At 52.6% G+C, this 135,736-nt stretch overlaps 8 protein-coding genes across 11 annotated transcripts; 3 read left to right on the forward strand and 5 right to left on the reverse strand.

Annotated features, from left to right (window-relative positions):
* Positions 1-2,594: 2,594 nt before the first annotated feature.
* On the forward strand, positions 2,595-17,803 carry STX1B (syntaxin 1B). The gene is made up of 10 exons (XM_032842678.1): positions 2,595-2,698; positions 10,734-10,808; positions 11,017-11,116; positions 11,233-11,307; positions 13,767-13,840; positions 14,170-14,278; positions 14,461-14,534; positions 16,487-16,624; positions 16,714-16,824; positions 17,120-17,803. The coding sequence occupies exons 1-10, from the start codon at positions 2,669-2,671 to the stop codon at positions 17,198-17,200; spliced, it is 867 nt and encodes a 288-aa protein (XP_032698569.1). The 5' UTR covers positions 2,595-2,668; the 3' UTR covers positions 17,201-17,803.
* Positions 17,804-20,840: 3,037 nt separating this feature from the next.
* On the reverse strand, positions 20,841-23,660 carry HSD3B7 (hydroxy-delta-5-steroid dehydrogenase, 3 beta- and steroid delta-isomerase 7). 3 transcript variants are annotated; one of them, XM_032842680.1, is made up of 7 exons: positions 23,528-23,660; positions 22,989-23,156; positions 22,626-22,781; positions 22,260-22,368; positions 22,082-22,181; positions 21,726-21,888; positions 20,841-21,290 (listed from the first exon to the last, which is right to left on the reverse strand). In XM_032842680.1, exons 2-7 carry the CDS (start codon positions 23,152-23,154, stop codon positions 20,875-20,877), a joined length of 1,110 nt encoding a protein of 369 aa, XP_032698571.1. In that variant the 5' UTR covers positions 23,155-23,156; positions 23,528-23,660; the 3' UTR covers positions 20,841-20,874. The 3 variants fall into 3 exon arrangements, with proteins under 3 accessions (XP_032698571.1, XP_032698573.1, XP_032698572.1); XM_032842682.1 differs by having other exon boundaries at positions 22,989-23,160; positions 23,528-23,572; XM_032842681.1 differs by lacking the exon at positions 22,626-22,781.
* A 461-nt stretch (positions 23,661-24,121) lies between these two features.
* Positions 24,122-45,479, reverse strand: SETD1A (SET domain containing 1A, histone lysine methyltransferase). The gene is given in 20 exon segments (XM_032842679.1): positions 24,122-24,950; positions 25,056-25,193; positions 26,767-26,886; positions 27,055-27,165; positions 27,254-27,426; positions 27,837-28,898; positions 34,577-34,912; positions 36,736-36,823; positions 36,979-37,136; positions 37,875-37,962; positions 38,098-38,274; positions 38,618-38,965; positions 38,967-39,404; positions 39,565-40,414; positions 40,703-40,932; positions 41,163-41,284; positions 42,393-42,663; positions 44,384-44,479; positions 44,698-44,862; positions 45,445-45,479. Coding segments are annotated over 19 exon segments (5,130 nt in total). The 5' UTR covers positions 44,848-44,862; positions 45,445-45,479; the 3' UTR covers positions 24,122-24,776.
* A 2,453-nt stretch (positions 45,480-47,932) lies between these two features.
* Positions 47,933-52,794, reverse strand: ORAI3 (ORAI calcium release-activated calcium modulator 3). Its single transcript, XM_032842702.1, has 2 exons — positions 52,370-52,794; positions 47,933-49,406 (listed from the first exon to the last, which is right to left on the reverse strand). The coding sequence occupies exons 1-2, from the start codon at positions 52,595-52,597 to the stop codon at positions 48,747-48,749; spliced, it is 888 nt and encodes a 295-aa protein (XP_032698593.1). The 5' UTR covers positions 52,598-52,794; the 3' UTR covers positions 47,933-48,746.
* A 688-nt stretch (positions 52,795-53,482) lies between these two features.
* Positions 53,483-72,731, reverse strand: FBXL19 (F-box and leucine rich repeat protein 19). Its single transcript, XM_032842701.1, is given in 13 exon segments — positions 53,483-55,007; positions 55,111-55,329; positions 59,715-59,876; positions 59,962-60,125; positions 66,288-66,799; positions 68,026-68,058; positions 68,561-68,644; positions 68,646-68,780; positions 68,874-68,960; positions 69,063-69,206; positions 70,569-70,769; positions 71,757-71,867; positions 72,069-72,731. Coding segments are annotated over 12 exon segments (1,956 nt in total). The 5' UTR covers positions 71,793-71,867; positions 72,069-72,731; the 3' UTR covers positions 53,483-54,828.
* Positions 72,732-92,158: 19,427 nt separating this feature from the next.
* LOC116858081 (cardiotrophin-2) lies at positions 92,159-96,044 on the forward strand. The gene is made up of 3 exons (XM_032842643.1): positions 92,159-92,168; positions 93,864-94,000; positions 95,438-96,044. Exons 1-3 carry the CDS (start codon positions 92,159-92,161, stop codon positions 95,894-95,896), a joined length of 606 nt encoding a protein of 201 aa, XP_032698534.1. The 3' UTR covers positions 95,897-96,044.
* Positions 96,045-96,898: 854 nt separating this feature from the next.
* On the reverse strand, positions 96,899-100,869 carry LOC116858093 (cardiotrophin-1-like). 2 transcript variants are annotated; one of them, XM_032842662.1, is made up of 3 exons: positions 100,800-100,869; positions 99,486-99,601; positions 96,899-97,764 (listed from the first exon to the last, which is right to left on the reverse strand). In XM_032842662.1, the coding sequence occupies exons 1-3, from the start codon at positions 100,822-100,824 to the stop codon at positions 97,291-97,293; spliced, it is 615 nt and encodes a 204-aa protein (XP_032698553.1). In that variant the 5' UTR covers positions 100,825-100,869; the 3' UTR covers positions 96,899-97,290. The 2 variants fall into 2 exon arrangements, with proteins under 2 accessions (XP_032698553.1, XP_032698552.1); XM_032842661.1 differs by having other exon boundaries at positions 99,486-99,604; positions 100,800-100,862.
* A 2,529-nt stretch (positions 100,870-103,398) lies between these two features.
* On the forward strand, positions 103,399-107,144 carry BCL7C (BAF chromatin remodeling complex subunit BCL7C). The gene is made up of 6 exons (XM_032842620.1): positions 103,399-103,634; positions 104,157-104,235; positions 104,562-104,670; positions 104,774-104,935; positions 106,308-106,393; positions 106,949-107,144. Exons 1-6 carry the CDS (start codon positions 103,543-103,545, stop codon positions 107,072-107,074), a joined length of 654 nt encoding a protein of 217 aa, XP_032698511.1. The 5' UTR covers positions 103,399-103,542; the 3' UTR covers positions 107,075-107,144.
* Positions 107,145-135,736: the final 28,592 nt, after the last annotated feature.

Consider the following 135,736-nt stretch of genomic DNA (forward strand, 5'->3'; position numbering starts at 1 on the left):
TACGATTGTCATCTCTTGAGTGTTCTTGTGTCCACCTTTAGAGTTTTAGCCAGATTTGAGATGTACATCTTTCACTCATTCCTTTATTTCACAAATACCTGGGCACCTTCTACGTGCTGGGTGCCTTTAGTGCCACTGGGAAACCAGCCACGAATGAAACACACAAAGGTCCCCGCCTTCGTGGGCCTTATTTCCTTTGTCCTTATGCCTGGGTAAGGGTGTGAAAGAATAGACCATGCATTCATTCATTCATTTGTTCATTGAGATTTTTAGTGAACATCTGCTTTGCGCCTGACCTTGGTTGCTGGAGGGAAGCGAGGGAAGCAGACATGAGTCAGGCCCAGTCTGGTCTAGTGGAGAAGCTGACTCAGCCCACACCTCATGAGGCTGCCTAGACTGCTGGGAAAGGCTTGAAGGATGGTAAGTCTGACTATCCGAGAAGGGGCAAGACAGAGTACTGGGCAGAGGAGAGATGGCACAGTGAAAGGGAATAGGGTGTCCGGGGTCCGGGATCCCATGGTGTGGTTAAGGCTGGGGGGTCTGCAGCCCAAGGAGGGGAAGTGGTAGGAGAGATGAGGTGAGGGTGGTGGGATTCAAAGGCCAGAGCAGCTACCAAGTGCAATCTGGGGGGTCATGGTGGGTAGAGTGGGGGGTAGAGTCGGTGGTGCAGGGGACTGATAGGACCCCATTTGTTTAGAGCACAGTCACACTGGGCACAAACACCTGGGGAGAAAACCAGACACACAGGGAAGGGGTTGCCACTGGGAGGACCAGAGAGGGGACTGTTGTGATGCTGCGGGTGAAAGCCAATGAGGGCTTAGACTGAGCCAAGGTGGTGAGAAGGGAGAGGACCCAGGAGACAGCTCTAGATCTGATAGCTGAGGGAGGAGGTACAACACTGTGGTTTTACAAGAATAGGCTTTGTAATCACAGGATGCCTGCAAGAGCCCCAGCCCTGTCCTTTACTAACCTTGTGAACTTAGTGCCATCATTTCAGCATTCCGAGCTTCAGTTTCCTGATCTGTGCACTTGGGATAATGGCAGTAGCAGCTACGTGATTGGGAAGATTCTTGGACCTACTCTGCATGACACCCAGGTTGGGGGGGATGCGCTCAGAACATGGCAGCATTATGGGGGTTGGGGAGGGAGCCAAGGTCAGTCTTCTATCTGCTCTCAGTGACTGGTTGATGGAGATGCCACCTCTGATGGAGAACACAGGAAGGCGCGCTTTGGGAGGAGGAGGCAAGGCCGCCACAGTCTTGGAGGTTCCATCAAAGCTCTGGCCTCACTCACTGCAGTTACGGACTTCCTCGAATCTCTGATGACATCTTTTGCCTCTCTGTTCTCAGTGCTCAGAGCAGAGGCTGTCTTTGAGGAGGAGGGTCTGTCTTGGAGCCACAGATATGGGTACTGTGGGCAAGTAGGTGCAGTCGACTCTGGAAAGTGAGAGGGTAAAGAAGAAGAGAGGAGAACCCAGGGTGGGGCCCAGGGAACCCTGAGATAGAGGGGTTGTGGGAGAAAGGATGGATCTGGAAGGAGGCTGGAAAACAACATTCAGAAACTGGGGGTGGAGGTGGGGGAAGGGAGGCTGGAGGCAGGCTGGGAGTCAAGGAGGGGAGGGTTTCAAAAAGAGAGAGCTCATCAGGGTCATATGTCACCGAAAGATCATGAAGTGTAAGGCCTGACCGGTGGCCGATGGATTTGGCATCAGGAAGGTCATGGGGTAAATTGGTAGAAGCTGGTTCAAGGCCTGTAAAGGGGCCAAAGCCCACTGCAGGGGTGGAGTTGTTGATGTGATGTTAGAATATGGCTATGGGGAGAAGAGAGGTGGGGATCAAGGAGAAGGACGGAGGGTACTTGCATCTGCCGGGGTACCAGCATTCCCCTCCCAATAAGGACGAATTTCCTTTTCAACAGTCAGAGCCATGTGAAGATAGGCCAAGAGGTCAGGAAAGGTAGTGAGCCCCCTGTTCCCAGAGGTAGACAAGCAGACCTCTGAGACCCACTGCTGCCCAGAGATGGGCACAGATAGAGTGGGGAAGGCTGTGCAAAATAAACCCCAAAACAAACAAGTCCCTGCCCTTCTCAGGCTCGGCTGATTCCTTGCATCACAAAAGCCACCTAGAGGGTCACTTTTGCTATTTCTAGTGTCCAAAGAACCTCCTGCAGGGATAACACACAGAGGTGGTCGAACCGGGCTCACACAGATAACTCGCAGACACCAAACATAAAGTCTACCTATATCTCCGGTGTAAAGGGATCCACTGCACCCCTCCCTGGGTTACTCCCTGAAATCACTCCCCTTACCTCCTTTCTGCCGTGCCCCCCCCCCCCCCGCCCCCTCCCGGTCCCCCCCTCCCTCCCTTCCTCCTTACCTCCCTCCGCCCCCCTCCCCCGCGCTTCGGCTCCCGCATCCCTCCATCCGAGCCTGTGCCGCAGCCGCATCGCCACCGCAGCCCCGGCAGAGCCGAGCCCGGCCCAGGCCCCTGCCCCTGCCCGGCCCTCGGCCCGCCGCCCCCGGCCCCGCCCCCGCTCGCGGGCCCCCCCAGAGGCTCGGGTGCCCCCCGGCGCCCCCAGACTCCAGCCTCCAGCCCCGAGGCAGGAGGCAGGGAGCAGCAGCAGAGGCAGGAGGAGGACGAGGAGGAGGAGGAGGAGGAGCCGTCGCAGGATGAAGGATCGGACTCAGGAGCTGCGGAGTGTGAGCTTGGGGGTGGGGAAAATGGGGGGGCGGGACCCCAATATTGGGGGAGCGCGAGGGGGTGGAGTGGGGGAGGTGCTGGGACATGGGGGCAAACGACGGGACAGGAGGAGGTTGGTGGTAGGGGCACCCCAGTATCTGGAGGCACCTGATGTCTCCAATGAACCTGCATTTTGGGGACGGTGGCTGGAAGAGGTAGGAGGCCATTAAGACTCAAGGGGGCAGGAGAGGTTCCAGGGGCTTTAGCTACCCACGTTCCCAGGAGGGCCTGGGGGTCTAATCCGGGATGGGAGAGAGTGAATGTCAGGAGAAAATTGGAGGGTACTGTCCTCCCCTGGGCAGATTTGCGGAATTAGAAAGATGGGGGCGGTTACTGGGCCAGGCTGAGTCTAGCGGGACCAAGATTCAGGGAGTGCTATGGGGAAGGACACAGGTTGGGACAGAGATGCCAACACCTGGCAGTGACTGAAGTGTATATGTGTGTGTGTGCACACGCGTGTGTTGCTCCCTGTGGAGAGGGGGCACCTCTCAGAGATGAGGAGGGAAGGGGTGGCCTCAGGAGACAGCCAGAGGGCCAGGGCTGGGGATGGGGTGACCCCAGAGGTGGGAGATGGGTTGCAGAGGAGAGAGGGGGAGGAGGCTCCGTGCACAGGGCCATGGAATTGGGTTGTGTGACACGGACCGTGCTCTGCTGGGGGGAACTGGGGCATCCTGAACAGGCAGGGGCTGGTTGGTGTGGGCCCCTGCTTTGCAGGCCTTGAAGAGGCCCAGCTTCAGGAGTCTGGCCAGGCAGTTTGGGTGACAGGGGAGGAGGGTGGCGCTGATGCCCGCAGTGGAGGCTGCCACTTGGAGAGGCTTGATGAGACCGGTTTCTAGGGTAGGGAGAATGTTGGGGGGTTCGTAGAAATGACCCGGGGTCCGAGAAGGCAAAGCTGACAGCCTGCTGTGTGCTCGGGGCCTGTGGTGTTATGTTCAGAAAGTACTAGCCCCAGCCATGATGCATCCTGACGCCCTGGGTCTCTACCAGGGGGACCCTGTTGGTTGTTCCCTTTGCCCGGGTTACTACCCCATTTGACAGATGAGGAAGCTGAGGTTCGGAGATAGCAAGAGCTCGCCCAAGGTCACCATGCAAGTGGGTGGGAGGATCAGATGGGAATTTGGGTTTCAGTCTGGCAAGTTGACATGAGTCTCTGCTTTTTTGATCTTTGAAACAGAAGTCTCCACACTGGGGTTAAAAAGCTCTGTTTTGGGGAGCCCCCGGAATAGGGGTGTGGGAAACCAGGCTATAGAAAGCTAGGAGGAAGGGGCTGGAAGATAAAATGACTGTTGCTGTCTCCAGGGAATGATGTGTTGGCAAATCGGAAGGAAGGAGAAACTGGTGGTTGAAAGAGGGAATTTTGAAGGTTTCTGTATTCGACTTTCACTGAATATGGGGCCGGGCATCCACTAAAGGACAGTAATAAAAATAATCAACCTTCTAGTGCCAGAAACTGTACTAAGCGTTTTATTCATGTTTACTCATTTTGGTCTCCGCCACAACCCTGGTACTAGTTTGGTCCCATTTTATGGGTAAGGAAATTGAGGCCCAGAGAGGTTAAGTAACTTGATCAGAGTCACATAGCCAGAGTCACATGGAAAAAGCAGGCAGGCGGGCTGGCTCCCACATTAGCGCTCCGAGCTCCCCTTCTTTCACATTGCATTTTCCAAAGCAGTTTGCCATCCATAATCTCATGAGACCCTCTCTGACCTCCTGGTGAGGTATGTAGATTGAGAGACTACCTCATGTTATAGCTGAGGAAACTGAGGCCCAGAGTGTTTAAATAACTGGCCCAAGGTCACACAGCTCTCAAGTGAGGAACACAGATTGGAACCCAGATCCCCTGCACCAACACTATTCCATGACTCCAAAACCCAGAGAAATGGAAAGCGGTTGTTGAGGTGAGGTGCTGGCAAATTTGAGGTCTAATCAGAGAGAGGGAGGGAAAGTCCTAAGACACGGAGGGAGGGGGAGGCAGAGCATGGCATCCTCATCCAAGTGGATCAGATAGGCCCCTGCCCAGAAGCAAGGAGTTCTGGCTGCTGGGGCTGCAAGGGTGGGCAGCCAGGTGGGGAGGTGGGAGGTAGCATGGGGGGGGGGAAGGGGGGGGGGGCAGATGGCTCTGGTGTTAGTCACAGCTCAGAGAGACTGGAGATTTGGGAGGGGGGTGGTGGGTAGGGCGGAAAGAAGCTGCCAGATGCAAGGAGTGCCAGGGTCTCCCCACCAGAGTTGAGAGCGAGGAGACTGGGAGGCAGGAGAGACCGGGCAGGGTAGGAGAGAGGCCTGCTAAAGCGGTCTCTGTGATCCTGAGAGGGATGGCGAGGGCCGGAGGGGGGTGTCACCTCAAGAGACCTGATCATCTTTCCAGCAGAACTTAGCGTTCCCCAGGGGTTCTCAAATCTGTTTATCACATAGCGGGTGAGGGCACAGAGTTGGGACTCAGACTGTCTGGGTTCAAATCCTAGCTTTGCTACTTCCTGTGTGACCTTGGGTAAGTTTCTTAACCTCTCTGGTCCTCAGTTTCTTCACGTGTGAATTGGGAGTAACAATTGTACCTGTTCTCTGGGTTGTCCAAAGGATTGGAACTAGGTAATAGGCAAAAGGTGCCTAGAAGGGCCCTGGGCACCCAGTGCTCTGTGAGTGTTTGTTATTCTACAGCTGACTTGCTTATTTCCCTTGAACCTTATCACATCAGCCCCCTGGGATGGGCGGGATGTGACCCCTAATTTATTTTGGAGTAGAAAGGGCCAGAGAGGCAGCCTGACCGAGGTCAAACAGATGGTAAGCAGAGCTGGTGCCGAACCAGGGTTTTCTGTTTTCTAAATTCACCAGGCACCTCTGGGTGCGAGCTGGGAGCTGCTGGGCTGGAGGGGAGCTCGTCAGCCTGACGGGTGCTCCAGAGTCCAAGGGGCGGGGCCAGGGATGGGGCTCAAGAGGAGAGAAAGAGGAGTAAGTGGGGTAGAGGGGAGGACTGGGGAGAGAGAGAAGCATGGCGGGGGGTTGCGTTTGGACTTTGGAGAGATCTGGCAAGGCCCGCAGTGAGGGAGGCTCAAATCTGAGGCCCGGTGGGCGTGGGGGCTGTGATGGGACAAGCCACACACCCTGAAGGCAGGGACTGAGTCATCTGGGTAGCACTCAGATATGGGCTAGGCACAGAGAGGGCCTTAGATGGCACGCCTGAATGACAGCAGGCAAGAGTGACCCCATGAGTGAGCAGGGCCCAGCGGAGCCCTGGTGACGGGCTGCCAATCCCCCAGCTGCACAGGGCTCCTTTCTGCCATGCAGACACACCAAATTCACCCCTGCCTCAGGGCCTTGGCACTTGCTGTTCCCTCTGCTGGTCTCTCTGTTTTGAGTGCTCTTCCCTCCACGTGGACTGCTCTTCCCTCCGCCTAAAATTCTGTGTCATCCTGAAAAAAGCCACCCCTGATAGCCCCTGCTAGCTAGCACAGACCGAACCTGTCTTGTTCATTCTTCATCACCCTCGATCTCTCAGAGGCAGGACCTTCTTCCTGTCTTATCCACCACTGTGTTCTCAGCAGCAGCCAGGAAACGTGGCTCATCTCATACATGTCTGCTAGGTGAATGAATGACTCAGTGGGGCAGAGGGAGGACTTGGAGGGGAGTAGAGGTGGGGAAGGAGGGAGGGCCAAGTGGCAAGGTGGGGGTGGGAGGGCCAGGCTGGGCGCTGGGAGGGCGGAAAGGCCCAGTCAGGGAGACAGATGGACAGGAGTGGGGGTGCGGCGGAGAGAGACAGCTGCCTCTAGATCGAGCCATGCTTGCACCCCGCGTGAGCACGTGTGTGTTGTGTGCATGGGTACGCATGTGTGTTTACACACACGCACGCGCGCTCTATGACTTTGCTGTCACCCAACACCGGGCTCTTTCCTCCTCTGTGTTAGTCACCTTCTCACCATCTGTCTCTGGTCCCTGACTTGCTGGCTCACTGTGTCCCTCTCCTTCCATCCACACATCTGTCTCTGTTGTCACCCCGCACGGGTGTGCCCAAGGGCCGCTGGTCTCTCTGATTGGAAAGACTGCAGCTGGAGGCTTGGATCTGATGCCCCCGATGCCCAAGTTGGAGCCACAGGGCACCCAGGACCTCTGCAGTCTCTCATGGAATGCTCTTAAGCACTGGTAGAGCTGGTGAGCAGGAAGGGCAGAGGGCCTGGTTCAAACCTGGTGCCCCGGACGGTGCCTGCTGTATCATCTTGAGCGAGTCACTTAATCGCTCCATGCCTCAGTTTCCTCCTCTGTCAGATGGGTATAAGAATAGTATCTGCTTCATGCAGTGCTTATGAGGGTTAAACGAAACGCACAAAACATGTATCACAGGGCCCAGCTCACCATAATTAGTACATACATGTTAGCTTTCTTATCTCCTTCATTTCGGACATGAGGAAACTGAGGCTTGAGTTGTCCCTCAAGTGGATCGGGTGCATGTGATCATCTCTTCCTGGGTGATCTCATTTGCCCACAGCCTGCATTCCCTCAGGCCGGCCAGCTCCTTCCAGAAATGGAGGCCGCAGTCGTTATTAAACGCGCAACCCTCAGAGCAGGGAAGCCCTTGGTGCACCAGCCTGCCCATTCCACAGACCGACTGGGGTGCAGAGAAGGGCTGAGGTTTGCCTCGGATCACAGAGGAGGGCGAGGGGAGGTAGAGCACCTGGCTTCCTACCTGGGCTCTTCCTGCAGCCTGGCCGGCCTTCCTGGATTTTTCTCCTGGCCACAGGAGTTCAGCAGTGCTGGGGACAAGCAGAGCAGGACGGGGTGGAGTGGGGTCCAGGGAAGCCTGGGATTAAGCATTTGGCGTTCAGGTCCCACCTCTGGGCTGTTTTGCTGTGAAGCCTTTGGAAGGTCAGGCAACCTCTCTGAGCCTGCTTCCGTATCTGTAACACAGGAGCTGCAGGGGGTACCAGCCAACCCTCACGAAACACTGCGTCTTTCTGGCAACATTAGGCATTTTTCCTGCCTGGACTCATTGCCTCCACCTGCCTAGCATTTGGGGCAGATGACATTCTTGCTGTTCAGCTAAGGCAGAGGCTGAAGCCCAGAAGGCAGAAATCGTGTGGCCTTGTAGCTGCTAGCCTGGGCAGGTTCTTTAGCCTCTCTGTGCCTCAGTTTCCCTGTCTATAAAAGGGAGCTGTAATAATGCCGACCTCCAGAAAGGCTTTTGTAAGAATTAAATGGACAAATAGCCAAAGGGCGTAGAACCGTGCCCAGCTCGTTATCACATGCTATGTAAATGTTTGGCATTAATTATAATTATGCTGTCCAGGGGCCCTGATAGGGTTTAAAGAAAGAGTTAATGAGATAAACAAGGATGTAAAACCCAGGTAGAAGATGCTGTTAAAAGATAGTATTTCCCCAGGATTTCAGGGCACAGAGCCCCACCAGACTGGGCCTTAGCAGGAGCTGAGCTGAGAGGGAAAACAGCTAGTGGCAGAGGCCCTGGAAGGAGGTGGCCTGGCCTCGAGCCTTCGAAGGGCTGGGGGGGGTCTGTCTTAGATGCTTATGATTGCCGGCCCACTCAGCCCAGGCGCCCTTGGACGGGTCACTTCCCTCCCCCGCCCCCAACCTCCCGGTTCCTTCATCTGTGAAATGGGGACAATGATATTTGCTCAGCCTTCCTTTCAGGCCCGTGTGGTCAGGATCAAAAGGGATTACAGATGTAAAAGTGTTTGTGAAATGTAGAGGATTATTAGCTCTCAGCTCCCTGTAATTATTATACCAAATAAGTCATCCTTGGGTCTCTACCTCTCTTCCTCTCTCAAGGACGAGTAAACAGGCAACCAGGGATGCCCCAGGGCAGAATCGAGGGAAACTTGGCTCTGGGGACAAACCGGAGAGAGAAAGGGAAATCAGACTTTAGAAGGTCGAAAGTCAGCCTGGGGAAAAGGTGGAGAACAGGAAAGTTCCCAGGCCAGAGGGACGCCCCATGACCTCTGGGCAGCTGGGAAGGGGCCCAAGTCAGAGAAAGGACAGAGGAGTGGTTTTGGCTCTAGGGGAAGGAGACCCCGTGGGACAGCTGGCTTGAGGGCAGGGCATCAGGGGAAGCTGGTCCGTCCTCCAAGAGGAGCTGAGCCTCCCAGAGCCTCTCGGGGCCAAGGTCTATCGGGGTAACCCCGGATCTGGTGGAGACCTGAGAAGCCAGAAGTCCTCTCCGAGTACCCAAGCCCCACCTGTGCCCCCTCTCCTTCCGAAGGCAGCTGTGCACAGAGACAGAGGAGCCTCCCTTTCCCAGTGGATGTTTGGGATCGTCTGGAAACTCATTGGAAGTGCTGAATACATTTTCTGACGTGGGGTGGGGCCCAGTGTCTGTAGGGAGAATCCCCTGCATTCTGTTTGGGTAGGAACCTGGGGAGGGGGGCATCGAGAGCTGCCCCAGAGCGAGCAGCTGGAGGGCTCCCCCGGCTCACAGGCTCCTCCCAGGGCTGTCGGGGCTCTGCTGATTCCGAGTTCACTTGGCTGCCTAGATTGCATCTCGGCCCCATCTGGCTCTGTCTAGGTTCGATCCGAGCTGTCTGGGATCTGTCTGCCCCCGAGTCTAGTTGGGTCTGAGCTTGTCTGGTTTCTGTCAGGTCCTGTCTGTGATCTGCTCGGACCCTGTCGGGGATCCACGGGAACTCCTCTCTCTGGATCCCAACTGGCTGTGCTCCAGGCGGACACCTTCGGATCCTGTCTTGATGTCATTCAGGCTCGGATAGTCCGATTCTGTCCCGTTTGGGCTAGGCTGTTTCCGGAAGTCGGTCTGTTTAAATTTCCACTGGGGCTGATTAGGGCTCCGCGTGTAATTAAGCTTGACGGGCTCAGCTTTTTGTCCTCAGACTTCTGCCCCAAGCGGAGAAGAGTCTCCAGTCAGGAGCACGGAGCACCGGGGAGCCTGGTCCGTCCCCTGTCTTCTTTCCTGGCTCCGCAGGAGTGTGCAGGCCTGAGGCTGGGAGAGCCTGGGAGCTGAGGCCTGCAGGGTGCTCTCAGGCGTCCCTGGGGCTGCGGGTGCACGTCTGTGTGGCCACGCGTGGCAGCAGGCAGCTTGGCCGTGGGGCCGCGTGTGGGTGAACATCAGCGTGTCAGTGTATCTCCGCGTGGGTGTCCGGGGGCCTATTTCTGTGTGCCTTGTGTGTCAGCCCTTCTGTCTGTGTCACTGGTCTGTCTGGCGGTGGCGGGGGCGGGGGCGGTGTGGGTGGGTGAATCCCTTTGTGTCTCTGAGCCTTGGGGGTGGAGGGCTGAGCAGCTGCAGGTTGCAACTGGGAAATCCAGGCAAGTGAGAGTAGGTGGGTGTGAAGTGGGGAGAGGCTAGATGAAAGCAAGTGAATACGCCAGAGGGGCAGAGCCGTGGAGAGGGTGAGAGCAAGCGGGAGGGGGCAGGCGCGGGGAGCAGGGGTGCGGGTGGGGGCTTGCGGTGCTGCCCATGGGTCTCCTCCAGCCCTTCCTGGGCTTGACTATGCTCGCTCAACTTGGTACCCGCAGCTGGCAGTGAAGTGACCTTGCACAGGGGACGAGGCCGGTCTGGTGGAGGCTGGAGGGGGAAGAGAAGGGGAGCAAAGTGAGGCCTGGACAGGAGTGGCTGGGGAGATAGCAGCTAGAGTCAGCCTCCAGAGGCTTCCATTCCAGACCCCTTCCTGGAGCTCAGAGCCAATTCCTGCAAAGCTGACATTTAGCTGGTAGCTATGATACCGGTTAGTGGCAGCTGTCCTGGGTGTCATCGCCCCCCCAGGGTGACTGCATTCTTGGGGTCACATCCACCCTTGAAAGAGTGCCTTCTGCTAATTCCCTCCAAGGTATCCCTTGGGCTATCAGCTACCTGGCTTCCCGGACCCTGTTCCACAATTTTTCCAATGTTCATTTGGACCGCTTGGGGCTCTTGTATTTGACCTGCAGATGACCTGCCTCCCCTGCAGATGACCCCTTCCCAGGCCTCTGCTCTGAACCTAGAGCTGGGAGCATCAGACTCAGGATAGGGACTGTTCATGAATTCTACCTTTCTTTGCCTCCCAGGCTAAAGACAGTGATGATGAAGAGGAGGTGGTCCACGTGGATCGCGACCACTTCATGGACGAGTTCTTTGAACAGGTAACTGAGCATCTGATGCTCCAGACCCAGAAGCCGGCCCCCAGGCAACGACTTCCCTTGCCCTGTTCCCACCCCTGCTCTCCACTCCTACACCCTCTTGGCCTTTTTACCTGTCCCTTGACTCTGGATTACCCAAACCCCAACTAAGCCCCAGGGCCCCTTGCCTGGCTCAGCGACTTGGCTGGGCACAGCTGATCTGGTACCCCAGGTGGAAGAGATCCGGGGCTGCATTGAGAAACTGTCAGAGGATGTGGAGCAAGTGAAAAAACAGCACAGTGCCATCCTGGCCGCCCCCAATCCAGATGAGAGTGAGTACTGTTGCTGGGTGGCCGTCAGCGGGATGGGGGTGGACAGTGTTGAGGGGGGAGGAGGTGGGGGATGGGCTCCCCTCCAGACTTCTTACCCGCTCTGGCTCTCCCCTCAGAGACCAAACAGGAGCTGGAGGACCTCACCGCAGACATCAAGAAGACGGCCAACAAGGTTCGCTCCAAGTTGAAAGGTGAGGAATGCAATCCCCAGACCCAGGGGAAAACAACTCTGCCCTCATGGGACCAAACATGCCTTTCTATGAGGAGTGCCTACCGGTTTCCAGGACCCAGCTTCCTAAACAGTGAGAAAGCACAAAACCCCAGATCCAGATCTTTGGAGAAAGATACATGACAAAGAAATGAGGGAGAGGAGGGTTTCTGTCCAAGGTTCATCTGAGCATGGCTGGATCCACCAGCATGAAGGTCCACCAGAAAACAGAGGCTTCCAAGTGGCTTCGGTTTCATTAAATCCTTCTTTCTCCAGAACAGGTGCCGCGCATAGCGCTAAGCACCCAGTAGGTGGGCCCAGCAAATGCTTCTGAACTGGTATCCTCGGCTCAGGACAGATTGGATTGTGTGGCTGACATCAGGAGCTGGCAAGCTTTCAGGAGGGACCTGCCAAATGCTTATGTATTCACTCTAATTTAAGGACTTGGGTGCTGGTAATAACCACCTTCCCCCAAAGCATTGTGGGTTGGGAACCTCCTTGTCTGCCCGTGCCAGGGGAATAGCAGTGTTACCGTGATGGGGTACATTCAGCCTCAGAAAACATTTGCCAGCCACCTACTTTGTCCGAGGCACAGGGCAGGGCATTGGGGAACAGGTGCCAGGTCAGGTGCCTGGCCTTGAACACACCTACCTGGGTCCAGAGAGAGGAGAACAGGGACTCCATGTGTTCCCTCACTCAGTGGGAGGTCATGTATGAGCCTCCAATGCTGATCAGTAAAAATAACCCTTTTACACTTGCATCTTGGAAAGGAAAATGACTTAAACTGGGAGCACATTAAGTACAAAGCCAGGCAGAGGGAGTTCAACTTCCATCATCAACTCAGTTCTGGACAACTTCCATCATCAACTCATTCCTCCCCTCGGCTTCCTCACTGACTCAGTAAGAAAAACAGAAGCAATTCCAAAGCAGGCTTTTTTTCCAGGGGGTAGCACTTTTTTTTTTTTTTTCTTAATGAAATCTTACAAAGAACTCCAATATACAATACATAAAAGATAGGCTGTTCTGGCTGCACTGGAGTTGGGAGGCGCAGTGCCCTACCACCTGGTCTCCCCTTTCCTCCAGCAATGGCTGCTGAGGTTCTTTCCCCGAAGCAGGGTTCTCTGGAACGCTGCTTAAAAATCCCTGGGCGTAAAGATTTCTTTGGGCCCACCGAGCTCTGACCTTAACACTCTCTATAAGACCAAGAGGTAGGCTCCATGGATTATGTGTGAGTCCAGAAACAGACCAAGAAAGAGCTAGGAAATGTAGCAGTGACCTTCCAGACCTCCAGAAAAAGAGAGATTCTCTTCTCCTCCATCTTTCTCCAGCTACTTGGTGGCATGAGCTCGGGCTTTGTGTGTGACCATAAGTGAGTCGCTTTAGATGGCTGAACCGCAGGTTCTAGCGTGACCCATGGGCGGATTATCACTGAACTCAGGATTGTTGTAAGAAGTCAGTGAGATCCTCTGAACGACCCTTCACTATGGAGTTTGGCCCCAGACCCAAGTCTGACAACAGAGTCCCCGTAGGGGCCAGAGGTTCCGACCTCCCTGGCTGTGCCTGGCGTTCCTGTGCCTTTTCTGCAGCAGGCAGGCCAGAAGTGTCACTCAGTCCCTGTGCCCGCCATTGGTGGCAGGAGAGCACTAGGGTGCTGTTTAGCCCCCAACCTTTCCTGCTGCCCGCAGAACAGAGGAGTGATGTTCTCAGGAATGGCCTGGAGGCCCTTCCAGGTCTGGAGGGCCTGGTGATCCATCTCTGCTGCATTTTCAGAGCACTGTAGATCTTATCACAGGCAAGCTCTTTTTTAGAAAATCTGAAGGATGGATGTCAGGAGAGCCTGATGCAGAAGCAGGACTCCCAGTTAATCTGTGCGCTTTTCCAGAACATCCTTTAGAAGTGGGAATTCCGGAAACAGAGATCACTTTGCAGGGCTGGGGGAGAGCTCTTTTCTGTCGGAATATCCCTCCTTCCCCCTAGAATTTTCCAAGAAAAAGGCGGCCACTACAACCTGACCCACCTGAAGTGCCAGCCTTCCACCAGAAAAACCGCAGGACGGGTTCCTGCCCTCTTTCCAGAGGCTGTAGGAAGTGGAGAGCTCCCCACCTACTGGAGACCCTCATGGGGTCAAGCAGGAGTTACAGCTGTGGGACCCTTCAAGACCCAACCCTTCCGCCAGAACAAGTAGCCCCTTTCTGTCTGGTGACCCTGTGACCCTCAATCTTCCTTCCTACCTGCCTTCCAGACCCACCAATCTGTGTGTCCTCTATTCATCTGCCTCCTGTCCCCGCACCCTGGATCCTTTACTGTCTGCCCTCGCCATGGGGGTGACATCTCTTCACAGGCCCGGGGCCTGCCTTGGGATGTCAATCTTTCCTACGTCCCAGACCCCTGCCCCACATGTCCTGGGTCCCCGGGCCGGTCACTGTACCCTCTCTCCTGCAGCAATCGAGCAAAGCATTGAACAAGAGGAGGGGCTGAACCGTTCCTCAGCGGACCTGCGCATCCGCAAGACCCAGGTAGGAGGCTGTGGCCTGGAGAGGCGGGGGCTGGGCCGGACTGGACCGGACAGGACTGGGAAGGGAGCCCAGGTTGGAGCCGGGAAATGAGAGTGGGCAGCCAGAGTGGAGTGGGGCGGGGCCGCAGCCGGGCCACTGCAGGTTAGGGCGTTGGATGAGGGGCCTGGCGGAGGGGGGCGTCCTGGGACTGAGCACTTATCTGGGGTTGGGATCGTGGCACGAGCTGAAGAAGGGCGACAGGCCAGCTCAGCTCCTCCCCGCTGCATCCCGCCACTGGCCTCCTCGCCACCCTGTCCCGGCCTCCTGATGTGTCTGTACCCCTACCCTAGCACTCCACACTCTCCCGGAAGTTCGTGGAAGTAATGACCGAATATAACGCGACCCAGTCCAAGTACCGGGACCGCTGCAAGGACCGGATCCAGCGGCAGCTGGAGATCAGTGCGTGTGCCCCGCTTCAGAGTTCCCCAGCTTGCCCCAGCCCTCTTCCGTGGCTTCCCCAGGCCTTGTGTGGAGGCCGAAGGCTTGGGGGGAGGGTGGGCTCCTGGGTCTCTGCCCTATCCCATCACCTCAGGCCCCCAGACTGGCCCAGTCTGTGAGCAGGGAGGCCTTTCTCCCCACAGCTGGAAGGACCACCACGAACGAGGAACTGGAAGACATGCTGGAGAGCGGGAAGTTGGCCATCTTCACCGATGATGTGAGCCCCGGGTGGGGGTGGGTCCGGCTTTGGAAAACTTTTACTTCTCCCTCCCCGAGCTGAGGTTGAGTTAAGGTCCTAAATCCACCCTGGGATCACAGACAGCAGAAAGCCAGGACCTGGAGCTGGGGATTTCCATGGGAGCAGGGCAGGAAGGCACCCCCATAAAAATGGGCAATGTGTTGAGTAGCCACACACAGTTCTGAGCACCTTACATATTCACATGTACCTGCTGTCTCATCTGGTCCTCACCACCACCCTCTGAGGGAGCCAGATTTCACCAGTGAGGACATCTGACGCGGAGATTAACGGGAGAGGTTAAATAACATGCCCAGGGCCTTGGAGCCAGGATTCAGATACAAGGTCTCCTTCCTGCCAGTTTGGGCTTTGACGTCCTGAGAAGATACACTACTCCCTGCCGAAGCGGGGCATTTCACCAAATGAGTAACGTGCCTACATTATGAAATTTTGAAAAAAATACCAGTTTTAGTTTTGCTAAAGTTTTACGTCCTGCCCTGCCTTTGTCATCTTAAATGTGAGTGGATGGGCTTCCCCCACTGTAGTTCTTCTTTCTCTTTGTAGATTTTGCCTTGGCCTGCCCAGTTCTGTCTCTGCTTCTCATGGCAGAACGGCTCTGGTTAAGATTTCTAGACCAGAACTCGAGTCTGCTCAGTGACTGTCTAGCAGTTTTCAGCAAATTGTTATTTAGAGAACTGATCTTGATTAAATTAGCTTTGGAGCAAATTGATTAGGGCCAGGTAGCCGCCTAGAGTCCTCCCAAACAGCTCTGCCCAGGCTTCCGTGTGAGAACAGAGGGGAGCCTGGTGGGTTCTAAGAGGACAGAACTGATCCCTGCCAGTGAACACACCGTCACTGCAACGGAAACTCGTCATTACAATGCACGGTGCTTGGGGATCTTGCCTGAGGGATGTGCAACCCGCAGATAGGCCCTAAGGTAGCAGTTAACTCCTAGAGTCAGGGAAGGCTTCCTGGGGGAAGTGGCATGGAGCTGTGCTTTAAGAAACAAGGAACATTTGGACGTGGTGAGGTGGGCAAAAAGCCCACTGAAGAAGGGGAGCAGATTGAACGAAGATGGGGAGAGTGGACCACTTGCCAAACAGCCATTGGATGATTTTGGCTGTTAGAGGAGATGTAGGAGATGAGGGCAGAAAGGGGGACTGAGCCCTGGATAGGGTGAAGATGTACAGACTGTGGGTGGGGGGCAGGGAGGAATTGTGGGGAGCCCTGGAGGGTTTCAGAGCAGGGGAATGGCTTGACGGGGTCTGAACAGTAAGCAGTTGGGGAAGCGAGTGGCCTGGCTCAGGCCAGGTGTGTGGGGGGAGAGGGAATCCCTGCTTGTGGATGGGAGTTAATTTCTCTCCCCCTGACTCTTGAGGGCTGCAGTGCAATTCTTTATTTCTGCCCTCCCTAATGTCTTGGGGGCTCCAGAGCAGGCACAGTGCCTTCTCTGCTGGGCCTTCTCTGCTTCTACTTGCTTTCTCTGCTGTGTCCTCTGCCTTTGACCAGACAGGGGCCCCCAATGCTAGTGGTGACTCTACAACCCTATCGCTCTTCCCTGGTGTGTGTGTGTGTGCGTGTGTGTGTGTGTGTGTGTGTGTTAGAGGAAGCCCTGGGGAGGTGGTGGGTTCAAGCCAACTTTTATTTCTTGTAACTCAGACTTCTCTTTGGTGCTTACTGTGTGCCCAGCAGGTGCCGTTCTAATTGGTGGATATAAGTAACTCAAAGCACGGTGGGAGGTGGGCACTGCTATCATCCACCTTTTCTAAGTGTGGAAACTGAGGCCCGGAAAGGTTAAACAACTGGCCCACAGTTAGAGCAAGGAAATGACGGTCAGATTTGAACCCAGACACTCTGGATGCAGAACCCACACTTACCAGAGTGAAGAGGGGTCTGCAGCTCCTCCCCTCCCGCCCCCCACCTTATCGCCCTAGATCAAAATGGACTCACAGATGACGAAGCAGGCACTGAATGAGATCGAGACGAGGCACAACGAGATCATCAAACTGGAAACCAGCATCCGAGAGCTGCATGACATGTTTGTGGACATGGCCATGCTTGTGGAAAGCCAGGTATTGCCTTTCCCCCGCCTTCTGGGACCCTCCTTCAGGTCCCTGGGGTGCCCCCCCCTTCAGCCCAGTCCCCACCCCATCCTCTGCAGGGTGAGATGATTGACCGCATTGAGTACAACGTGGAACATTCCGTGGACTATGTGGAGCGAGCTGTGTCCGACACCAAGAAAGCTGTGAAATACCAGAGCAAGGCCCGGAGGGTAAGCACCGGGGAGAAATGGGCGGGCCTTGGGGAGGGGGAGAGGAGTGGGGGCAGCGAGTGCAGGTGGGCTGGAGCGGAGGAGGGCTTCGGTAGGTTCAGGCCAGGGCTGAGGTGAGTGTTGAAATCCAGAGGGAGGCCTTATCTCTGGCTCTGACCTCTTCCTTTTTCTGTTTTCTCTCCCCTCCTCTTTTCCTCACACCTCCTCCCCCATCTCCCCCCGCATCTGTCTGTCTTTCTTTATCTCTCCGTCTCTCTCTCCCGTCCTTCCTCTCTGTCAACCTTTCTGCCTGCAGAAGAAAATCATGATCATCATTTGCTGTGTGGTGCTGGGGGTGGTCTTGGCGTCATCCATTGGGGGGACGCTGGGCTTGTAGGCCCCCCCACCCCTGTCTCTCCCAGACCCTTCCCCCACCACATTGGGAGCAATACCCCCACCACCCCTTTCACTCCATCCCCTGCTCCAGGCTCACCCCCAAGACAGATCCAGGCAGCCCCCCTTCCCCACTTCCTGTCAGACCCCAGAGTCCCCGGACCTCCCCCCCCCACCCGCCACGGACCACCCCCCGCACGTAGACAGCAGCAGGCGTGATTACACACGCACACCCACATGCGTGCCGCCAGAACATGCTCAAGACGTGTGGACACCCCAGCGTGTGTGTGTGTGCGTGCGTACATGTGTGTAGAAACCCCAAATCCCCCTTCTGCCCCCCTCCCAGTCTGTGTGTCATCTGAGCTTTCCCCCTTCACTTGGGTTGTTGTGTGTGGACTGTGGCCAGGTGTAACACAGCAGCCCTGCTCTGTCTTCTGTGAACAGGTGTGTGTGTGTGTGTGTGTGTGTGTGTGTGTGCGTGCACGCCCATGTGTACGTTGTGAGCCTGTGGAGCTTAATCAAGGTGAGTGGGAGCACACACGTATCCCTAACCCAGCCCAGCTGTGTATATGTGTGCGTTTCTCCCAGCAGGTAATGTGTGTGTGTGTGTGTGAAGGGTGTGCTTCAAGTGTTGATCGGCGTTCTCCTCAGACAGAGCCCTCTGTGTTGTGCGCGGGACACCCGTGTTGGGTGGGCACAAAATCCGTATTTCTGTGCTGTGTAGAATACGTCTGTGTGAGCGTGTGTGTGTGTGTGTGTGTGTGTGTGTGTGGAGAGGCTTTCTACATAGTGTGTTTCTGCCCTCCAGTGTATTAGACGCACACACGTGTTCTTCTTCAGAGACGGGCGCCGTCCGGGATTGTCTTGCTGGCCGTATTTGCCCTCTCTCCCTCTCCCCCTCTCCCCGGAGCTGCTGACCGCCCTCTGGTGCGGCCACACACCGTTCCACCAACACCGTGCCACTGGAGCAGCCTGCCCGGCCGGGTCTCCAAGCCCCTGTGCGCACATGCCTGCATGCCCGTCCTTCTCTGTGTCTCTGCCAGAGGGCAGGCCTTCATCTGGGAAAGCTGGTAGACCTCGGTGTGCTCCCCCGTGCCCAGGCTGAGTGTGCGAGTGCGAGTGCACCCCCCGCCCCGGCCTCTTCGTGGGCAGTGTTGCCGATGAGGGCTGCCCCAGACAGACGGAAAGTGAGGGCACTGCTGCCTTCCACACATTTACCTCAGAACTGGGAGAGGCCAGCGTTTGTCTTCGCCACCCCAGTCGATGCTCCGGGCTCTGCCTCAGGGACCGGAATGGCCAGTGTGGCGGCCTCCACTCGGTGGGGGTGGGGGGCGAGTCCCGGGACCCCTCCCCTGGACCTGGACACCTCTCCTGCTAGACGTTGGGGACCCGCCCCTGCCCACTCCCTGGGCTGAGACACAGCCACCCTGAAGTGAGGCACAGGCCCAGGGGTCTGAGGGTGAGGGAAAGGCCAGCCCCTCCCTCGCTGTGTACACAGTGCACAGGCACTGGGCACGGGTGGGTTTGCGAGGCTGGTGGCAGGCGGGAGGTGCAGGAGCAAAGGACCCACGTGTACAGCACTGAACGCACGCGGGGTGCACGCCAGGGTTGGGCATGTGTATGGACAGGGTGAGGGAGTCTGGCATGTGTGTTCACATTGTTTCCCAGGGTCCCCTTTCATGTGAGGCGTGTGTGTGTGTGTGTGTGTGTGTGTGTGTGTGTCAGAGACAGAGACAGGGAGACTATGCACATGTGGCCTTCCAGAACACAGTACCCCTCCAGCCCCCACCCCAGCTCACGTGGCTGGCCCCATTCCTACTTGAGCTGTTCGAGCCCTGTGTGAGGCCCATCTATGTAACAGCCCCTAAGGTGGGCTCTGTTGTGGAGGGGAGCCTGCCCGTCCCTTCCAAGGGTGTCCTTCAGTAGGACAGGAAGTTTGCCCCAGTATCTAATTACAGCCCTCCTCCCATCTCAGGCTTCTCTGGGGACATCAGATCAGGCCCCAGCACCCCCACCCTTTTTCCTTCCTGCCTCCGGCGCCAGGACACCCTTGCAGCCCAGGTGTTTCCGGAATTCCCACCGCCTTTGGGGCCACAAGCAGGAGGGCAGAGCCATGTCTGGAGGGATGCTGTGGCCTCCTGGAGTGGTATTGGGCCCATGGCTGCCCATCTCTGGGCAGCTGGACTGGAGGTTCATCAAGGGTCTGCTGGGCCCCAGCTTCTTCAAGTCCTGCACATCGTGTGAGGGCAGCTTGTTGGCTGCTGTGTCTGTATGGGTCCTGGAACGTCGTCTGGGGGCTGGTGTCTCATGCATGTTCTCGGACAAGTGTGTGCTGCTCCCCCTCCACGCGCCTACAGCCACCAAGCCCACGAGTGACCCGTGGGTGGTCCTGGGCCTGGCCGGGGCTCGCTGCTTCCCCTTCCCCCAAGCCCTGCCTCTCTCAAAGCACACTGCGTGTCCATCCCATGTGCCTGTGGGTCGATGCACGCTCTTGCCACGCCTTGAGCGTGTGTACATGATGTGTTCTATGCATTCACCCTGTCCCCCAAGCCCGCCCCGCAGAGGACATGATGGGTGGCCCCCGGCTCCCTTCTCCCCCCACCCTGCCCCCTGCCCGCTGTGCAGCCGTGTGCGTTGGCGTGTGTTTCCGTGTCGCTGGCGTGTCACGTGATGTAGCCGTGTTTGCTGACATGAGCCCTTGCCCCTTCTGTTTCTCTGTTGGTTTCTAGAGCTCTTTCCCTCTCCTCCCAGGAGGGGACAGGACTCCTGGGGCCTGGCTGGGGGCCCAGAGCCAGGCCACCCTCTCCTGTTAGCCCTCAGAGTCCCATTTCTCTCTATTGGTGACCAAGTTGCAAATGGATAAAACACAGGAAAATTCTGCCCCCCCCCACCCCGCCCTGCATGTCCTGTCCCCAGAGCCCCCCACCCCCACCCCGGGCCGGGTCGGGCCCCGTGGGACGGGAGAAATAGCAACCAATCCAACAGCGGGCATGCTGTGTGCTCACTTCCTTCTGTCCCCACGTGGGACAGGCGCCGTGGGGGACAGGGTGGGAGGCAGGAGGGGGAACTGGACAGGTAGACGGACACAGGCTTGCATTAGGAGCTTTAATCCAGGGCTCGGCTGGGTACAGCACAATACTGTAGGAACTAATTTGGGTGGAGAGGTGGGAAGAAGGGAAAACCTGCAGATTTGCTTAGGCTTCATTGAAGAACAGAGAGAGCTGTCAAAAGGTGATAAATGTTTTTTAAAATAATGAGACTATGACCCTCAAAGAGGGCCCCAGGTGGTAGGAGGAGCCAGAAAGGATCTTCAGGCCGAATCCAGGCCTGAATCCAGGCCCAGACCTCAGAAGGCCAGCACGAAGCCCGTGGGACCCTTCTCACTTCCTGCTTGAAAAGCCAGATGGGACAGGGCAGTTGAGAACAATCGGGCCATCGGACATTCACCAGCCAGCTGTCAGGCCTGGGTTGAGAGTGAAGATGTGCCTGTCCCAAAACCCTGCCCCAGGACTTAAGAGGCGTGAGGATGCAGACTCACAGCTCGTGGCTTAGAAGCGTGGGAGCTGCAAGGCAGGCGAGCCGATGTGGTACCGGCCCCTCTGCCCCCAAGGGCTGGAGGGCGCCGGACCTGGACGGTCGGATGTGCCACACACCGAGCTCCAGGCCCCAGCTCCACCGTCACTGGGCTGAGCCCTCCATGGTCTGCACCCAGCGGATGGTGCGGGTCCGGCTGTCCTCCCACGAGAACAGGGGTACATAGCCAAAGTGGCGCTGCGCCTTGTCGGTGCTCACAGTGAAGGTCGTGTTGGCCACAGCCAGTGTGTAGGGGTTGAGCAGGGGGGCGTAGAGAAACAGGGGCCGCAGCAGCCACTGCAGCAGGGCGTTGAGAGCAGCCAGAAGCACCAGCAGCCAGTAGGGCACCAGCAGGCGGGACTCCACCAGTCGCAGCCCGCAGGGGCCCAGGAACTCCATGTTGAAGTCCTCGTAGCTCTTATAGGGCGACTCGTCATAGCAGAAGTACACCTGGCCACCCATGAGTGCTGCTCGCCGCTCCAGCTCCCGGGCCACCAGCACGTGCATCCAGGCCACATTGCCTGCCGGTTGGGGGGGAGGCGGACGTGGTCCCGAGTGCCCCAGAGCCCACGGAGAGGCTGCTCTCTCCTGGGCTGGCCCATGTCCAAGGGGCTCTTGTAAAGGCTGCTTTCTCCCCACTCGCCCTCCTGGGCCGGCCGGGGTGCGTGCTACTTCTTTGGGGGTTCCCGTACAGGGGCTGCCCTTCACCTCTCCTGGGGAGATGCCGCTCCCATGACTGCCATTCTGTCCTTGGCTGGTGACATGTGTTTTACATCAGCCTTCCCAGCTCGCATGGATGCTGTTTCCTCTGGGGTTGGGCAGACAAGGCCCGCATATCTGGCCACTCCGGCCCATGCGTGGCTCACCCTTCGCTGGCCACCACATACACTGCCCACCCGAGACCACACGGGCCCTGTCCCATTCTTAGCCTCCCCGCTGTGTAGCCGGGGCCTTACCCACGTAGACCCGACCATGCTCCACGGAGGCTGGGATGGCCCGGAAGAGCCGACCCCCCAGGCGAAGGCCTTGGTGGTAGAAGTCCCGCATGATCTGGTGGCCTTCACCGTAGATGCCAGTGGGACGCAGGGCACATGTCACCAGGGGCAGCCCCCCATGGACCTGGGGGTGAAAGGCAGGCATAGCGAAGACCCAGTACCCAGCAGCCTGCCCTCTGGCCTGGCCTCCTCACATTGGAGATGGAAGGGAGGAGGGGCCCAGGGCAGACTGCAAAGAAGTCCCGCTGGTGCCAGCTCTGCCTGGGACAGGCAGCCCTCCCCACTCCAACTTTGGGTCTCTTTGCCTCCTGTCTCACCTCCCTTCCGTTGGCTTCCAGGACCAGCCGCTCAGCTTGGGCCTTGCTGCAAGGATAGGGGTGACTGTGCACTGCTTCATAGGGGGTGTCCTCGTTGCCCCTAGTTGAGGGACAGGGAAAATTCTTAATGCTGAGGGGAGATGGGGCTCTGAAAGTATTGAGGGGAACCTCAGCTTACCTGTAGAAGGGGTGGCCTTTGATGTTGGGCCCCACAACTTCCATGCTGCTTGTGTAGACCAGGAACCGTGTTCCAGTCTGCACACAAGCCTCAATCACGTTCTTTGTGCCTGGGAGAGGTGGTGGGGAGGGGAAGGGTGGACCCGAGCTAAAGCTTCGTCCCTCTCTGCATCTTTCCCACCTTGCATCTCAATTCTGGATGAGGGCCCGGGGCTTCCTTCCCCAGGTCCAGGGAACAACCACAGCAGGGCTGGGAGGGCTGCCGGACTGCCATTAGTGGGGCAGAAGTGTCCAGAGGACAGGTTTCCACAGGAGAAGCCCAGAAATCAAGGTCAAAGAGGGGGTGGGGAGTAAACAGCCACCTCACCCTGTACGTTGACCTCATAGATGGTCTCGGGGCTGGCCCTCCCGAACACATCCACCAGCCCAGCTGTGTGGATGACCACATGGGCTCCAGCCACAGCCGCTGCCACCTCGTGGGCCTGGGTCACATCCCCCTGGATGGCAGTCACCTGCACGGGCCCTGGGAGGGATGGGGCAGCCAGAGGCAGCATCAGAGCTGGGGCCGCCAGCCAGCTGCTGGACTCAGCCCACACCCTTAGGAGCCACATGTTCCCAATGTGACTCATTCATCCCATTTGTGTGCACTGGAAGATATAAACAGGCATCATCTTTTCCACCCTCGCCAAAGGAGCCCACCCACCCCCATATCCCTGCGCACCACAGTCACCTGTCTTCAGCTCCTCCAGCCAGGGACCCAGGTGCAGGTCAAAGACCCGCAGCTCCAAGAGCCGGGGTTCCCGCTGCAGAAGCATCCGCACCACATGCTCCCCCAGGAAGCCGCAGCCACCTGTGACCAGGTACACCAGCTTCCGGGCCTCTGTAGACTCGGCCATGCCTGGCTGGGGAAGAGAACTGAGTTGCCTGCCGCCACCTACCCCGTGTCCGCAGCACACCTGTTACTTCCAGCTGGGGCCTCCGGCCTAGTGGGCCGGAGTGGTGACACCAGGGGCCCTGAGTGGCTCCAAAGCCTGGAGTGTGGGCTGCAGCAGCTGGGCTACCTGCCCCCTGGCCCCGCCAACTGCAGTTACGGAGATGAGGGTGAGGGCCTGGGGTGTGGGAAGGGCTCAGGGGTTGAGCTGGAGGGGGAGGTTCTGGGGACAAAAATGGAAGGGAGTAGGTAAAGAGCTGAGGAAGAAAGGAGAGGCAGACGGGAAGCACTGTGACTAGGGAAAGGGACCCCGGGGCCCTGGCATCGCTTCTGCCTACCTGCAGCCAGTCCCAGGACACCCACACTGGCCACCGGAGGGGCTGTCTTCTGTTGACTCTGGGGCTGGCCAGCCAACACACCGTCCCCTTCCGCTCGCTCCTCCTCCCTCCTGGCCCATTCCAGGAACAGACACCAGCCCAGCCTCCACCCCTCCGTCCCCTTCACTCTTGCCGTAGGGCGCCCCCTGGTGGCCACTCTGCACTCCGCAGGCATCTGGTTCCAGCAAAAAAACCTTGAGGAACAGGGCTGGGGAAGCTGGAACCTGTGGGGTGGGCACTGAGGATGGAGCAGGTGCGGTGACCTCATTCCCACTGCATGACATCAGTCCTCCCCTTTGGCTGAATTTCCCAGGATGCCAGAAGCCCAGCAGCAGCTGCGGTTCTGGGAAGGGAAGGGGATGCCAACCTTGGCCCAGCTCTGGCTGACCTTGGTGGGGGATTTCTGGATGACTATTCCAGCCTAAGGGGTTGAGTCCGTACGTCTGCCCACCCCAAACTTCGGTCCACCCGTTTCCCCTCTCTTCGCTTGACCAGTCCCCTGTCTTTAAACCCCCATCCCCCACCTACTCTTCCCCAAAGATACTGACCAAGCACTTTTGTACAATAAAGTTTAATCACAATTATAAAAATGTGGCGTTGGGTTTGCGCTATTAACATATGTACAATCCAGCCCAACAGGAAGGGCCCGCCTCCCACCATCCTGGCCTGGCGGAGCAGGAGCTTCCAGACGCCAGGGTGGGAGGGTGACCCACAGGGTCTGGCAGGAACAGAAGATGAGGCAGGGTTCCAGGCACGGAGTCCCTAGGACTGGGGGCACAGGGCCCCCCCCCCAGGGGGAGAACATGGCCACTGCCCCTAGAGACCCCTAAACTGGGGAGGGGTGCACGCAGGGCACAAAGGGGAAGTCCCCATTAACACAAAGCAAGGGGGCTATGCAGCCCCCCAAGAACAAGATCTGTACAGGCCGGCACCCCAGGTTTCCACAGGAAACAGCTGCTGGCAGCTACAAAACATTTACAGCTTCTTCTCCGCAAAGAAAAAAAAGTTAGGGGGTAGGTGGGTGGGGGCGATGGGGGAGGCAGAAGCTGCCTCAAGGGACTGAGGCTCCCTCGCTGGGCTTGGGGCCCCCCAACCCCGTATCTGGAGACAGGGGTAGGTGGGGCCTGCAGAGCCCGCTAAGGCTGGGGCGCAGGGAGCTCAGGGCACCACGGGGAATAAATAGGGGCGCGGGCACCAGTCCTGCCCCACCTCAGTTGAGGGAGCCGCGGCAGCTCTCGGTGCCGCACAGACAGGGGATCTTGTTGTCCTCCAGCGGGAACTTGTAGTCGTAGGTGATCTCCTCATCCACACCGATGGGCTGCTTGGAGTAAATCACAATCTTCTTCTGGGACTCGATGGTGATCACCTTGGCATAGCAGTTGGGCTGTAGGAGGCAAGGTGGAGTGAGCGGCAGCCCCTGTCCTGGGCTGCCCCCACCGCCCCTGCAGGTCCTCCCCCCAGGCCCCCATCCCCCAACCACCACGCGCACCGTGCAGCAGTGGTTGATGAACCTCGCCAGGTTGCCGCACTTGGTGGCATCGATGATGGTGTCGTGGTCCACCCGGAACAGGTAGCTGCTGCCGATGCCCTCCTGCACGTAGCGCTTCTCCCGCATGTCGGCTACCATCTGGCAGAACAAGGTGCTGCCACGGTCGGCTTCCTGCCAGACCACGCCTTGCCCCGGCAGTCCCCGTGAAGGGGCCCCAGACAGTTACCCGGCTACCACCCCTGGGGAACACATCGGCCTGTCCTGGACCTGCATCTCTCCTTCTGGCTCCCACCAACCCAAGGAGCCGACCGTCTGCTCCAGGAGCCCCCGTTCATAGGGTCCCCCCAACCCCGACACCTCTGGCTGCCCTTCTGCATCTCCCAAAGGGAAGTCTGCAGGACTCAGTGGGCAGGAGCCGCAGCCCCTGCCTGGCCCCCAGTGGGGCCCCGGTCTAGGTGGGGCCAGGCCAGGTCCTGAGACAGCATGGCCATTTCAGAGGCTGAACCCCGTCCATCTCTTCTCCCAGGACCCTCTCTCCCCCAAACAGGCATCCATGGGCTGCCACTCGCCACCTTCAGGGCCCACAGTCTTGTGCAAAGAGTGATTCCTTTTTCCCAGAAAATGGGACGCTCGGCCCTCTGTGCTCTCTCCTTGGGTGACCTCACTCTCTCCCAGGGCTTCAGCTGCCAGATAAGGGCTGGGGACTCCTCCCAAACTTCCATCTCCAGCCAAAATCCACCTCGGTGGTGCTGCTGGATGTCATCCTCTAGGTGTCCCCAGGGCCCGGCCACTTTACGGGTCCTGAACGGAGCTCCTCGCGGCCACACAGCTGCTCCTCCTCCTCACTCCCCACCTCACTGGCAGCCTAAGCTGCTCCAAGCAGCACTGAGAAATGACCTCCTCCCCACTTCCCTACTTGCCAGAGCCAACTTACTGTCCAGTCCAGCCAGCTGCCTTGGACCCACAGACTCCTATTGGCTGCAACTGCTTAGTCTGGGCCACCTGGGCCTCTATGGGATCTCTGCGATAGCGCCCCCGCCGGTCTTCGCCTCTAGCTGTCCCCTCACGCTGTAGCTGGAGGGGGCCTACAGACTGCGAAGCCTGTTATGGGGGGGTGCTTCGCCACAGCCTCCCTCCCCTTACCGCTGGCCCCAGGTCACCCACATGGCTCCTAAGATCCATGGAATCCAGCCTCCACTGGCCTTTTTGGAGCTTCCATTGTGGCCGCTGGCCCTGGTTTTTCCAACTAGCCATAATGACCTCCTTGCCCACCTAAGACTATCCTGTCTCCAGGCCTTTGCACATGCTGTCTGGCAACTGGGAGCACTCTACCCCTCATCTGAGTCTGGGAGTTCATCATCCTTCAGCTCTTGGCTTCCACATCACTGTGTGCCCACTGCCGCTGCCTCCCCGAACTTCCCCTTCCTCATCGACCGAACGCCATCTTTCATGGCAACTGCAATTCCCCCACTGAACTGTATGAGGCCCTTAAAACAAGAGAGAGCACTGGTCTTGCTTCTTGCTGGATCATTACCATCTAGTTTAGGAGCACCCCTTACTGTTGATGGAAGGGACGAAACACAAAGAGGCAGGTTTCACCAACTACGTCTTGGAACCGGGAGGTCACATGGGGCTTTACCCAGAGATGAGGTGGTTCTCATGCCAGCATAACGTGCTGCCATCTGACCGGGGGCTGGGTACAGGGCCTCACCTGGCGGATGTTCTGACCCACATACTCGATGACCATCTCGTCGGCTGCAATGGGCTCCATGGCAAACAGACCCCACTCATGGATCCGGCTCCGGCCGAACCGGAGTTTCTTCTTCCGGAACTAGAAGGCGGAAGGCAGACTGTGCCACTCAGTGCCTTGGCTGCTGTCCTCCGAGGGGAGGAGCGTCCTTTTGGCCCCTCACCTCCACACCCACCCCCAAGAGGCCGAGAGACTTTGTGATGCTGCCCTCCCTCTGAGCCTCTCTTCCCCTGAGTCCCGCCTCCTCACCTTGAGCTGGTTCAGCTTCAGCAGGTCACTGTCCATGATGGCAGAGGTGCCAATGGCGCTCAGCAGCCGCCGTTGCTCAGACCGGCGCTCCGAAAGCACGCGGTTAGTCCCCTGGGAGGCACGGCAGGGAGTGGGGGTAAGTGACAGCAGGACCGTGGGAAGAGACGCCAGGGGGCCAGGTACCAGGGCAGAGTCTTACCTGAGTGTCTGCTCCTTCCAGCTGCCGGGCCGAAACAGGGCACACATCCAGGTACCTGTCCTTCTCCTTCTTGCTGATGGGGTAATAGCCTTCACTGCGGGCTGAGCCTGTCTGGTGCTCACGGGGCCCATCCTGGGGCCGCCGCTTGCGTTTCGGAGTGCTCAGGTTGGTGAGTACAGGGTGTTAAGGAAGAAAACGGGTTCCTCACTGGCCAGATCCCCGGGGCCCTCTCCCTTCTATCCTCCCAGTCCCAGCCTAAGGAAAGGGTGACTGACCTTAGCTGGAGGTCCCAAGCATTATTTAGTGTGAGCAGAACAGAAGATGGAGAGAAGGAAGTCTGAGACCTTACCTTTCCTGCCAGAAAAACTCTGGGAGGCAGAAAGAAAAGAATGGCCTGGGGGCCAGATGAGAGATACCCAGGCTGAGTGTAACAGAGAGCGCTGGACAGGGAGCAGAATAAACCAGAGGCTAGCTACAATCTGAGGGGGCCACTGCCCAGCTGTGCGACCCCAGGGAAGCCTGTCCCCGTCCCCGGGGCCTGCCCTCCTGTCCAGAGCAGGCCGGCCTCTAGGGCCCAGGATATTGGTGTGATGGACCCAGTGGGTGTCGTTAAGCCAGTCAGCCCCGCTCGTCTGCTGCAGCAGCCGCTCGTACGTGAGCCGTAGGTAGCCCATGTCCTCTAAGTCCAGGCCCGAGTTCCAAATGTCATACAAGATGGTCATCTGCTCAAACTCACTGCGGGGCTCAAAGGTGGGGGGTGGCGGGGGTGGGGGCGGGGGCGGGGGCCGCCTGCGCCGGGCATGAGAGCGGAGGCTGCGCCGCCGCACAGCACCCTCCCCACCGCTACTGCTGCTGCTGCTGCTTTCTGAAGACTCAGACTCCTCCTCCTCCTCCTCCTCCTCCTCCTCTTGCTGCTGCTGCTGCTGCTGCTGCTGTAGCGGTGGCGGCGGCTGCTTTGGCTCCTCCGCCTCGGCCACCACCACCTCAGGGGCCTCCAGGACTTCATCCGCTGGGGAGCTGAAGAGGGCCGCAGGAGCAGGAAGCGGCTCCAGGGGCCGAGGGGCCGGGGTGGAGGGCGGCGGCTTGACGGCCAAGGCGTAGTTGTGCTCCAGGAGGATGTGGCTGAGCAGGGGGCCCGGGCGGTCGGCCTCATCCGATGTCTCAGTGGCCTCCGAGTCGTCACCAGGAGGCAGGGCAGGCAGCCCGCGACGGACTGGGGTCAGGGCCAGGTCGGCCAGCACTGCCAGGTCCACTTCTGTCACTGGCTCTGCCTCCTCCTCGTCGGCAGAGCGGCCGCGGCCTCCAGTGCGACCCCGCCCTGCCCGGGCCACCTCCTCGGGCCAGCTCTTGACCAGAGACGCATGGTCCAGGGGCAGGTTTCGAATGGTCCGCTCTGCAGCCCGGGGGGCTTTGCGGGAGGCAGGGCCGGGACACTTGATCTGCGCCGGGGTGACGGGGGGTGGCTCGGGCGCCGGCACCTCCTCCAGGGCAGAGAAGGAGACAGTTTTCCGGCGTTTCTTAGGTGGGGGCAGGAGGGGGATAGGAGAGGAGGGGCGCTCGTCTGGGCGGGGGGCCGGGGCTGGGGGCCCCACCGGCGGCTCGGTGGGTGGCTGCGGCACACTGGGAGATGGTTCCTCGGTGGAACCTGGGGAAGGAAGCACACAGGAAGAAGGAAGAGGGTCAGTGACTTGGGCCAATGTGATCAGAGGAGACTCCTGGCAGGCAGGGCACTGGCTCTCCTCTGCTTCAGGCCGCCACCTGTGCCCGCTCAGCCAACAGAGCTGCTTCCCAGCTGCCAGGTCCTCGACACGGTGGGCACCCTTGGCAGGAGGGGATTATGCACCTGTTCATTCATATATCCGACAAACATTCACTGAGCACCAGCCCTGTGTCAGGCATGGGCCAAACAAGTCGAGTGGACACTTTCAAAACCCTCACAGAGCTTACAGTCCAATGGGGACAATGACAGGAAACAAATGTACAGCCCAAACTGTGGAGAGTCAGGACGGGGGCTCTAGAGAAACAAACGCTTAGGCTCTAACCTTTTTACCATGACTGAACTACATGCAAGGAGTAGGCACCCAGGCCGAGACAATTTCTACCAGTCACACTGAGTGATGGGCACGCAATTAACCCTCTCTGATTTAAAGTATCCGTTATTTCAACTACAAACAATGTTCTCTGTTTAGTGATGTGAAAAAGATAACGTAAGCAGTGTAAAACACTGAGCAAAATCTGTTTCCTTCCCACCACCTGCCAAGTGGCGGGAGGGTTTGCCAAAGTGGGGAGGGCTCAGGAAGACTCCCCTAAAGAAGCTAAGGGTGAAGGTGAGGTCCCAAGGATGGGGGACAGCCTGGGGAAGGGACACACCATCTTGAGCAGGTGGGGCTCTCTCTCCAGCCCCCCAGATAGGAAGCACATCCTCCCTCCGCTGGGACCCCCAAGTCTGCTGCTGAGTGCGGGGCTCTAAATACAGCTCGAGACGGACACCACCTAGTCCCTCTCTGCTCCTAGGTTTCGGCCACCGGAACAGGCACAGCCTTTCAAACCTCCCTCTCCCCTCCTGCCTACTGGGAAAGCTCACATGTGGCTTTCAGCTCAACGCCATCTTTGTGAAGGTTACCCCAACTTCTCGAGACGCTGGTAGTAACTTCCTCTGAGAACCAGAAGGCCAGGGTTTCTTAAGTGCCAGGCTTCAGGGTGGCGGCAGACTGACCATTAGTATTTTGTGTCAAGCATCAATCCAAGACTTTCACGGATGCTAACTACTCCCTTCATTCCCCACAACCACCATGTGAGGTGGGCACTATTACTGAACCCCGCTTACCAGTAAGAAAACGGAGGCAGAGAGGGGTTAATAACTGGCCCAAGGTCATATAGCTTGCAAATGCCAGAACAGGGTCTGTACCCAGGCAGCCTGGGCTGAATTTCGAGCTCTCTTCAACTGTCCCACGCTGCCCTGGCCACCCCTGTGAGTGGGCCACGCTGTGGGACTCAGCAGTTTCCTGTCTGGCCCCCGTCCCAGAGCTAAAGGGCAGCCAGCTCCGGGCCTGACCCAAGCAGGCAGTGATCAACCTGTGTCCACGACCTCAGGAGACGTGCCCCAGCCCGGCACCCCGAGCAAGGCCCTCAGCCTGCTGGCTCCTGAGCCTCCGGACAGCAGTGGGGAGTCTCAGCCAGCAGTGAGCCACTCCGAAGCTAGTGAGGTCCCGGGTGCTTGTCCCAGGCTCTCCAGTTTCTCCAAGTCTCCCTGTTTCTTCTCCTCCTGTTTTGGGGCAGCCCTGCCTTTGACCCATCACCCCAACTGAGCCAATGAGCCCTCTGGAAGCCTGGCTCTTGAGGAGAACGAATTCCCCTCCTTGCTCGGCTTCTTCACGCAGATTTCTCCTTTGCTTCTTATTCTGAAAGAAACCTGCCCAGTCGATACAACTCCCAGAAGCCAAGGTTTCCATAACATGACCTGTCCCACTCTGTGCCCCCAGCCAACATTAACTGATGACTACCTGACCCAAGCCAGGCTAACCAGAAACTTCCCTGAGAATAAGGATCTACAACAGGAGTGGCTTTCTCCGTAGGGGTGAGCAGAAGAAGGGGAACCCCATCTGCAGGATGAATCAGATGAGAGGAATCAATCAGACTGGAAGACAGAAGAACAGCAAGTCCCAGGGGTATCCAGGTCCCATCTTTGGGTTTCACCAGACAAGCCCTCTCTTGACATGGGACCACATACCGTCTATCCAGCTCATCCTTGGAACTCGAACAACCCCACTGTTCTCTAAAAGCCAAGGGACTTGCCTTAACTTTCTCCTCCTCTCCCAACTCTGTCATCTACCCCAGGGACTGCTCTCCCCGTTCTCCCGCCTCCAGCGCTTTCCTTCACACATTCTCAGCTAGCCTTCCCCACTCGCACACATGACCTTTGTAACCCCCGGAATGGCCCTGCCTGGGACCCTTACCCCTTTGACACCCAGCCCGCTGGTCACAATTCCTCAGGTCCTTTCAGCTCACCCACCACACCTGTTCCATTTCCCACCTTCTGGCTCCCCCTACCCTGTCACCCTTCTCCTAAATGAACGGCTTTCCTTCCTGTGCCCGCCCACAGGGCCCTCACTGTCTTCTCCTTTCACAGCACCTTCCACAGCCTTCAGCCACTGCCGCCACCTTGGAGACCCCCAACCCTGACTTTGCCCAAACACCTGCGTTTTCTCCTCCTTCACCCCTGACTCTCAGTCTTAGCAAGGCATCTGAGTCATAAGCCCTGTCCCTTTTCATCCTCATTTCCTGTTCTTCTTCCTTCCCCAAGGCTACTCCTCCACCCATTCCCTTGTGCTCAGAAAATGCCCTTCCTTCCTACTGCAGGGTGAAATGGGGGGGGTCCTTGGGCATGAAAGCCCACATCTCTCTGCCTCCCCAATTATGGGTGCATGTGAGTCAGGCCAAGATGCACCCGCCCACTCCCAGGAAGGCCACCCCAACAGGTGCCGCGCTCTTTCCTGGCCTGTCTACCTGCCCCTCTTCCGGCCCTGAATCTACACGCTTAAGTCTCACCTTTTTAGTTTTTGAAAAACTAACCCTCCACCAACCCTGCATTCTCTTTTGTTTCTCTGTTCCCAGCTAGATGACCTCAAGCATCTCACTAAGCCTCAAAGTCCTCATCTGGAAAGTGGGAGTAACAGACGGTGTGCATCCTGCATGAGGAAGCAAATCCGCAGTGTGCTAGGCTGAGACCCTGGCACACCCGAAGCACTCGAGAAACGTTTGCTAATATCACTCATCACAGCTTCTCCACTCTTCTTCACAGAGTAGTCTACCCTTCCAGAAGACTGGTTATCTCTGTCACCTGCCCTCACTCCTTTAACACCCCATAACTTGGCTCCAGTCTGACCCACTCTACTGAAAGTGATAAGGTCACCAGTGACCCCCTAACTGCCAAATCCAACGGAAGCTCTTCCTATCTGACAACCTCTCCTTCGGCCTGCTGACACACACCACTCCCTCCTTTGGAAAACCAAGCTGCCACGTTTCCTTCCCATCTCGCCGACAGCTCCTACTGGGCCTCCCCTAGCTCCCCTTTGCCCACCAATCTCTCACAGGACCGGAAGGCACTGGCCCCTTCTCTCGGTGCACACGTTGTTCCAGTGTGTTTAAGTGCACTCACACCCACACCTGCACTACTCTCAAATATCTACGTTTCCAGCCTACTGCTCTCTCCAGACCCTCAGATCTAGTGATCCAACTGCCTGTTGGATGTTTCTTACCTGGAGGTCCCAAAGGCATACCAAAGTCAAGCCCAAGGAAGCACATGAGCTTTCTTCCTAATGTCGGTTCTCTGCCTTCTCTTCCCTTTCCTGGAAAGTTGTTTAACCAAGTGGTTCACCTCCTCCACTTCTCTCAAATCCTCATCTGCACTTGCTATAACCAATGCTGCTCTGGTTGACACCCTTCACTTACCTGCATCTCTTCCAGCCCTCACGTGGGTCACCCTAACTCCTTCCTCACTCTTCCAAATCCCCCCACTTCCTACCAGGATGATCTTTCTGGAGAAATGCAAAACTGACCATGCCCCTCTCTTTCTACCTACCCCACTGACAGTGACACCCTCTGATCACCAGCTCTTCTGTTACCAATGGGCTCAGGAAATGCCGGGAGAGGCATCTCAGATTAATGAGACCCTCAACATCTCTCATGAGGTCTACACCAGAGCAGAGTCCAAAAGCACCGGGAGGTCTTTATGTGGTCACTGTTTATCTCAGATCACAGATTCTCAATAACATTTGAGAGAGAGATCTAGAAGGCCAATGCGAGTACACAGCCTATCTTGAAAACTGCCTTATTCGTGCCATCCCAACAACATCCTAGTCCAAGCTACCACCATCGCTTGCCTTACTTACTAACAGTAACAAAGACTCTGGCCCCTCTCCTAGTTCTCTCTGTACCGCATCTTTTCAAAACACAAATAAGATTGCGTCACTCCTTTGATGGCATTCCATTGCCCTCAAGATAAAGACTAAATTCCTAATGGAGCGACTCCTCTTGTACAGCCCAGTCCTTGCTCACCTCTCCAGATTCAGTCATTCCAGTTTCCCCTCACTCCCCACCATCCAGAAGGTTTGTTTTATGTTTACTGACATGCTATTTCCTCCGCCCTCAGGGCTTTTGCCCATGCTAACCAAGCCTGGCTGCCTGCTCTGCCTTGATGGCAGCCCAAGAACACTTCAGCAGAAAACACCAGCAAAGACATGCCCACAGATGTGCTCAGGTTCTCTGAGTGCCCTGTACTTTTCTCTCATGGGGCTTATCAGCTTGTTATCACAGATTTTCTGAGATATTTACTACTCAACTAAACTGTCTCTAGACCATAAGCTTCAGGAGGGTGAGAACAGGGCCCTTCGTGCCTACCACTGTACCCCCTGCAGCTGCCCTAAAATACAGACAACCCTAGAACAACACAGGTTCGAACTGTGCGGGGCTACTTATACACATGCTTTTTCTGGGAAATATGGTAGAGTACAATAAATATTAACTTCCTTATGACTTAAAAAAATTTTTTTCCCAAAAAAAAATTTTTTTTTTTCTCTTGCTTACTCTCTCGCAAGAATACAGTACACGGTACATATAATGTGCAGAAAATGTGTTAACTATTTGCATCATCAGTAAGACTTCTGGTCAACCGTAGACTATTAACAGTTAAGTTTTTGGGGAGTCAAAAGTTACTGGTGGATTTTCAACTGCACAGGGGGCCGGCGCCCCGAGCCCCGGCATCGTTCAAGGGTCAGTAAGTAAACTCCACTCAGAACACGTCACTCAGAACGTAAGTTAGGTGTCCGTGCTATAAAGGAACAATCAAACGTACAAATCCATAAGGCAAAGCAAGGTGAAATTAGCTTCCGAGCCAATACTGTTCAAGCTGTCTTCTACCTATCTGTCCATTTAATTGCCTATAAGTACACAACACATTAAGGCAGAAGCTCAAGAAAAATTAATAGGAAGAACTTGTTAAATTGGGAATTTTCTCCTTACTTAACTTAGAGACCATTCTGGGGCGGGCAGGGGACTGGGGGGTTGCTGAAAGAGACCACCGCTGTCCGTATTAGCCAGACACCCTGCTCGGGCTCTGCGAGCCGCTCCTAGCAGCATGGTTTGAATGTGGCCATAAACGTCTCCAAGGGAGGACAGGCAGGAGATGATGACTTCCGGCCAACTTGTATGCTTTCAAACGAAGTCACACACTGGCACATCGTTCACAAATGCAGACCCCGCTCTTCTCACAAAGACAGATACAAACATAAACAAGGACCAAATCACCCGCTCGGCACCACCCACCTGCAGGTCTTGCTGGAGACTTCTCCTGTTCAGGGAGGGGCGTGGCTGGGGAGCCCGCGACCCGCTCGGGCTCGGGTTCTTCCACAGGCGCTGGCGGGGGTGCGGGGACATCTCTGGGGGGAGGTGATGCTGAGGGTATGGTTGCCGGCTGCTCCTCTTCCTCTTCCTCTTCTGAGGAGGACTCAGATGATGATGAGGATGACGACGATGAGGAGGAAGACGAGGAAGATGAGCTGGATGAGCTGCTGCTCTCGGAGTCCGACGTGCTGTCATTCTCACCATCTGAGTCAGCATACAGAGAACATTTGGAGGACGAATCGCTTTCCCCGTCCTCGCCTGGAAATCCAGAAGGGGCAATCAGGCGAGGTGGGAACACCCCTCACTTGGTCAAGCCATGGGTCCATTCACTGACTCTCTACTACGGATTGGTTAGGCTCTGTGCCAAGTACTGGGAAGTCCAACCCTCGAGGAGTTAGATGAGCAGGCTAATTGTTCACAGCGAGACCAACTTCAGTGTGGAAGACCAGTAGAGTGTGGCAAAGGGAAGTCCTGGATTCTGCCTGGAAGATCCAGGCAGGGGAGGGAGCCCCAGGCGGGAGATGCTCAAGTCAAGGAGGACAGGTAGAAGTACACTAGGAAGACATGAGGGCTAAACGGGGGTGTCAGAGGTGAAGGGAGATGGGAGACCTGAAACCGCTAAGCAGTCTTCTTTAACTACCAAAGACTTTCCCAAGGTGGGTCTCAGAGAAGCTGCCTGGAGAAGACTCATAAAAAGGATTCCAAGGTAAAATAAGCTTTCAAAGCGTTATATGCTCTATGCCTCCAAGAAATGGCCAATATATTGGAAGGGCTTTATAAGAAGTTAAGAATTATGAAGTGTCTGAGGCACACAAGTGGATGAATTTAGAATAGATGGTGGTGGTGGCGGCCTGGGATGGGTCTGGAGCGTGGTGAGATGGAGCTGAACAAATAAATAGGAGCTAGGTTATAAATGGCCCAAAGTATCAGGCTGAGGAGTTATCTTCTAGAAAATAGGGAGCTAGAAATAGACTTTATGGAGAGAAGTCACAGGATCAGGTGTGCGCAGAAGGAAAGAGAATTCCATCTGCAGACTGGAAAATGGATTGGAGAGAAGGAGGAAGGAATGAAGCAAAGACCGGGAAATCCGTCAACACTGCTGCAGAAGACTCTAAGTGAATCTTCTCACTTCTCACAAGTAAGTCTTCTAAGACAGGCCAGCAGGATCAAAGAAGGCAACAAGTCTCAGTGACACTGAGGCGGTGAAACGGACAGAAAGCGATGACCAAGTGGATGTGTGGCAGTCTCCCTGCTTAAAGCAGGTGACCCCACCCTCTACCTTCCTGAAAAGACAGCCTCTCAGATCATCATTCTCCCCACCTGGCCTCTGCTAAAATGGCACTTCTCAGAGGCACTCCTTCTCCAAGAGATCTAGAACAGCCCATCTTTCCCCAGCTCCCCCACCCGTTACTCTCTACCCCAGTAACCTAGTTTCTCTTCTTCAAACTACAGATCTCTATCCAAGGCGCTACTACTTGTTCACTTGTCAAGTCTCCTCCTCCCCTCCAACCGATCCCAAGTTCCATAAAAGATGTGTCCCCAATACCTAGAACAGGGCCTGGTACCTAGTACCAGCTAGCTCTGAACAAATGAAGGAGAAGCAAGACTAAACCATGTAGCCCAGACTCAGTGGATGTGGACGGACGAACTCTTCAACTGAGTGGAGCTGTGTCTGGTGATGGCAGCTGAGGGGAGAGGAAGCACAGCTCAGGGGCCGGGCCTTCAAAGAGCAGTGCTCAAAGGCAGAAAGGCACAGTCTGGTAGTATCAGGGGGCAGCACGGAACTCAGACCCCTCATCTTGAGGGGCTGGGAAAGTAAGTTAGCTCTGCTGTCCTGCCTTCAGAAGAGAACTATGTGTCAGCACAAGAAATAAGCAGAAGGGAGCGGTCTGGGTATCAGTTACTGTTTACAGTGGGCCAAGGGTTCCAAAAGATGGGACTAAACAAAGCTGCTTTGGGGAAGAGCAAAGGAGACCAACACATCCAGCACGAAGTTTCTGTGGACTGAGCAAAGAAGGGTCAATAAGCAGTGGAACCCCTTCTTCCCCAAGGCAGGATTCTACCGTCCTGTCTGTACTTACCATCTGATGCTTCCGTCTCCTTCTTTGCAGTGTCCATGGCTTCATCACGTTCTTCATCTTCTTCATCTTCCTCATCCTCCTCCTCATCCTTAAAGAAAAGGACAAATGGGGACTAACAAGAAGAAGACAACTGTCCTCCAGGAGGCACAGCTATCTGGGCTCCAGCCCAGAGAGGAGGTGGTTATGGGGACGGGAACTCAGGAAGCAGGTTCTTGGCAGGGAGTGGGCCCCATGGCCCCTCACCTTCTCTGAGGAGGACTCCTGGGACGCCTCCTCCCCTTCACTGTCCAGAGCAAAGGACTTGCGGTGCTTGCCCTGGGTCTTGCTTCGCTCTTCGTCGCGCTTCGGGGGCTTGGTCCCCGGACGTCCAGGCTCTCCAGCCTCCTTGTCTCGCTCAGGGTCTAGGCCCAGTTGAGTGGCAGTTAGGGAATTTACCATCAGCAACAACAGTTCCCATTCCCCTGGCCTGAAAGGAGCCTTGCACACACCATTGCTGACCTTTCTGATGGTCCCACAACACAGACCTCATTTTACAGACAAGAAGTGGAAGCTCAACAGAGAAACACAAAAACCCCAGAGCTACCTAGCATTTTCTGTAGTTTAACCACACCACACCTGTTTCACCTTTCATCCTTTTCTGGGTCTGGTAGAAGACGGAGCAGACTTGCTACGCCTGCCCCAAGAAAATAGCACTAAGACCAATGGGTCTCCAGGGAAGCCAATCGGACTCAATAAAGAAGTTTCCTGGCCACATAAGCCACCAACCAACACCTCATACCAAGGCAAACTGGAAGGAAGGTTGGAGAAGAGCTTAAGCATTAGACGGGAAACCTAGGTAAGTGACATGTTTCACCTTGACACCACAGGATTCTAGATGCTGAAATTACCATTTCTATGTTACAAGGGAAATACGAAACGGGAAATTGCAACCAGCACACCAGGGTAAGAACCACAACCAGGACCCAGGGATAACCCTATCTTAAGCTTCTCATACCTCTCAGCACTGCTTTAACTCTATACCGAAACCTCTACTTGGCCACTTGCCCAACACCTACCCCCCCTTTCTCGCTGTTTCCAGCGTTCCTACCAGAAGCTGGCACCCTCTTCCCCTTTCTGCTCCCACCTGACCTCCCACTCACCATCTTCATCTTCCTCAGCTGGAGTGGAAGGACGGGGCCTCTTTTCTTCACTGGCCTCTGAAATTTCTGAAGGCTCTTTTCGCTTCACCTGGGGAGTGGAAGAGATGGGACCTGTTTTGAACCCAAACATTCATGGTTCCCAACCACCCACTACTTACCCCTAGGGAGAGAGGTCCCCACCCCACCCTTTTCCTCCCTATGAAGCAAGATCAGTTCTAGGTACCTTGAAAGAAGGCAGACGCAGGGCCCCTCGCAGCCCTGATCCAAAGGCGAAGGCCTCGATGCCCGTGGTACCCCCACTCTTGGCCCAGTCTACGAGGGACAGCAGGCCCGGCTCTTTGAGTTTTGTCTTCTCTTTATCCTCCTCCTTGGCTTGCTGTTTGGCTGCGTTCTGGAATGGCTGCAGGCAGTAGGGGGACTGAGCCCCAGAACCCAGGCGCTCCCTCCTGCCTCCTGCCTGAGAACTACTCCCAGGTCCCAGGAATACAGAAATGCATCTACTCACTCCTCTATTTGACACAGATCTATGCCACACCTCCCGTGCACCAGCCCCTGTACAGGCATTTTCTCCAAAGTCTGCTCATTTAGTCCACCCACCTCACAAAGCAGCTACTATTAGTCCCACTCTACAAACGGAAACATTGAAGATCGAAACTCAAGAGATTTAAGGGCCTTATAAACCAGAAATCTACTTTCTCCAACGGAGCCCCAAGGTTTCCCCAGTCCCAGGCACTGCTCCTCACCTTGGCCTTCTCTTCTTTGCTCTCCCACCACTGGTCAAAGGCTCCAAAGGCCACATTCTCCACCATCTTGCGGTTGAGGTCTCGTTGCATAATGCTCTTCATCTCTTGGACAAGGGTGGCCAGCACACGTCCCACAGTGCCTGCCGATGGTAGGGCCTTGCCCTCTGCCAGCTCTGCTTCCTCCCTGGGAGGTAGCCGGGCCTCTTCTCCCGAGACCGAGGAGGAGGGCAGGGGCTCGGCTGCCATGGGCAAAGGCAGGTGGTAGGCCTCCCGGGAGTAGGCCCCTCGGCCTTCTTGCCCTTGTGTGTACAGAGCATACGGTAAGCCATAGGCTGCCTCTTGGGGGGGGTGGGAATGGGAGGAAGGCCTCCCCAAAGGCTCCACCAGGGGGACCAGCTGAGGCAGCAGTCAATCCCTTGCCCTGCCGCAGCTGGTGAAGCCGAGTTAACATCTGGGTCTGCATCTGGAAGGACATGGGCATCCCTCCCCACTGAGCCCCAAGTCGATCCATGAGCTCTAGGGAGTTCACAAAGTCATAAATGTGGGGGGGTGGCGGAGGAGGTGGGGGGTACTCGGGGGGTGGTGGCCCATCAGGGCGTGGTGGGAGGAGGTAGGCAGGCTGGTGGGGAGGATAACCAAGGGGCAGAGAAGCCAGGTAAGGAGGGGGAGGAGGGGGCGGAGGAGGAGGAGGCGGAGGCTGCTGGGGGGGTGTTGGGGCCGGAGGGGGTGAGCCGCCCCTGTCATCGTCGGAGATCTCCATGTCCTCTCCAGAAGAGCATGGAGAAGCCTGTAGGGATGCAGAGGAGGGTCACAAAAAGCTTCTGTCTATTCCCAGGGCTTTTTCTCAAATCCGTTCTCTTGCCTAATTCCCTTCCCTTCCCTCCCCTGAGGAGCCCAACCCTGCTTCCCGGATCCCAGGCACCTCTGCTGGCTGACCCCAAGCTCACCTGGTTCTGTCCGTTGGCCTTAGGAGACTCCCGGGTAGCCCCGGGTTCCCCACTCCCCGTAGGTGCTACATCCTCAAAATTAGCAGGGGCTGGAGGGGGCGTGCAGGGACCGTGACCTGACCCAGAAGGCACCTCGCTCCCGGAGTCTCTAGACCCAGGGCCTGTGGTGCTGTTATCTTCCTCTTCCTCTGTGTCAGAGGCCAGGAAAGAAAACTTGGAGCGCTGCTCCTTCAGCAACATCTCAATGCGGGAATCCAGGCTGCTGTGCTGAGCGAAGGGCACACTCTCATTGGTGGTCTCTGGGGCCGGGGAGCCGGAGCGGGCAGGTGAAGCTGGGCGGGGGGAGGTCCGAGCTTCTTCTCTCTCCGGGCTGGGGCCCCCCCCACCCCCGCCTCCACCAGGTTCTGGAGGCTCCGGGGGTGGGGCTTCTGAGGCAGGAGGCCGGTAGTCCTGGTCAGTGGGCCGGCTGGGCTCAGGGGGCAAGTAAGAGGTGTAGGAGGGAGGGAAGCGCTCAGCTGCATTTTCAGCAAAAGATGCCCCAGTGGGCTCCTCCCGAGTCGCCCGGCGGGGAGGGTAGGAAGCATGGCGTTGGTAGCGATTCCAGCTTTCGTAATACGCTGGGTAGTTAGAGTCAGTACCACGAAAATGAGAGGATGAGGACGAAGAGGAGGACGAAGAGGACGAGGACAACGAGGAGGACGAGGAGGAGGAGGAGGCAGTGGCTGCAGTCGTGGCAGAGACAGCTGTGGAGGTGGTTGTGGGGGCTGAAGATGCGGAGAAGTGGCGGCGGGAGAAGGAATCTTGGTAGCTGTTCTCCGAGCGCCGGGGCTTGAAGGAGGTTGAAGTGGTGCTGGAGAGAAAGTGCAGGAGTTAGCTGCGTTCAGCTCTGTAGGACCAAACCCTAGAGTCCTGGTTCTCAGGACTCGAAGCCCCTCGAGACACCGCCCCCAAAGAAAAATCTAAATGCTCTTGGGTTTCTAGCTAGACAGTGAGTTCCCTGAGGACAGGGATATGTTAGCTGAAGCCACATAGAAACCAGGACAAATGACTCCCAATTCCCTTTTAGAGAGACTCCAGGTATCTTCTTCCCAGTGGTAACTCCCAGAATCTGGGGGTCCCAGAGGTGTTCACTCTGCACCTGCTGGAGTAGGCAGAGTCCTGAGAGTAGGGGGTGCTGCCCCGAGATGTGTAAGGGGTTCCTTGGGAGGACTGAGGGGTGAATTGGCCAAAGGAAGATGGGGTGTCTTGTCGGCTGCTGGAGAAGCTTGTGTCCTGGGAGCAAGGGGTGCCATTGCCAGGAGTGCCCACACCAGTGGTGCCTGCCGGGTAGGCAGCCGTGTCAGAGGAGGAGCGGCGGCGGGATTCAGTCTGGAATGGCAGAAGTAGAGCGGGGAGAAAAGAAGAGATCAAGTACCATGTGACAACCTGTCCTTCCCCAAACCAAGAACCCCAATTCCCTGTCTTCTCAAAGTATCTCAGCATCTTTTCTTGGTTCTTGCTGTCCTTAACAGGGAAGTCCAGAACCTCTCAAATACTGTTCCTGGCACCCTAGCACTGTGCCCACGTGGCTAGGGCCACAGCAACCACAAGCTGCTTACCGTCTCAGGGGCCGCACCAGAACCCTGGAACTTCTCACTCAGGGCCTTGCCCCCCGTGGGCACTGTCTGAGGGGTGTAGGAGCCGTTGACTATCAGTTCATAGTACTTCATCCGCTGTTGTCCTGGAGGGAGGAAGAGGGGAACCATCAGATTGAGAAAGAGAAACCCCTCCTCCCTGATTTGTCTTTCCCACTTCTTTCTCAGACCTCAAGTTTCCTACGACTTCTTGGAGTCTTGGGCTCAGGGACTTCAGTTATGTTACCTCTATCTTTGGGACCTCCTATCTCGTCTCTGCCTAATGATACTACGAACGACATACTGAACGGCGCTTTGCAGCTTATAAATAAACACCTCTACTTATCTTACGGAGTTGGATATCACCAGCAGAGAGAAGTATCAGTACCCCTATTTTATAGGCTCAAAGAAAATTGACCTGCACAAAGTCACAAAGTTGGTCAGTAGCAGACGAATTCAAACCCAGATCATCTGATACTACATCCCACCATGCTCTTCATCCTACAAACTAAAGGTTGCAAAATGGCAGCCTGGGGGCTAAATCCAGGCCAAAGTTGTCTCACTTGCCCAACAAAATCTCTTAAGAAACTTAGGGGAGGGGGTTGCAGCATTTAAAACCCTGAGAATACACAAAAAGCCTAGATTTCTGACTTAATAATAACACAGTACTTGACCATATTAGTCCTCATTCCCACTTGCAAATTGGCTAATGCCAACTGACAGCTGCCTCCTTTCGACAGCACGTTACTCTACAGTCCTCCCCAGCCCCTCACTCCTCCCTACTGCCTCTTCACACAGGACCCCAGGCTGCTTCAGTCCTCCGTACAGGTCCCAAATTCTCGATTCAAAATTTCAAAAACCCAAGAACCTCCAGACCAAGCCTTTTTGGAACTTGACCTCAAAATCTGATCTGAGCTGAGGGGATTTACCAGCTCGTACCGATTGTACCTAGCGTGACCCTTCGTATGTTTTCCTGCAAATACAGTTCCGTGTTAGCCTGTAAGATGCTACCCAGCCTTGCCAAAGATCACACACACGCAAAACACACAAAAATGCCATAATTCCTCTGTAAAATTCTAATTCCAGAAACAAACCTGGCCCCAAGAGTTTCACGGAGGAATCATGAACCTGATCACGTGCCTGGCCCCAACAGGCATTTGCACGTACAGTCTCTGCTGGAGCTCAACCTTAGGCAGCAGGCAAGAGAGCCCTCACCTTTGATGTCGAGCTGGGCATGGATGATGTTGCCCATGACGGAGGTAAGGTGGAGGTTTTTGACTGTTTCCTTGGCTCCCCGAGTGCTAGTGAAGAGCACGCGGGCCAGGCCCAGGTGCTTGCGAGTACGGGGGTGAAGAAGGATCTCTACCTCTTCCACCTCACCGTACTTTCGGCACATATCCTTCAGGAAGGTCTCCCGCACATTGTCATTCAGCCTTGCGAAAGTCACCTCCTTCAGTGGGATCTGTCCGATATAGAACTCATCCAGCTGTGGAGAGGACAGGAGTCTTGAGTCTGGAGTCTCAATACTGACCATGGTGCCTTTGCCCTTTGGGAAGCTTGGTCCAGAGAAGACCGGGAAACACAGGCAAAGAAACGGGGAAAAGGGCCCCAACAAGACTGACCCCTCTCTGCTCTGCCTTCTTATCACAGAATACCACAAGAACCAAGAAAAGAAAGTACAACTGACAAATACGCGTATGTGGAAAAAATTAATTGTAGAAACGAACTCACTAGTTTACCTTTTGCCACGGACTGAACAGTAGGAATGCAAAGATGAAAAAAAATAAGGATTCCGGTTCAAAAAAGCAGATAAGACAGACACACACAGTCACAACAAGACACAAATGTCAACATGAGTGTAGACAGGGTGTCTGGAGGCCGGGTGAGTGGAGGTAGGGAAGAATTCATAAAGATGGTGTCACTCATATTGGCTTTTTGGGTAGCAAGAGTTCACCAGATGACAAGGACTGTAAGACATAGAACTATTAAAATTACTTGGCATTTCATAGGAGCTGTAAAATGTACGGTAGAGTGGAACACAGGTGTACACGATGAAGGCAAGAGACGAGGCATGGCCAGATCAATAACCATACATGCCAATGCACAAAACATGGACTTGGCAACAAAAGTAATATAAGAATAAAATAAAGAAAACACGTGGCAGGGTGCAACATGAAATGGGAGAAGAAAAAAGAAGCAAGGAAACCCAGAAAAATGAATATAAGAGTCTGCATTAAAAAAACAGCAATGGGAATAGGAAAATTAAGATAAAACAAAGATCGGTTTAGGAAAAGGAGTCAGGAGGACTTGGTAACGCATTATGTAATAAAGGAGAGGACAATCAAAGGATGACTCCCAGGTTTCCAGTTTCTGCAGCTGAGTAGATGGTTACCGTTCATCAGTAAAAGGGAAATGGAAGGGAAAGCAGGATTAAGGAGTAAAGATAACTTGTTTTCAGTCTCTTGAGTTTGCTATGTCTTTGGGGCCTCCAGATGGAGCTGTCCCTCTACCAGGCATACAAGTTTGGAGTTAAGAGACTGATTTTGTGTGGAAACAGAAATCTGGAAGTCACAATTATGGGCATGAAAAAGACTGTCCAGAGAGATTATACAAAGTGATAAAAAAAAAAAAATGGGGAGAACCTTACAGATAACTTCTTTAAAAATGAAGGAGAATAAAGAATGAGTGGAGGAAACCAAGAACCATCAGTTTTCGAGGGCCAGTGCAAGGCCTGATGAGTATCCTGCCTAGGCAGGGAAATAGGAATTTTCTGAGAAAACAAGATGTAGGATCAAGTGACGAAAGGAGGGTTAAGGACTCCAACAATGGAGTCCCTAGCCTTGTCACTCTGCTTAATTGTTGAGAAACTGGGGTCCCACACCAGGGCACTGTCATGTTGTGTGTCTTCTAGGAGTACACAGTGCCAGGTACAGCAACTAAACATGCCTTTACTTCATCCTTCAAGAAGTCAGCACCCCCACTTAGAACACCTCACCTATACCTTTCCAGAAAAGAAACACAACTCTTCTCCAGAACAACTCAGTCTCACAGCCTCAGAGATGATAAGATCTGGTTGTGATCTGTCATAGAAAAGCCCCTTCCCCCTTTTACTAGCTTCTGTTGAGACTTATTACCAGGATGGCTCCTCCACACACACGCACCCACCCATCAAGGGCCACCACACCCAGAGTCTAGCAGACACCTACCTTAAACTTGGGGACTGGGAGGGAAAAGTCTCTGTTTTTGGACCTGACGTGGCAACGGGGGTCTTGGAGGTCTTCCACTGGTATATACTTCGAGTCCTAGGAAAGAAAGCAGGAACAGAAAAACAGCTTCAGGTGAAACCATGCTGTTGAGCTCTAGGAAGCACATCTGGAGCTCCACATGCAAAAGAGCAGGGTTCTGGATGCCCACTTTTAAGAAGGCAGGCTGTGGGTATGAAAGTTCAGGGTGCTGAACCGAGGTAACAGAAGAATGGGGCCCAGAGCTCCCTGTAGTTGGCAAGGCCTGGGGCACTCACGTTGACACTGAAGTGGACTCCATCGTAGCGGTACACCTTTTGAGAAGGCCTGCGCAAGGCAGGGTCCAAGGCAGGATCCACGATGAGCTTGTAGTTCCGCCACTGGAAGCTCGGGGCTTTCTGCCCATCTCCCCCACCTTCCTGATCCATCTTTGCTCATTTACACTGTTAGGAAAGAGGAATACGCAAGTGGGTTCAGGACTTAGGCCTGACTCCCTTGCTGCCCCTCACCGGCTAGCCCAGACTTCAGGTCCTCTCATCACCGCAGTTTCCACACCTCACCATGACCCGTGGCTCCCCCAGATTTTCCCCCCAAGTACCCTCTTTCACCACAACACCCCATTCTCTCTCCACCTCCCAACTCTCCCCTCAGGCCCCCAGGCCCACCTCGCGCCCCCTTACCTTCCCGCTCTGCCTAGCGCGCGCCCCACTTGGCCTCAGAGCAAGACCCCTCCCCCGCCCCCTGGCAGGCCCCGCCCCCTCCCGCCTCCTCACCGGCCAGCGGCCCGGGCCAAGCCCGGCTCTCGCTCCCACACACCCGCTCGCGTCCCCGCGCCCCGATCCTCTGGCCAAGAGGTGGCACCTCTTCGGGGCGTTGGAAACACCGCGAGACCGAGCCCGAGACCCGGCTTCGGCCCCGAATCCGGGCGGGGGGGGGTGGGGGGAACGCGCGCCGCTGCCCTCTCCTCCCGCCCCGGCGCGATCTGCCCCCCCATCCCCGCGCACGCGCGGCGAGGCCTCACTCACCCGCTCGTGGCGAGCGGCTCCCCCTCCCCCCACCCCGCGCGGCACCTCAGCGGCGCGAGGCGGCGGCGGCGGCGGCGGTGGCAGCGCGAGACCCGGCCCCGCAGCGGTGGCGGCGGCGGCGCCCCCCCACCACCACCTCCCCGGCGCGCGCACCAAACACCACCGCCACCTGCGTGAGGTCCAGCGAGCACAACGCCTATATTCGCACTTTCGCCATGGGTGCCGCCAGGAGATCCACGGGGCCGAGGAAAGCGGCTTCGCCTCGGCCGGCGCCCTTTAAGGCTCGAAAGGTGCGGCCCAGAGAACCTGGAGATTGGCCGCATTCCCCGGAGAGTGGGCTTCACTACGACTATCCAGCTGCTTTGGCCTGGGGTCCTTGACGAATCGGCGGCGACGGAAGCAGCGACTAATCCCTGAGGAAAGAGGGGCGGGGCGGAGGGGAGGAGGCCAGCCCTAGCTGGGGAGATTTGAGTGGTGCGTTGAACAGGCGCAGATTCGTCAGGCGGGCGGGGCGAATCGGTAGACGGGATGCGCGCTCCTTCGCTCCTCTTTACTGCCTCTTCCTCGCGCGGCCAAAGACCTAGAAGGCTGCAGATTCGCCACAGGATCTGGCCTCGCTGTCGCCTCCCTTCACCCGTCTTGGCGGAGTCAAGAAACTAATGCCCGGTTAGCCAAGCCCTCTTGGCAGAGTTGGCCAATGTATCGGGATCTTTCTTAGTAGCACAGCTTAGGGGATGCTCAGTTCCGGCCCTGGGTAAATGGCTACGGCCCAAAGCTGCTCTCGGAGTACGATGAGAATTTTCGGCTGAGTATAGAGAGGCCCAAGTAATTCCGAGGAAGAGCCGACCTAGCGAATCTGCGGACCCTGCTTGTGGGCGGGGCCAATATGCCGCGCGCAGAGGGCGTGGCCAGGGCGTGTAAAGCCCGGCGTCGCGGGGGCGCTTCCTGTAGGACCCACCGAAACCGTGCGGGCTGGGAGGGTTGCCCAGGAGGTGGAAAAATACAACCGACAGTGGTGACTCAGGCCGTTTGCCTGGCGTCGCGCATAATACGGGGAGGGTTTTCCTGTCGCTATACCCCCTTGGGCCGGTAGCTGTTTAAGATGCCCATATGACAGATTGGGAGACTGAGGCCGGCAGAAAGTGCCGCATTTTACCTATACTCGATCCACCATTCGTGATTAAGTCGAAGCCTGCCCCAAAGTAATGTTACAAGACTTGTGGGGCCTAAAAGCCCTAGAACAGGTCTTGTGAAAAATAAACTAGTACGGGCTGAGCTGGTCGATTCTCTACGCATCATGATCCCATTGCCTCCAGTTTTGAGGTCGGGGTGTGGGGGAGGCCCTGTGCTTACGTGGTCCCGCCGCTCGAGGGCAGCACCAGCCCAGGCGCTGAGGTCACCGAGGCCGGGCATCCTTTTCTTTGCCTGGGACGCAGGGCATCTCGGTTTCTGGGTAACGGCACCCCCAGGAAGCCCCTCGGCTTGAGCTGAGGATGCCCTAGCTTTCATATATTTCTACCTACGTTAGTCCCTCACTGTGTGACCTTGGGCAAGCCACTGACCTCTCTTAAGATTCCTCCTCTGAAAAGATGTTAATTCCTGTCACACGGGACTATTGCAGGCGTCGAAACAGTGCAGGAAAGGCAGGCCTGGTTCATGCAAATTCACTATTCTAAGTAATAGGAAAAGAGAAAAGACGGACTTGACCGAGGTCTCACGCGGTAAGAATAGATGAGAGGATTAGAACCCCTTAAAATTTTGAGGAAAATTAGGATGAAAAGAATTTACAAAAACGCATGGGTGATGAGAGCAGATTCCTTTGTCTCAGTTCAAAGGTATTGGCTTATGTCAGACAGAAAGAGATGCCCCAGGCTATGGTAAAGGTAGTCCAAGTTTTCATTGGCTTTGGGCAAGATCCTCAGTTTTCTCAGGCCTGCTTCCTTATTTCTGAAATGCAAATAGTAAAGACTTGTCTCTTGAGGTGGTTTTGAGAGTTAAATAAGATTACCTAGCTTTTAGTATGTAGTAGTCACTCAAGAAAGTTACACCAAAAGAAACTTACTCTAAATCCACAGTGGAAGAGATGGAGACTCTGGGCTTAGGAACAAGAGTGCAAAAATTTTTAGCTTTGTAATAACTCAGTCTCCAGATCAGGAGATGTTGGCCCGGGTCAGCACCAGAAGGGGTCCTATCTGGAACTATTCTTCTCCACCCCCAGGTACACTGCTTGCACCTGGCTCTTAGGAGTAAGTCACCTGGGGGCACCTGCGCAAATGAGTGGGTTAAGGATCTGCCTTTAGCTCAGGTTATGATCCTACAGTCCTGGGATGGAGCCCCCTGTCATGGTCCCTGCTCAGTGGGGAGTCTGCTTCTCTCTTTCTGCTTGCACTTTCTCAAATGAATAAAATATTTTAAAAAAATAGAGAACAAGAAAGTTACTTGATCCCAAGGAGGCATCCCCTTCACCCCATTCAAAGCCACAGAGACATCTGTGAAACACATTTTATTATACAAAACAAGGTGCATCAAAACCTCAGTGTCAGAATAGCTCTGTATTCCAAGGGCTAGTGACTGGACCTTCTCCCTTAAAAACCTTCCCACCCCACAACCCTTGCTAGGGAGTCAGGTTGGTCACAGAGGCCCTCAGTCTCCAAAGATCTCCAGCCCTAGCCTAGGAGAGTAGGAACCAGACACAGAAACTTAAGTGTGGGTTTAGGACTGTGGAGCAGGCACTTGAACCTCCAAAAAAATAGGAAGGCTCCTCCTAGGAAATGCTGGACCTATGTCTATGGTAGAACCACCCAAATCCTTGTCTACAGCAACGTAAGCAAGCATGTGGAACCCATCAAGATCTGGAGATGGGGAAAAGCTTCCCCCACATGCCTACCATAGATTCTACAAAAATAAAGCAAGGGTTGACCACATTCTGAGGCAGCTGGGTGGGTGTGCAACTTTCTGACCTCCACATCCTGTATAGGGATAAGTGGCTAAGGGTCAGCACCAAAGGTCTGACCAGGGTCTCCCTGCCTCCCCTCTACCTACAATAATCCTTGGACTGAAGACCTTCTACTTCCTCCCTCGCTCCTCCCAGCCCAGATATAGACAGACTGGGATCAACCGATAGGGAGAATCCCTGGGAATGTGGAAGCTGCCCCAAGGACCCTGAAGGCAGGAATCTGGTCTCTACCTGAGAGTGGCCACAAGAAGTGGCTCCAGGCAGGGGCAGGGAATGGGGTCTGTGGATCTGGGTCCCCTCGCAGACCAGAGGGAGGCAGTGTTGGCACCGGTGGCTCACATCAGCCTCACACAGCCTGCAGCTCCCCCTGCAGGCGACTCAGCTCCTCCAGCTCCTGCTTGTGGCGGTCTGTCTTGTGTGCCACCAAGGAGCGGTAGAAATGCAGGGCGAAGGCTACGAACACAAGCCCCACAGGTACCATGATTGCCGTGGAGGCCATGGCCGCTTGCCAGCCTGGTCCGTGGGCCCCTCCACCAACACATGCTTGCCGGGGGGGGCAGGCCTCAGACGGCTCAGACTGTGACGGAGCTACAGAAGTAGAGGAGGGCTTAGAAGCTGGACTAAGGGAGGTGGTCAGTGGTAACAGAGTCCCAGGCACCTGGGAGGCAGGTACCACGGAGGCTGGTGTGCCCAAGGGCGTCCCAATGGGCACAAACTTGACCCAGCCCACCAGGACAACTTCAGCGAGGAAGAGGAAGGTGCCCAAAGCAGTGGAGAAGCCCCAAGCCAACTCCACGTAACGGTGCAGTCGCTGGTGTGGCGACTGGTGGACAGAGTTGAGGTTGTGGATGTTGCTAACGGCTTCTATGTGAGGCAGCAGACACGTGGAGACCATGAGTGCAAAGAGGTGCACAGCTACGAGCACGGTGGTGCAGGCACTAAAGGCCACCAGCAGGCCTGGCGGGTACTCGTGGTCGCTCTCCAGCTGTACCTCCACCATGGCCACCTGTGGGGACAGAGAAGACGGACTGAGGGTTGTCTTGCCTATTGCTATACATCACCGGTGTATCCCTAGGGCATAGAACGGTGGTAAGGCTTCGTGTCATTCTGGCTTTGGTTTCTGCACCTGGCTATGGAGAGGGCTGACACATCGACTGAAAATCTTCCCTTGTTATGGGGGTTAAAAAAGCAGATTCTGGGGGCACCTGGGTGGCTGGGTCAGTTAAGGGTCTGCCTTCGGCTCAGGTCATGATCCTGGGATTGAGCCCCATATCAGGCTCCCTGCTCAGTGGGGGTCTGCTTCTCCCTCTCCCTAATAAATAAAATCTTAAAAAAAAAAAAAAAAAGAAGCAGATTCCAGAGCTGGGCTTCCTGGGTTCACTCAGCTCTAAAAGCTGTGGAATCTTCAGCAAGTGATTTAGCTCTATGCCTCCATTTCCTCATTTGGAAAGTGGGGATTGATAATGGCTCCTTACTTGTCTTCCAGGGTTCTTGTGAAAATTAAATGAGATAATGTACACCAAGCACTAAGCACAGTATAAGGCGCACAGTAAGCACTAGGCGTTTGTTACTTATTAGTAGGGTTATTAACTGTTATTAATACTGGTGTTATTATTAGTGGTCCTAAACACTGTTAAGAGGTTCTGGGAGCAGGACTGGCCCCAGTCCTGTCAGCCAGTCCTGCCAGGGGAGAGCAAGGCTCTTAAGAACACTGAATGAAGTCCAAAGCCAGAGTTTGCAAAGTGGTGTACCATGAAGCCAAGCCAACTTTACACACGTTTTGCTTGGCTCATACAGTGTGTTTTTTAAGAAACTAGTCTGTACTTTTAAAACTCAAGAGATTTCCTATAAATATCCTTATTTCCAGATCCTCTTGAAAATTTGGAAGATCTGGTTACACCAGACCCACATTCCTCCATTTCAACTATAGCTAGATTTGGCTCATGAACACTCCCTTGGACAGGTCATGGGGTCTCCTGATAGCCACAGTCCCCACTCAGCCAACTTGGCGTCCATAGTACCCGCCTGTCCTTGGCAAACATTTGCTTTGATGATTCTAGGGTTGTATAAATTCGGATTCCAGAGCCAGACTACCTACGTTCAAATTCTGCCACTTCCTTGCTGTGGGACCCTGGGCAGGTGTCTTAACATCTCTGATCCGGTTTTCTCATCTGTAAAACAGCCATAGCAGTGGTACCTACTTCACAGAATAATAAATGTGAAACACATAAAAGCTGGTACTGCATGACAGGGCAATACAATTTGTATTGTGTTTTTCTAACCCAGGCTACCTAGATCCCAGAATCTGGATCTCTCCCCATGCCTGGTTCTTGCAGGATCCATTAGATTGCTCTGGGGCTGGAGGAAGGAAGAAGGTACACAGCCTGGAGGGTGGTGGTAGGGAGACAAGGCTAAGTATTTTGGGAAATTGGGCCATGGCGAGTGTTCGCAGTTTTCCACAGACAGAGATCTGGGCCAGGCCTAGGCCTGGTTTCTGCTAGAGCCTGACCCAGCCTTGCTCTTCCCCCGCAGGACTGGGGCCACTCCTGCCCTCAGAACCTACTCATCTGGCCTTTAGAAGGACCTGGCATTTAAGCTGTCGCCCCAGCAACGTGCAAGTCCAGCAGCAGGCTTGGGAACAGGCTGGACGGTGGGATGGATGGGGGTGGGGGACCTCCCTCAGCTAGGTCCATGAAGTCACTTCCTTCTCTCTGCAGTCTGTACAGGTGAAAGGGAGCCACTTCCTGTCCCTAGCTGACCCCGTGTCAGGAAAAGTGGGCTGGCCCATACAGAAAACCAGAGACCTTGGATGACCCCTAGGGATAGACTTTTCCTCTCATCATTCAAATAAAGGCTTTGGTAAAGAGCGGGGCAGAAACTAGCCCCATCTCCACGTACTCCTATGAAGATCCCCCTCCAGCTTGCTTTCTCCTTCCTGTCATGATGTGGAGAAAGTCTGCACTAACAACAGTTCAGGGATCCAGGGTCCCAGTTCGTTCTGCAACCTTCATCTGCTGAGCACCCTTGGCAGAGGCACTAGTCCATTCGGGGCCTGGGTTTCTGTGCCTGCCCAGTAAACAGGCAGTCTGAGCCATCTCCGATGTGTGTGTCGCTCTGACATGCTGGGATCTAGAGCTTCCCAAGAGTCAGCTCATCCCCCCGCAACTATTTGCAGGCTACAGAGGGCACACCCTCTATGATCTCACAGTTTCCCACTGGCCCTCGAGGATTTGGATGGCTGGCCAGGGCCACAGAGCTGGCCACAGGCCCAGAGGACGCAGGATTTGTGTCTGCTGACTCCTCCTGACCCCAGGACTCCTCCAGCCCCACTTCCTGCGAGGCCACCTCAGGGACCGTTAGCTGGTATCATCCTCCCACACGGGCCGTTTATCAGATCAGAAATCATGTATCCGCTTCCCAATCACCTTCTTTCCCCAGCAGCTTCCTCAAGGGCCATCCCCTCTGCTCAAAGCTGTCCTGGGTTACACCAAGAACGCTGTGTGACTGCTAGGGACTGGCCACCCTCCTGGGGGACTACTGCATCCAGTTTATTTTCTTTGACTCTCCCAGTTCTGTTTATACAACCCCCACATAGCTCTGATTTGCCCTGTGCTCTCTCATGGGAACTTGGTAATAACTTCTGCCTGGAGCCACGCTCCTGGACCTCTCCGCCCCACCCTTGCATATATACTCCGCTTCGTGATCTGTCTTTCCCTCATGACACCTTTGGGGCTTTTTACTTCCAGTGGCCCACTTCATGCTAAGGGTTTACACACACACGCGCGCGCGCGCGCGCGCGCAAAAAGGGAATCGAGTAGTCCCTTGGGACCTTGTTGGTGCTCCTGTTACCTCTTAAAAACCCTTCCCTTTCCTCTGTCCCATCTCCCTTGGGTACCCGTTCGCTTCGCCCACGACCCCCTGCCCCCATGTGCCTCAGCCCCACCCCGGGAACCCCTTGCCTCCCCTCACCATGGCGAAGCCCGAGAGCAGGGCAGACGTGCGGCTGGAGGCTTTGAGCTTGGCCCGGCTGAGGTAGAGGCGGCGCCAGCTGAGCGCCCGCAGCGAGTGCTGACTGGCCCCCATAAGGTCCAGGTAGCCGCGGTGCACGAACTCTCGGTACGTGGCCGAGCCCGCGGGGCTCTCGGCCTCCGGGTTCAGCGGGGCCTGTTCGCCCGCGTCCCCCTCGCCGCCCTTCATCCTGGGGGCCGCAGCACTGGGCGGGCTGGGTGGTCACGGGGGCACCGAGTCGCCCCGGAGGCCCCACGAGGGGCGGCCCAGGCCGGCGGAAGGCCCCATCCCCCGGCGGGGCGAGCGGGGATGCTGGCGGCGGGCGCCCAGGAAAAGGCGCCCGGGCGGAGCAGGAAAAGCAGGCGTCCGCTGGCAACCCCAGGGGCCGGAGCTGGAAAGCAGAAGCCGAAACCGGAACTGGGGCGGAGGCGGAGCTGGTGCAGCCACATGATGGGGTGGAGCTCGGGGGGGGGGGGGGGGGGGGGGGGGGTAGACCGTCGGCAGAGATCCCAAAGGACCTCGCGACCCCCGGCCACTTCGCCATCACCCAGGCGCCCGAGCTCCAGCGGGAGTTCCCGGGCCTGGGACAATTCGGCACACTTGGACACCCCCTAGATGCCCAGACGTCCAAATCCCTTCCCGTTAGTGGTGAGCTGCGAAGAGGTGAACCCATCTACCTGTAGGGATCGCAGGGAGTCCGGCATCCTCAGTTCCGAGAAGCCTAGGAGGTCCTAAGGACCCCCAGATCCATCGAAACAGCCCCCTTCTCCAGGAGGCCCAAAGGATGAGCACTCCGGTCGTCCCAGCTCTTTCCCCACCCCAACGCCGGAGAGAGACACACGAACGCGGGGCCCTGGCTGGAAGATTTTGAGTTTTATAGCAAACCGTATTGTACAGACCTGGGGCCCAGGGGCCCAGCCCGGCTGGGAACCCCCCCACTTGCCCCCGCCGGGCTGCCTCCTCCCCCTCCCCCAAGCGGCCCCATCCTCAGGCCTTTCTCGATACCCAGAACCCCCTCCCCTCCGGCCTTTGGTCCGCCCAGTCCCTCCCCCCACCCTCGCACCTCCCTGTTACCTGAGGTATGTGGATAGATTCCCCCCTCCCCTACATGGTACATCCCGGCTCCCCGGGGAGGCCTGGGCGGAGGGGCGGGACCTGGCCCCAACTCCTCCCCCTGGCTCCCCAAGCCCCGCCCCCACCCCAGGAGGGGTGGGGGCGGGCCAAGAGTCTGTTACTAAGTTCCCATGGCAACTAAGAGGGGCCATTTCCAGCCTTAGCACTGGCTTCGGGAGGTGTCCATTGGCTGCTATTTCCATGGCAACCAGGAGTGGCAGTTCCCTGGGCAAATGGGATACAAGTTTCCATGACGATGAAAGAGTGGGAAGAGCCACGCTGGAGGAGTCCCATCTTCCCCCATCATTGGGCTGGCACCCCACCCCCACCCCCACCTCAGGTCAGGAGGGGTGGAGCTGCTCAATACAGTAAAGCAAGAGAGAGCCTGGGGGGTGGCGCAGTCCAAGCTGGGTGCCCACCAGTCCAGTCTCAGTCCAAGCCGATCAGTCCCCTCACTCCGGCTCCCCCAGGTCCGAGGTTCCCCCGGTTCAAGTAACACTTCAGTACAGATGAATGTTCAAGTATTGTGCGGGGAGGCGGGCAGGGGGCTGGGGTACCCCTCACCACTCCCCTGGGCCACGCTGAACAGCGGGTAGGCCCGCGGCCCCCACTCCTCGCAATAGCTGCCATTGTCAGTGACGTTCAAGGAGTCAGGGTTGGGGGGGGGGGGAGGAGAACTGAAATCTGGGGAGGGAGTAAGGAGAGGGGTGTGACCCCCTGAGGGGGTACTACTGCCCCCACGCCTGCTCTTTGCCCCCACCCCTCACTCAGCCCTGCCTTTCCCCTGGTTCCCCAGTCCCCCCATCTCTGACACGTGGATCCCCAATTGCTCCTCTGGTTTCCCTTTTTGGCCCCACCCCCACCCCCCAACTCCAAGTATCTGGTCTTTGTTCCCTGAACCCTTGGTGATCTGCTTTCTGCCCCCCCTCCCCCAGCCCATCCTCCACCTCCCCCAGCCCCCTGGCTCCCAGTATCCTGTGTGCAGATACCCTTTCCCCATTTCCCTCCCTCAAACTTGCACCTTACCCCCCTCCCACCATCCCTTTGGCTCAGCACCCACCCCCGTACCTCTGACCCACTCCCCCCAGGGGATGGACAATGAAGCAGGTGGAAGGGAGAGGAGATGGGAAGGAGAGACCCCCAGAGATATCAGTGCAGGGGGTAGAAAGGGGGAGGGAGGCTGGCTCGAGTCCCTGGGCAGGAATCCCAAGTCATGAGGTGGGTAACCTGGCCTCCTGGCAGGGATAAAATGAAGGCCCGAGGTCCAGGCTCCTGATGAGTCCTGGGGGAGGGTGGGGGGCACCCAACTAGCTGTCCTTGAGAAGCAGCTTCTCCTCTGGGCAGCGGAAGGGGCCAGGGGGCCCAGCGGCTGCCAGCCGGGCACAAGCTTCAGGGGAGAGCTGGCGGCAGGAGCGCAGGTCTAGGCGGCGTAGGCGCGGGCAGCGGCGGAACAGCGGGAGGCAGTGGTCCGTGAGGCGGTGGCAACCTGGGGAGGGGGGAGGCAGTGGTAGCGGAGACCACAAAGGTTAGTAGGGGGTGGGCACTGGCCACGGGGACCAGCACACTAGCGGGACAGACAGTTTGCTTACCGGCAAGATTGAGGTGCACCAAGGTCTCGCGGAGCGGGGAAGTGGGAGCTGTGAGGAGGTGGACGCTGGGGTCCCCCACGTGGGCGCAATGGCTCAGGTCCAGGGCACTCAGCTGGGGCGCATGGCGCAGCAGGAGCCGCAGGGAGGCATCTGTCAGCTCCAGGCCTGCCAGGCGCAGCTCTGCTACCCCCTGCAGCCGCCCACGGCTCTCTGTTTGCCCTGGGCAGGCAGTGAAGAGGTCAGCACCCCTGGCTACTCCTGTGCCCACCCCAGGCATCCAGACCAGCTGTGTCCACACTCCTATGCCTCACCACCCCCTAAACCTGCTTCCACAACAGCAGAGCCTCCACCTGTGTTCTCTACGTGGCTTACTCTTCTCCCAAACACCTGCACAACCTGACCTCATCTCATCTGTCCACTGCTCACATCACCTCCTCTATGAGGCCCTCCATGATTACTCCATTTGATATGGTAACATTCCACATGCTCCTACCCCTTCACTGCCATTATTGTTTCCCCTTTTCTTACCATGGGACCTATTTTTTTTTTCTCTCTCCTCCCACTAGAATAAGCTCCACAAAGGCAAGAATTTTTGTCTTGTTTTTGCTCTACCCCTAGCAACTGGGACATTGGTGCTCAGCATTATTCACTCATCTGACAAATGCCATCTCTAATAGAACCCCAGGGTCCCCTGCTACTTCCCTCTCCTTCCACTGGTAACATCACCAACTGGATCCCTTTCTCTCCATTCCCCAGACACCCCTCTGGGACAACACCACTCTTGCCTGGACTCCTGCCCCAGCCTCCCCACCCAGTCAAGTCTCTCCTCTCCTTCCTGGCATTCAAAGAGAGCTGTGCTCAAAAACAAATGGGACATGGGCCATCTGGGTAGCTCAGTCGGTTAAGCATCTGCCTTTGGCTCTGGTCATGATCCCAGGGTCCTAGGATCAAGTCCTGTGTCCAGCTCCCGGCTCATCAGGGAGCCTGCTTCTCCCTCTCCTCCCCACTGTGCTCTCTCTCTTCTCTCTCAAATAAATAAATAAAATCTAAAAAAAAAAAAAAAAAAAAAAAGTGGGGCACCATCCCTCCTCTACTAGAAACTCTTGGGAGCCCCTCTTTGGTTAGAACATTCCAGTTCCTATAAGGGCTCATCCCTGTCTCTGTTCCTAATTCCCCTCCCACACTCCCAAACACCTGGGCCAAATTCCACAGGTGACCCTGCTCTGAGACTCTGCCCACAGACACCTATGTTCAATCCTATGCGGGGCTGGTGTCCTTGGCTTTTAGCTGAGGTTAGAGACCGCTTCTTCCCACATCTCCGGGGAAGAAGAACTCACGTCCCTCATTTCTACACCCAAAGCATGTGGCATGTAGCCTGCTTTTCTGTTAGTGTATCTACACATTCCGCATTTGGGGTTTTGGGAAGAGCGGGGAGGGGCAGAGGGAGAGACAGAATCTTAAGCAGGATCCACTAAGCAGGGAGCCCAAATGGGCTCTTGACCCTGAGATCATGACCTGAGCGGAAATCAGGAGTCAGACGCTTAACCAACTGAGCCACACAGGTGCCCCTACTTTTTTTGTTTGTTTGTTTTTTAAACTAAGTGCCTAAGGTACACCAGCCACCATGAATTAAGCACTCAGTGTGGGCTGGGCACCAGCCAAGGGGGCCAAGTGGCAGCCTGTTCCTAAGCCAGGGGCTCTTCTGTGCCCCCTTGGAGGACTGCCTAAAATGGTTGCTGGACCTACCCAGAGGTTGTCTGGACCATGCTCTAAGAACCACAGCTGCGTGATTATCACTCCTGCTTACAGATGAGAACTTTGAGGCTCAAATCATTAAAACAATCTGTCCGAGGTCGCATGACTGAACAGAGGACGCCAGACCAAACACACCACGGCACTATCTGCCCCTCAGGCACCAGCCCAGCCCATAGATAAACCGGATCAGATATCACCAACTCATGAAACTAGTCTACACAAATGTGTTACGGAATCTGCAAAGCACTGACATTTTTCTTATATTAATACCTAATGCCACAAAAAGGATACTTCCATAAAGGAATTTGGCTAGACCTTTTCTTTGAAAAATCGTAAGATCTGGCACCACTGGGCTAGCTGGGCACCTGGAAAGGGCTAGCTGGGCACCTGGAAAGGGCTAGCTGGATACTGGGTTGCAAGATGTTACTCCCTCCAGTCATTCACCGAGCCCGTCCCTTCTGTCACCTGCCAGGCCACCTGACTTGGCAAACTGAATTCCACCTCGTTTTTTCCTTTGAGGAGCTGAGAGCCCAGGAAGGATATATCTACAGATGCCCTTAATCTTGGGGCACAGTTAAAAGCCATTAGAGGGAAGCAGAGGACAGACAGGTCACTTCTGGCTTCTGCATCTGCAAGGATTTCACTGAGATGGCAGGATTTAAGCCGGGCTTTCAAGGATCTGAACGTGAGAAGTGGGACGAGAGCAGGCCAGGCAGAGAACAGCCGGGACAAAAACGAGGAAACAGCAGAACTTTAAGTTTTGCTGAAGGGATGCTGCACAGAGCCAGGGAGCCAAGATAAGAAAGATGGGTGTAGAGTCCCAACACTAGAGGAGGTCCTAAGGGCCTGGGAGGCTCATCTCTGCAAGCTCCTGAGGTAGTTCAGGCAGGAAGAACTGGTGTCAGTGTGCCTGCCAACCGGCACTTTCTCACCTCAGGGAATCCACGGTTCCCAGTGCTCACCCTCATCCCCACCCGAATCTTCCTGGCTCAGGCCAATTCCGGTAAGAGCGGCAACGGGGGAGTTCTCTGGTCTAGCTCTGCCTGTGTGACTCGCAGCGGTCAGTCAACCCCTCTGAGCCTCTAGTGCCTTGTCCAGAAGAATCCTAGATGCTTCCCTACCTCCTTCCAAGGCTGCTGTGAAGGGGGGATGGGGTGGGAAGAAGGGAACGGAAAAGTAAGCTATGAAAGCAAGGCTCTAGGGTGAGTACAGCCCTTGCCCTCCCAGAGCTTAGAACTCGGGGAGAAGAAATGGGTTTTCATCAAATCACTTCACCACCACATAGTCCTAGCTGGGGGGGGACTACTCCCAAAGCTCTAAAGGAACCCTGATCTCAGGGAGCGGGGGAGGGATCATGGAGGGCTTCTAGGAAGAAGTGGCATTTATGCTGAGGCCTGAAGAATGATTAAGTGTTAATAAGACAAAGGGGGATACAGCATTCTGGACAAAGAGGACTAAGCAAAGGCCTGAGGGCTGGAGAGAATCTTGGCAAGGAGGCTGAAGTGGCTGAAATGTGGGGATGGCATAGATCGGTGGAAGCCAGACCGTGCCAGGCCTCGGTGACAATGTAGTAATGTTTATCCAAAGAGCACTGGGGGATTATGAGGAAGAATTTAGAACACAGAGGTGACATGGACAGGTTTGCCCTTCTGTACGGTTCCCCTGACATCAGTGTGGAGACCAGACTAGCGGGGGCCAGAGAAGCTGTTGTGAGCATCCCATCTCCTGGCTAGACAAGGAAGCCCCAGACCTCAGTGCTCCTAACCCACACCTCCGTTGGGACCTGCCTCTGCTCCCAGCATTTCCCCTCTCCCAGTACAGGCCTCCTATCCTACCGAAGTGCTTACTTCTGCCTCGCTCCCTGGGACAACCCTGTCCCTTTCAGGATCAGTTCAAACAGCCCAGCCTCAAGGAGGGATTCTCTCACTGCTCCCCACACCCAACCACAGCCTCAATCGTATCACCCTGTAACCTTCTATTTCTGATTCTCTCTCTCCTGCATCACCCTTTCCTCTCAGGGTAGGGACTGGGGCTGTTTGAGGTCTCCAAGGCCTGACACGGGGCCAAGGCCGGAGTGTGTTCAATAGTAAAAGCCATCTTTACCTGACAGGGCACTTGGGCTGGACCCGGGGGTGGAGAGGTAGCTAGCCTGACTTGGGAGATGATACCACCAGCCCCATGCAACCTTCCAAGTCAGCCGTCTCCCTGTTTCTGCTCCACTCCCTCAGGAAAACCCTTGTCCTTTTACTGTAGGGCAAGAGGGCACAGAGGCCAAGTCTATGGCTCACTTCTATGTGTACTGATCCATGCATGAATTTTAAAAGAATGTTATATTAACTGCCATCATTTAAAACCAAGGATATTTCACAGGAAAATCCAGTGTCTGGCTCCTCCTGATGAATGGAAGGGACTGGCCACCCTGGGCCTGCATTCTTTCATGGCCATTGCCGCTGCTCCCTTTGGAGGAGGCTCTCCAGTAGAGCCCACCACACCCAGTGACCTCACTCCTATCTGCCATCGGCCATGCCCCTGGCTTCTTCCAGAATTCTTGTCATCCTCCTGTCCTATACTATGTTGCAGTACATACTTATCTCCCCTCTGGAGGGCAGGGCCTACCTCCCCTTCATCTCTGTTCCCTCACAGTTCCTATCACAGGGCCCAATGCACAGCAGGTAAGTAAAGGAATGAACAGTAGCCAAGCAAGGCCTCCTCACCAAACTCATGTGTTCTGCCCTTTCTTCAACTCTCTTAACATCCAGCATGAGTCAGAAGAGACCCTGGAGGCCTCATACCTCCCCCCTTCCCCCCTTGGCCAACCCATTCTACAAATGAGCCAAAAGACGCCACACCTGGTTTGGTGTCTGGTGGAGGCAAGAGCAGCTCGCGGAGCTGGGAGTCTTTAACATCCTCAATCCAGCGAAGATCCAGGAGCCGCAGGGCCGGCAGTGGGGCTGAGCCCAGGGCAGAGACAGAGAGCCAGGAGCAGCCGGAGAGCACCAGCTCCTGCAGGCCTGGACAGGGGAGGTTGGGAAGTCGGCACTCCATCCCAGAACCGTCTCCCTCTTCACCCTGTCCTACCTTGCCATCCCGCCCTACCTTGCAGACGATTCAGAAGCCACATGAGCTGCTTCTTGGAGACACCTGTCCAGCTGAGGTCCAGGGCTCGGGGCTGGCGACGAACCACACCACTGAGCATGGGTGGGGTCAGTGACTTTCGCCGGCTCAGATCCATTCGAGGCCACAGACGCTTGTCATAGCACCTATCAGCCACAAGAGGGAGACAGAGCCCTCAGCTCTTAGGGAGCCTGTGAAACTCCCTCCTTCAGGACTTCCTTCTCCACAGCTCTGTCCTGGCCCACAATGACAGCAGGGGTGGCAGGAAGTACCCAGCCTCAGACCAAGAGCACCAGGTCTGGGGCTCAGTTTCATCAATAAGCGAATGCGAGACCCCAGGCAGGTCCATTCCTTTCCCTGAGCCTCTGATGCTCCACTTGTAAAATGAAGGTAAGGATCCAGACTCAGCCTGCCCCACAGGGCTACCATGAGAGCAAATGAGGTCACGGCAGTTTATAGCCCTTACAGCTTATAAAGCAGCCTGCCAAAAACACAAACACCCTACACACTGTATCTGATGTAACACCAAAGGGATCCCTCAGCAGCCTCCACCACCCCCACCTTGGGCTTCTGGAGTTCTCCCTAAGTTATGGTGACTCGTGGGAACTTCTCATCTCCTCTATTCATCTCTGCCTTTGAGCCACATCTGCCCCATCCTGATGGCCAGCTGCCCAAGGCTCAACTTACAGCCCCCTTACCTCCTGTCTCGGGTTACTGTATCCCTCCAACTAGAATGTAGGCCCTCCAGGGCTGGACGGCTTTTCCCCTTTGGTAGCGCCAGGACCTAGCCCCGTGCCAGGGTCATCTGTTGCACCAATGAATGGTGCGAAGCTGGTGTGAAGTCCCTGAAGCTTCCACTGAGCGCTCCCCCACAACCCACGACACCTACAGCTTCTCATTTATCCACTCAGTGTTTACGGAAGGCATGGTAGCGCCCAGGAATCAAAGTTCCAAAGACGACTGAGGCCTACACAAAGTGAAATAGCTTTCCTGATCCCTCACAGCCCTGAGGGGTCCAACATTCAGTGAACCAGAGCAGGTTTTCCCAAACTTATTTTTACCAAGGAACCCTTCCCCACCTCTCCCAAGGTCATCTGCGAACACTCTGTGGCACACTAAGGTTCCTTGAGACTTGGGTCTGAAAACTCTCCTTCTAGTTCTCAAAAGCATGTCAGGAAATTCCCACTGGGCTAGACAGACTGTGTCAGAAGCAGCAGGGGTGAAAAAGGCCCAGGAAGCTGTGTCTTACTGCCCTTCACCCCCACCCCCATTCTGAGGGCCTTCCCTTCGAGAAGCCCTGGGCTGCCGCAGTGGTTACCAACTCCTGGCCCGTAGTCAGTTGCTCTCCCCTTCTCTCAGAACATGAATTTATCTTTCAGTCGATCCCCTCCTTGCACTTAAAACCAGTATTTCTTCACATAAAAATGTTAACCTTAGAAATCTATACAATAAAAACTAACCAGGTCTATTAAATCCTGGGCAAGTGCTGCTGTGGCTTTAGGCTACCATCTGAAGACTATTTTTGTTAAACAGGGAGGTAAGTATTAGAGAGGTGTTAAAGATACAATAGCACCCAATGGAGAGACTTCCTTTTCAAAACTAACAGATTCAGCCATGGTTTTGTGCCACTTGAGACTGCCAGGCATTCTCCCGTCTGACATTTTAGGGAATTACTGGGGGGCACAGACACTAAGGCTTCAATCCCAGCGACTCCACTTCTCCACTTGCAAAGCTCTCGGACTATAAAACAGAAAAGGAAAACACCCTGCCTACCCGCAACCCAGCTTCTGCCCCTTGTCTCTAGCCACTTGGTGAAATCCTGCCCCCTCCAACCCAGTCTGGAGTCTCAGCTCCACTGCCACGATCACCCCGAAGCCCTTCTGGATCTTCTATGGCTAGAGAGGGAACCCTCCCCACCCTGGGGGCACACACAGCCCCCCCAGCTGTTCCTATAACATACTCTACAACAGCCACACGGAACCACCTGCCAGCCGACAGCCACACAACACTGCCTGGTGCCAACATATATGGGCCCCTGTCGTGCTTCTGCCCAAAATGCCAACCAACCCAGAGCTTTCAACACCCAGTCCCAGCGTCTCCTCTCCCAGGAAGTCTCCCATGACTTTTCTTAGCTTGAACTAATTGGTCCCTTTGCCCCTGAATGACCAGGGGGGGGCAGCCCATGATCACTCAGTGCCCTACGGATCCTAAGTGACCGCCTCCACTGGGCTGTCAGGAAACGGGGGAAACACAGCCCGTCCACAGTAACTGAAGCAGCAAGGGATGTAGTGAAGAGTCAACGAGAGGGCTGGACAGGGAGCCTCCCAGGGAGACAGTGAGGGGAGGGAAGAGAGTGTATGCTCCAGATGGGGAAGAGCCAGCAGCCAGGCCTAGGGCACCGAGAGAACACGGAGCACTCTGAGAAACTCAAGCAGCAGGAACAAAGGGCAAGGAACCTTTGGAGGAAGGTGGGGATGACCATGGGATTAAGATCTAGGGTTGGGGCGCCTGGGTGGCTCAGTGGATTAGGCCTCTGCCTTCGGCTCAGGTCATGATCTCAGGGTCCTGGGATTGAGCCCCGCATCGGGCTCTCTGCTTGGCAGGGAGCCTGCTTCCCCCTCTCTCTCTCTCTCTGTCTGCCTCTCTGCCTACTTGTGATCTCTCTCTGTCAAATAAATAAATGAAATCTTTGGAAAAAAAAAAAAAAGATCTAGTGTTTATCAAGGGTTTTCTATGGGCCAGGAACTAGTCTGTGCCTCAAGCAGTTAACCTCACAACAGCCCTAGGAGGTAAATACTGTTACTACAACCTCCTTTTTAAAGTTACGGAAAAGGAGGCCCAGAGAGGCTGAGAAACTTGTTCGAGGTCCCACAGCTACTAAGTGGTGGCAGAGCCAGGCTTTAACCCAAGCTGCTCTGGACTGAGCCTGAGCCGGGTCTGAGGGAAGAGGCGGGAGGTGGGGGCCGGGGGGAAGACTGCAGAAGGGCCCCAGGGTGGGCACGGTGTAGCAAGGCAGGCCGCAATGCCAGGTGGGACTGTCATTTAGTGCAGTCGCTGAGGTACTATATGTGTTTAAATGTCCAGCAGGGCTGTGGGAATTCAGTGTGAGGGCAGCATGGATGGGTCCTTTCTAAGCTGCAGAATGACACAAAGGTGAGGGGCAGAAAGAACTGTCAGGAGGCGCCGCCTGCCCTCACTCAGGGGCCTTAGGGCATGATGTCCAAGTTCCCTAACCCAGTTCACTTTTCCCTGGACTCCAGCCACACCGACTGAGTCAGCCCCCTATTAAGCCCACCTCCCGAACCTGAAGTTCTGATCCTAAACCTCTGTCTTGTAGGGGCGCCTTGGGGATGCAGACGCACCCGCCCAGCTGATGTCTGCCAGAAGCTCACAGCCTTCTGGACTCCAGCCCAAGCTGGTTCTTTACTCTCAGCTCTCTGTCCTCCCTGATGCCACCGCTGTCCTCATACCCGCCCTTCTCCAGGCCTTCCAAGCCCCAACTGGCCTTGACTTTGGGGTACAGTCCCTTCCTTGCCACCTTCTCTCCCCGTCTTCCAAACTTCCAACCCTCTTTTCTGTGCCTCAACAACTCCGCCATGCTTCCTCTGCCTACCCCCTCTCCTCGCTCTTGGTACATTCACTTTGCCTCCCTGTTCCAAGAGGAGATAAAAGCCACCAGACAGGAAAGCCTGCAACTTCCTGCTCTCCCACCTACAAATTTCTCTCTGCCTCCACCCTCACTAGCTCTTTCCACACACCATCCTGATTTCCTCACTTCCGTCCATCCATCCATCCATCCATCCATCCAACCAGTATTGTCTTAGAACTTCCTGTATGTCAGGCACTATCTTAGAAACTAGGGACATAGCAAAGAACAGATCAAGTCCCTGCCTTGGAGCTGATGTCCTCAACCCCATGTGACATGGCTTTGGTCCCCTACTCCCACGCAGCCCAGCCAAGGACACCAGGGCCTCGTGTAGCAAATCCAACTGCCACCTCTGGTCCTTGGTCTCCCACGACCTCTCGCCAACATCCCACACTTTATCATTCACTCTTTCCTCAATCTCTCTCCTGCGGGACACTTCCGCCATCTCCTTCATGTCTCTGGCTGCTCTTTCTCTAACTCACAGACACTGACATTCTGTCTTCTGTCCTCTTTCTGGAAGCTGCTACCTAGGGGGGAACTTCCAAACTTGGATCTTTCCAGCACCAGATCTGTACATCCACCTGCTGTCCTGCTAGCTACTGACTAGCCCCCAAGCCTTTTGGACAAAACGTGTCCAATCTGAGCGCTTCCCTTTCCCAGAACCTGCTCGTCCTCTGGTACTCCCAAGCTTGGGGAACGGCACTGCTGCCCACCCAGGCTCGTAGGCCAGACACTCAGCCGAAGAGTCATCACCCTGGTGCTCTCTCTAACAGCCATTTAGTTACTGAACACAAGCTGCTCTGCTTTTAAAAAATTCTCAGCCCAAGTCCCTCCTCTCTACCCCTCCTGTCCCTACTTCTGTGCCTACACCGGACAGAGCCTCCTGATGGGTCCCACTGTACCTGCTCTATCCTACACTCATCCTTATCAAAACCCACCATTTTACTGAGTGTTTAGCACTTTCCAAGTACTGTGCTAAGTGCTTTGTAAGACCCACTTTATTTACTCCCCATAGGGTATGAGTATGAAGCCTAGACTCCAGGTGAGAAAACAGGCCTTGAAAGGTAAAGCTATCCCCCCACCGCTAGACACTCAGGCAGGACAGGAGGCACAGAAGATGACACCCATGGGTGCCAGACTCCAGGACCCAAGCTGGAAATCTCTGTGCCGTCTCAGGTCCACTGCTTCATCCACTTCCAGTCACAAGTCTCTGCCTGAGGGAGAAACTAAGTCCTCTTCAGTCCTGGATCCCACCTGCCAAGCACAGAGCAGGCCTTGGAGAGGCCTCGGCAAACGTATCGCCAGTCACTACACGTGCAGGGTGGCTGTCCCCAGCAGTTGTTCTCTTAGCTTCTATGCTGCAGGCGGACTGGCAGCTGGTCCAGGCCAAAAGTCTGAGGACGTAAAGTCTGTGCTTTCAGTCAATATTGGCAACTGAGGGAATGACACTGGGTACAGATAGGGCACTGGGTAGTTTCTACTTTCTGGGTACTGTCCTCGGTTCTCTGTGTACATTAGCTCACAAAGATGCTATGAAGTGAACACAGCTTCTCCGGGCTTAACAGGTGAAGAAGAAACTGAGGCACAGAGAAGTTAAGACACTAGCCCAGCGGCCGTCAGCTTCTCAGGGGAAGAGTAAGAGTCAACCACAGGCAGTCTGCCTCCAGAGCCGCTGGCACCGTGACTTCAGGTGTCCCTCTTTCTCCCCCAGGGCTGCGATTACAAGGAACACGTTAGCCCCCAATTTGCAAAGTGCCCGCCAGGATGCCTCCTCCACAGTAAGGGTCTGGGAAACAGCCTGAATGTACTCATTTAATGAAATACTTCTTGGGCGCCTCCACTGCCCTTGTCCCGTGCTGGGAACACGCAGATAAAACAGACACAGTATCCACCCCGCTCTAACAAGCGCTGTGAACACGAGTATGGAGAAATGAGTGAGGGCTCGCCGGTGTGTGGAGGGCCTCCGTGTGCTCTGGTGAGGGGAAGAGCACGCTGCGGTAGTCTCATGGGACTGGCCGAGGATTTGGTTGGGGGCAAGATCGAAGAGGAAGACCAGGGGCTTGGGAGGATGACTGACATTTCTGAACAAACAAGGTTCAGGAAGCAGTGTGGGAGATGGGGGGACGACAGGCAGAGGGAGCAGGGAGCGGCTCTGGGGCACAAAGAAGGAATGAGGGGAGTCAGGAGCCTGAAATGCGGCTGCCCCTGAGAGGGCAGGGCCACCTCAGTTACATGTAAATGGAACCTCCAGTGAGACTGTCCTCAGCAAAAGGGCTGTGCAAAGCAAATCGGGTGATGTACGACAGCACTGAGCACTACACTTGCCCCAGGAACACACATAAATGACGGTTCTAAGGAGGAAATATCCTGAAGTCGTGGGGTGTGGGTTCAAATTCCTGGTTCCACTACCTCCTCTCCACAACCTTGACCTCAGCTTCTATAAAATGGAATAATAGTACCTGCCCTCACAAAGTTGTTCTGAGAGTTAAATGAGCTCGAGCAATGCAAGGGAGCTTGCACGCAGCAGTTGGGGAAGCATCAGACTAGAATGCATACACGACACAGGAGTAGTAGCGAAGTAAGAACAGGACCCAGAGAGGTCATGACCTGCTGCTGCAGGTCCTACGGCAAGTGAGAACCCAGGCCCGTCCAGGCCACTCACCAGCGGCTCCAAGTCCGGCAGACTCGCATGCAAACGCACAGCTCTCGGGGCCCGAGGTGCTGGAAGACACGAAGCCAGGCGGCGCGGGGCAGGGGGTGGTCGGATCCAGCGGCCAAAGGCAGCGTGTCGGGCTCAGGGCTTCGAGGTGGGGGCCGTACCACGTGCCTCTCCAGCTGTGGGGGCCGGGGCGGCGGGGCGGGGCCCAGGGGCCAGCTGAGGAGGGGCCCCCCACTGCCCGGGCGCACAGCCCGCCGCCCCCCGCGGTTCTCCTTCTCGCCCGAGCTGCCCCGGGCTGGCCGTCGCCCATTCCGGGCCTCGCCAGGGGCCTCATCCTCACTCAGCGATGTGCCTGAAGAGTCCGAGTCGGAATCCGAGTCCGAGGAGGACGAGGAGGTGTCAGGCACCCGCTCCAGCAGCTGGCACATACGCTTGAAACGCTCGAGCTTCTCCCTCTGTGGCGACGGGGACGGCACGGCCGGGCCCTCGGCAGAGGCCAAAGGCGGCTTTGGTTTCTGCAAGGAGATGAGGGGAGGCTGTTCTAGGGTCTGACACGCACTGTTCCACCCGCCTGCCCGGAGGAGTGAGCAGGGGAGAAGCACCCCAAGAGGCAGTCCTGAGTTCCAGCCCTGACTCTGCCCCTGAACGGTGTGAGGCCTCAGCCACATCACATCCCTTTTATCTGTCACGGGAAGGTACTGATTCAAAGAATTAGAAGCCTTATGGGTTTCGATGGCTTAAGAGTTTTCAAAGGCTGTGAAATATGGAGAACGGTTAGAGATGTCATTTTGAGCTTCGGCTGTGCTATCAACTCTCTGTGTGACCTTGGGAAGCCCCGGCCTCGTCATCCATAACACGGAACGCTGGCCTAGATGATTCCGAGTGTCTGACAGTCAGCGATATGAGTGACAGAGCACCTCATGCTCAGGGACTCACATCCTCACAGCGCTCCAATGGATTAGCAACCTGGGCCACTTTTCTTACACTCGAGGAAACAGAGGCTCAGAGAGACGAAGTGACTTGCCCAAGGTTACAAACTGACAAATGGCAGAAGCAGGATTTGAACACAATCAGGCAGACCCTTGCATTCATGTGTCAGTGCAAAGGGCCATCTGATTTCTAGCTTTGCTGTGTGATCTTGCCCAAGTCTTTTAACCTCTCTGGGCCTCATCTTCCTCACATCTAAGTACATTTCACAGTTCACAATCTCATTTACTTTCATTAGATGTAAACAGTTCTGTGGGATGGATGGATAAGGTAGGTAGTATCCTCTCCTCCACAGATGAGGAACCGAGGCTCAGAGCAGCTGACAAATTGCCAAGACCACACAGGGAATCAGTGGGCAAGGATTTGAACTCAGTTCTTTTCCCTTTAAGGTTTGGAAAGATGACGCAGATGGGTCAGATGACACCCCAAGGGTTCCTGGAAAGTCCTGTGGCCTGGCCCCAACCCACCTCTTCCCCCTCCACTCTTCCCAGGGGTCCAGATGCCCACTGTGGCCAAACGGGGCAGGGGCAGGACAAGGTGAGCAGGAAGGGACAGATCTCTGTCTCTAGGGTGGAGGGTGGGGCAAGGAAAGGTGGGAGGGGGAGGGAGGAGGTCCCCGGCACACCTCCCAGTTCTCGGGAGGGAGCCCAGGGTGGCAGGACGAGAAAGCCTGGCTTGGATTCAGAACCCTGGGGGGCAGAAGGCCAGGGCCGCCTGGGTCCGATCCTCGGAGGAGGCAGGCGTCTCCACCCACCTTCTTCAGGTGCCTCTCTCGGCCTCCTTTCACCTACCAGAGCAAGAAGGAAATATAGGGAAAGGGCGAGACCCCATTAGCCCCTCACAGTCCACAAAACTAAGATTCATGTTCATTTCTTAGACTACAAATCCCAGAAGCCCCCATCTCAGGAAGAACTCTGAGCATGCTCACCTTCCCAACCAGTGTCTTGGCTCACTGAGCATGCTCTCCTCTTCTCTTTCTTCCCCCTCAGGCCCTTCCCAGCCCCTCCTTCCTCCTCTGTAGCAGCTAATTTGAGCATGCTCTCTCCCTGCTACTTGAAGCACCCAGGGCTCCCAAAGCTTCCCTGCCCAATGCAAGTTGCCCCTCACCTGCACCTCTCCTCCCCACCGAGCATGCTCCACCCTCCCCAAATTTCCTGAACTAAATCTCCCAACAACCCCGTAGGGAACCCAGCGAGCAGTCTCCCAGGCCTACCCTCCCAAAAAAGGAACTAGACTACCAATCCCAGAATCCCTTGGGCTGGACCTAATGAGCATGCTCCCTGGCTCACCTTTTTCCTTGGGGTGGGGGGCTCATTCCCTGCCTCCCTCTCCTTTCTTTTGGGGGGCCCAGGCACGTCCTCTGGGGGGGGGCCCAGCAGGTAAGGGGCCCTTGCGCCTGGGTGGGGGTGGTGGAAGCGGAGGCTCCTCCGTCAGCTTCCATCCACTCCCCAGGCTGGCGCCCTCCTCGCCGTTGTCAGCCCTGCGGCGGCCTGGTCCCTCACCTGAATCCTGGGGAGATGGAAGCCAGGGTTGAGGTTCTCTCCAGCTCCCCAACCCACTGTCTGTGCAGAACCCAGCGCCCAGCCCAGCCCCTACCCCTACCTTGCTGGTCCGGCCTTCCTGGGTGCATCGAGGGCACTCCCAGCAGTTAGGGATCTCCGCATTGATGACACCCTCAGCCTTCCCCATCTGTAGGCAGAGGGTAGGGAGTGGATGTAGCGTGCAGGAAACCCAGAGGCAGCGCTCCCCAGGGCCATCACCTTCAGACTCCAGGGCCCCCAGGGCCATCACCTTCAGGCAGCCAGGGTGGACGATCTCATTGCAGATTGTACACTCCATGAGGCTCAAACCAAATTTTTCTTCCTCTCCCTCTACTGTGTCCTCCTTCCCAGCCTCCCCACACAAGAGGCATACAGCTGTGTGTGGGAGCACGGGCTGTTGGGGAAGAGGGAGTATTAGGGATCCAGAAAGCAAGTGACAGGGGGAAGACCCTTCCTTCTGGGGAGCCTGGCCAGCTACTGGATGAAGTTCAAAACCCATGGGCCAATCTGGGTCAAATCTTGAATTTGTTCCCTTTTGACAGTATGACCTTGAGCAAGTGATTTAACCTCCTTACGTCTCATGTCTCCATCCATAAAATGGGGCTAGGCATTCTTCCTTTGCAGGACCTTTGGAAGAATGAGATCACCCGTGGAAGCACTGGATACATAGTTGTTATCACGGTTGCAAATGTTGCAGCTGGAATCAGGGTCTGTGTGTGTGACCCTGAAACTCTTGCTGGCTTTGGGGAAAGGATAGAAACCATACCAAATAGGACCATACTGTTGAAAGAGAAAGCAGCAGGGGACTGTGGCTGCAGCTTGGGATGATTCGGAGTTTGCACAATGGGCAGCCCAAGTGTTGCTCTGGACCCTACAATGAATCAGGTTTTGGCAAGACTCCTGGGAACGCGAAAGGCAGCTGGCTGGTCCTGAGAGAGAGCAGCCCTCAGACAACTTGACTTTGGGTGGGGGGCAGGGTAATATGGAGTCATCTGAGGGATGCTGAAGGTCGGGAGACAGGCCCAAGGAAAAAGGAGTAGGGAAAGGAGGAACAGGAAGAAAGAGAAGAGGGGGGCTCTAGGGCAAAGAGGTAGCAGAAGGGTTGGAGGGAAAAGGAGGTGGTGATCCTCTAGGAGGAGGTGGATGGAAAAGGCTGACTGAGAAGGGCCATGTCCTGGAGCTCTGGGGAGCTCAATGGAAGAAACTCATGTTCTTGGATACCTACTGTGTGCTGGGCACACTCACATCTCTGCTACTGCTTCATCTTTACAACTCAGCAAAGGAAATGTTTCACTGAAAAGGTACTTCGAGGTTCAAAGTGTTTGTTCAAGGTCACACAAAGGGTAAGCCTGGCCTCAAATCCGAGACCACTCTGGCAGGTGAGGAAAAAGCCAGAAAAAGCTAAGACCTATTCAGTTGGGCCAGCTCTGGAAGTGGGCCCCTGGGCACACATTCCTCTAGGGAGGGGTACAAGAGGGGCTGAGGTCTCTCTGGGTCTGTGCCTCTGAAGCCGGGAAAAACATGAAGGTAAGCAGAACATTAGATTCTTCTGGGCGCTAACATTGCCCCCTGCTTGGAACTGGAGACAAAAACGGGCCTGCTGGACATCCAAACAAAACAGCGTATGACTGTGTGAACGAACAGGAACTCTATAGTGAGTGCGAGGAAGCAGCCAACCCAGGAAGGCACCTGGGCCAGCTGGGGAAGGGCACCCATGGCCCCCAGGGGTGTCGGGCGCGCCGGGGGCAGAACTCACGGCAGTGCACTGCCGGAGCAGGCACGACTGCTTCATGCGCCCGGGCCCCCCGAACTTCTTCATGTCTCGGCAGAAGTGGCAGTCCCCGCACTCAGTTCGCACACAGGCCCGGCAGCGGCGGCAGCGGGTTCGGCGTCGGCGCGCTCCGGCCCCCGGCCCCCGGCTGCTCGACGACATTGGGGGCGTCAGCAACGCCGAGGGCTGTGGGTGAATGGGACACAGGGTCAGGTGGGCCCACAGAGGCCCTGGCCTAGGACACTCGCAGCAGCTCCCCCCATTCCTAGGCAGCCGGAGCTTGCTCTCCTACCCCTATCCCGGGGTGTGGGAGACAAGGAACAAGGAGATTGTCCCTCCTGGGGTGGGGGTCGGGGGGGGGGCACCACTCCCTGTACTCAAGGCCTCTCTCCAAAGAGCTCACCTGGCTCCTTTGGGAGCCTGAGAACTGTTTTCCTGACCTCACTCCTCTTTCCTCTAACACTTCCTCAGCACCTCCTTGGCTACCCAGGGGAGGAGAAAGGGACTTCGGCCTCGGCTCTGACACCTCCACACCAAAGCTCCTTGGAAAGCCAGGGTTCCTTGTTTGTGGAGTTACTCAGAGAGACCCCAACTCTTCCCCCGGTATCCAAATGTACTACACCCCAAGCATTCCCCAACCTAAACTCCCCCACACTTACCTCCAAGATACCCACAAATTCCTAGGTAGAAGCTCTAGACCTTTCTTCCTCCCTCCTTTCTCTCTCACACACAGCTGCCACCCAATCTCTCTTCCCCCAAAACCTATACATTGTCAACAGATCCAATAGGATGCTTGCCCTCCCCCATCCTCAAGGCTCTGAGACACCCTTCTCCCCATGCTGCTTCAGAGGCCCTCCTCAGCCCATCTCAACTGCTCTGCTCCCCCAACAAAGCTCCCTCTACCCCAAGACACCCTCCTCTTGGATCTCTCAGGTCAGTCTGGGCAATCTCCCAGATTCCCTGGGATTCTAGAATCCACCCTGACATCTCCACAGAACTCAGGATGGGCTCAGTGCTACATGTCTTCTCCCCCACCCCCAAGCTTCCCAGGCTACTTTCCATCCCTAATTGTCTAGAATCCCTTGGGTTCCCCTTCCCATGGAAACCAGATCCTCCAAGACCCCATACAGACTCAGCAGGCCTGGAGGGGTCTCTTCGTGGACAGAGTCTTACCCTAGCTTCCCCCTTTCCAGGGACTTCCAGACCCATCCATGGGGGGAAGGGGCCCTCCAGCGCTCCAGGGGAGGGGCCTGGAGGGCGGCGACTGCAGGCGGGGATGGGGGTCTGCAAGGGGAAGCAGGGTCTAGGAAGGAAGGCCAGTTCCCCAGGGTTGAGAGGTAACAGGAAGGAGAGCTGGGCATGAGGAGTTTGGAGCAAAGAGAGGGCGAGGCTGGGGGCGGGGAAGGTAGAGAGAGGCCGGGCTGAGGATGAATGGGAGTGGGAGCTGCCCAGGTCTGGGGGTGAGGAGGAGCCGCATGAACCCACCTCACACGTGTCCCGGGAGCCATCTCTCCCTTCTCGGCAGCTCCCGGCGGGTCGGCGGCCATCGGCGGCGGGGGGGCCGGGCGGCGCGGGGTGCGGAACGCTCAGAACGCCGGGGTCCACGGCCCCCCGAGGGCGCTCGGCCCCTCCCTCCGGCGGAGGCCGGGACGGCGGCGAGTGGAGATGGGGGGCGCCGGGGGCGAGGCCCTCCCACGGGCTGCGGCGCGGCCCTTCCAGGGGGAGGTCCTGCTCTGGGGGGCTCAGTCCCTCAGCCCCCCCAGGCCAACGGGGGCTCCTCGGGCGCAGGGTGCTCAGCTTCTGCCCGGGCCCCACTCAGTCCGGGGTCCGAGTCACAGCTCCCCTCCCCCCACCCCGCCTCTCCCCAGCGCCCCCGGCCCTTTAACTGGCCCCTTCCCGGCCCCCACTGCCCAGGGGTCCAGGGCCAGGCCTGGGCCCCCCACCGTTTCCGGGGTTCAAGCCCCGCCCACCGCCGGTTCCCGGGGAGGGGGGGGTCCCTGTAACCTGCCCCCCTCCCCTGGGCCCGCCCCTAGACTGCGGCCCCCTGCCCTAGGGATACCGGGCGAGTGGAGGGGGGGTGAAGGAAGCTGCTCCGGCCCCGCCCCCCCAGCCTGCGCGCGCCCCCGCCCTCTCCCCCCTCCCCCAGCGCGCGACCCTCCAGAGATAGGGATTTAAATAAAATTTGAATAAATCCCCTTCCTCAAGGCGGAGGATGGAAGGATGGAAGGGGGCAGGGAAAGGGGGAGGGGGCAATTGGGGTGCCTCAGCCCCCCTGGTCCCCCGGCCCCGCGCTGCTTCGGCCCGGGGCCCTGGCCGCCTCTCTCATCCCTCCTGAGCTCCTTCCTCCTTCCTCCTCTCTTCCCCCACCCCTCCCTCCTCCTTCCCTCCTCCTCCTCCTCTTTACTCCCTCCTTCTCCCAGAGGAACCCCGCCCCCTGCCCCCTCCTTTCCCCACCACCTCCACTTTCCAGGACGAACACGCGCAGGGCACGACGGAAATCGTAGTCCTGCAGACGCCGGTGATACCGTGAAAACAATGGGATGCTGGGGCCAGCGGGGACTACAAACAAGATGGCGGAGGGCGTGCCAAGCCGGGAGCCGAGGATGCCGGGAGTTATAGTCCGGTTGCCCCGAGGCTCCCCGTTGCAAAGGATAGAGAAGGAGCGGGAACGATGACTACAAACAAGATGGCCTTCGCCCACGACCCGACCTCTTTCCCAGGCACTCACACGCCCTCCTGTCCACAACCCTCCGCGTGTGTGGTACCTGACGGGAGTCGCAGTCCATCTGCTGCCTTCCCGCTGCCATTTCTACTCGTCAGGAACAATGGAAAGGTGAAAAGGAACGAGGACTACAAGCAAGATGGCGGAAGAGGGGCGTACACCTGACTAGTAGTCGGTCTTATGAGGTGCGATGGGAATAGTAGTCTTCTGGCCTTCTAGTGAGCCTTAAGAATGGCGGAACCACGAGAATAAGGAGACTACCATAAAGATGGCAGGCTACCTGGCCTCTCTCCGTCGCCTCATTCTACCACCTTGGGCACCTCGCCCGCCTGTAACATCGAGATCCCCCTCCCGGTGGCGCAGAGCCTGACGGAAGTTGCAGTCTTCCCAGGTCCGCTCTATTATCTTCGGTGGAGACAATGGAAGGGGAAAGGGGCGGGGACAACCAGCAGAGATGGCGGCCGAAGGGAAGGGGAGATGGCGGCTTGGGATTTGTAGTCCATGCACTAGGGTTGTTCTCTTGTAAGAACGCGAGGAAGGACTACAATGATGATGGCGGACCATCACTTGCTCTCTGCGGCAATGCCTGCTGGGGGACGTAGTCCCTTCCTAAGTTCTCCAGAGAAAGGACATGGGCTGTTGAAATGTGCATCACGACGAACACGCCAAATTGCGAGCCTACGGAAAGCGAGAGTGTCTTTCCTCCTCTCCCCACCACCTCTTTCCGAACGACCTGCCGGGAATTGTAGTCCCACGCCTTCTACTCGCTAGTGGAGGGGGAGAATTTATGTCACCAGTGGGGCTCAATGCGGGTGAGGGAGAAAGACGTGCGGGAGATCTAAGGAATATATAATGTCCGCCCCTGCGTGTGGCAAGGACTCTTAAGGGTCCTTGAGGGTAAGGCTCTTAAAGGAAAACAACAGTAAACAGTACTGTCGCGACAAGGGAGGCGTGGTTCTCGCCGAAAGTACCATCACGCTGTTGTCCCTCGGAAAGCCTGGGCGCCTCACACCCGATGCTTATTCCCCCGAACCTCAAGGAATCAGTATCGGTATCCTCCCGGTCGTGAGGACTCCAGGGAAGAGGATCTGAAGTCATACAAAATCCCCGCCCCTCCTTGGGAAGTCACTAAACCTCGGTTTTCTCATCTGAAAAATGGGGATAATGATACCTACCACCAAGAAGAGTTAGGTGTGTTAGGATGATGTTCATGAAAGTGCCCAGCTCAGGGCCTGACACGGGGCACGTGTTGGTAGTTCCTTTTTCGAGGCTCCTTCCTGCCCAGCTCTTCTGGGATCCCAGGAATCCATCATGCCGGCAGGGGTTAGCTCCTATGAAAAGAAAACTGTGGCCGGCAGTCTGCCCCCATCTTGAGCCTCACCCCCTCCTCCACCCGCACCCCCCGCCCCCTCATCTGAGTCCTCCAGCGTCCACTACCGAGCACTGCTCCCAGGGGGCGCCCATTCTCCATTTCACTGAGGTCCTACAACCTGGCCAGATTCCTCAGCCTTCCAAGTTGTAGGTTGTGCCTACTGTCAGCCTCATCGCCAACCAGCCTTGGAGGCACCCCTCTAGCCATCTCAGCTGCCAAAGCAAACGGGACTGCTTCCCACCTTTGTACCTTTCTCACCTGCCTTCTTGATCTTCCTCCTCTGCTTGGAAAACTACTCACTTCTGACCTCCTGCTCTCCTCTCCTGTGTTTGAGAAAAGAGGGTTAGAGGGCCTGCGGAAGACTTGGTGGGTGTGGTCTTTCTGCCCGGGGGGAAGTTAACCCCGGCCAGTGTAGGGTGGTCTTAAGTTTGGAGGGACTGGGTTGAGGCTGAACTGAGGCTCCTTCCATCTCCCACCTTGTCAGGAAATCCTTGGCTCTCAGATGATTGTCTCCTCTGTGTCCTCGTTGCTTTAGCGTTGGCTTGCATGATTGTTCAGGACTTTCTCCCCCGCTTTCCCATTGCCTATTAGGTCCTTCCCCTTCTCCCATCCCACTTCTCTACTCTTCATCCTTCAGGTTTCCGTTTAAATGCTGCTGTCCCAATGAAGTCTTCCTGTAATTCCCAGATGAAATTCATTTATTGACTCACTACATTGTAAGCTTTATGAGGTGTCCACTTCTGTGTTAATTCGGTGCTTTCAACATCTCATCCGATCCTCAGAAGAATCCTATGAGATAGAACCCTTTTATAGATGAGAAAACTGGGGACCCAGTTTCCAGAACCCAGAACTCCAGAACCCACACTGAGGACTACTGCAACATCTACAAAGGGATCAAATTCAGCCAGATGTGTAAGCTTAGTTTGGAACAAAAACAATTGTTTGCAAAATTGTCCTGCAAAAATGGGTTTCCACTTTCACTTGAAATCCTGAAATCTAGTACTTTGGAAGGATGGCTTAAGACCACTCAGTGGTGGTGGTTTTCTTTGTGACGGCCTGGACTATAGGACTACAGGCCAGTTTCAGAACTAGGTCAGATGCCTCAGTCCCTAGAGGAACCGCTAGAAAGGAATAAAGGGCACTTGCCTCCTTTCAGAACTATCTGTAGCCTTGGAGTGAGCACACTGAACTCAGCAGCTGGAGCAGCCCATTTATCCTGCCGTCCCTTCCTGTCCTGGAGGCTGCTCACTGCTTTTCCTTCTCCATCTCTTCTGGATCTCTGTAGATGTTGGTAGCTTCTAGATCAGCCAGGACAGGCTAGGTTAAGTTGCAGTAACAAAAAAAGTTGGGTGGCTTCTAGCAAAGGTCTGTTTCTTACTCTTGCTGCATGTCTAGTGCAGGTGGTCTGCTCGTTCCAGTCCCTCAGGGAAGAGACTCCATCTCCATATAAGCTTCCACGTGACAGTTCTGCTCCTATTGTATTGGCCAGTCGATAACCCGACCTAACCTCAAAGGAGTCAGAACAGAGATGTCTCCACAGGCCTGGAAGAACTGGAACACTTGTGAGCAACCCTAATGACAAATACAGCTTCTTAAGAGCTCTAGGGGAAGTTTGCTGCCCCCATATAGAAGATTTTCTGGGCAAGCATTCACTAGGAGACAGCTGCTGAGTGAGCTCTTCTGTTGTCCTATGGTATGGCAACATCCACAGAAAGGAGAGAGAAGTCTGAAATACACCCAACTAGAGTGGACAGGTAAACAGAAAAATGCCTCTGTGCGAGGCATCAGTCATCACTAAAAGCAAGGTGCACCTCGGGGCGTCTGTGTGGCTCGGTCAGTTAAGTGTCCAGCTCCTGGTTTTGGCTCAGGTCTTGGGCTCAGGGTTGTGAGATGGAGCCCTGCGTCAGGCTCTGCACCCAGCTTGGAATCTGCTGGAGATTCTCTTTCCTTCTCCCTCTACCCCTCCACCCTGCTCTCCCCTGCTCTCTTCTTACATAAATAAATAAATAAAATCTTAAAAAAAAAAAAAAAGTCAAGGTACTCCCAAAGCTGACTGGATCTGATCCATGAAGATTCCAGAAATGAAATTCTCACTGATGAGTGTGGCTTCAGGTGGCCTGCTTCTCTCTCTCCCTCTGCCTCTCTCCATCTTGTGTTCTCCATCCCTCTGCTCGCTCTCTCTCAAATAATTTTTTTTAATATTTTTAAAAAATAAAATAAAAACAAGGGCTCCTGGGTCCCTCAGTCGGTTGGGCTCTTTTGGCTCAGGTCATGATCTCCGGCTTCCTGATCAGCAGGGAGTCTGGTTCCCTCTCTCTCCCTCTGCCCCTCCCCACAGCTCGTTTTTTCTCTCTCTCTCTATCATAAATAAATAAAATCTTAAAAAAATAAAAATAAAAAACAAACAGAAAATATCAAGTATGGGCAAGAATGTAAGAAACAGGAATCCTGAGGCACCTGGGTAGCTCAGTGGGTTAAAGCCTCTGCCTTTGGCTCAGGTCATGATCCCAGGGACCTGGGATCGAGCCCTGAATCTGGGCTCTCTGCTCACCAGGCAGTCTGCTTTCTCCTCTCTCTCTCTGCCTGCCTCTCTGCCTACTTGTGATCTCTGTCTGTCAAATAAATAAATAAAATCTTTGGGGCACCTGGGTGGCTCAGAGGGTTAAGCCTCTGCCTTCGGCTCGGGTCATGATCTCAGGGTCCTGGGATCGAGCCCCGCATCTGGCTCTCTGCTCAGCGGGGAGCCTGCTTCTCCCTCTCTCTCTCTGCCTGCCTCTCTGCCTACTTGTGATCTATCTCTGTCAAATAAATAAATAAAATATTTTTTAAAAAATAATAAATAAATAAATAAATAAAATCTTAAAAAAAAAAAGAAACTAGAATCCTTGTGTGTTGCGGACAGCAGTGTAAAATACTGCAGCTGATGTGGAGGACAGACAGTATGGTAGGTCCTCAAAAAAGAAAAAAGAAAAAAGACATCCATGAATTTAATGTGTAATTAATGTGTAATTAATCAGTTAATCAAACATAGAATTACCATATAATCTGGCAATCCCATTTTGGGGTATGTATCCAAAAGAATTGAAAGCAAACTGGAACAGATACTTGGAACACACTCGGTCATAGCAGAATTATTAATTAATCACCGAAATAAATGTCTGCCAGTGGGTGACCAGATAGAATCAAAGGTTGAAATTCTGATACAAGCCACAACATGTATGAACCTTGGAGACAGGATACTAAGTGAAACAAACCAGACACCCACTGTGTCTGGGGCACCTCGAATAGTCACATTCACAGAGACAAAGTGGAATGGTGGTTACCCAGGGCCGGGGTCAGAGGGAATGGCGAGTTACTGTTCAATGGGTATAGAATTTCAAATTAAGAAAATTAAAAAGTTCTGGAGATAGAAGGTGCTCCAGGTCCCCAAGAATGTGGATATACTGAAGCCCACTGAAATGTACACTTAAAAATGATTAAAATGGGGGCGTCTGGATGGCTCAGTGATGAAAATGGTAAATTTTATGTTATATATATTTGACTGCAAGCTACAACAGCAACAAACCACTTCACTATAGTAAGGGAGGAAGAAGAACAGAATTGCAACAATTTTCTGGGGTTTTTTTAAGAGTTTATTTATTTTTAAAAGAGTTCTTTTTTTTAAAAAGATTATTTATTTATTTATTTGACAGAGAGAGAGAGATCACAAGTAGGCAGAGAGGCAGGCAGAGAGAGAAGGGGAAGGAGGCTCCCTGCTGAGCAGAGAGCCGATGTGGGGCTCGACTCCTGGACCCTGGGATTATGACCTGAGCAGAAGGCAGAGGCTTTAACCCACTGAGCCACCCAGGCACCCAAGATTTTATTTATTTATTTGAGATAGAGAGAGAGAGCACAAAGGGTGGGGGGAGGTAGGCAGAGGGAGAGGAAGAAGCAGCCAAGCAGGCTCCCCTGCCAGTAAGGAACCTGATGTGGGACTTGATCCCAGCACCCTGGGACTATGACCCAGTCAAAGGCAAAGGCTTAACCAACTGAACCCCGGAGCCCCAGGTTTTCTTGTTTAGAAGAGATACAGAAGATACAGATTTAAATGATGCAGTGAACTCAGAATATTACTTGGAAACTTTTCACATTTATATTCTCGCCATATTCACTTTCTTGTAAAAACAGGATAGACAGCTAAAATTGTGACTTAAATACAAACAGGCGGCGCCTGGGTGGCTCAGTCGGTTAAGCCTCTGCCTTCAGCTCAGGTCGTGATTCCAGGGTCCTGGGATAGAGCCCCGCATCAGGCTCCCTACTCAGCGGGAAGTTTGCTTCTTCCTCTCCCACTCCCCCTGCTTGTGTTCCTTCTCTCTCTGTGTCTCTCTGTCAAATAATTAAATAAAATCTTTAAATAAACAAACAACAGGGGCAACTGGGTGGCTCAGTTGGTTGGGCGACTGACTTCGGCTCAGGTCATGATCTTGGGCTTTTGGGATCAAATCCCATGTCAGGCTCCCTGCTCGCCGTGGAGCCTGCTTCTCCTTCTTCCACTCTTCCTGCTTGTGCTCCCTCTCTCTCTCTCTGCCAAATAAATAAATAAAATCGTTTAAAAAATTAAAAAATAAAAATAAAAACAAACAGCTAGTATGAGATGATTTTGAGCAACTTTTTAAAACATTTTTGGTTTTGTTTTTATTTTAATTCCAGTTAGCACTCAGCATTATATTAATTTCACATGTACAATATAGTGACTCAACAATTCCATACATCACCCTGTGCTCATCAGGACAAGGGCACTACTTAATCCCCATCCCCTATTTCACCCATCCCCCCCTTCAGGGAATATCAGTGTGTCCTCAATTGTTAAGAGTCTAGGGGCGCCTGGGTGGGTCAGTCAGTTAAGCGCCTGCCTTCGGCTCAGGTCACGATCCTGGAGTCCTGGGATAGAGCCCTGCAACGAGTCTGATATCCCTTTCCCTCTGCTCCTGCTCGGACTCGCTCTCTCGCTCACTCACTCTCTCAAATAAAGAAATAAAATTCTATATTTAAAAAAAAAAAAAGAGTCTTTTTCTTTAGGGGTGCCTGGGTGGCTCAGTCCGTTGAACGCCCCATCTTGGTTTCGGCTCAGGTCAGAATCTCCCCGGTCCTGAGACAGAGCCCCAAGTCGGGATCAGGGAATTGACTTGAAGATTCCCTCCTGATGCCCCTCCCCCCACTCCACTCGCGCCTGCACAAATGCGGGCTCGCACACGCGTGCCCTCTCTCTCTCTCCCGCTCAAATAAATAAATAAATAACTTCTTGTAAAAAGAATCTGTTTCTTTGTCTTTCTCTCTCATTCTTTTTTCTCTTGGTTGTTTGCTTTGTTTCCTAAATTCCACGTGAGTGAAATCATATGGTACTTGTCTTTCTCTGACTTATCTCGCTTAGCATAATACTCTCCAGTTCCACCCATGTAGTTGCAAATGGTTGCCCAATGTTATTAAGTGGAAAAAGTAAGGGGCAGAATAATGTGTATGATTTGCTACTGTTTGCTTTAAACAGGCAAAATCCAAACACACGTATTTGATTACATATACATAATATGCTCTTGGAAGGATTCAGAAGAAACAAGTAGCTACAGTTGCTTCCAGGGAGCAACTGGGTGGTTGGGAAGCAGAGGTGGGAGGAAACGCACTCATGGGATGCATATTTTTCTTAAATATTTTACTTATTTATTTGACACACACAGAGAGAAAGAGAGAACGCATGAGCAGGGGGATCAGCAGAGGGAGAAGCAGGCTCCCCACTGAGCAAGGATTCTGATGTGGAGCTCGATCCCAGGGTCCTGGGATCATGACCTGAGCCAAAGGCAGACGCCTAACCAACTGAGCCACCCAGGCGCACCAATCAGATGATTTTTCAACACCTTTGCATATTGAATCAAATGAGTTACCTGTCCCAGAATGACATTACCTTTGTAAAGAATCACACACAGTTGTAAAGAATCAAACGGTGTTAGAAGTTTTCTGGGTGCGCCTCGGTGGCTCAGTCATTAAGCACCTGCTTTCGGCTCAGGTCATGATCCCAGGGTCCTGGGATCGAGCCCCACATTGGGCTCCTTGCTCTGCGGGAAGCCTGGTTCTCTCTCTCCCACTCCCCCTGCTTGTAGTTCCTCTCTTGCTGTCTCTATCTCTGTCAAATAAATAAATAAAATCTTTAAAAAAAAAGTTTTCTGGAAAATTCTGAGGTACATATCTGGTTGAGGACCACAATCTCTAGATTGAATAAATGAGTATTAAGCACTTCTTGTATGCCAAGGCAGCTATGATGTCTAATCCAGAATGTCTAGAGATGAGGGTTGGAGATTTATTCCCCCCATGCTCTAGGATCTGCACAATGCTACATCCTTCTAAAACTCTATGCAGAGCCCTGAACTCCCATGTAATACCTTCTCACCAGCTGCTACTGGGCCTCCCGCCTCCCTGCCCTTTCTGAAATGAGCCCAGCTTCCGCATCCCTGCAGGCTCAGGGCAAACTCTAAACCCCAGTTGGTCCTTCCAAGATACTAGAAACCCCTGGAGGCTTGGATTTGCTGCTGCCCAAAGCTCTCACTTCTACTAGAATGACCTGAATCCCACTTCCTTTGGTTAAACAGAGGTCAGGAATCAGCCATTTCCCACAGCCAGCTGCCTGCCAGGCCCAATTCTATCGTTCCTTTTTTTCTTTTTTCCCCTACTTCCTTCCTCTTTTTTTTTTTCTTTTTGTATTTATGGTCATTGGTTTCTTTTGTCATTGTCTTTCCTAACAATTAAAATACAGTCGATATGCAACAGCTTTAGAAACTGTATGTTCTTTCAACTGGCAGTGTACCATTGGCTTCAATTCATTTTGCTTTTTAACTCTTTATCGTGAAAAAGTTTGAGCACATGTGAAAGTAGGAGCAGTACAACAACCCCCCATATCCATGTAACCATTACCTACATATGACTAATCCAGTTTCCACCATACCTCTAGGCCTCCCCTCCTGCAACCCCTACTATATTATTTTAAAGCAAATCCCAGACATCATGATGTTTCGTTTACAATATTCTTCAGGATTGGGGCACCGGGGTGGCTCGGTTGGTTAAGCATCTGCCTTCCGTTCAGGTCATGATCTCAGAGTCCTGTGATGGAGCCCTGAGTCAGGCTCCCTGCTTAGTGGGGAGTCTGCTTCTCCCTCTGCCCCTACCCTGCCCCTCCATGCTCTCCCTCTCTCTCTCAAATAAATAAATAAAATATTTTTATAAGATTTTTTAATAAAAATTTTTAAGTACAATTTTTATTTTTTATAAAATCTTTTTTTATAAGATTTTATTTACTTATTTGACAGAGAGCGAGAGATCACAAGTAGGCAGAGAGGCCGGCAGAGGTGGGGGTGGGGGGGAAAAGGATCCCTGCTGAGCAGAGAGCCCAACACAGGGCTCGATCCCAGGACCCTGGGATCATGACCTGAGCCAAAGTCAGAGGCTTTAACCCACTGAGCCACCCAGGCACCCCCAAATAAATAAAATCTTAAAAAAAGATATTCTTCAGGATATACCTCTAAGGCATAAGGAATTATTTTAACGTGACCACAGACATTTGTCACATCTAAGTAAATAATGATAATTCCTTAATATCACCTAATACATAGTCCATGTTCCAATTTCTTGGATTATCTCCTAAATGTTTCTGTACAGTTGGTTTGTTGAAGTCAGGACCCAAACCAAGCTCACACATTGCACTTGGTTGTTGAAATAGGGAGCTTCTGGCGTTGCTCCAAGTGATCCTTGCCTGGTGGTATTCTGCTCCCCTTGATGTAGGCTGGACCTCGTGACTTGCTTGTACGATGACTAGAATCAGCAAAAGTTATAGGACCGCACTTCCAAGAGAAGGCTGCGAAAGGCTGTGACTTCCATCTCAGCACTCCTCTCCGGCTCTTCTCTGCTTTTCTGATAAAGCAAGATGTCACGTTGTGAGCTGCCCCATGGAGAGGTCCACGTGGCAAGACCTGAGAGCAGCCTCCCACTAAAAGCCAGGAAAGGACTGAGGCCCTCAGACTACCAACCCTTGAGGAACCAAATCCCGCCAACATCATGTGGGTGAACTTGGAAGTGGCTGCCTGTGCCCCTCTTGATGACTGCAGCCCTGCCATTGTCAGAAGGCTTGCGAGAGCCTCTCAGCCTGGATCCCTGACCCACCAAAATCGAAATCACGAATGTTATTTTAAACCACAAGTTTCTGGGGTAACTTGTTACACAGCAGTAAATAACTAATCCCATGGTTATGTCTCCTGAATCTCTATCTACAACAGTTCGCCTATATCTTGTGGCCTTTCTCTTGCTAGGCCCAGTCCTATTTGGAAGACAGAGTCATGTGTATTAATCAGTGTCCCTCAAAGTGGGACCCAGGATCTCCAGGGAGATAGGGTGGTGTCTCCTGCACAAAGATGCAGACACCCCAGCTCCTTGGAACCTCCCGAATCTTGGAGTAGGGACCAGGGATCTGGACCTTTAAGAGCATCCCAAGGGAGACAGAGTTGGTCTAAAGGCTTGGCTTTCACACCCTCTGTGGAGCGCTGTGTGACCTCACCTCTCTGAACCTCTGTCTCCTCATCTGCAGGATATAATGATTCTCACAGCATTTACTTGGTAGGAGGCTGTGCCTAACTGTTCCCTCTCCTACTTTCTGGATTCATGGACTCGAGCTCGTACGGGAGAAAGAAAGGGATTAGGTTACAGGTAGAGTGGGGGAATTGGTCCCAGAGGTATTCTCACACGTGTTCTCACACACTCAAGTGTTACTGGCAAGCACAGATACATTCAAGTCCTTGCATGGGAGAGACAACCTGGTTTTTCAGTTTGCCAAGCAAAGGTTTCTTTTCCGTGCTAAGGCAACTTAAACTATGGGAAAATCAGTCCAATTGCATATGAACTGTTGAAGATTTAAGAACTTCTGGGGAGTCTGAAATGTTAAACACCCTTTTTAAAAATTTTTATTTATTTATTTGACGGAGAGAGACACAGCAAGAAAGGGAACACAAGCAGGGGGAGCAGCAGAGGGAGAGGGAGAAGCAGGCTTTCTGCTGAGCTGGGAGCCCAATGTTGGGGCTCGATCCCAGGGTCCTGGGATCGTGACCTGAGCTGAAAGCAGGTGCTTAATGACTGAGCCACCCAGGCGCCCCCTCCTTTTTTGAACTCTTTCTGCAAATTGCTACTGAATCTATGTCATTCTGTTACTCTCCGTTTTTATGCCAAACATGTCACACAATCCTTTAGTATTCTATTGTCTCTTAAATTCAGTCATCTCAAAACAACAATCTTTTTTTTTAAAGATTTTATTTATTTATTTGACACAGAGAGACACAGCAAGTGAGGGAACACAGGGAAGGGGAGCAGGAGAGGGAGCAGCAGGCTTCCCGCTGAGCAGGGAGCCCCATGTGGGGCTCGATCCCAGGAGTTGGAATCATGATCTGAGCTGAAGGCAGACGCTTAACTGACTGAGCCACCCAGGCACCAATATGTATATATTTAATGATTACCACCATAAGTTTAGTTAACATTCATCTCCTCATGTAATTACACAAAAATGTTTTTACCTTTGATGAGAACCTTTAGCATTTATTCTCTCAGCAACCTTCCACTATATCACCCAGCAGCATTAACTATAGTCATCACGTTTTATATTATATCCTCGCTACTTATTTATCGTATAACCAAAGTTTAGACCTTTCAACCATCTTCCCAAAATTCCTCCACCCTGCCAACTCCTACCTGGCAACACAAATCTGATCACTTTCTCTATGTGTTTGTTTTTTTTGAGATTTTGCAAATAAATGAGATCATACAGTGTTTGTCTTTCTTGGTCTGACTTATTTCACTTAGCATAATGCTGTTAAAATCCATTCGTGTTGTTGCAAATATCAGGATTTCCTTTTTTTTTTTAATGGTTGAATAGTATCCCATTGTACATCCATACCACATTGTCTTTATCCCCTCATCATCAACAACTTAGGACGACAACCTAGGTTGCCTAGGTTGTTGCTTTGTCTTTGCTATTGTAATTAACACTCAAGTCCAAGCTTTTAAAATATGCTTCTATATTTTTGCTTAGTAATCTCAGAGATTTCTTTCACATGTAAATCTTTAATCTATCATTTATTTATTCCTAACGGTATTAGAAAGGGATCTGCCTTAGTTTAGGTTTCCCCAGAAGCAACCTAAGATGTGTTCCACCGACTGGGACACATTCTCAGAAGAAGAAGAATGAAGTCATCAGATAGGGCAGGGAGGAAACAGGAGCAAGAATGTGGTCTCAGTTGTTGACCAGCTTTGGTTTGACCCTAGAGGAAGCCCTGGAGCCCAAATTGTATTACCAGGTGAGTTCACCTTGAGGTAAGCCCTTCCTTACATCTGTGCCAATCTGCCATCGGCCAAGGTCAGCCAGGAGGAGGGGTGCTGGGCACTTTTCCAGAGACGGGGGCAGCTGGGCGATGGGTCTACTGTTGTAAAAGGATCTGATAGGGCCCCAACAGCATGCACTACAGTTCGCCTTTGCACTGCTCAGATCTACTTGTTTTCCCCCTGAAGTTCTCTCCATCCAGGTACATCTACTCCAGGATTCTGTTGGGTCACAATTTCTAGGTAAACTTGGAAGAGGAGAATTAGTTCTAGAGCCTTCCCTGATAGTTATCAACTCCTTCCTTTGCCACTCACTCATTCCAGCCATCCCTTCCCTTCTACTCCTGGCTTCAGCCAGTATTTCTGCTGGTCTCCACAGCCTTCCTGGTGGGTTGACCCTGGCCCTCCTCTTGAAGGGGTGACTCCCTAGTTACCAAGGCCTATCACACCATGGTACAAATCGAACTCAGCATGGCTTTCTGGAGCTGTCCCAGGGGATGACCTGAGTCCTAAACCTCTTCTGCTGCAGCAGTCCTACCTCCCAGTGATACCAATGTCTAGTAACCCTGCCAATACGGCAAGTCTTTCCTTTGCCAGATGATCTGTCAGCACAAGGAGACCAAAGTGACCAGGAGGCAGGTGTATCTCCAAATGCACTGGGACTCTTGCATGGTCCCCGGTAGAAATGTCCGTCCCCACTCTGGGAGTTAGGATCTCTAGACACCAGGTCCTAAAGTTAGCGGGCTAGCAGCACAAGTTCCCCCAAAGAGGTTACTGGGAGTGATGGGAATCAGGGCCACTCCTGCTTCTAATCCTGGGTTTCCAGACTCATATACCTATGTTCTGTGGCACAGACTATAAAACAGCCATTGGCTTATGGTATATATTGCATTCTAAAAGATAGCGCTGGGTCCTCTTCCTTGCTGCCATTTAAGCTGCACCTTCCAGAAGCTGTTCCATTACACTAAGAGGCCAGCAGCTTCTGGACGGGACAGCAAATGCAGTGTGTCTGCCATCACAATTCCGTTGTTATAAATGGGTCCCTCAGTCAGAAGGAGAAAAAGGAGGCCCCTGTGGGTCACTAGTTGTCAGCAGTCACATCAGCCAGAAGCTAGGTGCCCTGCTAGTAAAAAGGATCTGAGCAGGACACCAGCAGCATGAATTACGGGATCTCGTTCCAACTTTTCCATATAATTTTCAGCTGTCCTAATGCCTTTTATTTTATTTTAAAGATTTATTTATTCATTTGCAAGGGAGAGAGAGAGAGCATGAGCTGAAGGGACAGAGGAGAGGGAATCTCAAGCAGACTCCTCGCTGAGCACAGAGGCCGACGCTAGGCTCAATCTCACAACCCTGAGATCAGGACCTGAGCTGAAACCCAGAGTCAGATGCTAAAACAAGTGCACCACCCTGGTGCCCTGCCTTTGATTGTAATAGTGTATCCTTATCCTCCCTCATTTTAAATGACCCTTTTATCATATCCTAAATTGCTATGTATCCATGGGTCTATGCCTGGACTATGTTCTGTACCATTATGCTGCTTGTCCAGTTCTGTATCTCCTTCACACAGAGTTTAATGTAGTAGAGCTTTGGAGACACTTTTCTTATTCCATGGAGTCTGCTCACCTGATTAAGCTTCTTTGGCAAGTCTGGTCACAGAGTGAGAGTCCAGTGGGTACCTGCTGAACAGAGGGACAGACTTGCTGACTCCAAATCCACTTTCTCCCAGTTTTTAATCCAACACCCTAACCCCCCATCAGACTCTGCTCCTAGGACAGGGCTTGTTACGCCTCTCCTTCGGGCCCTCCTCCTCCTGCCTAGGGCCACTCAGGAAGCAGGGGCAACGCTCCGCTGCATTCCAGAGGTGGCCAAGGGCCGAGCTGGGACTGGCTTAGGATGTCCAGGCAGGTCACCAGTGGATCTGCCTGTCTCACTTGGTCAGCGTGGTGTCCCACCAGCTTGGGGAGAGATGGTGGTGCAGATAATGGGACAACAAGGGAGCCTCGTCTGGGGACGGCAGGGAACAACCCGGACACTGGAGCCAGTCCTGCATTCAAGGCCTCCAGAAGTCATTCTCTGCGTGATCCTCAGAAGCCACCGAACTCTCTAAACCTCGTTAGTAACCACAGAACCTATTTCCTAGAGTTGTTACAAGGAAAAAAGGACATCTATGTATAAAGTGACTGGTGACATAAAAGAGGCTAAAAAGAAAGTGATTCTTTTCCTCATCTTCTCATCTCATTCCTTCCTACAATCTCATCTGCAAAATGAGGGCTAACCGTCTGTCACATAAGCCCGAAGGGAGACCAGGGCCCCAGGAGCCGGAAAGTGTCAAGTCCCAGAAACGAGAGGTGACGGTAACATAAAGAGCTCCAGCTCTAGGTCCGGATTTGAATCTTACCACTGATCCCTGTGGGCTGTGTGACCCTGAAGTGACCAGGTGACCTTGCTGTGTCTCAGTCTCCTCACCTGTGAAATGGGAAGACAGCACTATCCAGCCCATGGTGTTCTGTAAAGGAAGTGTGAGATGCTGGAGCCCTTAGGAAGCACTGGAGAAATCCTGGAGGTGGTATGGCTGGGCTGCCCCCAGAAGGGAGGTACCCTGGCCCCCCTTGCCACCACCTGGGGCTCTGGAACAGTGAATGGAGCAGGCTGCACTCCTCAGCCCGATGATGCCTGCGCTGAGGGCTTCTCTTCCAAACACCCTCACCCCCCTCTTCAGCCGGCCACCCCATTAGGATGAGGCGCTGACCTAGGGGATCTGCTCAGCCAATCAGCCTCCCTGGCTTGGCTTGGCTTTGCAGAGCCTCAGGCTGGAACCATGATGCTCCCGCCTTCCTTCAGCTGATACTCACTGAGGTGTCACCTTGAACCTGGCCAGGTGCTGGGGCTGCAGAGATGAGAAGTCCCTGCCACCTGTCACACTGGGCAGAACGCCTGGGAGACTGAGAATGACAATGTAGGGTGATCAGTAAATGGAAAGGGAGACTTAGGGACATGTGGGAGCCCCAAGGGGGCTGAGGAGACCAGGAAAGCTTCCCAGAGGAGGGAAAAGCCTGACTTGAAGGTCAACATAAAATAAGGACTGTGTCAGGTGAAGGGGGAGCAGGAAGGCTTTCTGTGCGGGGAGAATTACCTGAGGCAGGCCTGTAAGTAGGTTGAGCAGCTGAGGTAGAAGGTGGGGAAGAGCAAGAAGTGAGCTGCAAGGCTGCACATGGACTGGGGGATCGCGGGCCTTAAAGGGCAGGCTTCAGAGTTAGGACAGTGTCCTGAGGGCACTGGGAAGTCAAGGAAGACATAGATGGTGGGAGAGGCAAGATGCCACTTGCCTTTCTCCAGCTATCATCTCTTACCAGCCACCAGGGTCTCTGCTCTCTCCGCCACCCTTGTCTGCTCCCAAGACCTGTCACCCAGGCTCCCACCTCAGGGCCTTTGCACTTGCTCTTGTCTTCATCTGGAGAGAGAAGGGTGAAGATTTGTAGTGGGGGGAGGCATGGGGTTGGGCTTAATATGGAGGTCAGGGGAAGGATCTGATTTGGAGTTCACATGTGTTTGTTCTGAATGGGCCTCATTATGTGACCTGCTAGGTGGCACTTGGGTTATGCTTGAAAGGGAGGGACAGGGGAGATCTCTTAGGAGCATATGTATGGCAGGTGGGGATGGGCCTCCAAGTGTGGGGTCATGCGGCACCAAAGATTTTGCCATTGGTTGGAGGCTTTCTATGCCACTGGGGTGACCCTGGGGGGACCCAGGAGGGTCCTCATAGCAGGGATCAAGGCATTTGGTGGGTGGGATCAGCAAGAGCCAGTGTGGTGGGAAGTATTACCCAGTTTCCAGATGAGGAAACAGGCTCAGAGAGGTTGTGGGGTTCACTCCAGCTAGTGATGGACAAAGGCAGGACTCACACCCAAGTCTGCTGGCTCCTGAGTTTGGGGGGTTCCCAAGCATCAGCTTCTGTAAGACTAAAACAGAGATGGAAACAGATGGGCTGCGAGGTGGGGATGGTTAGGGTGACAAAATTGATGACCTTTGCCAAGACAGACGCCTTGGGGTAAAGCTGGGCCTGGGCTGGGGGCCAGTTCCTCCAGCTGTGAAGGGCACCTAGGGGTCAAAAGAGAGAGAGAAAGGGAAGCCCCCAAGAGAAGGAGGAGGTGGTGGGGTTGTATGAGGGTGAACCTGCCTTCTGGGGTGAGGCCCAGCCCCACGTCCACCATCCACCTGTGAATAGCACCAGATCGAGTATCTGCCTCCCTCTTCCCCTCCGCCCCTCCTACCCTCCTCCTCCTCCCTCTCCACCTCCCCCTTCACTACCTGGCCTGGCCTACGCCTCAGTGCACGCACTCAAAGGGCCTAGTCTAATCCCCTGACATCACCACTACCCCTCACGGGCCCTCTCTGGCAGCCCTGGGAGCCCCTGGCCTTGGAGATCCAATATAGGATTCCCCCCCAGAGCCCATCTTTCCTTCAAATTTCTCCCTCCTTCAGCTCACAGTTTGGATCAGAGACACCCCCAGATCCAGTCCCAAGCTGGGGGGCAGGAGTCTAGGGTCTGTTCAGCCTTCCTGTGTGACTTTAGCTAAGCAGATGTCCTTCTCTGGGCTTCAGGCGCCTTATTATATCTCCTTACCACCCCCTCCCCCGACCTGGGCTAATCACATCAACCTATTTTGGCTTATTCTCAGCACTTTGTTGCTTTGGGAAAATTTTTTTTCTTTTTTAAACATTTTATTTATTTATATGAAAGAGATCACAAGTAGGCAGAGAGGCAGGCAGAGAGAGGGGGAAGCAGGCTCCCCGCTGAGCAGAGAGCCTGATGTGGGGCTCGATCCCAGGACCCTGGGACCATGACCCGAGCTGAAGGCAGAGGCTTTAACCCACTGAGCCACCCAGGTGCCCCGGGAAATTTTGTTTTTATCAGTTCACATACTTGTTGTTGGTGTCCCCCCTCTGGACTGGGCACCCTTACGAGGCAGGGACCCGGCCCATCTTATTACTTACCCTGATGCCAGTCCACAGTAGAGGTCCCATCGAAATTGGCTAATTGAATGTAGATATGGGTGAATGAATGAACAGGTGTATCTCCTGCCTTTGCAGGAAAGCTGTGGGCCTTCTTTCTCCACACCAGGGAGGAAGGTAGAGCAGTCTTCCAACCCCACAACTGGATAAAAGCAGTGCGGGGGTGGGGGGGGAGTGGCTCTGCCTGAGCACTTTGACCCAGTGTGTGGGCAGGGGCTGAGAACCAAACAATGCTCCCTTATGGAGAGACTGGGGACCTTGTGAAGGAGGAAGAGAACCCAGCCACCCCGCTGAGTGGCAAGGCTTCCCCAGCTGGAAAGGGCCTTAGGTGTGTGTCTGTGTATCTGTATGTGCTGTGGCTGGGCAGAGGGCCACCATTGGCCCAGATCTCAGGAGTCCTGACCTCCAGCTGCACGCGTGTCTGTGTGCACACATGGGACTGTGGTGTGTGTACACCTGTGGTGTACTGTGGTGTGTGGTGTGTGTCCGCTCTGCGCATGTGCCTCTGCGCATGTGCCTCTGCGAGGGCCTCTGGGTGTGGCTTGGTGTGCACATGTGTGCCTGTATCTGCGTGCACATGTGTTTGCACCCTCCGTCTGTAGAGCCTGTGGGCCTGGCAGTGTGTGTGGTTCCATACACAGGTGGCCAGGCCCACTGGAGTGTGAGCTCTGTGAGGACAGGGATTTTTATATCTTTATTTATTTATTTGAGAGAGAGAGAGAGCATGCAACACAAGTAGAGGGAGCAGCAGAGGAAGAGGGAGAAGTAGACCCCCCGCTGAGCGGGGAGTCTGAGGCAGGATTCGATCCCAGGACCGGGATCATGACCTGAAGCCAAGGCAGCCACTTAACCTTGCCACCCAGGTTTCCTGAGCCAGGGAAGGGATTTTCTCTGACTTGTTCTCTGTTCTATCCCAGCACCTGGAACAGGGACTAACACACAGTGGGCGTCAGTACTACTTAAATGAATGAATGTGAGTGCGTTCACATATCTGGTGTGCGCCCATGTGCCAGCGTGTATGTGTGTAGATGTGCACATGCTCCTGTGTCTAAGGTACCTTGGTGTGAGTGATGCTGCTCACAAGCCAACACTCCCATCCCTTTTCCAAACTCCTCGGAGGTCAGGGCCCAATGCAGGAGGAGGAGCAGGAGGCCGCCTTCTCCTGAGTAACTGGATCCCAGACGTGCAGAGCAGCAGGGAGCAGGGCGGCCTCTTTGTCCCCCGATAATCCCCTCCCGCCTTTGACCCCTCCCTCCCAGCAACCAGGTCTTAAGGTCGAGTTTGGGGACTGTAGAAGACTAGGGTGTCACCTCAGTGTCCCCCTCCCAGCCTGTCCTTTGCTTCTGGGGCTTCTGCGCCTGTGCCACCCTCCCCAACATACACCCCCACTCTAGGGTGTGACTCCTTCCCTCCCGCTTGGGCGGCCTCAGAGCTCAGCCCAGGTATAAAGCCACCTGAGGGGCAGGAGGACAGGTGCCCCAGAAGCATCCAGAGACTGGAGGAGGAAGGAGCCAAGGAGAGAGCATGAGCTATCTGCTAGGTGAGTTGGGGGAGGGTGTGTGTGGAGTTCCAGGGTCTAGAGACCAGGAGGGGAAGAGGTACCCTCCAGGGTCTCTAGGGTCCAGGGTCTCTAGCCCTTAGGACTCATGTTCCTGGCTGCTTCTTTGCATGCTAGGAACCTCCAAATCCTTACACACAGAAGGTTTTGTTCATCACTCACTCACTCATTCATTCAAGAATTATTGAGGTGCAAGGTAGTTTTCTAAGCATTTGGGGATACAGCAGTGAACAGACAAAAAGCTATGGTCTCATGGAGATTTCATTCTGCAGACAGACGATACACATCATCGTCATAAGTAAGTAAATTATGGGGCGTCTGGATGGCTCAGTTGGTTAAACGCCTTCGGCTCCTCAGGTCATGATCTCAGGGTCCTGGGATCAAGACCCACATCGGGCTTCCCACTCAGCGGGGACTCTGCTTCTCCCTCTCCTTCTGCCCCTCCCCGCCACTTGCGTTCTATCTCGCTCTCTCCCTCAATTAAATAAATAAATTCTTAAAAAAAAATAACTACATTATAGTGCAGTATGATAGAAGGTGAGTGCAATGAGCCAATTTTTTGAACGAATGCATGAACGAATGGGCCTTCGCTTTCAGCCTTCCCTTAAGTTCTAAACTTAGGGAACTCAGGAATGTAGAAAGGGGAACAAAGGAGACCATCACAATTTGCTTCTCATCTCCATTGCTTCCTGCTCGTGACCCTAGGTCACTCCCCCTCTGAGCCTCACACTGGGAAGAGAACTGGGCCTGAGCTGTAAGGGGACACTTAGCAGCATTTATTCAAATTTAAAATGAGCACACCCTTGGGGCACCTGGGTGGCTCATTGGGTTAAAACATCTGCCTCTGGTGCAGGTCATGATCTCAGGGTCCTGGGATGGAGCCCCGTATCGCATCGCATGGGGTTCTCTGCTTGGCAGAGAACCTGCTTCCCCCTCTCTCTCTGCCTGTCTCTCTGCCTACTTGTAATCTCTGTCAAATAAGTAAAATCTTTATAAACAAAATAAAATAAAATAAGCACACCCTCAAAGGTGCCTAAAGAGTTTGGGATAAGGGTGTTCATGGGAGAGTTCCGTCATTCAACAAATATTTACTAAGCTCTGTGCTAGGTGCTGGGGAACCAGCAGCAAATGAATCAGGGAAGATTCTCTCTTTCCTGGAGCCAACATTCTAGGGGGAGAGACAGTAACAAACAAGCAGACAAATAATTAAATAAATTAAATAGCAAAAGTCTCTGAAGACTATAGACCGGGGAGGGGGAGGGGCTTTTGATACGAGGTGAGGACAGCTTATCTGAGTTGAGGCCTGAAGAACAAGAAGGATCCAGCGTCTGGGAAGGTTTGGGGGGTCCTGGCAAGGCCCAGGAAGGGCAAAGGCCTGGGGGGGAATGGAATGGGAGGCCAGTACAGAGGGGTGAGGCTTTGCAGGCCACCGAAGGGCTTTGATTTATTCACTTCCACTGTGTGAGGTCTGAGCAGAGGAAGAATTCAGGCACAGGAGGGATCTAGTTGAACTGGGGGGCTGTTGGGGAGGAGGTCAGCAAGTGTCGAAGAAGCAGAGACAGGTGGGGGGGAGGCTACTGGGTGAGAAGGGCTGGTGGCTGGGACCCAGGGAGTGGCAATGGACGGAGGAGGAAAGCAGGTAGATTCTCAGTGCCTCTTGTCAACTTTTAAGACTTTTTATTGAGAAGAACAAACAGAAAAGTACCCAACTCATGAAGCGTACAGCTCAATGAATTTTCACAAAATGATCGTATCCTTGTCATGAGCACTCAGACCAAGAAACACAGAGCTGGACTGGCTACCTTTTAAGGACAGAGCCAATAGGGTTTACCGTGGGGTAAATGTGGACAGCAAGAGAGAATGAGGCACCAAAGAGGATCCCAGGTTTTGACCTGAGCAAAGGGAAGAGTGGAAGCGCCCTTGCCTGAGATGGCAAAGGCTGGGAGGGAACTCGGAAGAGGAACCCAGAGTTAAGTATTGGAGACTCTGAGTTGAGACACTTACTGGTATCCAATAATGTCAAGCAGGAAGTTGAATACATCGGGTCTGGGGTCCCGTGGAATGTTCTGGGCTGGAAATAATCTCCTGACAGGGTGATGCGGCCCCGACTTGGGTACACACAATTGTTGCAGGCCACAAGGGCTGTGCCCATGGGAAGAGTTGCAACAGAGAATGAATGAACCAGCAGGCAGGCTCGGGGATTGGTTGCTGACCTCTGATTTCCTCTGCCAGCCCCGTTCTGCCTGCTGACGCTGCTGCTGCTGCCCCTCAGTCCAGGGGCCCCCATCTCCCCAGCTGAGCCCATCAGTCAGGCCTACAGCCTGGCCCTCTACATGCAGAAGAATACATCAGCGCTGCTGCAGACTTATGTGAGTGACACGGGGCATAAGCAGGGGACGAGGGCAGCGGGACACTGCCCTCCTGGCCCAGCCCTGGGTTGCAGAAGCAGAGCAAGGTCGGGAGAAGTTTCCTCCATGAGTCTGAGGGTTCAGGGCCTCCATGCACTAGAGACTCACTCCAACACTGTCACTGATGGCTGGTGACCTTGGGCTAGTCGTTCCTTCTCTCTCTCCGTCTCAGCTCCCTCATCCGCAAAATGGAATTGGGATCCTGCTTTTGCTCACCTTTCAGGACCATTACAAGACTCAAAGGCAGCACAGACAGAGAAAGACCTCGTGCTGGGTGCTTACCTGAGCCCGATGCTGCGCTAGGCACGCATCTTCCTTCCCTCACAGACGCCTCTAACAGTTCGGAGAGACGGAGTTATAGCCAGATACAGAAACTGAGTCTCAGAGAGGGTGAAAAATTTGCTCAAGGTCACACAGCTAAATCACTGGCAGCACCAGGATCTTAACCCTGGTCTGTGGCATTGAAGCCAATCCTCCCCGCTCCCCACCCCTCGCTGTCTAGCAGCTCAGACTAGCAGACTGCCAGCTGAATCTGACCCACAGGTGTTTTCTGTTTGGGCCATGATATACTTGTTCAAGTTTTGAACATGACTGCCTGTCTCCAACAAGCACAGGGACACTCCTGGCCCCTACCCCATCTTAGTTCTGCCTTCTTCCCCAAGTTACACGATCCGCCTAGCCCTTAGAGGCCCCAGGGTTTGTGACTCTCCATTGTACTATATTCCAGGCCCGTGCGAAGTTACTAAATGTAGTTTCTAGTCCTGTAACTGCCGCCATTCCCTGGTTAGCTTTGGGTACCCTGAACCTCGGTTTCTTCACCTGTGAGATAGGAATGGAGGACTAGATGGTCTATCAATTTGGGGATTTATCAGTGGGCATCAAGATTCTATAGGTCCAGGTTTGTGGAGGCCAGAACTTTAATGGAGAAGGCACTCAACTAAATTTAATAATATTAACAATTATTTATTAATTATTATAATAAAATTAATAAGCATAAATAACTAAGTGCCACAAATAAAAAAGAACCATAGAGACTCTAATTACACTATCAATTCTTTAGACTGGAAATAGTATAATAAATGATACAATCATAGTGTTATGATATTAATATATTAATAAACAGTGGCTTGTCGTGCCCTTATTGTATGCCAGGAGCTGTGCTAAGTGCTTTCTATGTAGCACTTCTTATGTTTGCACAAGAATACCGATGCATGGGAATTATTGAAGCTGTGATTCAAAGTGGTACAACTTGTACATGAAACTGGGCCATCACAGAGCCCAGGCTCTGTGCTAGGAGATGTCCACCAGCTCCCCCTGGGAAGATGTCAGATGTGAAGCCAGGGGGAGCCCCAGGGGACCACTTCAGTCCCTGCACTCCTGTCTCTGTCTCTTGTGCAGCTCCAGCACCAGGGCAGCCCCTTCAGTGACCCTGGCTTCTCAGCCCCCGAACTTCAGCTCAGCAGCCTGCCTCCTGCCGCCATCTCCTTCAAGACCTGGCATGCCCTGGATGATGGGGAGCGGCTGAGCCACGCCCAGGGGGCCTTCCTGGCCTTGACCCAGCACCTCCAGCTCGTGGGGGACGACCAGCGAGACCTTAACCCTGGCAGTCCTATCCTGCTGGCTCAGCTCGGAGCTGCAAGACTCAGGGCCCAAGGCCTGCTGGGCAACATGGCTGCCATCATGACCGCCCTGGGCCTGCCCATCCCCCCTGAAGAGGACACTCTCGGGGTTGTCCCATTCCGGGCCTCAGCCTTTGAGAGGAAATGTCGAGGCTATGTAGTGACCCGGGAATATGGCCACTGGACAGACCGAGCTGTGAGGGACTTGGCTCTGCTCAAGGCCAAGTACCCTGGATAGAGGAGGCAGGACTTCCTGTCAGAGGTTGCAACACTTCTTTCCCAGTGGACTCTTCTCTGCCTTGCTTCTTGGCAAGGAAGGAGACACATCGTGTCTAGCAGACAGGGTGTGTATATTTGGGGATATTACCTAGGAAGTAAGCCTCAAGTCCCTTTTGCCTGGGCCTTTCCTACCTAGGTCCTATGGCCTCCCTTCCAGATCTGGGGGGGGACTCTATGGATATCATTTTGTGGGTTCTCAATCCAGGGGTCCTGGTTGCCCACATCCTGGGTAGAAAGAAGTGTCTTTTTAAAGAGGCTTCACTTTGCACTCTGCAGGGAGAGGACAGTGGGTCTCCTTCCTGGGCTCTCCTTCAGACCCTCCTGCTCCTGTAAGTTTGCAGAGGTCTTATTGTCTCTACCTCACTTCCTGTGGGAAGCTGTGTGCTTTCTGAGCAGAGAGGCCTCCCTTCTTTAGAGTTCATTACCTCCCCTAGTCTACCTCCCTGACTAGGCCCTCCGTTCCAACTTTCCATTTTGAGGGACTTCACTTCTTGATCAATGGAAGTCCAGCTGAAAAAGTAAGGACTCCTCTAGATGTTTACTGCTCAGGACACATCCACTTCCTGTTCTAGAGTGACTGATGTTATCCTTGGCCTGAGGGCATTTGTGAAACTCCTATTTATATTGTGGCTTTTGGGTATGTCTGGAAGACCAGGCTGTGGCCCAAGGATCCTATTCTGCTCAAAGGTGTCTCGCCATTGTCAACAACTGTATATACTGGTAACGTTAGTGTTCTTTTTATTTTTAAACATTTTATTTACAAAAAATTAATTTATTCTCCGAAATAAAACTCTTTTAAGGTGTTGATCTTTTCTCTCCATAGACCTGGCTTGGGGGGAGGGGAGGTGCAGGGACACAGCAGAAGAGGTGAAGGAGGAGAAGGAGGTCCAAGGGAGAAGGAAGTAGGGCCCATCCAAAGGGCCTGGATGGGGCAGGGAGAGCACAGCAGGGTGGATGACGCTGTGGGAAGGTGGCTGAAATTTGTCTGAAGTAGCCCTACCACTCCGCCAGGAAAGGCCAGAGAGAGGCACATGCTCACATGGGGCCAAGGAGAGCCAAGAGATGGAGAAAAGGGGAGACAAAGAGGTCCCCCAGAGATGGGTGAAGGGGGAGATCCAGGAGAGACGGAGGCAGGCCCAAGCCATGGAGAAGAGGGGGAAAGCAAGAAAGTGATGGCCACGGGAAGAGGCAGGAACACAGGAGGTCCGATAGAGAGACACGGAGAACACATAAAGCAAAAAGACAAAGAGAGAGATGGAGACAGTCGGGGCTCCCCAGGAACCGACAGAGAGATGGAGAGACGGAGACGCACGACGAGCGGATGACAGCGAGCTGCAGCCCCGTGCCCCGCGCTCAGGCCGGGCCCCCGGGCACCAGCTGGCCCAGGTCGCCCTCGGTTCGGCTCACCCACTCGCGGTAGAGGCCGCACACGCGGAGCCCCAACACCTTGGCAGGGAAGACGCCCGCGTCGGTGACGGCAGCTGCGGCGTTGGTGGCAACGACGGCGGGCTCCGGCCGGGGCCCGCGGGTCTCGTCGGCGCCCAGCGCGGCCAGCACGGCCTCCACTGCGGCGCCCAGGGCCCGGGCCTGGCGCGCCGCCTCCTCCAGGCGCAGCAGCAGGCGCGGGGCGCGCGGGTTCAGCTCGGCCTGGTGGCGCCGCACCACCTCGAGCAGCGGAGGCAGCGCGGTGAGCGCCGCGGCGTCCAGCCGCAGCCGCTCCGGGGTGGGTAGGCCCGCGTGGCCGGGTGCCGGGGCGCTCAGGCCGGCCACCGGCAGTCGCGGGGGCGAGAAGCCGGGCAGCCCGAAGGGGTCTCCCTGGTACTGCACCTGAGGAGATACGGCAGTCAGTGGGGGGCGAGGAGGGGCGCGAGGCGCGACGGAACCTCTCCACTCTCCGCTCCTCCTCCTCTCGCTGGGGTCTCAGTTTACCCCCTCCCAAATGACGCATTCCTCCCAACAAAGTTGTTGTGTTTGAGATACTCCAAAACAACCACAACCACAACCACAACAACAAGTGGGCTTTGCAACAGCGCCTGTTTCCTCGTCTCTAAAATAGAGACGACAGGGGCTCCTGGGTGGCTCTGTGGGTTAAAGCCTCTGCCTTTGGCTTGGGTCATGATCCCAGGGTCATGATCCCAGGGTCCTAGGGTCGAGCCCCACGACGGGCTCTCAGCTCGGCGGGGAGCCTGCTTCCCCCCCTCTGCCTGCCTCTCTGCCTACTTGTGATCTCTGCCTGTCAAATAAACAAATAAAATCTTTAAAAAAAAAATAGAAACGAAGTATCAACTTAATAGGGTAGTCATGAGCATGTTAAAATGACTCAGGCAAATGCTGGCCCCCTGGAGGAGCACAGTGCATGTTAACGATATCATTAATGCTATCTTACAGACCCGAGTGCCAATCTTGACTCCACCACTTGCTAGCTGTGCAGCTGCATGTGAAACCATTTCCCTTCTCTGAGTCTGCCTTGTCATCTGTAAAATGGGGATCAGTTCCCGGCCTGTCTTTCTACCAGGGATCTCCTGAGAATCACAAAGATACTGGCAGAACCCTGGTCAGTCTCACCAACCCCGCCCCTCCCCCCATCCTCCAACACCTCTGTACCTGCCTGGCACACAGCAGGGGCTCAATGAATAACTGTTGTATGAACAAACAAATTAAAGGAGACTTGTAATTTGTAAAAATGCTACAACAATACCATTTATCTTTTTCTAACATCTTGTTTCTGGATTGGCACTGTTTGCTGCTTTAAACACTATTCCTAATCTTTCCAAATAGGTATGATGATTATGATAAAGCTGATTTTACAAATGAGGATATGGAGGCTGAAGAGAGAAACTGACTTGCCCTAGGTCATCCATCTAGGAAAGGACAGAGCTGGATTTTGAACCAAAGTTCATAGCACCACAAAGTTAGTTCTTTCTATTATTCCACTTTCAAAACTGTTGCATCATTATTTTTTCATGTTACCATTAGTGCCCAAGGTCAAGTAAGTTAGCAGGCCTACAGTCTATTTGATTCAAAACTATACCCTCCTTCCATTACACTAGAGTAATTGATGGAAATACCCTCCTTCCTTGGGCAAGGCCCTATACCCAACCAAAGACATTAGCAAATTCCCCTCCTCTGTTAAAGTCTCCTCTTGGGCTGGAATTTTAGCCTTAAATTGAAACCCTTCTCGGTCTCTCTGCATAGCATAGGTAGAAGAGTTCACAACTCATCTTCTTAAACTGTCTCCTTTAATAGCTGGGGAGACCAAGGCCCATGGAGGTAAAGTGACAAGATCACAGAAAGCCTGGAACCTAGGTTTCTTGACTCCCAGACCAGAATTCTTTTCACTCTTTCAGCCTCTGTCTTAATGCACTGTGGGGGGGACCTCCAAGCTGAGGCAGACAGAGGGGCATTTGGAGCATAGGGAGAGTCCTCCAGTTTGCTCCAACTTCTGTATCTGGGAAATGAGGTCAGAAAAATTAGAGGTCAGGAACCTCTGCGATCTGTACTCCCCCATTCCTCAGGCCTCTGGCACCCGCATCCCCATTCCCACTCACATATTCCTGGAGCAGCTGCTCAGCATATTTGGTGAGGAGGCGGGCAAGGCTGTGTGTCTGACGGATCTTGGCCTCCAAGTGGGGAAGGGGTGAGATGGAGGAGTCAGCCTGTGGATCTTCTGATGGGAAAAAGGGGGAGGAATGAGGGCAGCCCAGACCCCTGCTCCTTGACTACTCTTCCAGGCTGGCTCTTCCTTCCTGAACGCACAAGTTCTGCTCTGAATTCTCCAACTTTCAAGCCAGACAGCCTTTGTCCCATTCCAACTGATGGTAAATGAGACACCGAACATTTGTGAAACAGTTGTCCTGCCTGAAATGTATTCCCTGACCCCAAATCACTGTTAAATCCTATTAAAGCCAAATTAAAATATTGCCTCCTCGGTGTGGTCTCTGGATTCACCTCTCCCTTAAATTGCCTTTTTCCTTTTACTTAAGGCCATTTGTTTATACTCCCAAGGTTGTTTTTGAACGTCTCTTTTATCTGTGTGAATCGGCCTTAGGCTGGGAGTCCTTTGAGGGAAGGTTTCACATATCCCCATACCTCACTGATTTTTGGTGAAATTTAACATCACTGAAGCACAGAACTTCAAATCGGAATAATACCTTAAACCCATTCTACAATTGGGAAACTAAAGTCCCATGTCCTCCCCGAAGGACAGTCTGTGCAGACGCTGGGCAGGACACCTGCAGCATCAGAGACTACCTTTCCCTAGCGTAAGCTAGGGGGTGGAGCCCCGGAAGGACGACTACATTTCCCGAGATTCCAGGGCACGTGCCAGGGCATGCTGGGGAATGTAGTCTTGGCCCGGCAACGCCCGCCCCCCCCCCCAGCTCCCCCCTTCCCCGCGCCAGAGTTTCCCACCGCTAGTCTCTATCCTTAATAGCCTCGACTTTCGTCTCCTATTGTCATTCATTAGCTCCCGTGGCCCAAAGACTTCCTTCCCTAACTCTATCCCTCCCTCTGGTCCGCAGGTCTGATTCTTTCCCAATACTACCAATACACAGGATTCCGGCGTCCAGCCCCAGCTGCGACCTCAGTCCTTTCTCCCAAGGTGTACTCGAACCTGTGATCTAAACCCTGAGCCCAAGTCCCTAAAGTCACATCCCAGGCCTCCGCTAAACTCCGGTGCTTGTCCTTTCCCACAGTTCACCCGCAGCTCACCCGCTCGTTACCTGACACCGGGGCCCTGCTCTCCCCAGCTCAGGCCGCTCCCTTCCCGGACCCGGGGGTGGTGGGGACCCAGACCCCAGCTTCCAGCCCTTCTGACCCCTGCTCCCCTCGGGCACTGGGCATCCAGCCCTTCAGCCCCTTACCCAGACTCCCCTCCCTCCGGCTCATGCTGGCCCCTGGCTGATCCCGGTTGCCTACACGCCCCCCTTTCGAAGGGGGAGAAGGGGGAAAGGGGTAGGGGCGTGGTCCGGGCGCAACCAATCAGGGATCAGACCCCAAACAATCCCCCCCCACCGCCCCACCGCCCGCCCCAGGCAGGATTCCTTGGCTCTGAGCTCAGCTCCTTGCTTGCGCTGCCCAGTCAGGAAAGGGGCCTGAGGGGGGTTGGCAGGTTGTCTGCGTGGTGGGCTCAAAACCTAGAGTTTGGGTGTGCCCAGGCCTGGGAGGCAGCCCTGGTACCGGCGGGAGGAGGAGGCTCAGGCTCTGACCTGGGGCAAGGCTTAGTGAGCGAGCTTCTTTTCTGAGAAAGCTGGGGGTTATGGGGGGGAGCGGAATAAGAGAGGGTGGAGCTGGCAAGACAGGAATGTGCTGGTCCTCCCTTCTGTCTGGGCGGGGGGGAGGGGGAAGCTGGGTGCGAGAGAGGCCTCGCTAAGGGCCCTCAGGCTTGGGCCACACCTGCCCAGACAAATACCTCCTGGCCTATCTTAGATACTTTTCTGCTCACCCTCTCTTGTCACATCTACTAGAAGGGGAGTAGATAGAGGCAGCAGCTCACTTCACCTTACCAGGCCCAGTAAGAGAACCCCTCTGATGTGCACACATTTACTGCATACAGACCTTCATTCTCACCCTGGAACAAGCTTCAGAGACAGGTAAGGGGTTCATACCGATATATCAACCCCACTGACCAGGTGCGGATAAACTATGGATGGTCTGTGCACACTTATACCCATAAGTGGTTCCCAAGCACCTACTCATCCCGGGCTCTGGGACCCAGAGACAATCCATATTTGGTCTGTGGCCTCCCAAGGAGCTCACAGTCTGATGGAGGCCTTGGTCTCTGGCCTCCTGAGGAGCTCACAGTCTGATGGAGGTGACCATCATCAACAGCAGGTAATGGGGTTTGTGAGTGAAGGGACTGGGAAGGAGTCCTGTGTTTCTGCGAAGGTATTACCATGAGCAGTCAACTGCCAGAATAAAGGAAGGTATTAACTGGCAGAGAGCATAGGAGGAACAACTGAAGCCAGACTGTTGGTAGGGGCCGCAATCACGCACTTATGAACAGTGACTATTTATTGGGCATTTACTATGTGCAAGGCACATTGTTCCGGGAGTTACATATTAACTTATTATCGTATTACAGCTGAAGGAATAAAGATAAGTGAGTCGCCCAAGGTCGCTGGACAAGAAGAGCTAGGATTTTGCCCAGAGGCAGTTTGGCTCCAGAAATTCGGTCAGAATCCCCCTCCTTATACCTTAACCCCTCTGGACATAATCACACCAAAACACACCGAGACGAGAGCCAAACCCTTGAAACACACACACATAGCAACACATGTCGTTATCTGCAGGCAAACAGAGATTCAAATAAACTCAACCAAATCACACTCATTTTAAGTAAGCCTTTAATTGAAGTATAATAGATAGGGAAAAGCATACCGTTTGGTGAATATTCAAAGTAAATATAGTGGGGGAGGAGTGACCAGCACTATCTTAATCAGTTTTAGGTTAAGAAACTGAACAGGAGCAGTGCAAGAGCTCCCTTTCAGTCCCTCTCAAGGGTGACCACTTATCCTGACACCGATTGATTGGTTTTGCCTGTTTTGAACTTCATATAAAAGGAATCATACAATGTACACAGTGGTATCTGATTCCTTTCATGAGACATAACCCCGTTGTGCCGGACATCACTCTCTGCTGTGTCCACTGTATGAACAGGCTACAATTCCGCTTCCACTCTACTCTTGACCGGCCGTTTCCAGTTTGAGGCCATTATCTACAGTGCTATGAACATTCCGGTACACATCTCTTGGTGCTCATACCCACGCATTCCTGTTGGTTGTTAATGACCTAGGAGTAGAATGCTGCTGGATGGTGCGACCTAGGAGTAGAATTGCTGGATGGTGCGAGTTCAGCTTCTCCAGAAAACCGTCCGTTTTCCAAAGCATCTCTACCCGTTTCCACTCCCACAGAAACACGAGAGGTCTGGTTGCTCTACTTCTTTGTCTACACTTGATATGGTCTGTCGTTCTCATTTTAGCCATTCTGGCAGGTAGAGACCTCTATTCCTATTTGCAGCGTCTGGTCCGTAATGGGCGCTCAGTGAATAGATCACTGAACGAAGGGCTGGAGGAAGAGCTGGACAGCGCGGGAGTGCCAGCCAAGGGGCGGCCGGACGCACACGGTGCACACAGCACTCGGGGCCGCCCCCGCACTGCGGACGCGGGCTGGGACAGTGACCCTCTCGCGCCCGCCTCCCCCTCCCGGTGCCCACGTGGTCTGAACGCACCTCCTCAGCCCAGCCGCGCGAGTCCTGGCGCCAAGCTGTCCCCAACCCTCCCTCTTGGCGGCGGGTAGGGGGCGCTGCGCGTCGGGGCGCCCCGAGGGGGCGGGCCCGGTCGGGGCGGGGCGGGGCCGGCCGACTTCCAGGCCTGGGCTCTGGCCGCCCGCGCCGCCCCGCCGCTCCGGGGACCGGCCGGGGCGGGGCGCGGCAGCAGGAAACGGGGCGGGGACTCGCGGAGGCGTTGGGGAGCGAGGGAGGGCGCGGCCAACTCCCGGAGGGACGGCAGGCCGAGACAGCGGCGCCCTGGTTTGGCGCCGAGCCTGAGCCCGCCGGACGGGAGGCGGCCCAGCCGCGGGCTCGGCCTCGGCCCCAGTCCCGCCAGCATGGCCGGCCGGACCGTGCGAGCCGAGACCCGGAGCCGGGCCAAGGATGACATCAAGAAGGTGATGGCGACCATCGAGAAGGTCCGGAGATGGTGAGCGCTGCCCCGGGGCCAGGGATGGGACCCGGCGGGACCACTCTCTCCCAAATGCGTCTATGCCCCCTTCGCCAACCGTGGCCCCCAGCTGTTAGGTGTGCCTCCGGCTGCGCCCTGAAGCTCCATGTCTCTGTCCCCCTTCTGGCTACACCCTCGGGTCTACAAAGCGTGTTCCCAAGCCTTACCCTCATTTATGCCCCGCCCCCTAAAGCTTTGACACTCCTCCCTCAAGTGTGCCTAGGATCTTCTTTGCTATGGTTCCCAGCTGGGCCCAAAGCTTTTCTCCCTTGTATACCCCAGGGGTCTGCAGAGCTATGGCCCCAAGCCATGTTCTCTCCCCAGAGGCACCACTGTGTATGGCCTGGGGTCTGCAGGACTCTCTTTCTCCTTCTGACTTTATGCCCCATTAGCAAAACCGCACCACTGCCCCTTCCACAGGTCTCCCCATATGTGTTCAGCTCCTGGGGGGGGGGGCTCTCTCCTCAGAACTCTGACCCAGTCCCCCCCACCTTCCTACAGGGAGAAGCGCTGGGTGACTGTGGGCGACACTTCCCTTCGTATCTTCAAGTGGGTGCCAGTGGTGGACCCCCAGGAGGAGGTGAGCAGACTCTCCCACACTAGGCCCTTCATCTGTGCAACCTCAGGCAGGCCCCTCCCAACCCTGGCCTCCACCTCCAGTCCCACTCTGAGACCTCAAATGCAGCAGCCAAGACAGATGCTAACAATTACTGGCAACTCCACCCCCTTCTCCCTTTTTCTTGTTTCAGACCCCTGAGTTCAAGACCTAACCCACGGTACCAACCACTGTCACCTGATGCAGGGCTTTTTGCTTCTCTTTGCCTCAGTTTCCTTATTTGTACACTGGAGGGCTTTGCAAGCACTAACTGAAAAGCTGTCACTGACCCTTATCCCTCTAACCCCCAGGAGCGACGGAGGGCAGGTGGTGGGGGAGAGAGATCCCGAGGCCGGGAGCGGCGGGGCAGGGGCGCCAGTCCCCGAGGGGGTGGCCCTCTCATCCTGCTGGATCTCAATGGTATGTTAGGGATCCTGGGATTTCGGGGGTGGTGTGGGCTGGGGGGGCTGAGGGAGGGGCTTGGGACCCTCAGGCCCAACCCGCTCGGCTTTTGCTCCCACAGATGAGAACAGTAACCAGAGTTTCCATTCGGAAGGCTCCCTGCAAAAGGGCACCGAACCCAGCCCTGGGGGCACCCCCCAGCCCAGCCGCCCTGTGTCACCTGCTGGACCCCCAGAAGGGGTCCCAGAGGATGCTCAGCCCCCACGGCTGGGCCAAGAGAGAGGTAGGACCAGGTGACTCCCAGCAACCCTCTCCTCTGAGTCTTGTCCTCTGCAAAGTTGAACCCAGCAGCTTACCTCTACCTGTACCTGTACCTGTTCCCCTCCTGTGTTATTGCCTCCCGGAGGCCTTCCCTGACTCCTGCAGAAAGTCACCGCCCTATCTCCTGTGAATATCTCATTCATCTGGCTTCTCTAGGTCTTTAGATAACTAATCACTGTCTGAGATTTCCATGTAAGTTTTATTTTTTTTACTACTCCAGTTTCTTTCCCGGTTCCCACCTCATGTCAGCTTTCTGAACCTTGGGCTCATGTTGCTTCTGTTCATTACTAAATCCTCAGAACAGCGTGGAACATATAGAATGTGTTCAATAAATATTTGTTGAGGAGTAAATAGTAGTGATTAGGACATGAAAATAACAGCTAAGACTTACTGAGCTCTGTGTCCCAGACACCCTTCTAAGCACTGAACATGTTTTATATCCTTACTATAACCCCATGAAGGTTATGATCCCCATAAGTGGCTGAGGAGCTGAAACCCAGAGAAAGAAGTCTCCCCAGCTCACATAGCCAGTGAGCCAGCATCTTGGGGAAGAATTCCTCCTCAGCTCCTCTTTGTTTCAAATAGTCAAAACCCTGCCTGGTCTGAACCACCTCCCAAATGGGTCTACAAGCGCCATCTCTCACCCCCGCCTGGCTCCAGCCTCCTTATGGGTCTCCTTGACACAGCTGCCAGACCAACTTTTTCTAAAGCACAAATTTGGCAGGATCGTTTGTGCTTCAAAGACTTCAGTGGCTCCCTATGGCCTTTGACTCCTCCACTTTGCCCTTTGGGCCCAGTGAGTGACCCCTGCTGGTCTCCTTGTTCCTTTCCAACAATACCATGACCTGGGCCTGTGGACTGTGTCTCGATCGCACCTTTACTAAGAGAAAAACAACAGGCATTTATTGAGCCGGTGCTGTGGGCAAGACACCGGATAAAGCTAAGGGCTTTATCCATAACATCTCATTTCATGCTCGCCACAGTCTCCTGTGGGAATTACTTCTCATTATCCCCATTTACAGATGGGGAAACTGAGGCCCAGAGGAATTAAGTCATAGGCTCAAGGTCAGGATTTGAACCCAGGGAGTCCAGCCTCACAATCTGTACTCACTAAACATATGAAACATATGTTCTATCTGCCTCAGATGTGCCCCATTTGTCTCCCTGATCAAATCCTGCTCACCATGTCGAGATCCCACTTCCATGTCCTTCCTGTGGCTTCTGCCTGGCTTGCAGCCAGGTTCTCGGCGCCCTCCTCGGTATCCCCTGGCCCTGGGTCTGTGCTGCGGTACAGAGCAGCTGCTCAGGGAATGTCTCTTCACTTGATGTTTTAGATCCTGGAGCCGTAACTGCAGGCAGCACCGATGAACCCCCAATGCTGACCAAGGAGGAGCCTGTTCCCGAATTGCTGGAGGCTGAGGTGAGAGAGGCCGGAAGGCTGGACTCCCAGGTCGCTGATGCAGTGGGAGCTCTGGGGCAGCTGAAGGCTGGGGGGCTGTACTCCTGAGGTCCAGGCAGGAAGTGGAGACCTCAGGCATAGCTCAAGTCTCAGAGGCTGGGTTCTGGGGACGGAAAAGGAAAGGGTGTTTTAAGACAAAGTCCTGTGGGCTGGATCGGGGCAGATTTAAGACCATTAAAAGCCTGAAAAGATCGTGGTGCTCCTCCAAGTATTTTATTTTATTTTAGTCCTAAACTGTCAAATTAGCTTAAGAGAGTCAGTCCCCCACAACTTCTGACTTTTCCCACAAGGACTACCTTAATGCATTTTCCAGAAATAGCAAGTATCACCTTCTTCCCCCAAAACAGTGTTGTTGTTTCTGGTACCCTCCTTCCTCTGCTTCCTGGGGCCCCGAGCCTGGGCTAGACTCCTAGGTCCAGGCGGGGAGTGCAGTGGAGGCGATGGAGAAGGCAGGGGCTAGGAGGCTGCACTCCTGGGTTTGGGTGGAGCTCATGCCTGTCCGCCCTTCCTCTCCAGGCCCCTGAAGCTTACCCCGTCTTTGAGCCAGTGCCACCTGTCCCCGAGGCAGCCCAGGGTGACACAGAGGATTCGGAGGGCGCCCCCCCACTCAAGCGCATCTGCCCAAATGCCCCTGACCCCTGAGAAGCCGGCCTGCCTGTCCTGTCGCCCCAAGGGCCCCTTTGGCTTTTTACAAATAAAGACCCTTTTGTAATTTTGTGTCATGTCATTTCCCCGTCAGGGCTGGGGAGGGTCTCTGGAGACAGCTTTGTCTCATGCTCCATTTCTCAGATGGAGTCACTGAGGCTCTAAGGGCACCTTCCTATAGTCATACCATGAGTCAGACATAGAATGGAAGCTTAAGCCAGGACCCTGCCTCCCCAAACGCCCTCCACCCTGCCCTGTCCCCTTAGCTTTGACCCTTCCTGACCTTCAGCCCTCCTCCTTTGGGAATCCCAGGACCCCTCTTCTTCCTGTTCAGTGCCCCCCCCCCCCCCGCCGGGCCCAGCAATTACCAAAGCTCTGGGCACCTGTACCATGATTCCTGTTCATATGCAGGATCATACACAGGAACACAGAGGCCTGAAGGGACTTTAGGGTCTGATATGACCCAACCTGTTCCTTGCCCTCAAGAAGCTGCGACATTGTACCCCCTGCCTCTGCTTAGCCATCCCTCCACTGGAACCCCTCCCCACACTTCTGGCTGAGTCTTACTTGTCCTCTCCTCAATCACCGCCTCCTCCAAGAAGTCTTCCTGGACCCCTGGCTCAATCAGTTTCCCTTCTTTTGGGGCTTCCATCACCCGCTGTGCCTCGTCCTCTTTGTCTTGGCATTTATCAGGCTGTTTGGGATGGCTCCTTTGTGTGTCTGTCTTGTCCACTAGCTTTTGGGCTCCCGAGGGTTGATCTTGGTCCCCAGCCTTATCTAGCACCACACTGGGCATAGAGCAGTGATAGCAACTGGTGAATGAATGAGTAAATGAATATGCTGAGGCTATCCAGGAAGGCTTCTCTGAGGAGGTAGAGTGTGAGAGAGGAACCTCGGTGTGGTAGATCTGAAGTTCAAATCCTCGCTCTGTCACTCACTAGGTGTGTGGCTCTCTGCATCCCATTTCCCCTCTCTGAGCCTTAGTTTGTTCATCTGAGCAATGGGGGCAATAACTAGGCCTCATCTGCCCTAGTGGTTTGTGGGAACCTTCAAATAACATGCACTCTGCCTGGCAAAGTGTTAGAGTTAGGTGTTTTCGCCCTCTTTTTATTTGTAACAAAGGTTAAAAGGTTCAGAGGGACCAAACTGGAACTTTAAAAAACTGTTTTAAATGGAGGGCTGTTTTCTGATAGCAGCTGTCATAGTTGTCATAGTGGAGCCAGTGGAGCAGACGAGACGTACAGTGACGTGGTATGTTCATTTCTTCTTGCTGCTGCAACAGATGACCACAAACATACTTAGTCACTTAAAGAAACACAGATTCATGATCTTACCGTTCTGGAGACCAGAGGTGCAAAATTAGTCTCACCGGGCTAAAATCAAGGTATCAGCAGGAAAAGGAAATTTTTCCCGGTTCCTCCAGGAGCCTGTGGGGGAGTGTCTGTTTCCCAGCCTTTTCCAGCTTCTACGCACCACCCGCATTCCTAGACTTGAACCCCTCCCCCATGTTCAGCATGGCTTCTTCCAGTCTCTGTCTCTTCTTCCGTCATCCCGTCTGTCTCTGCCTCTCCTGCCTCCCTCTTCAAAGGAGGTTGCATTGGGCCCACCTGGATGGTGCAGGAGACTTCCCATCTCAGGACGCTTAACTAAATCCCACCTACAAAATCTCGTTTGCGTAAAGTAACATTCACTGGTTCTGGGATTAGGTCGTGGGCATTTTCACCCAGCATGTTTTGGGTGTGGCGGTCATCTCCTTATTCCCCTCGGTCATCCCAGGAGTTGACGCAAGGGCTCTGTCAACTATAGAGTGCCTCATATGGCTTAGTAGAACAGCGTCAAAGCCCAGACCACAGGCTCTGGGTTTGAATACCAGCATCTCCATTCATTTGCTTGTGACCTTGAGCCAAGTGACTTAACCTCTCTGGGCCTCAGTTTTCTCATCTGTAAACTGGGGATACTAGTAACATCAGCCTGGTGAGAGTGTTGTAAGGATTAGATGAGGAAGTACATGGAGAGAGTGTCTTTGGCTTTGACACATATGAGTGCTCAATAAATAGCAGCTATTTTCATGTTACTCATTTTACAGATGAGGATATGAGGGTGTAGGGAGAGAGGCCAGAGACGTGCCTGTTGGTGAGACTGGGGAGGAAAAGTCCATTTCTGAGCACACTTGAAAGGCTAAAGTTCGAGTCACCCCCGTTCCTGTCCCTCCCTTGGTCCCAGACCCCAGCAATCTGTCCTCGCTCCCAGGCCTGCCCCCTCCAGCTCCCTGATCCACTCTGTTTTAAACTCTGGTTTAAAATCCACCTCTAGGGGCACCTGGGTGGCTCAGTGGGTTAAAGCCTCTGCCTTTGGCTCAGGTCATGATCCCGGGGTCCTGGGATCGAGCCCTGCATCGGGCTCCCTGCTCATCGGGGAGCCTGCTTCCTCCTCTCTCTCTGTGATCTCTGTCTGTCAAATAAATAAATTTAAAAAATAATAATAAAATAAAATCCACCTCTTTCATGGCAATGCCCCCCAGTCATCACCTTACCATGCCCTCCCTGTCTCCCCCCTTCCAGTCCCTCCCAATGTCCACGCTCTCTTTTTGGAAATTCGTCCATCCCTGGCTCTCAGGCCTGGCCTCTAGTGCTCCCCCATTCTCTTCGGCTCATGACTCTTTCCTCTTCCCGATCCCTTAAACATCTCTTGTCCGGCCTAGCTCTTCTCTTCATGAACGCTCCCTACCAGGTCCACCTACTCTTGGAATGAACGGCATCCAGGTCTCTGCATCCAAGTGCTGCCCCCTCCCTCTAGACTCAAAGACCCCTGGGATGCCCGGACCCTTGGCCCCCTCCTCCTCCCAACCTGTTCCTCCCATCGCCTGCACCCAGAAATGGCCCCTCAGTCCCCAGATCAGAGCGCCTGGAAGTCAGAGTTCTTTAAGTCTCTATCCTGAGTAACTCTCCCATCTGCCCCTTTCTTTAGGGCCCTCCTGTTTGCTAGGTACCTCCTGGTGGGTTTCCTGCTTCCCTTTTGCCCACCCCCAGTCCCTTCTCCACCTAGCAGCTGGGCAGTCTCAGAAGTCCACTGGTACTGCCCTGGGTGAAAACCCTCCTTCCTGGCAGGATGGAGCTACGCTCTGCCCTTTCCCCACCACCCCTGCACTGTTCCCCTGAGAACTGCTTATAATCATACTGTGCTGTTTCTCACCTGTGGGTCTTTGTTCATGCTGTTTGCTCAGCCAGGAGCGTCCCTCTTATCCTCTCTTCATATGGGGGACGCATTCTTTTTTTTTTTTTTTTTCTAACTTTGGCTTCCCTGTGACTTCCGTTGTCATACCCCCTGCCTCCTCCTGTGCCCATTTCACAAAACATCAGGCATTGCCTTTGGATGGTCTGTGTTGGCTTCCGTCTTAGGCATCAGTCTGCCAGCTCAGCAGGGGCAGAATTCCTTTATTTGTAGCAACATGTATTTCTTGTGCACTTACTGTTGGCTAGGGACTCTTCTAGGCCCTGGGAAATGGAAAAAAATTGTTGCTTTCTTGGAGTTTACCTTCAATAAATTATATCATCTGTAGGAAGTTATAAGTCCTTTGTTAAGAAAATAGAGTCCACGATATTTTATTATAAAAAGTTTGAAACATGCAGCAAAGTTGGAAGAATTACACAGGTGACACCCCATACCCCCCACCTAGATTCTGTAACATCTTACTGTATCTGTTTATCACATCTCCTAATCCATCCATCTGTCAATCTAGCTTATTTTCTTGACACACTTAAAATAAGTTGCAGACGATAGGATACTTCCTCTAAGTACTTCAGCATGCCCATCATTAACTAAGGGTCCAGTATTTACAGATTTGTCTTGTCCCTTGAAATAAAATATCCACATAGTGAAATGCATCGGTATTAATTTTATGATTCCATGAGTTTCAACAAATGCATGCATCTGCATAACACAAACTCTTACCAAATACATCATTATCCCTTCTGGAAAGTTTCCTGTTGCCCCTTGCGCCACCTGCAACCCCCACCCCAACTCCTCAGAGGCAATCACTGTTCTGGTTTTGTTTTGATTAGGGTAACCTGTTCTAGAACTTCTATGCATGGAATTTTAAGGATGTACTTCTGTGCATCTGTTTCACTCAGCATCATGTTTTTGAAACTCATCTGTATTGTTGCTTGGATCAATAGTGTGCTCCTTTCTATTGCCAGGTTATAGTCCATGGACTTGGCTTTGACTAGGAATGCTCTGCCAGATGGAGAACAGATAGGTCCAAGCCCTCTCCCTGTTTCTAGCTTCCTGCACAAGCCTGTCGAGCCGGGGGATCAGAGCCCTGGATGAGCGTACCCTAGGAAGACAGACAGCTTATTTCCCAGGACCTTTCTAGAATGTAGTCAGTCTATGATTTCAGTCCCCCAGAAATCTGGGGAGACAGAACTATTTCAGGGGCAGGATGTAGGGTGAATAAGCATCCAGGTTTGCCCAGGACTTCCCTGGTTTTAGCATTTCAAGTCCTGTTCCTGGGAAACCCTGGGCAAACGGGGATGGGTGGTTGCCCTGCCAGGATCCCAGCACTGCCCCAAGGGCCCCAGGCCCTTTCTCACCCCAGACTACACTTACACTCCCTTCCTTCTAAGGATTGATTTTCTATAAACTCTGAACTGATCAACTTCTCCCCTGCTCTAAAATATCCCATGGCTCCCTATGGCTTTGCCTGGCAATACCCAAAAGATGTACTGACCTATGGCAGTGGTTCTCGAACGTTACTGCACAGTGGAACCACCTGGGGAATTCTCATGCCCGGCTTCTACCCCAGACATTTTAACTGGTTTAAGGCTGTGACTGGGCATCAGGAGTTTTAGATAGTTCCACAGGTGATGCTGATCTGCTGCAGAGTTTGGGAACCACTGGCCTATGGGTATGATTTGCTTGCTGGTGTTGCCAACATTTAAAATCAAAAGATTTCATATAAAAATCTAGACTCCTAGCTACTTTTTTTTTTTTAAGATTTGTATATTTATTTTAGAGAGATAGAGGCAGGGGAGGGCCAGTGGGAAAGGGATACAGAAAACCTCAAGCAGAATCCCCACTAAGCATGGAGACTGGCGCAGCGTTCAGTCTCACAACCCATGAGACCATGACCCAAGCCGAAACCACCAAACACTCAACTGACTGAGCCACCCAGGTGCACCAGCTCGCAGCTCCCTTTGACAAAGCAGAAGGTCTGAGATACTGAGTGCTTCCAAGTATGGTAATCACCAGGGGGTGTAGAGCATTGGCTTCTCTTGGAGACAAAGCATGTGTTTTCTGGTCACCACAATCTCAGCCACTCCCTGGTGCTTACTCTGCTCATCTGTGTCCATGTGCTTGGCCTACAGGCTAAGGTCTCAACTCTGTAGCCTCTTCACTAACTGTTCCATATACTCATCTCACTTCTGCCCTCCAGCCACATGGCCTCAGGTTGCCCTTTCTACACCTGCTTTTGCCCAAGCAGTTCTTCCACCAAACTCCTTATCGAGGCAGACAAGGCCTTGCTCAGAGTGGCCACTGCCATCTCTCTTTCCCCTCTTTCCCAAGTTCATCTAACACACGGACTTTCTAATACACCGAGGCTGGGCAGGCTAGTTCTCCTATCAGTTGTGGCACCCTCTGCCTGGGGAACTCTTCCCTTCCTCTCTTCTTTCTTTCTTCCTGGCCAGTGCCTACTTATCTTTCAGGCCTTGGCTTAGATTTTGTCTCTTTCAGGAAGCTTCCCTGACCCTCAAACTAGGTCAGGTCACTGGTTAGTCACTGCACTTCCTCTTTTGCTTAACAGCTCACTTCCCTTGCTAGAATAAGGCTACCATGTTCATCTCTGTCCTCCCAGGGTCTAGGTAAATAGTGTCATGCCTGGTAAGTGGTAGATGTTCATCAATGACAAATGAACATAAGAAGGAAAGGAAACACATCTCCCTTTCTCCGCTGGCAAAATTCTACTCTTGTGGTTACATTTCTACTATAGTAGTCAACTCTGTGCTCCTGGACACCCAGACCTCACTAATCTCAGGTCTAGCTCACAGTGAGTCCAGTGGGTCCCCAAACCCATTCTGTGGTTGTTTCCTCCGTGTCAGAATGCATAATTGGAATAGGCATACTCAGAAATGGGCAGAATCCCCACAGCAGTTGCCTGAGTTGCCGCACCTCTGTGAAGGCAGGTCTGTGTCTGATTGGCCACCCAGGGCCCCATCCAGGGCAACCACAAGGGTAGATAGAGCACAGTAACTCACTTTCCATTCCCTGACTTCTGTCTACTAATTTTCATTTGGCAATGGCTTTTCTCCCAGTCCCCTCCTTTGTTCCTCCAATTACCTCTGAGAGGCAGCTGGTGGTGTAGCTAATGGTCAGGATAGGGTAGGAATGGAGATTTTCATATTCAGCTGATTTGCATTAACTTGTGTAATCTTGGGCAAGTCACTCCCCAGCCTGGACTTCAGTTGCCTCATCTGAAGGTTGGGGCCAATAATCTTTGCCTCATCTTTGGGGTCAAACATCTTTGAACATGTCAGGAACAGTGGGAACCAAGTGCAGAGCACCTGAGCAGCTGTGTGTAAACCCAATTTTTGTGAAAGTAATAGTTATCTCCAACCTTTAATTTTTAGAATCACGGGTAGGATTACGGGCACTCTAGGAAATTAGGAATTGCAATACCAAAGAAAAGCAAAAGTCCGTGGTAGTCTGAAATAACCCCCGTTGAGGATTTAATGTATTTATTTTTAAGTCACAGTAAGGGAGGCCAAGAGAGGCGGTTGGAGTAAATGAGAACAGCCTCAAATGGGGCGCCTGGACTCTGGCTCAGCTGCTGTGTGACTTCAGTGGCCTCGTCTGTAGAATGGGATGCCCTGGCCCTCTCCCCTCACAGCCTTTTGTGAAGCTCGGAGGAAACAAAGGAGAGACGCGTGCCTCCGAAACGGCCGAGCGCGGGCGAGCGCGCCACGGCGTCGCAGGGGTTAAGGGCACCGAGCGGCGCCCTCCCGTCCTAGAGCGGCCGCGGGCGGACTTCCGGAGCTCGGGGATCCCCGCACGCGCGGCGCAGCTTCGGGAAGGGCAGTGGGCGGCTGTGCGGCGAGGCTGGCGGCTCGCGGTTTCTCCGTAGGCCGCCGGTGCCTGGGTGGAGGAGCGTGCCTCTGAGGCTCAGCGCGCGCTGCGGTGGCATCCTGGGGTCATCTAGGCTGGGTCTGTTGCCGAGGTGTCCCCAAGCCCTTCAGCCCGCGAGTTTCGGACTAGCGGTGTTCGAGCGTGGGCGGTGTTTGAGCCCCTCTGGGCCTCGGTTTCCCCCTGCTGGATCCCGGGACTGGCCGAGGACGTTTGGGTTCTTCCAGTTACTTGCACCCTGGTATCCGCTGTCTCCCCATTGCACAGTCAAGGAAACCGAGACCCCAGAGCTCTAAGTTACTTTGGCCCTTGATTTCGAGCGCTGCTGCTGCTTCCTCCGCTACCCCAGGGGAGATTCTAAGGACAGCTCTGTGTGTCTGAAGCCGTACCTGAGTATCTGCTGTCATCCTTATTACAACCTCTCGAGGCAGGTGCTGTTATCCACATTTACAAGAAAAGTGAGGCTCAGAGCGATTTTCTGCAGATTCATGATGCAGGTCAGTGGCTGAGTAGCGAGACCTATAAACTCGGGTTAGTCTCACTTGATTGGCAGGTGTGTGGGGGAATAGTAGCTACTACTGAGTGCCTAGGACTGAATCCTTTCACAAAGGACAAAAGCCGAGAGAGGATGGGGTTGGGAGGGAGTGCCACAGACCTTGTTACGTTAAATAATAGTGATCTTGGGTCAAGTGTCTTTGCATCCCTTTACATCACTTAAGGTGAAAAAACCAGATTTAACACCTCTCTCTAGTAACAGCCTTAGTAAGATAAGGCTCACATCATACAATTCGCTCTTTTATTATATTTTGTTATTTAATTTTAACTACAAACCCTTGTGTCGATGGCTTTCAATCAGTCACAGCAAGGGAGCGGCTCTGCTACTAGGAAACCCCGACCTCACCCATGTAAAATGTACAGTTCAGTGTTTCTTAGTATATTCATAGAGTTGTACAGCTATCACCACAGTCAACTCTAGAACATTTTTATAACCTCCCCCTTCCTGTTGCGAGCCCTGAACTATCACTAATCTACTTTCTGTCTCTATAGATTTGCCTATTACGGACATTTCCTATAAGGCCATATAAGGCCTTTTGTGACTGAGATAATCTTTTTTAAACAAAGCCCCAGCCTTAGCTCAGAGCTTTGGCCTGTAACCATACCCAGCTAGAACTGAATAGCATTGCTTTGATTTTGTTGGATTTATTTTTACCACTCCAGGATGAATGATAGGTATTTCCTGTTTGTGATAGTGATACGAAATTTCCTTTTTGAATAAATTTGTTTCCATAAAAAAGTGAGTTGACATTTTTAAAGAACAAGATTAAATAAACAATAGTAGAGGTTGTATACAGGTATCTCCAAAAGTTGGGAAGATAGGATGTGAATGAAGTTTGGAAAACATTAGATTGTCTTGATTTGAGGTTCCAGGACATGGCTTGAAAACTACCCTACTATTCCATTTCACTCTCCTCCCAACTGCTGTAAGGAAGCATATCATTTTATTGATGAAGAAGCAGGTGCAGAAAAGTTAAGTGTGATAACCTGTCCAAGTCACACAGTTAGTGACAGAACCTAGACTTAACCTAAGGTCTGTCCTAATTCCGAAGACCACCTCCTTACCAAATCTGGACCTCAAACTGGGGGTGAGGAATGGATGAGCAGGCTTGAAGGAGGGAGGACTCTAGCCAAAATACCAGCACATGTGGGGACCAGGCTGGTCACCTTGTTTTTGGTATCGCAACAAATATTCACATATTTCTATAAAATAACTTAATTTGTGACTTTAAACAGAAATCCCATCTCAGTCACAGTTGGGGCTTTCTTCTCTTAAGGGCACACCAGAATCCAGGAGGTGTTACCTAGATAAGGAGTGTGTGTGTGTCCCCTTGAGCACATGTGTATGTTGGTGCTGGGGAGACTCTAATCTTTGGTCCATCTTGACTGCTGTTGGTAATTGCTGTCCAAGCCCATGGTACTCCCTTCAAGTTCATGGCTTCTGCCCTATATCATGTGTGAGGCACCAGAATTTGGGCCAGCCAAGACTCCTTGTATGTAGGGTCCCATGTTTCCTGGAAGATCAGGCAGCCACCTGTTCTCAAGGCTGGCTCCTTTCTGGAGCATGGCCATGGGGCATGCAGTAGGACTCTTTCTTTCCTCTTCCAGGCCAGAGACTTTCACCAAGATCATCTTCCTCCCCTCTCAAACCCTTCTTATTCCACTTCATATTTTTTCACCCTGGGTTTCAATAGCACATGAAACTCACAGCCCATTTCCAATTAAACTAGTTCCCTTTTCCTCAAGGGCAGAGAGAGTTCAATTTTTAAACCTTAACTTAAACAAAAAGTAGCAAGTAGAAGACAAAACAACCAAATCCTGCCACATTGTTGTCAACACCTTTGGTTTTTTTGTTTGTTTTGTTTTAAGATTTTATTTATTTATTTGAGAGAGAGAACAAGTAAGAGAGAACATGAGAGGGGAGAAGGTCAGAGGGAGAAGCACACTTCCCGCAGAGCTGGGAGCCTGATGACAATCCTGAGACTCCGGGATTGTGACCTGAGCCGGAGACAGTTGCCCAACCAACTGAGCCACCCAGGCGCCCCTGTCAACACCTTTGTAACTCAGTCCTCTCATCTTATAGCTGTGCAATTCAACATGGACCCAAGCTTCTTAACTACACCTGTCCTCCTTCTAAGGCAATCAGAGGTCCATCTGTTGTTACTCAGTTTGAGTGAGTCTCAACCCTAACTCCAGACAACTTAGATTTAAGAGTAATTTTTGACCATTATAAACAAACTAACTAACTTTGCGCCAGGTAATATTCTAAGAGCTCTACATGCATAATGTCCCCAAAATCTTTTCAACAACTCTGTGAGGTAAGTACTGTTATTGTGTCCATTTTACAGATGGGGAAACTGAGGCATGGAGAAGTCTTTTGTCCAAGGCACCATGGTTAATAAATAGTAAAGGCAGATTTCAGTCCACATAGTATGACTTCAGAGTGTGGGCTCTCAAACACAGAGCACATATTCTGAAATCAGACTATTTCCTCTATCATTTACAGCAATAGCTTAGTATTCCGTATATATTGGAAAGTAGTTTGTAGTTACTTGGGAAGCAGAACTGGGGAGGACTCTCCTCCCCAAAGAGGGAGTCTGAGCACTCAGACCTGAATCTCTCACTCAGGACGCCTTTCTCCCTCCCCAGCTCCTGCTGCTCTGGGCATTACTTATAACTAAAGTTGCTCTCCCTGTCCCCAAACTGCCAACCCCAGCTACTGTTATGTGTCCACATTGGGCCAGGTAGATGCATAATTTCTCTCTTCTTTGCTACAGCCCAGCAAGGAATTAATCCCCATTTTACAGACAAGCAAACAGGTTTAGGAAGGCCAAGTGACTTGCCCAGGATCACACAGCTAGTGGATAGAGCACCAGGATTGGAACCTGGATGCCCATTTCTGAGTCTCCTGCTCTGTTAATGCTTTAGCGATCTTTCAGAGTTGAGAGCCACATAAGTGGGTTCCTTGGGGGTGGGCAGTGTCTATCTGTGGCACCCGAGAGAACCTCTCACCCTCTCTGGCTCTATTTCCTTATTTGCAGAATCTCTTTTTACCTTCCTCATATTTCTCAACTTCCTAATGAAAGTTGGGAGAAGTTTTTTGTTTTGTTTTTTAAGGATATTGTTTATTTAGAGAGAGAACATGCACATGCAAGTGGTGGGAAGGGGAGGGATAAACAGACTCAGCACGAGTGCTCAGCGGAGCCCAACACAGGGCTTGATCTCCTGACCCTGAGATTATGACCTGAGCTGAAATCGAGAGTCAGTTGCCCAACCAACTAAGCCATGCAGGTGCTCCTGTTTTATTTTCAATTTCAAAATTAGACTCAGAGACTACTGTAAAGAGGGTGTTCCCATAAAGGAGTTTCTTTCGGGGGGGGGGTCATACTGTCTCCTCTATGGAGACCTTTTCTGCCTAGGGTTCTAGAACAGCAATGAGACTGGGGAGTTGGAGTTCAGGGAAAAGATGGGGACACTTGAACCTCTGTGGGGAATAGGGACATGATGACAACACTGCTTCTGTTTACTGGGTCTTAATAACGTGCCAGGCCATGGCCCAAGTCCTGTGTGTGTGTGTGTGTGTGTGTGTGTGTGTGTGAGTGTTTAATGTGTGTGCATACTAGATGTATGTGCATACATACGCTAGAGGTCATGTTTTTATCTACCACTCTAGATTTTTAGATGGAGTTTTGTTGAGATCACTTCACCCTACCTCCTAATTTAGAGGCAAAGAATCATGTCTGCTTACTCCTTCAGGGGTCATGGCAGTTCTCTTCTCTGCTAGTCCCCATGGCAGGCTCTTCAAAAAGATAGAAAAGACCAATTTCTGGTGTTAGCGATCGGGATCACTAGGTGGTATGACTATAATATTACTTACCTGTATTTCTTAACTTTCTACAGTGCAGATACACTGCCTCTATGATAAAGATCAGTTCCCTTCCCTCACAGAATGCCTCTCCTCATTACAGTACTCTTTCTCCAATTTAAATGATGACATGCCTCACAACCCCCATAGTGGGAGAAGTTCCAGTTAAAGAAGACCTTGTATTAGAGGGGTGTCCCCTTAATTCCAGTGGCAGCCACATCTGCCGCTCCTTCTGAGTAAAGGAACCAAATGTCATGACCCACTTCTCTCTCAAATCCCTGATAGGCCTAGGGATTGGCATCCGAACCCAACTTTCCACAGCAGGGAATCTCAACAGGGTGGGCCTGGGCCTGAGCGTTAGGAAGGTTATGAGTGCAGACTTGGTTATTTTAACTTCAGAGGATGCTAGAGGCATGCAGTGAGGCAGACCCAGGAAGGCTGATTGATTGTCTTGTAACTCACTAGGCAGCCCACCCAGCAATGCCCAGAATGACAGTGGTTTCCTGTGGGTGGCCTGGCGACCTGGTGAGGTGTCTAGATTTGGAAGTGCTGTTCAATTGGATCATGCCTACCCAGATGATCAGCTAATGTCTTGGAAAGTTTGAAAACCAGTCGCAGGAAAAGTAGAACTCCTTATCATATTAAAGTTAATGAAACTCCATATCAGGAGTCGGGGGGAGGAAGGGTGTCACTGTTCTGGGAATGGATGTGTCACTTCTAAGGGAGCAAGGATGTTCTAGGGACCCCATGACTTCCCTGGATCTCCTGGGGCTTGACCAATATCCCAGGTGTCTATAAGACTCTACCATGAGCACTGAGCAGCTAGATGGGATGCATCAATGTATGAAAAATCCCCCCCCTTTTTTTTTAACTGAAAAACAATGAATGGGCAGTAAGTGACACTTTAAATAGCGTAGAACTACTTCCACTGTTAGGGGGTAGTCTACATATTTGTATTTGAAATATTTGAAATATTTTAGGATTCATTCTCTCCATAGTTTATCTTCGGAAAGGTAACATGCTCTCTAAGAGGTTAGTCTATGAGATGTTTGCTGTCTTTTTAATTTTACAGCTTCAAGTCCCAAGTCATGACAAAGAATGACTTGAGATTTGTGTATACTGGATCTGAAATTCTCACAGTTGCCTAAAAGTTGAACAGAAAGAAGTAAACCTACATATTTAAGAATTTTGTGTAAGTAGACTTTGTGATTGGGAAAGTATTATACTCCTGAACAATGCCTAGCTAAATATTGTGTTCAATTTATAATTATAGTTACAAATCCAATTAAAATAGTTAAAGTTATAGACCCAGGAAAAGCAATAGGCTCAGAGTCACACAGAAACTAGAACTACAACTTTGCTCCCTTAGCTTCAAGCTCAATGCTTTCTCCACTTGTTCTCTCCTTATGACTGCAGCCTCGCAAAGCTATGGCCAGGAGAAAACTATAGATTAATTTAAAAGTGATGCTGAGAAGGCAAGGAAGGTGAAGCAGAAGTCATAGCAGGAAGGCAAAAAATTTTTAAAGATTTATTTATTTATTAGAGAGAGAAAGCATGAGCAGGAGGGGCAGAGGGAGAGAGGGAGAGAAGCAGATTCCATGCTGAGTGCAGAGCCCAACATGGGGCTTAATCTCAGGATCCCGAGATCAGGACCTGAGCCGAAACCAAGAGTCAGATGCTCAACCTACTGAGCCATCGGGTGCCCCAGGAAGGCAAATTTTTAAAATCTTATTTTGTTGTGGTATTAGTATTTTATTGTTGTAACAAATTACTACAAATGTAATGCCTTAAAAACACACATTTATTACCTTACAATTCTGTAGGTCAGAAGTCTGATATGGGTCTCACTGGGCTAAAATCAAGATGTGGGCAAGGCTATGTTCCTTCTGAGAACCTAGGTGAGAATCCACTCCCTTGTCTATTCCAGTTTCCAGAAGCCACCCACAGTCCTTGGCTCATGGTCCCCTGCCCCCATCTTCAGAGCAGCAGTGTCACTTCTCCGTGACCCTTCTTCCACTGTCACATTTCCCTCTATCCATAGCCAGAAAAGGTTTTCTGATTTTAAGGACCCTTGTGATTACACTGGGCCACCCGGATAATCCAGGATAATCTCCCCATTTTAGGGTCTTTAACTTAATCACATCTGCAGAGTCCCTTCTGTCATGTTAAGTAACACACTCACCAGCTCTGAGCTTTGGGGCATGGACATTTTAGGAATTAGAGCAAGGCGATTTTTCTGCTTATCACAGTTATGAAATATAATCCAGATGCATAAACATTCATAGGGAAATAGACATTTTAATGTAATATTAAAATACCCCGGCCACCATCGTCCAAACCAAGAAATAAATATTGTCAGAATCACCACAAACCACCCCCACTTAATCATGTTTTCTGTTTGCATTTGCCTGAAATTCTTTTTGTCCATCTATTTATTTGCAATATTTTTTTCACTTTGGTTTTATGTGTCTTTCTTATAAATTGCTCATAGCAGATTAAAAGAATTTTTTTAAATTTTTTCTGCTTATAGCAGACCTTAAAAGTAACTTAGTCTGACAAGTTTTGTCACAATGTTAATTCAGTGTGTTCCTGTTTATTGCATTAATCTGTATACTTTTTCCTTCCTACTTTATTTTACATTTACTATTTATTTTTTCATTAATGTTTTCCTGTTTGCTTTTTTTTTTTTTAAAGATTTTATTTATTTATTTGAGTGAGAGAGAGCATGAGAGAGGAGAAGGTCAGAGGGAGAAGCAGACTCCCCATGGAGCAGGGAGCCTGATATGGGACTCGATCCCAGGACTCTGGGATCATGACCTGAGCTGAAGGCAGTTGCTTAACCAACTGAACCACCCAGGTGCCCTATGTTTGCTTTAAAACAAACAAACAAACAAAAACAAAACTTCTGTGGGTTTGGTCAAGTTTCTATTTATTACCTTTACCCCTCTTTGTAAATCTGCCAGTGTTTATCTTCTTTTTCCTAGAGATCACAATTGTTCTTAAATTGTTATATCAGTGCATGGTCCGAATCCTACTCCTTCACCAAGTAATTTATTTGCCCACTCTTTCACAACCCCCCCCAAAAGGTGATCACCCTAGAATGCTTTGACCTTCCTCACTCTCCTAGAGTTTTGCTAAGATAGCTTACAATTTGGTGTTCAATTACTCAGTTTTTCATTAGTTAATCACTTATGCAAAAAATCCTTATTTAACACTTAAAGCACAAATTCCCAGTCTACTGCTAACATGTAAGCTGAGCTATCTGTATCTGTATCTATATCTATCTACGTGTCTTTGTATTGCTAACCTCTGCTACCTCACCCCTTCATCTGTCATTATCTTGAGCTCTCCATCACTAACTGAGAGGATTTCTTGAGCACTTTCCTCAGAAAGGCCATGCACGTGATGTATGCACTGAATCTTGTGTGCCAGATGTCTTCTGGTTGGGAAGTGACATGATTGCCACTTTTGATTCTTGGGTTATGTTCTTTTCTCCTGGAGTCTGTATTCTACTGTCTTCTAGCTTATAGTATTGGAGATGGGTGTCTTTAAATTAGCTTGTTTCTCATTCCTTTATAAATAACCTAGTCCAGAAGCTTGTAAGTTTTTTTTTTCCCAAAGATTTTATTTATCTATTTGACAGACAGAGATCACAAGTAGGCAGAGAGGCAGGCAGAGGGAGAGGAGGAAGCAGGCTCCCTGCTGAGCAGAGAGCCTGATGCGGGGCTCGATCCCAGGACCCCAAGACCATGACCTGAGCTGAAGGCAGAGGCTTTAACCCACTGAGCCACCCAGGTGCCCAGAAGCTTGTAAGTTTTGTTTTGTTTTGTTTCTATTTCTGAAGTTCAGGAATTTCATCAGTCTATGTCTAGATACTTACCTTTATTCATGTGAGTCCATTTAATCTCCAGGCTCAAGTCTCCCTTTCCATCTGTTACTTTTCTGAACTTTGATAAAAAAAATGAATAGCACCTCCCCGACTTGTGGGACTATGTCAAGTATACTAACATACATATAATGAGAGTCCCAGAAGAAAGAAGAAAATGGGGTAGAATATTTAAAGAAATAATAGACAAAACCCTCCCAACTTTAATTTTAGAAATTAATCTACATATATATAATCTAGCTCAAAAGAGGATAAACTGTAAGAGTTTCACATCTAGGTACACCATAGCCAAACTTTGAAAGACAAAGCAAATACTGAAAGCAGCAAGAGAAAAAAGTAATTCATCATGTACAAGGGATCCTCAGTAAGATTAGCAGCTAACTTCTTATCAGAAACTATGAAGGCCAGAAGTGGGATAACATATTCCAAGTGCTAAAAGAGGGGAGCCTGGGTGCCTCAGTCAGTTAAGTGTCTGCCTTTGGCTCAGGGTCAGGATCCCTGGGTCCTGTGGGCTTCCCACTCAGCAGGGAGTCTGCTTCTCCCTCTCCTTCTGCCCCTCCCCCTGCTCATGCTCTCTCTTTCACTCTTCAAATAAAGAAATAAAGTATTTTTTAAGTGCTAAATTAATAAACCCATCAACCAAGAAGTTTATATCCAGCAAAATCATTCTTCAAAAATAAAGAATTAATTAAGACATTCCAAGGTAGGGACTCCTGTGTGGCTCAGTTGTTAAGTGTCTGCCTTTGGCTCAGGTCATGATCCCAAAGTCCTGGGATGGAGCCTCACATGCTGAGCAGAGAGCCTGCTTCTCCCTCCCACCAGCCCCCAGGCTTGTGTTCCCTCTTGCTGTGTCTCTCTGCCAAATAAATAAATAAAATCTTAAAAAAAAAAAAGACATTCCAAGATAAAAATGAAGGGAATTTGTTCCTAGCAGACCTACCCTACAAGAAATATAAAAAGAGCCCTTCAGGCTGAAATGAAAGGACTAGATAGTAATTCAAATCCACTTAAAGAACATCAATAAAAGAAACTATATAAATACTAGGAAAAATTATAAATATTTTTTGGCTTGTAATTTTTTTTCTTTTATATGTTATCTATTTTTTAAGATTCTATTTATTTGACACAGAAAGATCACAAGTAGGCAGAGAGGCAGGCAGAGAGAGAGAGAGAAGCAGTCTCCCCGCTGCGCAAAGAGCCCGATGTGGGGCCCAATGTGGGGTTCAATCTCAGGACCCTGAGATCATGACCTGAGCCGAAGGCAGTGGCTTAACCCATGAGCCACCCAGGCGCCCCTATATGTTCTTTTTTTTTTTTTTATTTATTTGACAGAGAGAGAGATCACAAGTAGGTAGAGAGGCAGGCAGAGAGAGAGAGAGAGAGGAGGAAGCAGGCTCCCCGCTGAGCAGAGAGCCTGATGTGGGGCTCGATCCCAGGACCCTGGGATCATGACCTGAGCCGAAGGCAGAGGCTTTAACCCACTGAGCCACCCAGGCGCCCCTATATGTTCTTTTTTTAAAAAAAGATTTTACTTACTTATTTGATAGAGAACACAAGCAGGCAGGGGGAGTGATGTGCAGATGAGAGGGCTCCCCGCTAAGCATGGAGGCCCATGCTGGGCTCAATCCCAGAACCCTGGGATTATGACCTGAGCTGAAGGCAGACGCTCAACTGATTGAGCCACCCAGGTACCCCAATGTGTTCTTTTTTCAAGATTTTATTTGATCGAGAGAGAGGATTTTATTTACGGAGGCAGAGGAAGAGAGAATCTGAAGCGGACTCCATCCCAAGCAAAGAGCCCAACGTGGGGCTTGATCTCATCACTCCCAGGTCATGACCTGGGCTGAAACCAAGAGTGGGGTCCCCTAACCAACTGAGCCACCCATGCACCCACCCTCTTATATGTTCTAAAGACAACTGCAAAAAGCAATAATTGTAAAACTGTGTTTATGGGCTTATATGAAGATGTAACTTGTATGGAAATAACAGCACAAAGAAAAAGTGAAGGAACATATATAGGAACAAAGTTTTTATATACTATTGAAATTAAGTTGACATTAAAATAAACTAGATTTTAAAAAAAGATTTTATTTATTTGACACAGAGAGAGAGAGATCACAAGTAGGCAGAGAGGCAGGCGTGGGGTGGGGAAGCAGACTCCCTGCTGAGCAGAGAGCCTGATGCAGGGCTCAATTCCAGGACCCTGAGATCATGACCTGAGCCGAAGGCAGAGGCTTAACCCACTGAGCCATCCAGGCGTCCCTAAACTAGATTGTTTTAAGACATTAATTGTAATTCAGGGAAGCCACTAAGATAGTAATTCAAAGGAACAGAGTAAAAGAAATGGAATTAAAATGGAATACTAGAAAATATTTAACACAAAAGAAAGTAGTAATGGAGGAACATAGGGAAAAAAGACATATAAATAAATAGCAAAATGATAGGCATGAATCCTGTCCTGTTAGTAATTACATTAAATGAAAACGGACTAAAAATTTCAGATAAACATAGAGATTAGCAGAATGGACTTTTGGGGGCGCCTGGGTGGCTCAGTCAGTTAAGCCTCTGCCTTCGGCTTAGGTCTTGATCCCAGAGTCCTGGGATCAAGCTCCACACCCAGCCTGCTTCTCCCTCTTCCTCTGCCTGCTGCTCTGCCTACTTGTACTCTCTATCTCTGTGTCAAATAAATAAAACCTTAAAAAAAAAAAAAAAGCAAAATGGATTTTTTTAAAAAAAGATTTTATTTATTTATTTAACAGGCAGAGATCACAAGTAGACAGAGAGGCAGGCAGAGAGAGAGGGGGAAGCAGGCTCCGGCCGAGCAGAGAGCCCAATGTGGGACTCGATCCCAGGACCCCGAGATCATGACCCAAGCTGAAAGCAGAGGCTCAACCCACTGAGCCACCCAGGCGCCCTAGAATGGATTTTTGAAAAAACAACAGAAGGGGCACTGCCTGCATGGCTCAGTCAGTTGGGTGTCAGGCTCTTGATTTTGGCACAGGTCATCATCTCAAGGTCCTGGGATCCAACCCCATGTCGAGCTCTGTGCTCAGAGTGGAGTCTGCTTGTCCTTCCCCTACTGGTCCTCCCCCACTGTCTGTCTATCTGTCTCTCAAATAAAATAAATAAATAAAATCTTAAAGATTCCCTCTTCCTCTGCCCCTCCCCCCTAAAAATATGATAAACTAAAAATACCAACACAATCCAATATGCTCTTTATAAGCACAGATGCAAAGAGATTGAAAGTAAAAGGACAGAACAAGAATCATAAGAGATGTAGAGTAGCTATACTAACATCAGATTAAACAACCTAAAACAAAACTTTTTACTAGAGACGAAAGACATTTTATAATGATAAAAAGGTCAATCCATTAGGAAGACAAAATAGTTATAAACTTATATGTACCTAACAAAAGAGCCCCCAAATACATGACAAAAAAATTTACAGAACTAAAAAGAGAAATAGATAATTTGCCAATAATAGTGGGAGACTTCCAACACCCAGCCTACAATAATGGAGGGAATAACTAGACAAAAGATCTACAAGGAAATAGATTGAGCAATACTAGTGTAGGTTGTCTATCTGTTTCATTCCTAGGAACACTGTCATCAATTATCCATTACCTTGGGGCACTTGGCTGGCTCAGTTGGTAGAATGTGCAACTCTTGAGCTTGGGGTTATGAGTTCAAGCCCCATGTTGAGTATAGAGATACTTAAACATAAAAATCTTTTTTGAAAAATTACCCATTATCAAAGACCTCTGCAAGCCAAGAAATCAGATTGTCTGATGATCCCTGCTGCCCTTTACACTTGATATGTCCACTTTGTCTGGATCTCATCATATCCAATGAGATCAGGAAGCCTATGTCGATGTTGGTAATCATTAGTCATTAGTCATATGTCTACAGCGACAACTGGCCTACAAAGGAGAGTAATCATAGAACTTTCAAGGATGGAGATCCTCCCTTCAATGCCTTAGCAAGGGAAGTGTCTTCTGGGTCCTCTCAGAATATAGTTGACAGGTTGCATAAGATAAATCAAGTCTATCACCCTAAGCCTTTGGATTCCTGCTTCCACATGTTGCCAGGAAAACTGGCATCTCAACTTCATTAACATTAGGCCACCATCAAATCCAAAGTTCAGTCAATGAATCAAGTAACTTTTTATTTATTTATTTTAGAAAGAGAGAGAGCATGCAAGCAGGAAGAGGGGCAGAGGGAGAGGGAGAAAAGCAGACTCCCTGCTGAGCACAGAGCCCTATGCAGGGCTCTATCTCACAACCCTGAGATCATGACCTGAGCCAAAATCAAGAGTTGGGGACGCTTAACTGACTGAGCCACACAGGCGACCCTTAAGTAACTTTTTGGATCTAACTTCAGGTGCGTAAGCTAGCACATGAAGTCTGGAATCCCCAGTAAATGTACCCATATTGATGAATTTGCCCCTGTTTAGTGCTATGTTCTACGCTCACTGGTCTAAGACCATTCTCACACACTTCCCAGGTTTCCGCCAACATATTAGCAATGTATTGCAATTCTTTTTGGTATGTAAACTGTTTCCTCCTGGACCACAGTGTGTACTGTGCCCCTAGAACATGCTGAGATTTGACCCTAGTTAAAGGTCTAGTGACAACAGGGAATTTGTGTTGGACTTGAGGGGAAAGCATTTGCCTCAAATGAAGTTATCACTGAGTTTTCAGACAGGAAAGGTGGTCTCTTCAGAGAGACGCAAAATGACTTGGAAGTTCAATATCGTCCACTTCATTTGGGTCTAACCAAAAACACCATTCCAGATTTCTGGATCCTATTCTATCCTGATTAATGCTCTAGTTTCCCCATGACAAACTTGATAGTACTGAATTCAACTGTCATTATAATCCAGCAACTCTATGATCACATTTTGTGTTTGACTTTTAGCCATATTAGCCCTGGGTCTACATAAGGGATTGTTCTAGAACTGTCATGGAAGCACCCTGGTTCTCAGGCTGAGTTGTGTTGGGACTTAGTAGACTTGAGCTTGTCATTTTCTCTCTGTGATCACTCAAATGCACTGAGAAGAATCCATCCTACACCACAGTCATTAGTCACTACTGCCGCCATTGCAGTCAAGGGCAGCAGGCATTTGGGTCCCCAAGGCATGTGCTTCATCACAATCAGCCACAGGTGACAGCTTTAACTGTGACATCACTGCATACTGTGGAATACTAGCGTACCATTCCCCATCAGGAAAGAACTCAGCATTGCTGAAGTCCAAATGTGACCAAATCAATTGCAAAACCCCATGTTTGTGGGTCTGTCTCCTAGGACCACTCCCAGTACCAATTATCAGATCAGGCAAGGTCCAGTCAGGAGACAAGAGGCCACAATGGGAAAGTTCGATGTAAGGAGTTATTAATAGGGGCTTGGAATTTAGAGAATAAGCTAATAATGAGAGCTAAAGACAATTCTAAAGAATATAGAAGTAGCAGACATAAAGATCAGCTACTTATCCCTAGGGCTTAATAGAACACCCAAGGCAGAGTCCTCTGCCACCAGGTCTAAGATCCAGGCTCTATTTGAAAGGGCACCTGGCTGACTCAGTTGGAAGAGCAACCAACTGTTGACCTCAGGGTTATGAGTTTGAGCACCACGCTGGGTGTAGAGATTACTTAAGTAAATAAAACATTAAAAAAAAAAAAAAAAAAAAAAAAGGAAGGGCATAACAGAAAAGTCAGTGATGGGCCCCCTACCATGGGACTTCCTGGAAATCTGTCCTCTGGAGCTCAGGTGAAGTTGCTAATTACTGAGCACTGCTAGAACCAAGACTATAGGAAGTATACTCTGCAGGAGCTCAGTGCTGGAGAAAACTATACCAACACAGGAGTCTAGCTCCTCAGCAAGCGGTGCCCTTGCCAGAGTCAAGCAGAAAGTGTACTTGGTAAATAAAGCATAGGGCGGGAGAAGTCAAGGGCTAGAGAGAGCTTGCTCTGCAGAAGTTCAGTGCTAGAGAAAGCTTAACGAGGTCAAGACTGATGGGTGCGTGTGCAAAAGGAGTCCAAGTGTAAGGAATCCACTTACCGTAAAGGCAGCATGTGGTCTGCTGTTTGGTGCCTGAGTCCCGGAAGAGAAGGTGCAGCAAGGTGGTTGCAAGCTGGGGTCTATGATCTCCCCCAAAGAACTCCTTACTCGGGACACACATCTAAGGCCCACCGGATGTGCCCACATACACGTAGTCCTGCAAATCTGCGCAGCAAAAGCGAGAAACTGAAACCTCAACAGGACTTAGAACCAGGAAGGGCAGCCCCTTCTTCTTTCAGTGGCTCTCCGGCGCCCTCTACTGGCAAAGTTTAGCATCACGTTCTGCGCCCTGAGAAATGCTGAGTGGTCCAGCCCATTATCTTGGAGCAGATACTGGAGGGTGAATTTGGGACTGAGAAGCAATAAATTGGAAACTAACATAGTACCAGAATCCCCACATAGTCTCTCTTACCCACAGACTGGGGGCCAATAAGGTATGAGGGACTGAGTGAAAACCTCTGGAAATTGCCCCTCCCTACAAAAACAACAACACAGTAAAAATACCACATCCCTGGGAAAAGTGTAGAGATACATGCCCCAGAAGCCTCGATCAAAGGGTTGAAAGAAGCAGTTGGAGTGAGATCTATCACATACCCACATAACCCACAGTATGGCCTGTGAAGAAGTCAGATGAGGGGCGCCTGGGTGGCTCAGTGGGTTGGGCCTCTGCCTTCGGCTCGGGTCATGATCTCGGGGTCCTGGGATCGAGCCCCGCGTCGGGCTCTCTGCTCGGCGGGGAGCCTGCTTCCCTCTCTCTCTGCCTGCCTCTCTGCCTACTTGTGATCTGTCAAATAAATAAATAAAATCTTAAAAAGAAAAAAAAAAAAAAAAAAAAAAAAAAGAAGTCAGATGAATCTTGGAGATTGACTGTGGACAGTCATGACCCGAAATCAGGCAGCTGCAGTGGGAATGCAGAATGCAGAAACGATGTGGTACCTTTCCCAGAGCAATTCAGCACAGTCCCTGGTATCTGGCATGTAGCTATTACCTGGCTTCTCTCCGTGACAGTATGAAGGGTCCACCAGAGCATGGCCTTTTAGCTGCCAAGGCTGTCCTGTATCCCCAGGTCAATTCAGGGTGATGTCAGTTTCGCTCTGACATAATGTAATCTGCAGAGATTTCATCACCGTAACATTCCAAGAAACACCACCCTGGCAGCACCATTGGAGCTAATGAACAGGAAGTAGCAAATACTTGAATTGCCTTTGGAAGACATAAGCAAACTAGAAAGTGGGAGATAACGCTCACAAGAAATTCAGGGGCCTGCCAACTCAGTGAAGCTTCTGGAAATTCAGTGGTCTAGAATATATAAGGCTGTCTGCTCCAAGGTGAAAGACGAGTTGCCCCTCATTCAACTACTTACTCCAAAAGAGGCACTGTGGTTTGTATAGGCCCATGGGATTTTGGAGGTGACCTGTTGCATCAATAGAGTCACCTATGAGGGGCCCGTTTGGAAGAGGCACCAGTGTAAGAGTTGACTCTCTAGGCAGCTGAGGCTGTGGATCATGCTGCCCTACCACGTGGTGCCGATGATAGAGCAGAGCCAGGGATACCCAGAGTGTCCCTGGCAAATGGGGAAGCCCTAAGGATCCTCTAGCAGGAATCAGTCAGTATTCACTAATAGCAGAATTAAAACACAGACTCACAGGATGTTTCATAAACACAGGCCCTTTTCTACACACAACTATTCTACTTCTGAGAAACAGTTTCTGGTCTGCTATTGGGACCTGGTGGGGACCAAACCCCTACCTGGGTGGCCTCAGGTAACCACGCAACCCGAGATTCTCATCATGAAGGGAGTGTTGTCTGCCCAACACAACCAAAACGTTGAGTGTGAACAGCAGTAACATAGCATCAAGTGAAAATGGTGTATAAGAGACCAGGCTTGGAAAGATCCAGATGCTATGAGCCATTTACATGGGCAGGTGGGTCCTGGTGCATTGTCTTGTTGTCTCCCTCCATCAATGCCTGTGACATCCTGGGGCGGCCCTTCTTCCCAGCTGACCAGGGAAAGAAAACTCAAGGCTCTACAGATGAGTCTGTTTAATACGCTGTTGTGACCTGACAGGGGTCACACTCGGATGGGGGTGAAGAAAAGTGGACAGACTTTTAGGCAGTGCATTTGGTTGTTCACTACGTCTGAATGAGAGAGGCCGGTGACATACAGCTCTGCTCATTCAGGGGAAGTTGCTGATGCTTTGGCCGGATGGTGTGGAACTTGGCAGGAATAGGCCTGGAAGACTGGTGACAAGGAAGTTTGAGCTCTTGTAACCTTTTTGTTTTTTTTTTTAATTTTTCTTCAATCAATTTTATTTCAGCTGGAGCTGTTTTATCCAGGGGCACAGTGTGGTTTCTAAGTCCCCTTAGATGGGCTGTTAGCTTTTCTTTATCGGTTTGTGATTTTATTGACTCTTAGCAGCCCAAACAGGATACTAGGTCCTTGCAATCAGGGAATGGTATAGGGCAACATTTTCCTCTTGGGGGCTAGTTTGCTGGGTCTGCCATAGCAAAGTGCCATCAAGTGGTGACTGAAACAACAGAAATTTATTTTTTCGCAGTTGGAGGGGCTCAACGTCCAACATCAAGGTGTTGGCATGGTGGGTTTCATCGGAGACCTCTCTCCTTGGCTTGTAGATGGCCATCCTCTCCCTTGTCTGCATATCATCTTCCCTCTGTGTGTCTGTGTCTTAGTCTCTCCTCATTAGGGACACCAGTCATATTGGCTTAGGGCCCACCCTTATTTTTTATTTTTATTTTTGTATGTGTGAGCAGAGCGGTAGACGTTACAGAAAAGATACAGAAAAAGCTCAAGAGTGAGAAGGGGTCCCGACAGGGCCACCAATGAAGGCCTTTAGGGTTGGTCTTTTATAGAAAGCTAACCAGGAAACTTAAATCCTTTTTTTTTTTTAAAGATTTTATTTATTTATTTGACAGAGAGAGATCAGAAGTAGGCAGAGAGGCAGGCAGAGAGAGAGGAGGAAGCAGGATCCCTGCTGAGCAGAGAGCCCGATTCGGGGCTCGATCCCAGGACCCTGGGATCATGACCTGAGCCAAAGGCAGCAGCTTAACCCACTGAGCCACCCAGGCACCCCTTAAATCCTTTTTTTTTTTTTAAAGATTTTATTTATTTATTTGACAGAGATCACAAGTAGGCAGAGAGAGAGAGAGGAGAAAGCAGGCTCCCCGCCGAGCAGAGAGCCCGATGTGGGGCTCGATCCCAGGACCCTGGGATCATGACCCGAGCCGAAGGCAGAGGCTCTAACCCACTGAGCCACCCAGGCACCCCCCCTTAAATCCTTTTAACATCTCGGGGCACCTGGTTGGCTCAGTGGGTTAAGCCTCTGCCTTCGGCTCAGGTCATGATCTCAGGGTCCTGAGATTGAGCCCCAAGTCGGGCTCTCTGCTCAGTGGGGAGCCTGCTTCCTCCCTTCTCTCTCTCTGCCTGCCTCTCTGCCTACTTCTGATCTCTCTCTCTGTCAAATAAGTAAATAAAATCTTTTTTTAAAAAAAGATTTAAAAAATCCTTTTAACACCTCTATTGAAAACAAGTTCAGTGGTTTACTTCCTTTTTAGGGGCTGGTTTTTCTTTGTTGGTCACAGGTGATTATCATAAAGATACTCACCCCACATGCCTAGGACAGGGTAGGGCCTACCCTTATGACCTTATTTTAATTTTTTAAAGATTATTTATTTATTTATTTGACAGATCACAAGTAGGCAGAGAGGCAGGCAGAGAGAGAGAAGGGAGGAAGCAGGCTCCCTGCTGAGCAGAGAGCCCTATGCGGGGCTCCATCCCAGGACCCTGAGATCATGACCTGAGCCGAAGGCAGAGGCTTTAACCCACTGAGCCACCCAGGCGCCCCTTATGAACTTATTTTAAATTAATTCCCTCTTTAAACACCCTATCTCCAAATACAGTCACATTCGGAGGTACTGGGGCGCTAGGATGTTAGCATATAAGTTTTTTTGGTGGGGGGAGGACACAATTTGGCCCATTAAGAGCCCATACTGCACAAATTCGAAGGCCATTATCCTACTAAGAGGAAGCTTCACTTGTAGGGTTCAAGTTCAGGCAGCAAAAGTCAAGTGTAAGCAGTTTACCTGTACAGCTAGCTCCCTTCCAGGTCTGCAAAGGTGAGCAGGTTAGGTAGGCTCTGCCAGGGCTGCATGTCAGGGGAGGGATCCCACACTTGTACCCCTCTTCTTGAGTCCTGAGCCATGTTTTCAAGTCCAAGAATGTATGATGTATCTGTCCGTGATCACTGGCAGCACTGGACCATGGCCACCCTCCCAGGTAAAATTTGGAACGTTGAGGAATAGAACAGAACCCAAGTTTTACCCAGCAGGTGCACCCTCAAGGGGAAAAGAGAGGAAGAAACTGGTATAAGGATGCATTTCTCCCTCAGGAAGTCAGGAGATGGGGAAAGGCTGGAGTACAGACCAGTAGTCCTCCCTCTACATAGAAGGAAACATTAAGAGTGAGGACAGTGTGTCCTCCTCTTGTTATGCAAGAGGGATGCTAGATCCCTTTCCTGAAGCAGTTCCCATGTTTTTTCTCACTGAGCTCTTTCTTGAAACCAAGCATATTAGCTTTATCTTGCTGTATAACAAATTACCCCAAATTTGGCAGCTTTAAACAACACTCCTTTAAAACAGGTCCTGTGAACTTTGCTGGGTTCTCAGCTCAGTGTCTTGGCTTGGCAAGGTTCTCAGCTTAGAGTCTCTCAAGGTTGAAGTAAAGATGTTGGCTGGGCCAGAGTCTTACCTAGCTTGGGGGAAGAATTCACTTCCAAAGGAGTCCAGGTTCTTGGCCATATTCAGTTCCTTGGTATGCGGGGTCGTGCTCCATGTTTCCTTGCTGGCTATCAACTGGGGGCCACTGTTTAGAGACTGCTGCATTCCTTGTCACTGGCTCCCTACCTCTTCAAGCCAGCAATGGCTCACAGCCCTCCTCCTGCTTCAAGTCTCTGATGTCTTTTTCTGCCATGAGCTAGAGGAAACTCTGCTTTTAAGTGGCTACCTGATTGGGTGTTAATCTCTAGATCTTAACATCAACTGACTTGGAACTTTAATGACATCTTTAGTGAGATCTGCAGAATCCCTTTGCAGCTGTTCCTTGCTTAGTGTTGGATCGAAACACCAGGGGCCAGGAATTTTAGGGGGGTTATCTTTAGAATTCTGTCTACCACACAAGGGAGTCTTATCTTTGCCCCAGACGTTGAGGTTTCTTAGATCTTATCTGACACACAAGACAGGAAAGTGTGTTACATGCCCTCTCGTCTAGAGAGACCACAATCAACCCTTCAAACGGTTCATAAATTCCTAGCATGACTGTGTGAATAAGGAAAAGGTACTAAAGCCTCGAACAATTTACCGCCATCTGTTGGAAATTTGTTGTAATAACTACACTGATCTTGGTTGACCCGGAAGCGAGTGGCACCTCCAAGTCTGGCAGGGTGTAACTTACACGATTCTGAGCACCAGCCCTGATCCCAGTGGGAACAGATACATCCTCTCCGTTCCAGCCACTTGCCCACACTGTTGTCTCTGGACACATGTTCTCCCAGAACCTTCTTTCTGACATTCGTCATCTATTGTTTGTTTGTTTTTTTTAAGATTTTATTTATTTATTTGACAGAAAGAGAGAGATCACAAGTAGGCAGAGAGGCAGGCAGAGAGAGAGAGAGGCAAGCAGGCTCCCTGCTGAGCAGAGACGCTAAGCCCCGATGCAGGGCTCCATTCCAGGACCCTGAGATCATGACCTGAGCACCCAGGCACCCCTCATCATCTATTTTATCCATTGGTGATTTGGGGAAAATGTGAACTAGAATGGCCATCATTTGGCCTGAATAGGGTGATGAATTAATACTCAGAAAAATAAACAACATGTTTTGCCAGTGGCTTGATCTAATCTATTTGTTAGATTCAAAAGCAAATATCCAAGATCTCCCAAGGAGCAAACCCTGAAGCAACAGCAATATTAAGGTGATAATTATGACCACTGATGTTCCTCCATGCCTGTATCTCTATACAAATATAGATACAGATCAGATATATGTATAATACCCACGCTCACACACTCACACATATACATCATCTCCTTTAATCCTCACAGGAACCCTGTTGAATAGGGATTATTATCCTGATGAGGTAGACAAGAAAACAGGCCTACTGATGTTATATTACTTCCCCAAGGTCAAGGATAAAAAGGAGCAGAGCCACATAGCCAAAAAACCAAACCCAAACCCAAACAAAAAGCCCAGCTGAGTCAGGACTCATACCTACGCCGTGGGCCATGCTTCTAACCACTTGTGTGGAGATTTGCTAAGTGCCTAAGCCCTGAATTGAGACCTTGACTCTCCCCTTCTGGAAGAGAAGTCAGGGCTGCTCCTTGGGGGCCTGGAATGTCTTTGCTGTATTCATGAGAATGGCACAAAGGGAAAGTGTGCTAGATCGTTGTTTGTGGCTTCGAGATAGGGATAGCCAGTGGGACTTGGACACCCCCTTTGGTGCCCAGTTAGCACCTGCTGAATGATGGAAGAGCTACCTGATGAGCCAGACACACAGCATGAGAGAGACACAGCTGGGAGAGCCCCTAATACCGCCCCTTCCCTTTCCAATACACGGTCTCATCGGAACTGGATTTGAGATCATTCTAGGCTGTAGACCTGGTGCCAAGTGTTCTACCTGCTCATTTAAGGGGAAGTCAGAACCCCCTGATAGATGATTTCACTATCTGAGAGGCTTCTGGGCTGGAGAGAAATATTTACCACCTTCTGTAAGCTCTAATGCTCAATGTATTAGACTATAACAAAAAAAAAAAAAAAAGGAAAACTATTTGTTTTCCACAGGGGACTTAAGCTTTGATTACAAATTTGACCAGCTAAATTACCTTAAATAATTTAATTGTGAAGACAAAGTCAATACGGTGGATTCTTTTGACTACTCATACGCTTTAAGTGTTTACAGATAGAGTAATTACAACATTTATTAAAACCCTGCCATCAAAACTGGTTATGAAAGTACTAAACCATGGGCTTAACCTTCTCTTGTCCTTATTCCTTCACCTGCCTAAGGTTCCAATTTCTCTACCTTTCTAGGGCTTCAGTAATTCTACCAGTTATTATTTTTATACCTTTCAAAAAATTTTTATTAACAATTTATTTATTTGACAGAGAGA

This window comes from Lontra canadensis, unplaced genomic scaffold, assembly GCF_010015895.1.
Source record: "Lontra canadensis isolate GAN:19392208 unplaced genomic scaffold, GSC_riverotter_1.0 scaffold132, whole genome shotgun sequence".
Taxonomy (NCBI): Eukaryota; Metazoa; Chordata; class Mammalia; order Carnivora; family Mustelidae; genus Lontra; species Lontra canadensis.

Coding starts and splice junctions, on each gene's coding strand:
- BCL7C (XM_032842620.1), top strand. CDS start 103,543: ATGGCCGGCCGGACCGTGCGAGCCGAGACCCGGAGCCGGGCCAAGGAT. Junction 104,936..106,307: donor ACGGCTGGGCCAAGAGAGAG/GTAGGACCAGGT, acceptor TTGATGTTTTAG/ATCCTGGAGCCGTAACTGCA. Junction 106,394..106,948: donor CCGAATTGCTGGAGGCTGAG/GTGAGAGAGGCC, acceptor CTTCCTCTCCAG/GCCCCTGAAGCTTACCCCGT.
- STX1B (XM_032842678.1), top strand. CDS start 2,669: ATGAAGGATCGGACTCAGGAGCTGCGGAGT. Junction 11,117..11,232: donor CGCCCCCAATCCAGATGAGA/GTGAGTACTGTT, acceptor CTCTCCCCTCAG/AGACCAAACAGGAGCTGGAG. Junction 16,825..17,119: donor ACCAGAGCAAGGCCCGGAGG/GTAAGCACCGGG, acceptor TTCTGCCTGCAG/AAGAAAATCATGATCATCAT.
- LOC116858081 (XM_032842643.1), top strand. Junction 94,001..95,437: donor CAGCGCTGCTGCAGACTTAT/GTGAGTGACACG, acceptor TCTCTTGTGCAG/CTCCAGCACCAGGGCAGCCC.
- HSD3B7 (XM_032842680.1), bottom strand. CDS start 23,154: ATGGCCGAGTCTACAGAGGCCCGGAAGCTGGTGTACCTGGTCACAGGT. Junction 22,782..22,988: donor GCTGGAGGAGCTGAAGACAG/GTGACTGTGGTG, acceptor CATCCCTCCCAG/GGCCCGTGCAGGTGACTGCC. Junction 22,182..22,259: donor AAAGGCCACCCCTTCTACAG/GTAAGCTGAGGT, acceptor TCCCTCAACTAG/GGGCAACGAGGACACCCCCT.
- LOC116858093 (XM_032842661.1), bottom strand. CDS start 100,824: ATGAGCCGGAGGGAGGGGAGTCTGG. Junction 99,605..100,799: donor CCGGAGGGAGGGGAGTCTGG/GTAAGGGGCTGA, acceptor TTTTCCCATCAG/AAGATCCACAGGCTGACTCC. Junction 97,765..99,485: donor AGCAGCTGCTCCAGGAATAT/GTGAGTGGGAAT, acceptor GTATCTCCTCAG/GTGCAGTACCAGGGAGACCC.
- ORAI3 (XM_032842702.1), bottom strand. CDS start 52,597: ATGAAGGGCGGCGAGGGGGACGCGGGCGAACAGGCCCCGCTGAACCCG. Junction 49,407..52,369: donor TGCTCTCGGGCTTCGCCATG/GTGAGGGGAGGC, acceptor CTGTCCCCACAG/GTGGCCATGGTGGAGGTACA.